Below are 131,888 nucleotides of genomic sequence, written 5' to 3'. Positions count from 1 at the left end.
AATGTCTCCAGAGGCACCAGAAGTAAGACGCGCAGACCAGCAGCAGCCAGTTCCCAGGAACAGGTCGCTACCTCAGTTTCCTCAAAAAGCTCGGCATGACGGTGTCCTCCCACTCCTGGGAGACCCCAGGGTGGGAGCTCAGCTAAAGTGCTTCAGCCACGCTTGGAAAAGCTCCTGCCAGGATGCCTGGGTTATAAACGTCATCACCTAGGGATACAAGATAGAGTTTGACTCTTCTCCACCTCACAGATTCTTCAAATCAGGCTTACCAGCTTCCGAAGAAACCCGGTTACCTCTGCAGGAGGTGATTCAGAAACTGGTACAGACTCAGGTTATTGTCCCGGTTCCCTCTCCTCAGAGAAACGGATATTATTTAAACCTGTTTGTGGTGCAGAAGCTGGATGGTTCGGTCAGACCAATTCTGAACCTCAAATCATTGAACTTACATCTGAGGGTTTTCAAATTCAAGATGGAGTCTCTGAAAGTAGTAAGTTCAGGACTGGAAGAGAGGGAATTCATGGTGTCGCTGGATATAAAGGATGCTTACCTCTATATCCCGATATGGCCACCCCATCAGGCTTACCTCTGGTTTGCACTAATGGACGACCATTACCAATTCCAGGCACTACCCTTCGGCCTATCTACAGCTCCCAGGGTGTTCATGAAGGTTATGGCAGAGATGATGTTACAACTCCGGTTACAGGTAGTGAACATTATTCCATTACTGGACGATCTGCTGATAAAAGCAGCATCAAGAGAACAGCTGATGGACAGCATCAGACTGATAACTCATTACAGAACATGGATGGATTCTCAACCTACAGAAATCACACCTAAAGCCGACACAGAGGCCTCAGTATCTGGGTATGATCCTGGATATGGTAGCTCAAAGGGTGTTCCTACCGTTGGACAAAGCAAAGACTCTCCAGGAAGTGGTTCGTAACCTTCTCAAAAAGAAGTTTGTCTTGGTCCACATAAGATGGTGGCCTCATATGAGGCAATCCAGTACGGCAGATTCCATGCAAGGATTTTTCAACTGGATCTTGTGAGCAAATGGTCAGGTTCTCACATTTACATCTGCACCAGATCATACGGCTCTCACCGCAAGCTAGGATGTCTCTCTTGTAGTGGCTGCAGACCTCCCATCTGATGGAAGGTCGTCAATTTGGAATCCAGGACTGGATTCTTTGACAACGGATGCGAGACTCCGAGGTTGGGGAGCTGTGACCCAAGGGTTTCAGTTTCAAGGCAGGTGGTCACACATAGAAACCTGTCTTCCAATATATATACTGGAACTCAGGGCAATATGCATATACAAGCCTCCCATTTCCTGCGGGATCAGGCCATTCAGGTCCAGTCGTACAATGCCACGGCGGTGGCACATAAACCGACAAGGAGGAGCAAAAAGCAGAGCTTGCATGAGATAAGTCTCCAAGATCCTTCTCTGGACAGAAGAGAATGCAAGGGCAATTTCAGCTATATTCATTCCAGGAGTAGATAACTGGGAAGCGGACTTCCTCAGCAGAAACTACCTACACCCAGGAGAGTGGGGTCTACATCCTGTGGGGCTGTCCGAAGAAAGACCTGATGGCATTTTGTCTCAACACGAAGCTGCTTCTGTATTGCTCCCGAATGCGGGACCCTCAGGCAGTGGCAGTGGACGCACTAACAACACCTTGGACGTACAGATCGGTGTATCTGTTCCCTCCAATTCCGTTGCTTCCAAGAATTCTAAAAAGGATAAAGAAGGAAAAGGTTTAGACAATTCTGATTGCCCCAAACTGACTGAGAAGGGTTTGGTATGCAGACCTTTTGCCCTACCAGTGGAAGATCTGTGGCCTCTGCCACTAAGGGAGGATCTTCTGCAGCAAGGTTCGTTCATTTACCCGGGCTTACAACGGCTTCGTTGATGGCATGGCGGTTGAGAGGGAAATTCTAGTCAAGAAGGGAATTTCCCATAAGGCAATTTCAACCATGATCCAAGCCAGAAAAGGGGTAACATTACCACCGAATTTGGAAAAAGTACGTCACCTGGTGTGAAGGGAGACAGTACCCTGTGGTGGATTTCGATCTGGGCCGATTCCTACACGCCGGAGTGGATATGGGACTATGTTTAGGCTCCATCAGAGTTCAGATCTCGGCCTTGTCTATTTTTTTCCAAAGACAATTGGCTACTCTTCCAGAAGTTCAGATGTGCCTGCAAGGTGTTCTTCATATACAACCTCCTTTTGTACCGCCTACGGCACCTTGGGATTTTACGTTTGTTATGGATTTCTTGCAATCCTCTTGGTTTGAACCATTGGATTCTGTGGAGGATAAGTACCTTACTTGGAAGACGGTAATGTTACTGGCCTTAGACTCGGCTAGGCGAGTTTCGGAATTAGGTGCTTTATCATGCAAAAGACCCTACCTGGTGTTTCACGAGGACAGAGATGAACTCAGAACTCGTCAACAGTTTTTACCAAAGGTGGTTTCGGCTTTCCACATCAATCGGCTGATAGTGGTTCCGATTAGTCCTGACACTTCCTCTCATCCGAAGTCACTGGATGTCATGAGAACCTTGAAGATTTAAGTCAAACGTACTGCTCGGGTCAGGAAATCAGATTCTCTTTTGGTGCTTTATGATGCTCAAAATAAAGGTTGACCTGCTTCAAAGCAGTCTATTGCGCGCTGGATTAGGCAGATTATCCAGCAGCCTTACACTTCAACAGCCTTACCGGTTCCAAGATCCATACAAGCCCATTCTACAAGGTCGGTGGGCTCTTCTTGGGCGGCTGCCCGCGGAGTCTCGGCTCTACACCCGAGACTCCGTTTGTCAAATTCTACAAGTTTGATACCCTGGCTGCAGAGGACTCTAAATTTGGGCAAGTAGTCTTGCAGGCGTCTCAGCACTCTCCCACCCGTTTTGGGAGCTTTGGGACGTCTCCATCGTACTAAGCATCCCCAGTATCCCTTATGGACGTTAGAGAAAATAGGATTTTAATATACCTACCGGTAAATCCTTTTCTCGTAGTCCAGAAGGGATACTGGGCACCCACCTCTGTGCTTTGTGCAATTTCCTGCAAGTTTAGTTCCTGTGTGAAAGTTGGATTAAGACGTTGCTATCCTTATGTGTTTAGCCGTTGCTAAACCTGTTTGTTTTGGTGTGCTGGTTTGTTAACTCGCCACTTTTCTATTGTCATGTTTCCTGCTGTCATGTATGTCCGTCTCCTTCGGGCACAGTTTTCCTAGACTGAGCTGGGGGAGGGCATAGAGGGAGGAGCAGCACACCCTGTTTGAAGTTTTTATAGTGCCATGGTTCCTTTGGACTCCATCTATACCCCATCGTACTTAGCATCCCCAGTATCCCTTCTGGACTACGAGAAAAGGATTTACTGATAGGTATATTAAAATCCTACTATTTTTGAAGGGGGGAGTAATTAGATTCCAGCTTCCATAACATGTGCAAAGAGGTGTCAACTTTGCAAAATTTTGTTACATTATACTATTAATAGTACTAAATTTAAAATCCAACAGAATTACTTCCCAAATCCATTTAATAACTAAAAGGTTAACAAGATTGCCTCGTTAGATGTGAAATTGCCTGCATAGCAATGAAAAAGAAAGAATAAAAGGCAAAATAATTTATTACATACCAGATTGTTTCATTAGCTTTCTATTTAAACCTTCCAGTCCATATACCCCATGTGAATTGTGGCGAGATCATATTAAAAATTCCAGGAATAAGTTTATGGCACATCCTAAATAAGACTTATGTGTGTTTTGATAATTTAATAAGAATATACTTACAGATATTTTAATTAATTAGCAGTCTTGTTTTTTGTAAAACATTAATGTCCTATGTATAGTTTAGTCTTTGTTATTTTAAAGAGGCAAAACTGTTGTCCTTTTAGTATGAGTTATAATAATGAAAGGCATTTGGTGGCCCTCACAGTGATCACATGCACCCCTCCAGTGTAACAAACTCTTCTAAGCTTCTGCAATGTGATCCTCATGTCACAGAGATAACTGTATTCCGTACCTGCCTACCCTCCCGGAATGGCCGGGAGTCTTCCAAAAATCGGGTGGCCCTCTCGGGCCCCCTGGAAAGGTGGGCAAGTCTCCCGCTTTCCCTGCCAGCCCCCCTACCTTCCCTCAGCTGCCCACGACAGAGAAAAAGTGGGCAATCCAAGGTGATCTGATGACTCGATTCGCGCTGAATCGCATCCTACAGGGCCTGTGTTTTTGGCACTGTAGAGCGGGAGAGCGGAGCCACAATGATGCAAATTGTGATGCCACGCCCCTGGACAGTAAAGTAGACAAACATGCTGTATTCTATGTCCTCAGTCCTTGAGTAAATGGTGAAGTCTTCTCACCACTAATAACCAGCTATAGGTGACCTTTACCCTTTGGCTTAATTCTGGAGTCCCAATCTTATAATATGATGTGATGATTCTCTGCAATGTTTTTCTGTGGTCCTCAAGAGCAAGGGCCACTAAATGTAAATCACAACATGATTGATGGATCGTCCTGTTCATGAGAACCTTAAATCCGTTGAAGGGTACTGTGCTAAACATTGCCTAAATCTGATAACAAGGGACGGGTGTAGTATGGTATGCCGGCGGCCGGGCTCCCGGCGACCAGCATACCGGCGCCGGGAGCCCGACTGCCGGCATACCGACAGCGTGGCGAGCGCAAATGAGCCCCTTGCGGGCACGGTGGCGCGCTACATGCTATTTATTCTCCCTCCAGGGGGGTCATGGACCCCCACGAGGGAGAATATGTGTTGGGATTCCGGCGCCGGTATACTGTGCGCCGGGATCCCGACATTCGGCAACCAGAAGACCACCCCAAGGGACAGTAGTTTCATTGAGCTACATAGCACCTTTTATATGCAGCAAAATATATTTTAAGTCTGTGAATATTCAGTATTCTTTCTTACAGTGGCGGATTTATAAGGGTGCCCCTAGGCACAACAATAATGCTGGGTACACACTGGTCAATATATCACTGGTCTGTCGGCCAGTGTGTACCAACGATACTTCTGTGAGCGCTGTTGTTCACAGAGATATCGCGACGGCCCTGCAGCACACACGATGACCTATATATCTACATATATATTGGCACATCGTTTTGTTGGTACGGGCAGGCAAATGTAAATGCCCGCCCAGTTTGTGACATCCGTCACGACAGATCGGGCAGTGTGTGTGCACAACACGCTGCCCAATCCGGCTATAGATATATCTGCAGATCCATTGATCAGCAGCTATAAATGATCTGCAGCTTTATCTACCAGTGTGTACCCAGCTTAACAGCCGCCACCTTCTGCCCAATTTTATTCATTGTTTCTCTTATGTCCTAGAGGATGCTGGGGTCCACATTAGTACCATGGGGTATAGACGGGTCCACCAGGAGCCATTAAGAGTTTGAGAGTGTGGGCTGGCTCATCCCTCTATATCCCTCCTACCAGACTCTGTTTAGAAAATGTGCCCAGAGGAGCCGGTCACAGCTAGGGGAGCTCTCCTGAGTTTTCCTGGAATTTTTTGTTTAGAGTTTATTATTTTACAGGGAGGCTGCTGGCAACAGCCTCCCTTCAGCGAGGGACTAAGGGGGGGAGCAGTGTCCGCCCTGTGGGGTCTGAGCCACTGTCTCCGCTGACTAGACACTGAGCTCCAGAGGGGTCTGATCGTTCTCCGCCACAGGGGACCGCTCGCCCCAGCAGCATGCCGCCACCCCCTTGCAGAGCTGAAGAATCGGTGGCGAGTGAGACACCGACCCCCCTAGCAAACGGGGGGTCGGTGTGAAGATGGCGGCATCAGGGTAGGAGCGCAGTATTAACTGCGCTCCGGGGATGGCTCAGAGGTACATGGTCTGGCGCTATGAGGGGCGCCCTGAGCCAGCGCGACACCCTACACTGGTCCAGAAGCCTGTTGGGGTCCCCGGATCTCAGCCAGCACTAAATCCTCAGGCCAGTATAATCTAATGAAGAGCGGGAAGACCGCGCCATTAAGGGGGCGGAGCTTCTCAGAGCGGACCCAGCAGTGTTCAGCGCCATTTTCCTGCCTGCACAGTGCTGACAAGGAGAATCAGGTCCCTCCACAGCAACTCTGGCTATCTACAAACGGTACCAGGGGGTTGTAGAAGGGGGGAGGAGGCTGCAATACGACTATTCTATTAAGGTACACAGTCAGTGCTGAAAAGGTCTCCCTTTGGTATAAAAGCGCTGTGTGTGGATTGGCTCCAATCTCTGTTTCTCTCTTGCCATTCTTGGGGGGGGAAACTCTGTCTGCCATCCCCTGTGTGTGTGGAGTGTTTGGTGGTCTCCTTTAGCTATGTCCAGGGACACTGTGTCATATGCTGCAGAGGATTTGTCCTCCCAGGATGATCCCATTCCATGTAATCAGGATAGCACTGGCTTAGCACAGATATCAGCAAAGGAGCCTGAGTGGTTTTCCTATATCAAATCTTGGATTTCTCAGATTTCTGACAGGGTTGCAAGTAATGAATCTGCTACCCAGGTATTACAGAACTCTATGGCAGTTTCTGGTACCTCGGTACGCTCCGCTATATACCCCCACAAACGTGCGCTTGTGCATGTCACGCAGGGTGACACGGATACTGATTCTGACACACAGACGGTGATGGGGATGTGTTGCGGGGGTCTGCATCTCTTGCAAAGGGGGTGCAATTGATGATAGAGGCTATCAGGGATGTGTTACATATTAATGATACCACACCTGAGCAGGTTGAGGAGGCTTTTTTCACTGAAAATAAAAAAGCCTCGCTAACCTTCCCTGCATCAAAGGAATTGAATGCTATATTTGAGAAAGCATGGGAAAACCCTGAGAAAAAATTCCAGATCCCTAAACGGGTACAGGTGGCGTTTCCTTTCCCTGAGGAGGATAGAAAAAAATGGGAAAACCTGCCGATTGTTGACGCATCTGTGTCCAGACTCTCAAAGAAGGTGGTTTTACCTGTTCCAGGATCTACCGCCTTCAAGGAGCCGGCTGATCGTAAAATTGATAACACACTTAAATCAATGAACACTGCTTCAGGGGCCATATTACGTCCCACTATTGCTAGTGCATGGATTGCAAAGGCTATAGTAAAGTGGTCGGCTACCTTACTAGAGGATTTTAATACGATGGATAAGGGTGATGTTTAATTATATTTACGCAACATTCATGATTCAGCAGTTTTTATGATAGAATCCATGAAAGACCTGGATTGCATGGCTGCGTGAATCTCTTCCATGTCTGTTTCGCATTACTGGACTGTCATTTCCAGTTCCAGGCCCTGCCATTCGGCCTCTCCACAGCACCGAGTGTGTTTACCAAGGTGATGGCAGAGATGATGGTTCTCCTCCGCAAACAAGGGGTGAACATCATTCCATATCTGGACGATCTGCTGATAAAGGCATCGTCCAAGGAGAAGCTGCTGCAGTCCATTGTTCTCACAACCCGCCTCTTCAAGATCCACGGTTGGATTCTGAACCTTCCAAAGTCACATTTGGAACTAACCCAGAGGTTGTCCTTTCTGGGAATGATCCTAGACACAGAAGTGCAGAGGGTGTTTCTTCCACAGGAGAAGGCGTTGGTGATACAAACAATGGTCCCGGATGTCCTGAAGCCAGCCCGGGTGTCGGTTCGTCAATGCATTCGCCTATTGGGAAAGATGGTGGCTTCTTATGAGGCTCTCCAGTACGGGAGGTTCCACGCTCGGGCCTTCCAAATGGATCAAGCAGTGGCAGTGGATGCCCTTGTGTCTCCGTGGGTGTTCCAGTCGGTATATGTGTTTCCACCACTTCCACTCATTCCAAGAGTTCTAAAGCTTGTAAGGAGAACAAGAGTTCAAGCGATCCTCATTGCTCCAGACTGGCCAAGGTGGGCTTGGTACGTGGACCTTCTGAATCTCTTGCAGGAAGAGCCGAGGCCTCTTTCCTCTTCGGGAAGACCTGCTGCAGCAGGGGCCGTTCGCCTATCAAGACTTACCGCAGCTACATTTGACGGCATGGAAGTTGAGCACCTGATACTTGCTCGGAAGGGCATTCCTAAGGTCATTCCTACCCTGATACAAGCTAGGAAAGGGGTAACGTCTAAACATTACCATCGTATTTGGAAGAAATATGTCTCTTGGTGTGAATCCAAGAAGTTTCCTACGGTGGCGTTTCAACCCGGACGCTTTCTCCCCTTCCTGCAAGCAGGTGTGGATATGGGCCTGAGGTTGGGATCTGTGAAGGTCCAGATTTAGGTCTTATCCATTTTCTTCCAGAAACAATTGGCTGCCCTCCCTGAGGTTCAGACTTTTTTGAAGGGAGTTCTGCACATCCAACCTCCCTTTGTACCACCTACGGCGCCTTGGGACCTTAACGTGGTGTTGCAGTTCCTCCAGTCGGATTGGTTTGAGCCTCTACAGGAGGTTGAGGTCAAATTTATTACATGGAAGGCTGTCACGTTGTTGGCCTTAGCTTCGGCTAGGCGTGTGTCCGAATTGGGGGCTTTATCCTGTAAAAGCTCTTACTTGATCTTCCACGAAGATAGAGCTGAGCTCCGGACACGTCAGCAATTTCTGCCGAAGGTTGTGTCGGCATTTCATATCAACCAACCTATTGTGGTGCCAGTGGCTACTGACTCCTCAATTACATCAAAGTACTTGGATGTTGTGAGGGCTCTGAAGATATATGTGAAGAGAACTTCTCGTCACAGAAAGTCGGACTCTCTGTTTGTCCTATATGATCCCAAGAAAATTGGGTGTCCTGCTTCTAAGCAGACGATCTCTCGCTGGATTAGGTTCACTATCCAGCACGCTTATCTACGGCAGGATTGCCGTGTCCAAAATCTGTTAAGGCCCACTCTACTCGGAAGGTGGGATCTTCCTGGGCAGCTGCCCGGGGTGTCTCGGCATTGCAACTTTGCCGAGCTGCAATCTGGTCTGGGTCTGGGTCTGGGTCGAATACGTTTGCAAAGTTTTACAAGTTCGATACTTTGACTGAACCTCAGATCATCAGAGGACAATCAGTTCTGCAGGAGCCTCCGCGCTCTCCCTCTCATTCTGGGAGCTTTGGTACATCCCCATGGTACTAATGTGGACCCCAGCATCCTCTAGGACGTAAGAGAAAATAGGATTTTAGTTACCTACCGGTAAATCCTTTGCTCATAGTCCGTAGAGGATGCTGGGCGCTCGCCCAGCGCTTCGTTTTCCTGCAGTCGTTATCTGGTTCAGTATATTTTTGTTTAGTTATGTACTGCATTGTTACTTGGTAAGTAATGTTTCGGCAGTTGCTGAGAGTTTCAAGCAAGTTAGCTTGATGTGCCTTGTATGTGTGAGCTGGTATGAATCTCGCCACTATCTGTGTTAAATCCTTCTCTCAAAGATGTCCGTCTCCTTGGGCACAGTTTCTAGACTGAGTCTGGTAGGAGGGGCATAGAGGGAGGAGCCAGCCCACCCTCTCAAACTCTTAAAGTGTCAATAGCTCCTGGTGGACCCGTCTATACACCATGGTACTAATGTGGACCCCAGCATCCTCTACGGACTACGAGAAAAGGATTTACCGGTAGGTAACCAAAATCTTATTTTTGTTATAACTCCTCATTATGTATTATAATAAAAAAAAACTATCAACTAAAAGGTTTCATTTTGTTTTAATTATGCATACATATTTACTAAGTAGAGCAGCTTACGGAGACAGTCTGCATGTCCTACCAATTTACACTCCTCTCAAGGTGGTGTATGGTACAGTAGATGGAAATAATTTATTTATACATTTTGGACCGACAATACTGAAACATGCAGCCAGGTGCTGCCCCCTAACAAGTGTCACCCCTATGTGCCTCACGTGCCTGAGTAATTCACCACTGCTTTCTTATGTATTTTAGGTAGAGGTGGACGCCGAATCATATTTGCCGATTTTGGTTCTAATTCATCTTCTGGTTTTGGTTTTGTATTTCGGCCGTGACTGGTTTTGGTTTCAGTTTTGTAATAAAAAAAAATCACAAAAATGTAGAAAAAAAACCTAAAATCACATAATTTGGGCCTTTTTTTTGTTCCTGTGGCAGAGGTTCTCAAACGCTGTCCTCAAGGCACCCCAACGTTCCAGGTTTTAAGTTTATCTATGCTTGGTCACAGGTGACTTAATTAGCACCTCAGTCAGTTTGATTTAACCAACTGTGCTGAGGGGTGTAGTATGGTATGCCGGCGGCGGGGCTCCCGGAGACCAGCATACCGGCGCCGGGAACCCGACCGCCGGCATACTGACAGCGTGGCGAGCGCAAATGAGCCTCTTGGGGGCTCGCTGCGCTTGCCACGCTGTGGGCACGGTGGCGCACTATGCGTGCCACGCTATTTTATTCTCCCTCCAGGGGGGTCGTGGACCCCCACGAGGGAGAAAAAGTGTCGGTATGCCGGCTGTAGGGATTCCGGCACCGGTATACTGTGCGCCGGGATACCGACAGTCGGCATACTGAAGACCGCCCATGCTGAGCCATGGATATACCTAAGACCTGGACCGTTGGGGTACCTTGAGGACCGCGTTTGAGAACCTCTGTCCTAGGGTATTATTAACCTCAATAACATTCATTTCCACTAATTTCCAGTCAATTTTGACTACCTCACAGTTCACAATATTGATTTAATCTAAGAAACATTGCCGCAGTGTCTGAAATGAAAAGTGGTGCGCGACTAGTGCCAGCAACTGCAGCGCTAGTATTTGGATGCTTTTCTCTAAACTGATTGTTATCCATTTTTCAATTTGCAGATCACTGCATGGAATCACAGGGCCTATAGATGTACATGAACAATGCGCACTAGGATAAAGCACACCAAACAGTGCAAAAAAAAAAAAAAAAAAAATATATATATATATATATATATATATATATATAGTCATAGAATCACTCAGCACTCCACTCAGCATATACGTACATCAGGCCTGGTGCCCTCCTTCCGTGTAGTTTACAAATTCATGTAATGGGCGGCACTCTCGGACTTGTTTCAAATAAAGGACCCGGACACGCCTGGGTACAACAACGTTTCGGTTTTATAAACCTTCGTCAGGTATGAAAATACAAGAAATGAGCTTACCTTTATACATAGTCTAAAACACCAGGTGAAAAACGTGCACAACTACTCCCTCCGCTTCCGCTGACGTCATCACATGCAGGCGGCGCCAGAACGGCAGCAGGGACAAAACTACTGTGAATCCGTCACCATGGTAACACCTGCAGGAATATAAACAACAATCACATGATTTATACAGAAGTAATCATATGGTATAGCAGAATCCTAAAACCATGGCACTTAGAGGAAACAATTAAATGAAATCATCTCATTTAATCCTTGAGGGGAGACAGTATTCTGTAAATGTATCCACTTAATCTTCAGTTGTAAAAGGGTTCTCCCTCTATCACCCCCTCTAATATCTTCCTTTACATGATCCAACATCATATAGCGTAAAGATGAGAGGCTATGATTACAAGCTTTAAAATGCTTGGCAACGGGCTGATCAATACTCTTTCCCTCCAATGCCTGCTTTATAGCGCTCCGATGTTGCGCCATCTGTTCTTGAACTGGCAGACCGTCTTGCCAATATAATATAAACTGCAAGGGCATCATATGCAGTAGACCACATACTTGCTGGTACATGTAAATACGTGTCTTAATTTAATCTGTTTACCACTGTGGGGATGTCTAATATAATCACCAGTATCCAAGTAGAAAGCCGGGCAATTATAGGTGCCTTGGTTGTACCACCTGCATGTACTTGGATACAGTTCACAAGGTATGCTGGGACTTATAGTCTCAACACAGCTGGAGAGGCAGTCACTGGTCTAGATACCTCTCCATACAGAGATCTTTGTAAGCTGTGATCCAGATTGCCAGGATAGACCATGCAGTGCAGCATGGTACCGCAGAAAATCTACAGGTATGCTTGTGCTGCACTGCTGACTGGTGCTGATTGTAGGGGCTGGTGTTCGGTGACAGACCGCGTGGGACCAATGAGAAGGGGAGCAGATTAGGAAGAGGAGGTGCCTCGCCCCTCCCCATACCTGGAAGTGCCCCGCTCCTGGCTATATTCACCATCATTGTGACTGTAGTCACAGAGAGTGTCAGAGTGCAATACGCTTCTGAGAGTCCGGCAGTGGATGACCACTGCTAAGGGATGTACTCAATGAGAACTACTATGTCATTCTACACACTGGCGTGGGAGGCACTGTCGGCCGGTGTCCCTCCCCCCTTGTCCGGCGCCCCTGGCGAGTGCCATCCTGGCCAATAGGAAGATACACCCCTGGCCGGGAGGATGACATTTTGTCTCAAAGTAGAATCCGAGTCTGATGCGAAACCCCAAGCCACAGCTGGGGAAGACACAGATCCCGGAAGTACAGAGCGACTCGGATTGCAAGGAAACTAAACCGCTCATCTCTAATTTTAGATTTTCATCATTTTAGTTGATTGACTTTTCCATAGGCCAATTTGCACAATTTTGCACAATATCCCCTTTGCCTTTAGCTCTATGTTCCCTTGTTGAGTTACTGCAGATTCATTTATATCCCCTCTTCTTGTTCTGTCACTATGTTCTCTTCCTATTACTTGTTCCTCTTTTTCCCTATCAGAAGCGGAACTCTGGGAGACAGGGCAGTCGGCTGCCACCGGGCTCTTTCTGTGAAGGGGGCATTTTTTATCAGATTCGGACTGGGTTGAGAGGCAGCAGAAATTATGACCCCTGACTGGACTACTATCCGATGATTGGTCCATGCATCTGGCCGGCCACTTAGATGTCTCCTCAGTGCGAGCCAACTGTAGAACTGAAAGAGGATTCGGATTTCCTATATTGCAGTGTGCTGCCTTGCTCCTCCGTTGTGACTCCTGCTGTCTGTTTGGAGACCCAGCCAATCAGAGACAGACTTCATGAACAGAGTACTGCATGGGCCAGTGAGAGAGTATTGGTAGGTGGGGGGCGGTGCTAGTGTACTTACTGTCTGCCGCATGCACCTAGCAGTGTGTGTGTGGTGCTTATTTAGTGTGTGCTGTGAGTATTTGCCGGCTTACAGAAGGCAGCACAGCCGCAGCTTGCAGATGATTGTGTCTCCCTCCCCAGCTCTCCTTCCTCTCTTTCTCCCCTGGGACTGGCTTCCTCTCCATTGATGGGGCACGTATCTGTGTACCTCCCAGTAAGGGATGCGGTCAAGATGCCGCCGGCCGGAATCCCGGCGGTCGAAATACCGACGCCGGAATCCCGACCACCACAATCCCGACATATTCTCCCTCCATGGGTGTCCACGACACCCATAGAGGGAGACTATAATAGTGTGCCGAGCGTAGCGAGGCACCGTGCCCGCAGCATGGCGAGCGAAGCGAGCCCGCAAGGGGCTGCGTTCCGCTCGCCACCCCTGTCGGGATTGTGTGGTCGGGATTCCGGCGTCGGTATTTTGACCGCCGGGATTCCGGCCGGCGGCATTTAGTACTGATCCCCCCAGTAATGGCAAACACTAACAATGTGAGTACCTGCAAGTTGCTTTGCACACATACTAAGGCGGAGAAACTGAATATATTGACATCTGTCCCAGTTGGAATATACATCATTTTGGGAATGTTTCTACTGTATTATGCTGCAACATCTTAATCTTTTAGTTAACATGGCTGGTTCAGGTTACTAGAAGCTTAAGAATATGTATATGTGGCTGATCCTGGGTCATAGGCAAAGTGGCTGTACTTGTGAGCAGCCACAGAATACTGTTACTACTTTATACTAATGGCAGATTCCATTCCAGCAATGTGGGGGTTCATGCATGTGCAAGTGGAAACCTGTGCCAGCCATTGATTTTACAGAGACCGCCACAACCGCCATCATTAGTATGGGCACCTTCACCAGCCCCAAGCTAGATGCAGGAGATCCGTCAGATACAGTCTTCCCTTCACCGTACACACATCTCACAGTCACATGGAGCTTTAGATACATGCCAACGGCACTCCCAGACTTAGGCATTACAACAGTGTTGGGATACTTCTGTCAGCATTCTGGTGTTTACAGTATATAGTCACTAGAGGGGGGCACCAACATTTCTCTTGCCTCTGGGCGACTGGGACGAACTTACGCCAATGTTCCCAATCGACTCCTTCTCCTGGCATTTGCTTTCCGCCTTTGCTCCTATAGCCTTCCTCTCTCTGACTGTCTTCTTGCTATCTTGGTGCTGTGACTTGGGCTGGTTGGAGGCAGGAGTTTCCAAAGTTCTGTTGACTCAAGAAGGTAACTGCACAAGACAGTAATTTAAAATGACAGAGAGATTACAGTATTCTCTCTATAAACATAAACAACTCATAATGCTTAACATTATTACACTTTAATTTATACATGTTTACTATAGTTATTATAAACAACACTTTCCATACGCTCTGCCTGTTTGGTATGCTGTCTCTAAAGGTGCATACACAGGTGCGACGTTGTCTAGTATTTCCCTTCCCGGGCCAGGGGGTCGGCGTCCAGCCGTACACACTGAGCTCATATCGGCTCAGTGACCCAAGGTGTTGTGCATTGGCCGTCTTCGCCGGCATACACACTTGCCGAGAAAGTTAACAACGTCACTCAGGAAGTGAGAAAATGAGCGGCAAGTGTGTATACACCTTAACAGGTCACTGCAATTGTATGTTACAATTTCTTACAGTAGCTTTCTGTCATTACAGTTTAATAGGGAAAATATAAACATGCAAAACAAATATTCAAGTACTGTAGTTATTTATAGTCATGGTTTTGAAATAATCTATGTAAATGTTTTATATAAAGAAGCCAGTATTGTTTAATCTGTGTGTACTAATCAACAGCCTTTAATTCTGTTAAATCAAACACGTAGTGTGATCAGAAACAGACACATGTATAATAGTAACCACTGTCTTGGCAGTGAAGTAGCAGTTTAAGCAGAATCGTTCTCCAACATTTATGTGGAAGACGTGAGAATGCTGGAGATAATATGTATCTGATACAGATATCCCTAACAGAGTTGGGTTATACTGTTTCCACCTCCCTATCAGAGATCTAATTTTACAATCTCTTCAGTGCTGTTGCCTGGCAACCTCCACATAGACTCTCATCTGATCTGATCATGTTACAATGTTTCCATAGGACCATAGAATGAGTCCCATCAGGGTTCTCATAACCATGCATGAGCATACCAGCAATATGAAAATCCCATTATAATTCAATGTACTAAAATTACTATTGGCATACCACCTGGCATCTCAGAGTCTCCTATATGCATCCCGTTCCTTATATAATTCCCTGATTAATATCACATCCCTTCCCCTGTTTTTCTTTCCATTTTTACTTTAAAATCAGAAGTGACCCATTTTTCTTATTTATTCAGCAAACCTTCATTTAATATATTGATGTCAGCAGAACTACTGAAAATAAGCATTGCATTAAAATAAATATAATGTATGTTTAATATATTTATGGTATATATGAATCTTAATGACATATGGTTTTATGCCACAAGTATTAAAGCTTAAAAGTGCGCAGACAAATCGGGTTACTATTAATCCAGTTTTTTATTTCTTTTTTAAAAGTTTATTAGGAAAAACAGCAACAAAACCATAACCATACAGCATGAGAAAGGGAATATAGGAATTAAAACCAAAGAGTCATATGCAGGACAACATGGGTGATGAGATATAGAAATAATAATATTTCAATGTACAGTATACAGTATATGATGAACATAGGACATTGGCCCCCATTCAGGTTGCATTGCAGTCGCAATGAGATTACATTATGCTGGTTTTCTATCCATTGTGCATACGCAGGGCCCGATCTGTGTGTGCGCAGGCTGGCCTATGCAATCGCATTGCATTGATGCAAATGCCTCTGCCTGATTGACAGGCAGAGGCGTTCGCGGGGGGCGACATGATGCTGCGGAGGTGAAAAGGCTAGAACGGGTTGGTCAGTGCCATTTTCGGGGCGGCTGCATGCAGTCACAAGCACTTGCTTCAATAAAAAAAATGCATTTGGTGCACTTGCCTTCGCAGCTAGGCTGGGCGCCCTGCTGAGATCTTTTTCCGTTGCAGTTTCTGCTAAGATTGCACAAACTGCTATATAGGGTCCATTGTCTGAAACGTCATTATTATATCTGTATGGTCAACCCACAAATTCTACATTTACAAAATACATTTAGGGAAATATATGTTATGGAGTTGTCTCTACTAGACAAAATGGGATCCGTCTGAAGATCGACAGTGTCTAGGTTGACAATGTTTAGGTCGACAGTCACTAGGTTGACAGGGTCAGAAGGTCGACATGTTCATGACCCTGTCGACATTTTGACCCTGTCGACCTAGTGACTGTCGACCTATAGTGGTCGACCTAAACATTGTCGACCTAGACACTGTCGATCTAATGATCCACACCCAGACAAAATGCAATTTCACTTGTCATTATTCTGTAATAGGTGTCTCAAATGACAAGAGGCATTGGATGTTAATTCATGTTTTCTGCAAACCACTGGGTTCCTTAACTCCATTTGTTTCTTCTTGGGTATAGAGTAGACATTTCAGATAAATAGAACTTACAACTATTAAAATATGTCAGCATCTTTCATACTGTACATAAAGTGTGTTAGTGTGCCAATGTTGATCTAACATTACTACAAGTAAAGTTTAGGAATATAAGAGTTACTAAACTATATGAAGCTATTTGTAATTGATAGAGGCACAACATACTTTTGTAAAAAAAATATTCAGCATTGCAGTTAATCATAGGGGATTGGATGTGTGGCTTAAGGGGGGTACTCACGGAGCGATAATCCAAGCAATCTGACTAGATTGCTTAGATTTTAAGCATGATCGCTCCGTGTGTACCCCGCACAGCGATATCGATGCGCAGCCCCACCCCCCCGCGTGCACGCATCGCGCTGTGCTGAGCGGAGGGAGAGATGTGTGCTGAGCGGTTCGCTCAGCACACATCTCTCCCACATCTGCCCGTGAATACGGGCCTTTACAAAGATTTGCCTAGTTTGAATGGTTTTTATCTGACAATTACAAGTAGCTACATATAGAGTAGTTAGCGTTTGCAATCCTACTTTGCAGGAGCAAAAAGCTCCATGTGTAAGGTGTCTGACTGTAATTTGAGAGGTGATGGGTTTAGCTCCAGGTATCGCAGGGTTTTAAAATGTATGTGTTAAATAAAAGAGTTTGTATGTGAAGGTGCACATATTCTCCTGTATCCACAGGAGTCTTCCTGAGGCCTACTGCATGTTAATGTGAGAGGTGCAAGGTGTTCAAGTTCTGACTGCTTAGAAATGTGTAAATAAAAATCAAGGATCATGTAACTGAGTGACAAGTAGAGATGTGCGCTGACCCCCCGTGTTTTGGTTTTGTATTAAATTTGTATTTTAGTTCTAATTTTGCAATACAGTACCACCTTCACGTGTTTTGGTTTTAGATCTGTATTTTATTATTTTTTTTAATGCTAAAAACTGCTAAAATCATGTAGAGTGCACAAGTTTTTGTCCCTACGGTATTATTAACAATAACATTAATTTTCAGTCATTTCCAGTCAATTTTTACCACCTCACAGCTCACAATATTCTTCACCAATATTGTCCAAAGGCTTGCTGACAAAACTGAGGAGAAGGGTTAGGGTTCGGCTGCGACAGGGAGGGTTAGGGTTAGGGAGTAGGGAAGGGAGGTTAGGATACTTACCTCACTCATGTGAGGATTGCCGCAATCGGGATGCCAGCATCGGGATACTGACCGCCGGCATTCCATACTGAATCCTGTATTAGAGATACAGTATAAGAACCAATAAAAATGTCTATAAAAAAAGACCATCCCCAATACCCCCCAAAAATACAGCCCATTATAAAAAAGTGGTGGAAAATGGGATTGTCCTTGGGCCCTCCCACCCAACCTTATCTTGGATATTAATAAGGACATAAAAAGTTTAACAGACCAAGCATTCAGCAACAAAGGCTACCACTTTTTGTGGCTGAAGTGCTTGGTTTGTTTGGGCCCCCACAAGTCAGTTTTCTAGAAGAACTACCTCCGATCACTAATGAGGAGATTGATGATGAGTGTGTTAAATACAAATTATTATAATTTAGTTAAATAAATTTAATGAACTTACTGCAAATGACATAACATGGAGGAGGTGCCTAGATGGTTAATGTCTCAACCTCTACAAACATAAAGTAGAGCAGATGCCTTCACAAACCTTGTCAGGATTTTAGTAAAAATAATCCCATACCCAAGAGGTGTTTTCGTTGGTTTTATGCCCAGGCTTTCTTTTTATCACCAGCAAGAATTGCTGCCACCGGTGGCATTACTGTTGTCGTTACATTTGCTTCTCTATGAGTAGAGTGTGAGAAATGTCAGACTCACACATAGCGAACGTGGGCACCCCTAGAATCTCCTTAGAGATTTGTGAATACACAGTTTGTTCTTCAGTCTTAGAGTTCTTTTTTGGGGAACTGGCGATTTTTTATTTTTTTAAGGTGACACTTCAACCTCTTTTTTCAGATTTCAGGTGCCCTTTCCTAAATTTTCTGCCCCATGGATAACCTTTAGTTGATGTTGTTGAACTATCATGATTGTCAGCAGCCACAGCACTAATACTTGCTTATTACTCCTGCTCTTTTATTGACTGATCATGATCCATATCAACTCACAGCGCTTATATTTTTAATGCAGTGGGTGACACGGCACCTACTGGGCATTATTATAACACATTGCCACTGCCACACTCTGAAGACACACGTAAAAAATAAAAAAAACTTTTAACAAATGACACCGTCACACTGCCACTATATTATTAACGTGGTGTCACAGCATCTACAGAGTGTTATTGTAACACAGTGCCACTGCACGGCTTTGAACACACACAAGTTTTACAAAAAAAAACTTTTTCTGTTGTTATAACATATGACAACTTCACACTGCAACTTACACAGCTATTATATTATTAACGCGGTGGCAAGGCTCCTACTGACCATTATTGTAGCAAGTGCCATGCCTGGCCCTGAACACAAACACTTTTTTTCCACACTGCTGTAATCACTGCACTTATATTATAGTAATTATAATATTATATTAATATACTGTTGTATCATATTATATTATAGAAATGGTGGCATATACCTAAAACTTTTTGCAGCCACCAATAGAGGGTTAATGATGCCTTGTATTAGGAGCTCGGGCTGCACTGCTGGCAGTGACAAAAAAAAAACACAACACCAGTTTGCTCTAAGGGTTAATGCTGCAGTTAAGTTATAGCACCAGTGTGACTATGCAGTGCACCAATAAACCTTCTTCACCTCACTCACCTCCTCCCCCTTACTCACCTCAGACTGAGACATAATTGAGACAAACAACACTGAAAAATAAAGACACACAAAACACACTCCTCCACTACCTCTACACAGCACAAAACAAACACAGACACACAAAAAAACACTGAGAAGAGACTTAAATTAAAAAAAAACAAGGATCAAAACTCATGACAAAACCACAAGAATGACAAGACTACTTTCAAACACAATACAGCACTCAAAACTCACAATACAACAGAAAACCAAACATCTACTCACCAACTCCACAGACCACAACCCCTCACCTCTCCACGAACTAAACCCCTGAGGCTCGGACGGTTTGGGGCATATTTAAATGGTTGCGCAAAGACACTCCTACATATGAAACTCGACCAATCATGAACGAATGACAAAAACGAAAGTACAAGTTGGAACGCGGCTGCGATAAAAAAAAAACATTGCCACGTTAGTAAAAATACGAATCCTAAGGAACAACCATCCATGTTCGACCAAACAACACTAACCTGGCCGTAAAATACATATGAAAATACAAATAACATCGACATAGGAAAACGCAAAAATACAAAACACGGGAGCTTAGTAAATTACCGATTATGGACACAAAAAGTTGCAGAAAAAGACAAATATTATATATACAGTGTGTGTGTATGTATGTATGTATATATATATATATATATATATATATATATAGAGAGAGAGAGAGAGATGTACAGTATATGTATATATATATATATATATATATATATATATATATACAATGCAGTTTGTCTGGCACTCCAATTAGATTAATACTTGACCCGTTGCCCTCGCAAAAAAAAAAAAGTGTATACCTACAAAGACAAGCGTGTCACTCAAGGCTCCATGAGAAAGCAAAATTCAAACGACCACCATAGTCAACAATGTTTCAATCTATTGTAAGATTTTCATCAGGTTACAAACCTCACGGATTTGAAGTTAAAATATATTGTGAACAAAGTCACAAACTTTTGTTACTTTGTTTAAAATATACTTTTTCACTTTTAACGTCCTTGAGAGTTGTCCCTATTCTCTATATATGTATAATGATGCAATTCACCCCAGTCGACATAGTGGCAACATGCATCTTCCCGCCAAGAAGTGGTGGTAGTGGGGTTTGCAGGTTAGGGTGCGCTAGACTAAAGCTTTGCCTATGGTGCAGAGAGACCTTGTACCCGGCCCTGCTAGTATTAGAGCCAGGTTTACACACTCATACTGCATATGAACCCAAGGGTTCATGTGGTTATTATACAAAGGTGCAGCAGTTTTGATTAATGATATGCGGACATGGTAAGAAGGTGAAGCAGTGCCTTACCTGATGTACTCCAGTCAGGGGCATCCATTTTCCAAGTAATTTTCGCCCGCACTGCAGAGCCGCTGCGGAGGGGTAAGTATACTCTATGGGTTTACCACGCACACTGCACTCATTATATAAATACCTATGACTCCAGTATACTCCAGAGTTTTGACTATAAAAAGATTAGAATAATACAAAGAAGATATTTATATCAATGTATTATTCTGAACATTTTTATAGTCAAAACTGGAGTATGACAGGAAAAGGCACAGCCTCACCTGTCTCCCCTGAGTACACATACCTGATGGGAGCCATTAACCAGTCAGCTGTGAGCCTATTTCTAGTAAAATGGTGCCAAATAAATAAATAAAAAGATAGATGAAACAGGTAACTGCACTTGTATTTAAAATAAATACTTTTGAGTCTTGAGTTTTAGTTTGGCTGCAGCAACATACCTACTGTAATGTGCTACAGTTATTAATGTAAATCAGTTTATGTTACTTCGCTTAAACAGCCATAGGTCATGACTTCACAAAGTCTGATTATCAAATTACCAGATTCCTCTTGTAGAGACTGTGCACTGCCTATTCATGAGCAGAGAATTAATAAAATGCAAAACAAAACTGAAGCAAAACATGTAGTTAATCTCCACATAATTCAAGTGAGTGTGTGACTCAGATGGTGGGAAACACATTATTGGAAACATTTGGTGTGCCTGTTATAACAAAGTATATTTGTGCACTTCCTGTAAAACAAAAAATAAATAAATAAAAAAAATTGTGAAGAAGCTTTGCACTATAACACGAGTCTCTCCTCTGCTCTAATAAAGGGGGGAATTTAGAGTTGATCACAGCAGCAAATTTGTTAGCAGTTGGGCAAAACCATGGGGGTCATTCCGAGTTGTTCGCTCACTAGTAGATTTTAGCAGCATTGCTTCTAGTCCGCCGCCCTCTGGGAGTGTATCTTAGCTTAGCAGAATTGTGAACGAAAGATTAGCAGAATTGCGAATAGAAAATTCTTAGCAGTTTCTGAGTAGCTCGAGACTTACTCCTACACTGCGATCAGCTCAGCCCGTTTCGTTCCTGGTTTGACGTCACAAACACGCCCTGCGTTCGGCCAGCCACTCCCCCGTTTCTCCAGACACTCCCGCGTTTTATTCTGGCACGCCTGCGTTTTTCCGCACACTCCCAGAAAACAATCACACTCTGATTACTTCAACGATGAAAATTCTTCGTTCGGAGGTGAGTAAATCTACTAAGTTTTGTGCTAAAATACTTAGCGCATGCGCGCTGCGTACCATGCGCATGCGCATTTTCGCCTTAATCGCTCCGTTGCGAAAATCAGCAACGAGCGAACAACTCTGAATGACCACCCATGTGCACTGCAGGTGTGTCAGATATAACATTTGCAGAGAGAGTTAAGGCCCATACACACTTGACGATGCACACGTCGTTAACGACTTCCCTTGAACTTCCCTTGAACAGCTGAGCAAACGACATGAGCATACACACTACCAAAGACCAAAGACCATTCATCGTTGAAGCATCCAAGCTGAACAGTTTATTAAAATAATGAGCTGAGAACAGGGCTGGTGAACAGTGGCTTGGTCGTTGGTCGTTCACACCATACACATTCAACGACGTCTCTGGTTGGTAACGACCATAGTGGAAATTGAGCATACATGCTCCACAGATAAGCGAGGGTCGTTAACGTCCCGCGGGGCCGCGCATCGGTGGTTGTCAGATGCATACACACTTGACGATATAATGAGCGACGTAGTTGATGAGGGCTGAAATGAACGACGTCGCTCATTTTATCGTCAAGTGTGTATGGGCCTTTAGATTTGGGTGTTTTATTTTGTTTCTGTGCAGGGTAAATACTGGCTGATTTATTTTTACACTGCAATTTAGATTTCAGTTTGAACACACCCCACCCAAATCTAACTCTCTCTGCACATGTGATATCTGCCCCCCCCTGCAGTGCACATGGGTGGTCATTCCGAGTTGTTTGCTCGCTAGCAGTTTTTAGCAGCCGTGCAAACCAGGGACGTGCAGTCAGGGGAGGCAGTGCCTCCCCTGCCATTAATGATTAAAATAATACAAAAAAGAAACTTATGACACAGATTTTGTGTCATAAGTATATTTTTATTATTTTAATCATTTTTAGCTTTGCAAAAATCCATGTTAAGTGTTTCGGAGGCACCGCTCTCGGTGCCTCCCTCTGACAATGTAAAAGGGCCGGAAGCGGGGGGCGGGGCCAAGCAGCGGGGAGTAAAATCCCATTAACAAAAAGCCCTGAAAGCGGCACTAGTATAAGCCTCTTTGACAGGGGCGTGCTTTCAGCCAATATGAAAGCACGCCCCTGTCACTGTGGAGGAGGTGATTGGGCAGTGGTGGATTCGGGGCGGTGTTTTTTGTTTAATATGTTAACATTAATGACAGTATATGTGGCTGTGACCGTCCCCACTCCCCAGTACCTGCCGTTCCTTCGCTCCTGTTCACTTCTGAGGGCAGACTGAACAGCCACTGTCTCGCACCGGGAACCCCCTGCATGATGATCGCGCTGATGGATCCCGGGCAGCAGGGGCACCAACAGGAGACGCGTGAAGAGCCCCTGAGCCGGTGGGACCACTCAAGTCTACCTGGACGGCACCTGGCAGCAGAGGAATGCATTGCCGCGATTCGCGGGTGGGAAGGGGGTGGAGCCTAATGCCTTGAAGTGCCCGCCCCCAATGAGAGACCTGAGCTGAAGCCTAGCAAGCCTGGGACAGGTAGTGTGTCTCTCCCCATCCCTCATCCCTCTCTATCTCTCTCTCTCCATCTCTCCTATCTCTCCACATTCGTCCTCCCTCTCTATCTGTCTCCCTCTCTCTCGCCCCCATCTATCTCTATCTCTCCCCCCTCTATCTCTCCAAATCCCTCCTCCCTCTCTATCTCTCCCCCTCTCTCTCCATCTCTCTCTTCATCTCTCCCCTATTCCTCCTCCCTCTCTATCTCTCCCCTTGCTCTCCCCTCTCTCTCTCGCTCCCCTCTATTTCACCCCTCTCTCTCTCTTCCTCTATCTCTCCCCATCAGGGGTGGAACTCCCGGAGGCAACGGAATCTGTTGCCGCCGGGCTCCAGCCCTGAAGGGGGCACCTGGCTCCTCCACAGTCTCCCATCCCTGCCCTTCTTGCTTCAATAGAAGATCCACGAGCAGAGGCGGAGCGCCGATCAGCATCAATGGGGCGCTCCCCCTCTGTGACCTAGAGACTCAATAGGGAAAAGGGGTCACTAAAAGACCCCCTCTCGAGCAGGGACACATAAAAGGACTCACTCTCACTGCCATTCAGGGGCTGCCTGAGAGCGGAGAGTACTGCGGAATACGCTGGGAACAATAGCGGAAGGAGCAGAGCGGAGACCGGGGACACAGGGAGGAGCCGCCCCCATAACCAGCCGCCCTGACAGAGAGGGGTACAGCAAGGCCAGAAGAAGTGCCGCACCGCATCTCCCAGCAAGCACCACGGGCAAGGAGGGTAAGTGTGGAGAAAGTTTGCGGCTATTGTGCAGGGGGCACCGGGAGTCTCCTCTCTGCCGGGAAACTCTAGGAGTGAGACCACAGCAGCCCAGCCACACAAGGAGGAGCGCCAGTGCCATCTTCATCACCCAGCGTCCCAGAGCAGCAAAAGTTTCAGTGTACGTCACCCTGTGCTGTTTCCTCTTTCTCTTTCTCCATGTCTCTCTCTCCCCCTCACCCTGTGTTTCTGTCTCCCTCTCTCTGCGTCTCTCTCACTCTCCATGTGTCCCTCTCCCTGTCTCTCTCTCATGTCTCCCTCACTTCTCTCTCCCCATCTGTTCTCCCTGTTTCTTTCCAATGTCTCTCTCTCCGTCTCTCTCCCTCTCTCCCTCTATCTCACTCTGTCTCTCTCTGCCTGTCTCTCTCTCCGTGTCCCTGTCTCCCTCTCCCTGCGTCTCTCTCACACTCCCTGTCTCTCTCCCATAGCTCCCTCACTTGTCTCTCTCTCCATCTGTCTCTCCCTGTTTCTCTCCCTGTGTCCCTGTCTCCCTCTCTCTGCATCTCTTTCATTCTCCCTGTCTCCTTCTCCCTGTCTCTCTCCCGTATCTCCCTCACTTCTCTCCTCATTTGTGTCTCTCTCTCCCTGTCTCTCTCCCACATCTCTCTCTCCGTCTCTGTCTCTCTGTTTCTTTCTCTCTGTCTCTCCCGCTCTCTTTCTCTCCCTTTCCCTGTCTGTGTCCCTGTCTCTCTCTCTGTCTCCCTGTCTCTCTCCCCCTCTCTCTCTCTCCCTCCCTTTCCCTGTCTGTGTCCCTGTCTCTCTCCCTCTCCTTCGCTTCTCTCTCCGTCTGTCTGTCTCTGTCTGTCTCTCTCTCGCTCTCCCTGTTTCTCTCCATGTCTCTCTCTTTCCCTTGTCTCTCTCTGTCTCCCTGTCTCTCCCTTTCCCTGTTTGTGTCCCTGTCTCTCTCGCTCTCCCTGTCTCTGCATCTCTCTCCGTCTCTCTGCCTCCGCCTGTCTCTCACTTGTCTCTCTCTCTTCCACATCTCTCTGCATATCCGTGTCTCCCTCTTCCTCGCTTCTCTCTCCCTGTCTGTCTGTCTCTCTCTCTCTTCGTCTGTCACTCCCTGTCTTCCTCTCCCTCGTCTCTCTCTCTCTCTCTCCTTCTCCCTTGTCTCTGTCTCTCTCCGCCTCTCTCCTTCTGTCTCCCTCGTCTATCTCCTTTGTCTCTCTCTCTCATCTATTTCTCTCTCTCTCTCTCTCTCTCTCTCCCTCGTCTCTCTTCCCCTCTCCGTCTCTATCTCCCTTTACCTGTCTCTCTCCCTGTCTCTACGTCTCTCTCCCTCTTCCTTCTCTCCCCTCTCTCTCTTTCACTCTCCATCCCTCCCCTCTCTCTCTACCTCCCTGACACCCTCTTTCACTATCTCACTCTTCTCTCTTTCTCCCTGATACAGTCTGTCTCTCTCACTCATTCTCCCCCTCTCTCTCTCCCCTTCTCCCCCCTCTTTCTCTCTCTCCCTGGAACCCTCTTTGTCTCTCTCTCTCTCACTCCGTAACTCTCTCTCCTGCTTCCCCTGATGCCGTATATCCAACCCTCACACACTGTGACTCATGACTCACCCATCTCCCCTTTCCCGAGTGGGAAGAGGGTATTGTGACGGGGGGGGGGGGAAGGCGAAGTAGGCAGAAGTTTTGCCTAGGATGTTGAGAAACTTTGCACCGGACCTGCCTGGCACAGTGTGCAAAAAAAATAAATTACCAAGGTAATTTGTCCGGCGCTGTTAAGAGGGTATGCTTATCCTTTACAGCTGCTGTTTTAAAGGGATAGTTGGTCCCTGAATGAGTAATAAAAAGTAAGGTATATACAGCGCTAACAGAAAACTGGATATGGGAAAATAATCACAATTTATTAAAAGACATTGTTGCAACAAATAAATTCATATATAAAAGAAGGACATTATTTTGTCATTAAAAAATAAATAAATAAAGAAATATATATAGGGCAGGCACAGCAATTTTTGTTTGATAAATTACCACACGAGGAGACCGAATAGATGTACTGGTATAAGTCCTTGGAATGGTAGCCACAGTCCTAGGGAGCAGTTTGCAGTGCTAGCAGGTGAGGTCCAAATATAAGAGGCAAATCTTTCAGATGTTTGATCCGGACTGAGGTGCGTCCTGTTGGATTGGTGGATCTTTCTGTGCCTCGTGGACATCCGCTATTTTTCCCAATTAGCTGGTGGATTTCTAGGCTGGTTTCCAAGTTCCAAGAATGGTTCCAGTAATATACGGCTCCTCAGAACCAACGCGTTTCGCTGTATTCACAGCTTTTTCAAGGTGTATGTGCCCTCTGTGTGGATGCCCTTTTTAAAGGCTGTGCTGATTGCCCATTGAAAACAGCTGAGATCGATTTTAAATATCTCAATAAGTCAAAAAACAAAACCATATCCAGTTCAGATTATTTGTAATTGGTGGAGACAAATGTATATTCATAAACCCAACAAAATTGATTAGTATAAAAGAAGATATATAATAAGAATACAGGGACACTTCCTGTTTATTTGTGGGCAGGTCACATGACCGCATGTGTGTGTAGCCATGCATTGGTTTAATCATACCATATGACCTAATCACGTGACCCGGTCACATGACTCGCTCCGGTCACGTGACTTGCTCCGGTCACGTGATTTGTTCCGGTCACGTGACCGGCACCATGTCCGGACATACGGCAACTCGTGTCACTTCCTGTCTTGTATTCATTAGACATCAGGTCACATGTTGGAAGCATACATGTGACCGGCATCATGGGCCGGAAATGCATCATTCCCTTACTTTGAAGCCTCTAAAGGGTCACGTGACCGGGTGCAGAGATAGCTATATTGCCCTTAGTAAACGTTTTACCTTCATTCCACAATACAAATCCGTTATCATACTTATGAAACTTCACTATAGGCAGTATAAATTCTTTGGATAGATAGTTGTGGGTATATGAGGAAGGAATAAAGATCCCATAACAGCGATAATTATCAGCAGTTCCAATAAATAATTCGATGCAGTATTAATAAACATAAATAAACACATAAAGTATAAACTTCTTTCGATTTGTTTTGATCATAGACTACGATCAGATATAAATATTATTCCAAGTATATATACAGAAGGTTATCAAATTGTTTATTTAAAGAAAATAAACATATACTTGGAAGGAGCCTTTTCCTCCTCCTCTCTTTGCTGACATCTTGTGGTGGGTTTCCATAGTGGCATTTCCTAAGGAGATGTCTAGTGATTTTCACAACCACCATCAAAGATGTAATCTTGGAGGTTGATTTCTTCCAAGTATATGGAGAATGTATAAACATATTGTATACATAAATCTTTTATGTTATGTGTATATTTTTCTTTTTTTCATATTATTTTAAGTATTTTAATATATTTCGCCAACACAACAATATGTATACCCATATATCTATATACCTATGTCAAATTATCTATTGTAAAGATCGAAATAGATATATGCGTATGGAGAGACTTTTCTTCTTTCCTTAGTTAATAGTATCTTATTTTGAGATTTCATGTTGATCTTTGAACAGAACCACCTAGTCAGCTCCATATTAATTGTTGAAGATATGAGTGGGTTGATCATTTAAACCATATGTGAGGGGATCAATTCATTTTCCTAAAATTATAATACTGCATTTAGTTCCAACCCTTCATTGAGACCACTGGGGTGTAATGTATTAAGCTGAAAGGTCCAAAAAATCTCTTGACGGCATAGTTTAGTGAATCTGTCTCCCCCCCGGGTTGTTTGCGGAATGTGTTCTAATCCGATTAGCCGCAGGGAGCTAGGGTCTTTGTTGTGGTGGTGAAAGAAGTGCCTTGATACACTATGTTTTGTGAAACCGATGGTAATGTTTCTACGGTGTTCCATAAATCTAGATTTTAAGGCTCTGGTTGTTCTGCCAACATATTTGAGACTACACCCACACTCCAACAAATAAACGACCCAAGTTGTGTTACAATTAATGAAACTAGAAATATTTATAAATTTCTCCTCTGATATTAGGTTTATGATTTTAGTTTTATTCCGTACATATGAACAGGTAGTACATCTGTTGGCCCCACATTTGTAGAAACCTTTTGGTTTCGTGGTTAGCCATGATGTTTCACCCTTTTTATATATTTCCTTTTCTTGAGTTCTTATTTGGCTGGGAGCCAATATTGTTTTTAATGATTTATTTTTCTTAAAAATAAATTCTGGCTTTCTAGGGAGTATGTTACTTAAAATAGGGTCACTCTGTAACATATGATAATTTTGTTTCACTATATTCCTAATTTGATTAGATTTGCTGTTAAATTTAGATATAAAAGCCAATTCTTTTTTCTCAGAGGGGGTTTTTTGTTTAGGATGGAGGAGTGTGTATCTATCAATTTTTTCTACTTCTGCACTTGTTCTATCTAGTAGATGTTGAGGGTAGTCTCTATCTGAAAAGGATTCTAACAAACCTTTGGCTTGCGTCTTAAATGATTGGGTGGAGGAGCAGTTTCTTTTTATGCGTAAAAGTTGACCCTTTGGAATATTGTTCTTCCATGATTGATGGTGTGCACTTCTGTAATTTAGATATGAGTTATGACCCACTTCTTTTATATAATTGGAAGTGTGAATACAATTATCAATTATTTCCAGTGTGATATCCAAAAAATTGATTTTAGAGGAACTGTAATGGGAAGTGAATTTTAAATTATAAGTGTTGTTATTGAGGGACGTGACTAGTTCCGAAAAAGTGTCTAAATCCCCATCCCAAATGAAAAATAGATCATCAATGTATCTTCCGTATAGGACGAGACGTGCGCCGAGCCCGCCCCCCCAGATGAGGTTGTCCTCCAACTCCCCCATATATAGGTTGGCGTAACTCGGCGCAAATCTCGTCCCCATAGCGGTTCCCATTGTCTGGCGATAAAACGTGTCCATGAAAAGAAAATAATTGTGAGATAGTATGAAATTGATAGAGTCGACAATAAACCCCCGGTGTCTCTCGGAAAGGTCTGCATCTTCTGCTAAGGTTCGATCTATCACCTGTACACCTTGTTCATGAGGAATATTTGTGTACAAGCTGGATACATCCAGAGTAGCAAATGCATAAGATGATTTCCAAGTGATGTTTTGAATCAATTCTAAGAAGTGCATGGTATCTTTTATGTGTGACCTTAACCGAGAGACACGCGATTGGAGGTGACTGTCGACATAAGCTGAGAGGGAAGATGTGAGGGAATTAACTCCTGAAATAATAGGTCGGCCAGGGGGTGATGTGATGGATTTGTGAATTTTTGGCAAGTGATAATAAATGGGGATAGTGGGATGAGGGGGAAACAAAAATCTAAGTTCGTCTTTGGATATCACACTGTCGGAAAATGCAGCTGACAGAAGTGCATATAGATCTTTATGGTACCGGTGGGTGGGATCGTTAGCCAGAACTTCATAGAAGTTCACATCCTCTAATTGTCGAAGCGCTTCTGTGACGTAATCTTCTCTGTTCTGTATGACGATCCCACCCCCCTTGTCTGCTTCCTTAATCACAAGAGTGGTGTCTTTGATTAGATTTCTTATGGCTCGTTTTTCCCATTTATTTAGATTACTTTTAGATTTTGTTTCTGACGAGCATATGTTTTGGAAATCTTCTAAGGTGGCCCTATAAAAAGTCTCCACTTGACTACTTTTAAAACTGATTGGGAAGAAATCTGACTTGGATTTGCATATCTTTCTGTCGGTGTCATATATCTTTTTAATCTTAATAGGGGACTGAGAATCATCCTGAAGTTCTTCTAGTATTTTAAGAGTGGGATCATCTGTAGAGTCCAAAATAATGGGTATGGCATTAGGCTCAATGTTTATATTCGCCTTTTTTGCGAAAAATCTTTTCCTGCAGAGGGTCCTAATAAACCTATTCAGCTCTACATAGAGGTCGAACATATTGGGGGGTTCTGTGGGGGAGAATTTTAGCCCTTTGCATAAGAGTGATACCTCACTGTTTGTTAGAGGTTTGGAGGATAAATTATAGATGCTCCTACTGTTATTTGCTAGTTTTCTAGTTTTTAATCTCTTATATTTCTCTTTTTTGCCTCCCCGTCGTCCTCTATACTTTGATCTCTGCCTCTTTTTGGGGTATATGTTTGTTGTTTTCTCCCCCTTATTTGATCCCTGTATTGGTATTCTCGCTGATCTAAAAAAGAGGAAGAAGAGGAGGGGTCTCGTGCAGGGTATTTTTCTTTTTGTTGAGCCTGTTTTGGTCGGGCCCCTCTCTGTATGTATCCTTTGTTTTGAAGATGAGTAGGTATATTCTTACTCGGGGACTCTTCCTGATCCTGGCTGGTTGAATTTCTGTTCATTTGGTTCCCCTTACTATATTCTATATTCCTTTTTTCTTTATGTTTGAAACCTGAATTAGAATTTCTAAATTTGTCTCTATATGTTCTAGTTTCACCATTTTTTAAATCATCTATATCACGCTTAAATTTTTTGCATTTCATCTCAGTGATAGACATTTCAAATTTGATCACCCTCTCAGAGACTACACGGTCTCTTTCCAAGTATTCTGCGGAGGTTTTATGATTGTCAAGTTTTTTCTTTAAAATGTCTATCTCTGATACCAAGGATTCCACTTTCTTATTTCTAAACCGAATGACTAACTGAGCATTTGTCTAAAATGCTTTCCCATTCATTTTGAAACTCAGGGATCTCTCCAAAGATTGAGGGCTTGAATAAGCGTAAACCCCTTGGAATTAGTTTTTGATCAATATATTTTTGCAGGTTTATGCTGTCAAGCCAATGTTTGGTCTCAGCCTTTAGTAGATCCTCAAGTTTCAAAAAATCATTTTTCAACAGATCTTCTTTATCCACATTTGCTATACTTTTATCATGGTCCCATTTTGACATATACATTTGTCTCCGATTGTATCTATCATTAAAAGAGGAGAAGCAACTCATCTTAGCAGCCAGACGATAACTATGTGAGTGTGCAAAAAAAATAAATTACCAAGGTAATTTGTCCGGCGCTGTTAAGAGGGTATGCTTATCCTTTACAGCTGCTGTTTTAAAGGGATAGTTGGTCCCTGAATGAGTAATAAAAAGTAAGGTATATACAGCGCTAACAGAAAACTGGATATGGGAAAATAATCACAATTTATTAAAAGACATTGTTGCAACAAATAAATTCATATATAAAAGAAGGACATTATTTTGTCATTAAAAAATAAATAAATAAAGAAATATATATAGGGCAGGCACAGCAATTTTTGTTTGATAAATTACCACACGAGGAGACCGAATAGATGTACTGGTATAAGTCCTTGGAATGGTAGCCACAGTCCTAGGGAGCAGTTTGCAGTGCTAGCAGGTGAGGTCCAAATATAAGAGGCAAATCTTTCAGATGTTTGATCCGGACTGAGGTGCGTCCTGTTGGATTGGTGGATCTTTCTGTGCCTCGTGGACATCCGCTATTTTTCCCAATTAGCTGGTGGACTTCTAGGCTGGTTTCCAAGTTCCAAGAATGGTTCCAGTAATATACGGCTCCTCAGAACCAACGCGTTTCGCTGTATTCACAGCTTTTTCAAGGTGTATGTGCCCTCTGTGTGGATGCCCTTTTTAAAGGCTGTGCTGATTGCCCATTGAAAACAGCTGAGATCGATTTTAAATATCTCAATAAGTCAAAAAACAAAACCATATCCAGTTCAGATTATTTGTAATTGGTGGAGACAAATGTATATTCATAAACCCAACAAAATTGATTAGTATAAAAGAAGATATATAATAAGAATACAGGGACACTTCCTGTTTATTTGTGGGCAGGTCACATGACCGCATGTGTGTGTAGCCATGCATTGGTTTAATCATACCATATGACCTAATCACGTGACCCGGTCACATGACTCGCTCCGGTCACGTGACTTGCTCCGGTCACGTGATTTGTTCCGGTCACGTGACCGGCACCATGTCCGGACATACGGCAACTCGTGTCACTTCCTGTCTTGTATTCATTAGACATCAGGTCACATGTTGGAAGCATACATGTGACCGGCATCATGGGCCGGAAATGCATCATTCCCTTACTTTGAAGCCTCTAAAGGGTCACGTGACCGGGTGCAGAGATAGCTATATTGCCCTTAGTAAACGTTTTACCTTCATTCCACAATACAAATCCGTTATCATACTTATGAAACTTCACTATAGGCAGTATAAATTCTTTGGATAGATAGTTGTGGGTATATGAGGAAGGAATAAAGATCCCATAACAGCGATAATTATCAGCAGTTCCAATAAATAATTCGATGCAGTATTAATAAACATAAATAAACACATAAAGTATAAACTTCTTTCGATTTGTTTTGATCATAGACTACGATCAGATATAAATATTATTCCAAGTATATATACAGAAGGTTATCAAATTGTTTATTTAAAGAAAATAAACATATACTTGGAAGGAGCCTTTTCCTCCTCCTCTCTTTGCTGACATCTTGTGGTGGGTTTCCATAGTGGCATTTCCTAAGGAGATGTCTAGTGATTTTCACAACCACCATCAAAGATGTAATCTTGGAGGTTGATTTCTTCCAAGTATATGGAGAATGTATAAACATATTGTATACATAAATCTTTTATGTTATGTGTATATTTTTCTTTTTTTCATATTATTTTAAGTATTTTAATATATTTCGCCAACACAACAATATGTATACCCATATATCTATATACCTATGTCAAATTATCTATTGTAAAGATCGAAATAGATATATGCGTATGGAGAGACTTTTCTTCTTTCCTTAGTTAATAGTATCTTATTTTGAGATTTCATGTTGATCTTTGAACAGAACCACCTAGTCAGCTCCATATTAATTGTTGAAGATATGAGTGGGTTGATCATTTAAACCATATGTGAGGGGATCAATTCATTTTCCTAAAATTATAATACTGCATTTAGTTCCAACCCTTCATTGAGACCACTGGGGTGTAATGTATTAAGCTGAAAGGTCCAAAAAATCTCTTGACGGCATAGTTTAGTGAATCTGTCTCCCCCCCGGGTTGTTTGCGGAATGTGTTCTAATCCGATTAGCCGCAGGGAGCTAGGGTCTTTGTTGTGGTGGTGAAAGAAGTGCCTTGATACACTATGTTTTGTGAAACCGATGGTAATGTTTCTACGGTGTTCCATAAATCTAGATTTTAAGGCTCTGGTTGTTCTGCCAACATATTTGAGACTACACCCACACTCCAACAAATAAACGACCCAAGTTGTGTTACAATTAATGAAACTAGAAATATTTATAAATTTCTCCTCTGATATTAGGTTTATGATTTTAGTTTTATTCCGTACATATGAACAGGTAGTACATCTGTTGGCCCCACATTTGTAGAAACCTTTTGGTTTCGTGGTTAGCCATGATGTTTCACCCTTTTTATATATTTCCTTTTCTTGAGTTCTTATTTGGCTGGGAGCCAATATTGTTTTTAATGATTTATTTTTCTTAAAAATAAATTCTGGCTTTCTAGGGAGTATGTTACTTAAAATAGGGTCACTCTGTAACATATGATAATTTTGTTTCACTATATTCCTAATTTGATTAGATTTGCTGTTAAATTTAGATATAAAAGCCAATTCTTTTTTCTCAGAGGGGGTTTTTTGTTTAGGATGGAGGAGTGTGTATCTATCAATTTTTTCTACTTCTGCACTTGTTCTATCTAGTAGATGTTGAGGGTAGTCTCTATCTGAAAAGGATTCTAACAAACCTTTGGCTTGCGTCTTAAATGATTGGGTGGAGGAGCAGTTTCTTTTTATGCGTAAAAGTTGACCCTTTGGAATATTGTTCTTCCATGATTGATGGTGTGCACTTCTGTAATTTAGATATGAGTTATGACCCACTTCTTTTATATAATTGGAAGTGTGAATACAATTATCAATTATTTCCAGTGTGATATCCAAAAAATTGATTTTAGAGGAACTGTAATGGGAAGTGAATTTTAAATTATAAGTGTTGTTATTGAGGGACGTGACTAGTTCCGAAAAAGTGTCTAAATCCCCATCCCAAATGAAAAATAGATCATCAATGTATCTTCCGTATAGGACGAGACGTGCGCCGAGCCCGCCCCCCCAGATGAGGTTGTCCTCCAACTCCCCCATATATAGGTTGGCGTAACTCGGCGCAAATCTCGTCCCCATAGCGGTTCCCATTGTCTGGCGATAAAACGTGTCCATGAAAAGAAAATAATTGTGAGATAGTATGAAATTGATAGAGTCGACAATAAACCCCCGGTGTCTCTCGGAAAGGTCTGCATCTTCTGCTAAGGTTCGATCTATCACCTGTACACCTTGTTCATGAGGAATATTTGTGTACAAGCTGGATACATCCAGAGTAGCAAATGCATAAGATGATTTCCAAGTGATGTTTTGAATCAATTCTAAGAAGTGCATGGTATCTTTTATGTGTGACCTTAACCGAGAGACACGCGATTGGAGGTGACTGTCGACATAAGCTGAGAGGGAAGATGTGAGGGAATTAACTCCTGAAATAATAGGTCGGCCAGGGGGTGATGTGATGGATTTGTGAATTTTTGGCAAGTGATAATAAATGGGGATAGTGGGATGAGGGGGAAACAAAAATCTAAGTTCGTCTTTGGATATCACACTGTCGGAAAATGCAGCTGACAGAAGTGCATATAGATCTTTATGGTACCGGTGGGTGGGATCGTTAGCCAGAACTTCATAGAAGTTCACATCCTCTAATTGTCGAAGCGCTTCTGTGACGTAATCTTCTCTGTTCTGTATGACGATCCCACCCCCCTTGTCTGCTTCCTTAATCACAAGAGTGGTGTCTTTGATTAGATTTCTTATGGCTCGTTTTTCCCATTTATTTAGATTACTTTTAGATTTTGTTTCTGACGAGCATATGTTTTGGAAATCTTCTAAGGTGGCCCTATAAAAAGTCTCCACTTGACTACTTTTAAAACTGATTGGGAAGAAATCTGACTTGGATTTGCATATCTTTCTGTCGGTGTCATATATCTTTTTAATCTTAATAGGGGACTGAGAATCATCCTGAAGTTCTTCTAGTATTTTAAGAGTGGGATCATCTGTAGAGTCCAAAATAATGGGTATGGCATTAGGCTCAATGTTTATATTCGCCTTTTTTGCGAAAAATCTTTTCCTGCAGAGGGTCCTAATAAACCTATTCAGCTCTACATAGAGGTCGAACATATTGGGGGGTTCTGTGGGGGAGAATTTTAGCCCTTTGCATTTTGACTTATTGAGATATTTAAAATCGATCTCAGCTGTTTTCAATGGGCAATCAGCACAGCCTTTAAAAAGGGCATCCACACAGAGGGCACATACACCTTGAAAAAGCTGTGAATACAGCGAAACGCGTTGGTTCTGAGGAGCCGTATATTACTGGAACCATTCTTGGAACTTGGAAACCAGCCTAGAAGTCCACCAGCTAATTGGGAAAAATAGCGGATGTCCACGAGGCACAGAAAGATCCACCAATCCAACAGGACGCACCTCAGTCCGGATCAAACATCTGAAAGATTTGCCTCTTATATTTGGACCTCACCTGCTAGCACTGCAAACTGCTCCCTAGGACTGTGGCTACCATTCCAAGGACTTATACCAGTACATCTATTCGGTCTCCTCGTGTGGTAATTTATCAAACAAAAATTGCTGTGCCTGCCCTATATATATTTCTTTATTTATTTATTTTTTAATGACAAAATAATGTCCTTCTTTTATATATGAATTTATTTGTTGCAACAATGTCTTTTAATAAATTGTGATTATTTTCCCATATCCAGTTTTCTGTTAGCGCTGTATATACCTTACTTTTTATTACTGCCTGGCACAGTGGCAGGTAGAAGGGAGCAGCGCCGGACAGGGAAATGTATACAAAGTTCCCTGCGCGCGGTGCAGCCAGAGAGCCCCCAGTCCCGTTCCTTGCACCCACCAGTCTCGCGCAACTAGTAACTACAATCCCTAGCTGCTGCTGTGACTGAGTGCACTCTGGGCAGAGGGGCGGGGTGGGGGAGAGAGGGACCACGATCACCCGCTCGTCCACTCTTCTCTCACTCTTTCTCCGTTGACGGATTCCTTTTCAAGCTGCTCGTCACTGGAGATCTCCGGAGTTAACACCAAAGGAGGAGCCAGGCTGCAGTTCTAGGCCCAGGTCCATGTAAGTAAATAGCAATATAATTGTCATTCACTGACTGTTCCCATCACCCTTCCCTTCTCTCTTTTACACGCTCACCCACTGCTACTGTTGTTAACCTTTCCCTCGAATCACCCTCTCCCTGTCACCCACTAATGTTGCCAGCTCCTTAGCATCACCCTCTCCCTGTCACCCTTTCCCTGGCATCACCCACTGCTGTCACCCTCTCCCTGGCGTCACACTCTTCCTGTCATGCTCTTCCTGCCACCCTCTCCCTGATGTCATGCTCTTCCTGTCACCCTCTCTCTGGCACCCTCTCCCTGGCGTCACTCCCTGTCACCCACTGCTGCCACCCTCTCCATGGTGTCACCCTCCCCATCACCCTCTCCCTCCCCGGCATCATCCACTGCTGTCACACTCTCTCTGGCATCACGCTCTTCCTGTCACCCTCTCCTTGGCATCATGCTCTTCCTGTCATACTCTCCCTGTCACCCACAGCTGTCAACCTCTCTCTGGCGTCACCCTCTTCCTGTCACCCACTGCTGGCTATTTTGTTGTCCAGAACTTCCATTAACTTAATGGCGCCACACCCACAGTGCTATTAAGTTAATGGAAGCCCTAGACAACAAAATTGCATTCATGTCCTCCTTCCACTCCCTTCCCAGTACCAAACACTATTTTTTTTTTCTATAAAAATTTACAATATATTAGCCGCCTGCTCGTCACAAGGTTGATGAGCAGGCAGGCTGCGGAAACTGGCGGTGGAGGCGACATCAGACTGAGATGCGAATTAGTGGTGGAGGGCCGGGGCAGTTGATGGTGGGCGAGTTTGTAAGCCATTGGCGTAGGCGGGGGTAGCTGGCATTGGCTCAGGGGCAGTAGCGGGCATTGTCTCAGTGGCGGTAGGGGTCATCGCCGGGATTCTGTGGATATTATCGCTGCAATGCCTCACCAGCCACTGACCTCACCGCACGCTACTGGTGCAAACACATTGTCGCCGCCCACTGGGGAGTGTATTTTCGCTTTGCAGAAACATTCTGGGCAAAACAAGACCAGCCCTGAACTTACTCTTCATGTGCGATGATTCTAACATTGGAGGGTTGGCTTTTGACGTCATACACCCGCCCAGCGTTCGCCCAGACACGCCTGCTTTTTCCCTGGCACGCCTGCATTTTTCTAAGCACTCCCTGAAAACGGTCAGTTGACACCCAGAAATGCTCCCTTCCTGTCAATCTTCTTGCGGCCGCCAGTGCGAATGAAATCGTCGCTAGAACCTGTGCAAAACCACAAAGGACTTTGTACCTGTACGTCGCGCGTGCGCATTGTGGTGCATACGCATGCGCATAAATGTAGATTTGTAACCTGATCGCTGCGCTGCGAACAACGGCAGCTAGCGATCAACTCGGAATGACCCCCATGGTTTTGCCCAACTGCTAACAAATTTGCTGCTGCGATCAACTCTGGATTAGGCCCCAAGGGCAGTAGCCAAGGAAATTATTGTTTAGATGTGTTTGTGAAAAATCAGTTTTGGGTCCCAGCTGAGATTTGTTAATAAACTCAATAAATGCAAATGTAAAATAGCCCACAGTGTTAGTATAGCTTTGAGAAAGAACGTATTTTTTTGTATTTGTATTCTATGTAATTGTTTATATACCATTGATTTCCACAGAGACATTGATGAATCCAAAAGTATTCAGTTGGCAATTTATAACATTTATATTTATCACAAACATGAGAACGTCAATAAAACAAACTATTAACACTCTAGTTTAGATGTAAAAAACTCAATAAAGATTTATTGTGCTGTATTGACTTAATGACTTTACGTCTTTTGTGAGTTTATTGGAAAATGTAATTAGGAGCATCACCTAACTGGCAAAATTTCAAAGTGCAATAAAACATTTTTCAGCAGTGCTTTGTCATACAGAATATAGCATTGTTACAGCTTATTAGTCAATAGGAAAGCAATATAAGGGTATGTTTTCCTGCACAATGGACTATAATATAATAAGGCCCATTTATTTTCTGTAAGGTATTCAAAAGAAACCCCTACAGTACATGGAATTAGTACTACAGTACACAGGACTAGATTTATACCCCTCAACATTTTAGAAGAATCTATCAAAAGCACCAATCTATTTGCAGAATGCTATGGAATGTGCTGCCAATATTTAACTACATGTTATTATAAGTAAATAAGTAAACAGATAAATAATATTTTAGAATTTGATGAATTTTCAGTGATCAGTTTAACCAGTGTTAACTTGTTCCCAATATAAGCAAATATTTAACCACTTAACTGACTTTTTTTTTTTTTCTGAAAAAACGCTCAGAAATTATTGGGTGAAGAAACTCGTCCAAAATGATTTTAATTAAAAAAAACTTTTTCTTTTTTATAAAAAAAAAAGTTTTATTCACCAAACATTGGAACATCAGATCATCACCATTGGAACATCGGTAACATCGTGACCATAAGGTCCCTCTGTCCAACTGTCCATACTGTGTATCTCATACCCCTTTTCCAATAAAGCACGGGTCGCAGCCCCCTTTTGAACAGCGCTCACCAACCCGGCATATTGCCGGGTTGGTGACGCTGCTACTGACGCGGCAGGGGCGACGCTGGGAGATCACATGATTTCCCAGCGCCGCCCTCCCTATACACTGTGAATGGGAGCCGTGTCGCTTCGACGCGGCTCCCGTTCACACTAGACAGCTAGCCGGGTTGAACACGTGTTCAACCCGGCTAGCTACCCGGGTAGGATTCCCGGATCACTTGATCCTGGAATTTGCCGGGGGACCCTTTTCCACTAGGGAAAAACACGGGTAAATGCGTGCCCCTGCACATTTACCCGTGTTTCTAAGAGCTAGTGGAAAAGGGGTATCATTGGCTGCATCATTTGCGAGCAGATCACTGCCTGGTGTGGTCACAAACAATGCAACCATGCTAGGCAAGTGGTTAACGAGTTATCCGATAGAGGTCACATTGCTTTAAGCTTTAACTATAAATGCACCAAAAATTAAAACAGGTACTTATTGGCTGATGTAGAATCATTGTTTTTGCTCTATATAATAAACAATACCTTGCATTTAAAATTTATTAACGTAGCTTTACAAACATAAAGCTAATAGCTAGATCTTAAGCCTCGTACACAGTGAGCAACATTCCCCTAATGAGCGACTAGCGATATATTGCTGAAGGCTATATCGTTCAGCGGTATATCGCATACACACTGAACGATATCGTTCAGTGACGTCACCCCCCACATTCCCCAAACATGCAGATGAACGATGTAGTCAAAGTTGAGCTGCATGTTCGATAGACCAAAGATGAACGTGAAAGACCTACGGGTGTGCGCATCGATTATCAGTCATGCATACACACTAGACGATATGAACAATAGATCTTTATAAAAAGATTGTTATCGTTCATATCGTCCAGTGTTATTGCCCAGTGTTTACGGGGCTTTACGTTGAAACTCTCCTGTGAGTTAGATCATTCTAAGACTGATTCAGAGTATGTGATGGTTTGTGTACTTCTCCGATTACCGTTCTCTCATTTCTTACTCTCCTATAAAGGAACCAAGACTACTACACACAGAAACAGTGTCAGACTGGGATATGTAGGGCCCACCGGGGGAATGCAGTGGTAGGAACCCATGTTTAGGGGTGTGGCCAGTCTGCAGAGGGGGTGTGGCCTACCACCTCATTGGTTTGACTAACCATAAGAGAGTGCAACGTCTGGGCCCCTTCATAAACATATACAGTAAATTCACCAGCTACATGCATGATAATGTACCAGATTAATAACAGATTAATAACAGCAATGCACTGTCAAAAATAGACCATAGTCCAGTACAAGATAACATATGTATAATATATATGCACTGTCTGGAACCTGATCCTTAGAGTTTGAGGTGAGCCCCCAGGCAGTGGGTCCACCGGTGGTTTCCCCTGTACCCCTGCGGGCCAGTCCAAGCCTGCACAGAAACATATGGTAACATATACCAGACACATTTTTTTACTTTATGAAAACTGATGCAATGGAGCTGAGAATGTCGATTTGATTACCTTATTAAACACTCTAAGAGGTTAAGAGACAAAGTACGCAATTGGCGTATGAGGTACCGTAAGGGTACGCTCTTAGCGTAGCGGACGCTGTATCGGGAGCGAGCCGCTCGAGCAACACAAACGCTCGCGAGAATACGCTGTTGGTATCGGGCACACTATAGGTGAGCGACTACCGTAATGCTACGCTATCAGCGTAGCGGACGCTCGAGACCACGAGGAGATCACGAGCGGCGCAGACGCTCACAAGATAACAATCATTAGACCTTGAATGTAACACACAGAAAGGATATTCTTATACTGTAGACCTTGTACTGAAACACTGTAGCGATATAACGCTGCTTAACCTTGTTTACACTAAAGCTGTTTGAGCGATAGAGACGCTCCTATTACCCTCTGCAATATAATGAATACACAATACCGTGCTAAGGATCCAACACCTTTTACTAACAAGCTTTAAGTTATATCGAAAAGGGGAAAAACAGTTTACAAGTCATACACTACATTATAACATATAAATCTAACAGAATATCTAGACAGAAATATACAATAACGTTACAATCTTAAACTAAACAGAAAGAGAGAGAAAATGTGGCCAATACAAACAAAGAGCAAGATGATTACAGAGAATTACTTACACACACACACTGGGAACGATCGCAGCGCAGCCTGGTACCAGACCCCAAGTTTGTCAATATGATAACCCTTTGTGGAGAGAGTGGGGGAGCTGTTCAGGCTGGCTGACCTTATATACACTACACACAATACAGTACAATGGTCCCTACATTCTTATTGTTCATTGGACACAGGAATTCGTCTTTGCATTATAACAAAAGGTCATAGGTTGATTCATACAGGTGGGCTGTGACTATTTCCAACTGCTCAGGTGGGTGGGAAACTAGGTTTCCCGCCGCATGGATAAGTAAGTGCAAATAATAGTAAAAGTCCATAAACTTCTTATGTCCATAACTATTCGCACAAGCGATTAATCCGCTTCAAACCAACACCGGAATATTGCTAATTAAATACTCTTCCGATGGATACTAAACACCACTGTATAACCTCTGTCTGACCCTTCGTATCAAACAAAGAGGGATCTCTTTGTCTATGAACATGCTACATTAACTAAACTTTCAGATTCTATCAAAGGGACCATAATCTACAAAATACATGTTAGGGTCTCCTGCCCTGTGCTGCCACGTCGTCATGGCAACCGGGAGACAAGTGCTAGCGGAGTGACCTGAGCGCAGCTGATACTCCGGTTCGGGTCTTTTGCTGTGCAGTGGTTATAGGCTCTGTGCATGGCAGGGGATCCGGTGCTGGTTTTTGTGCTCACAGTCTGTGAGGTCTGAGTGGGGCGTGGACAGCACCTGCTTTATAAGTCCTCTTCTCAGGGTAAGCAGATGCTGCTGAATCTTTGTTGGTTAGTCAGTTTCTGAAAGTTAGCCAGTACTGTGTAGCTTTGTATTTGTTTGTTGCTTACTGCAAATAGGCCTGGGGATTTGGTATTACACTCTGCCAATCCAGACCTAGCAGTAAGACTGGAGTCAGTCGTTTAGCTTGCTGGGGTTCTGTTACTACTCTGTGAACTTAGCAAGTTTGCGGCTGTATTCTAAGACTTGCCTGTCTAATCCTGTCTCACTTTGCTAGGTGTCAGGGGTCAGTTTAGTGGCAGTAAGCTGAACCTGTGCACTGCAAGTGAGAATTAGGATTGTGGAGACTCTCCTTGTGTCTATCATTCCATCTCTGACCAAGGAGTTTACTGCCACACCCGTTGGTAACCCTTTAGGGTTTTGCTGTTGCCCTTAGCAACAGCATTTCGGGTTCTCTACGTATTAAAACACAACATCTTGCTTTTCCCATCTGAGCAGTTCTAATACAAGGGAGATACCCAGTTCCTTAGCCTCTGGGCTTCTCTGTTCACTTTGTGTGTATTTTGTTACCCTATCACCTTCTGTGTACGTTATGTCATATTCCCCAGTCTGTCTGTAAGTCCATTTGTTTTGCATAACAGTTCAAACACCAGTACTTTCCTGCAGGCACTGGTGTGCATAACATATTCAGCAGCCTAATACTCCTGTTGAAATTTTGTGGGAATATGGAGCATACCCCTCAAAATACGTTGCAACAGGTGGTCGATCAGGTGCAGGTCCTGACTCGACAATTTAATGATTTGTCCATTAAAATGCACACCTCCCAGGCTGCTGGCGGAGCTCCCGCAGCAGCAGCACCTGCAGGGGTTAAGGAGCCGAAAGTAAATCTCCCGGATCGTTTTTCTGGAGATCGCTCGCAGTTCTTTTGTTTCAAGGAGAGCTGCAAGCTATACTTCCGGCTTAGGCCTCAGTCTTCTGGGTCGGAGATTCAGCGGGTGGGCATAGTGATTTCCTTGCTACAAGGAGACCCACAGGTCTGGGCATATGGGTTGCAGCCTGACTGTCCGTCGCTTAAAAGTGTTGATGCTTTTTTTACGGCACTGGGCATGTTGTATGATGACCCTGACAAGACGGCCTCAGCCGAGGCTCAGATTTCGATCCTTAAGCAAGGGCGAAGGCCAGTTGAGGTTTACTGTACGGAGTTTCGGAGGTTGGCCCATGATACCCAGTGGAATGACCCAGCCCTGAGACACCAGTACCGAAGAGGTCTTTCTAACCAGATAAAGGACCAACTGGTACAATATCCCTTGCCTGATAGCTTGGATCAGCTCATGCAGTTATCCATCCGGGTGGATAGACGGCTGAGAGAGCGTAGGCTTGAAAGGGAGACTGAGATTTCCTTCCTTCCCAAGGGATCCTCAGACTCTGAGGAATTTTCCGAGGAGCCTATGCAGATTGGGGCTACCCGCCTCTCCTCGCGTGAGAAGACGCGGAGGAGACAGCAGGGGTTGTGTTTGTACTGTGGGAATAAAGGTCATGTGGTAGTATCATGCCCAGAAAAGCCGGAAAACTTCAGGGCCTGAGGGTGATGGGAAATATCCTGTCAGGCCAGAAGTCAGAATTTCCCAAGAAGACTTTTATCATTCCGGTGACCTTGAAGATCCTCGGTCAAACTGTCAAGACTGAGGCCTTTGTGGACAGTGGGGCTGACGGGGTTTTTATGGACCGCCAATTCGCCCTGAAACACTCTGTTCCCTTAGTACCCTTGGCATCGGAAATTGAGATTTGTGGGTTAAACGGGGAACCATTATCCCAAGGTAAAATTACCTCTTGCACTAGCCAGATTTCTTTGTTTATTGGAGCCACACACTCTGAAAAATTGTCCTTTTATGTGACTGTCTGTACTTTTGCCCCATTGGTGTTGGGGTTACCCTGGTTAAGGGCCCACAATCCTCAATTTGACTGGGTCTCTGGGGAGATTCTTAGTTGGGGTACTGATTGTTTCAGGAGTTGCTTGAGCCTTCCAGTCAGGCTCTCGCAGCTAAGTTTGCCAGGATTGCCAGGGTGTTATGCAGATTTTGCGGACGTGTTCTCCAAAAAAGTTGCAGAGGTACTACCTCCCCATCGCCCCTATGACTGTGCCATTGATTTGTTGCCAAATGCTAAGCTTCCCAAGAGCAGGTTGTACTCCCTGTCACGTCCTGAGACTCAGGCTATGGCAGAGTACATTCAGGAGAACTTGGCTAAGGGATTTATCAGACCTTCACAGTCTCCAGTTGGGTCGGGGTTCTTCTTCGTGGGTAAAAAGGACGGTTCGTTGCGACCCTGCATCGACTTCAGGGAATTGAACCGTATCACGATTAAAAACTCATACCCACTGCCTCTCATTTCGGTCTTGTTTGACCAGCTTCGTACTGCCACCATTTTTTCTAAGATTGACCTACGCGGTGCGTACAATCTAATCCGAATAAGAGAGGGGGATGAATGGAAGACTGCCTTTAATACCCACTCAGGGCATTATGAATATTTGGTGATGCCTTTTGGGCTCTGTAATGCCCCGGCAGTCTTCCAGGATTTCATGAATGATGTGCTCAGGGAATATTTGGATAGATTCTTAGTTGTATACTTAGATGACATCCTAATCTTCTCCCATTCCCTGGAGGAACATCGGAAGCATGTACGCTTAGTCCTCCAGAAACTCAGAGACCACCGGCTTGGGGCGAAGCTGGAGAAGTGCGAATTTGAAGTTCAGCAAATCGCATTTCTAGGATATATTATCTCCCCAGAAGGTTTCCAAATGGAGGGTTCCAAGGTACAGGCAGTCCTGGATTGGGTGCAGCCCACTAGTTTGAAGGCGCTTCAGCGTTTCCTGGGCTTTGCGAATTTTTATAGACGATTTATCGCTGGATTTTCGTCTATAGTGGCGCCCTTGGTGGCACTCACTAAGAAAGGGGCGGATGTTGCTCACTGGTCTTGTGAGGCTAAAGCGGCTTTTGCCCGTCTCAAAAGGGCATTTGTTTCGGCCAAGGTGCTGCGACACCCAGATCCAGAGCGTCCTTTTGTGGTGGAGGTGGATGCCTCTGAGATGGGTATTGGGGCAGTGCTTTCTCAGATGGGAGTGTCTGATAATCGCCTTCATCCCTGTGCTTACTTTTCCCGTAAATTTTCGCCTGCCGAGATGAATTATGACGTGGGTAACCGGGAATTGTTGGCTATTAAGGATGCACTCGAGGAGTGGAGACACTGGCTTGAGGGGGCTAAGTTTGTGGTCTCAATTCTCACTGACCATAAGAATCTGGCATATTTAGAGTCAGCGAAGCGTCTCAATGCCAGGCAGGCACGATGGGCTTTGTTTTTTGCTCGCTTTAATTTTTTGATAACATATCGCCCTGGGTCAAAAAACATCAAGGCTGATGCGCTCTCGCAGAGTTTTGCTCCAATCCAGGAGACCACCGAGGAGCCGTTGCCCATTGTTTCCCCATCATGTATTAAAGTGGGCATTACCCAGGACCTCTTATCATTAGTCCTTAGAGCACAGGAGCAGGCTCCTCCAGACCTTCCGGTAGGTCTTTTGTTTGTGCCTCCTAGGTTAAGACAGCGAGTGTTCCTGGAATTCCATGCCAAGAAGTCTGCAGGTCACCCGGGTATTGCCAGAACTCGGGAGTTGCTATCTAGGGCGGTGTGGTGGCCCTCGGTGGCTAAGGATGTGGATCAGTGGGTTCGGGCATGTGACATCTGTGCCCGAAATAAGACTCCTAGAGGGGTTCCTGTTGGCCCGTTACATCCACTCTCTATCCCATCTAAGCCATGGACCCACATTTCAATGGATTTTGTGGTGGACGTGCCCAAATCCTCGGGGATGACAGCCATCTGGGTTGTCGTTGACAGTTTTTCGAAGATGGCGCACTTCGTTCCACTGGTTGGGCTGCCATCGGCCAGACGCCTGTCTGAATTATTTATGCTGCATGTTGTGCGTCTCCACGGGTTGCCACTTGATGTGGTCTCTGACCGCGGATCCCAGTTTGTGGCCAAATTCTGGAGGGCATTTTGTTCCGATCTCCAGATTTCTGTCAGCTTGTCGTCGGGCTACCATCCGCAGTCTAATGGGCAGACTGAAAGGGTGAACCAGTCCTTGGAGCAGTTCCTCAGGTGTTATGTCTCCAAGTGTCAGACTGACTGGGTTGCTCATCTGTCCATGGCGGAGTTTGCCTATAACAACGCGGCTCACTCTGCTACAGGGATCTCTCCCTTCCTTTGTGTGTATGGGCATCATCCTAAGGCCAATTCTTTTGACCCCCTGGACTCCACGCCTGGTGGTTCCTCTGTGGTTTCGGTCCTTAGAGGTATTTGGCGGAAAGTGAAGAAAGCCCTTGTGTCTGTGTCATTAGTGACCAAAAGGGTTTTTGATAAGCGGAAATGACCCTGCAGCTTCAAATTAGGAGACTTCGTCTGGTTGTCTACCAAGAATTTGAAGTTGAGACAGCCATCTCATAAGTTAGGCCCCCGGTTCATCGGCCCTTATAAGATCACCAGGGTTATCAATCCGGTGGCATTTCAGTTAGATCTGCCCCGTTCTTTGGGTATCAATAAAACATTTCATTGTTCCCTTTTAAAACGGGCGATTAGTAATCCTTCTTCCAGTGGAAGACCTTCCCCTCTTCTGATACGTGGCCAGAGGGAGTTTGTTGTTGAAAGGATTCTTGACTCCAAGGTGGTTCGGGGTCGGCTGTCATTTTTGGTGCACTGGAAGGGGTATGGCCCGGAGGAGCGGTCGTGGGTGCGCAGTTGTGATCTTCATGCCCCCAGACTGATACGCTCTTTCTTCTCGCAGTTCCCCGATAAACCCGGTGGTAGGGGTTCTTTGACCCCTCGTCAGAGGGGGGGTACTGTTAGGGTCTCCTGCCCTGTGCTGCCACGTCGTCATGGCAACCGGGAGACAAGTGCTAGCGGAGTGACCTGAGCGCAGCTGATACTCCGGTTCGGGTCTTTTGCTGTGCAGTGGTTATAGGCTCTGTGCATGGCAGGGGATCCGGTGCTGGTTTTTGTGCTCACAGTCTGTGAGGTCTGAGTGGGGCGTGGACAGCACCTGCTTTATAAGGCCTCTTCTCAGGGTAAGCAGATGCTGCTGAATCTTTGTTGGTTAGTCAGTTTCTGAAAGTTAGCCAGTACTGTGTAGCTTTGTATTTGTTTGTTGCTTACTGCAAATAGGCCTGGGGATTTGGTATTACACTCTGCCAATCCAGACCTAGCAGTAAGACTGGAGTCAGTCGTTTAGCTTGCTGGGGTTCTGTTACTACTCTGTGAACTTAGCAAGTTTGCGGCTGTATTCTAAGACTTGCCTGTCTAATCCTGTCTCACTTTGCTAGGTGTCAGGGGTCAGTTTAGTGGCAGTAAGCTGAACCTGTGCACTGCAAGTGAGAATTAGGATTGTGGAGACTCTCCTTGTGTCTATCATTCCATCTCTGACCAAGGAGTTTACTGCCACACCCGTTGGTAACCCTTTAGGGTTTTGCTGTTGCCCTTAGCAACAGCATTTCGGGTTCTCTACGTATTAAAACACAACATCTTGCTTTTCCCATCTGAGCAGTTCTAATACAAGGGAGATACCCAGTTCCTTAGCCTCTGGGCTTCTCTGTTCACTTTGTGTGTATTTTGTTACCCTATCACCTTCTGTGTACGTTATGTCATATTCCCCAGTCTGTCTGTAAGTCCATTTGTTTTGCATAACAGTTCAAACACCAGTACTTTCCTGCAGGCACTGGTGTGCATAACAATACATTACATGGTCAAAATATGTAACGATCGAGTCGCCCGCTAGACGCACACAAACTCTACCGTAAATGCGCATACCGTGCGCCTGCGGGTGCACGCACCAGCGGGTATGCGTACGCACGGGAGAGCGTGGGCACGCGCAGCGGGGACACGCATGAGGTGCAAATATGGTAGTGTGCATCATGATATTTTTCTGACTTTGACAGTCCACCCTTTGGCAGTCACCAATAACTGCCACTTCCTAAAACATTTCAAAAAGAGAAAAAAATATATGTCATGTGTAAATATTTCTATGGTTGGGTAGGGGAGGAGAGGAGATGGTGAGAAAAGGGTATGACCTAGTGAGATAGCAGAAGCATGTGTGTATGAATTCATGTTTGGGGGGTCATGTATCATCGTGCCGTACGTGTCTTAAATCAAGCTTCGAGGTATTGCGAAGTATACATTTGAATTCCTTCTTATCCCGTGGTACGGGTCTGTGGATGGGCTGTCAAACTTTACCGAGCTCTTTTCGGCTTTTGGTTGCAACAAAAATGGGGGAGCACATTTTAGTTGATGATACATGAAGGGGGGGTATGTGATTGCTGATATCTGTGCCTGTATTCCCTATCGACTATGTGTGTGCTTTACCTGAAGGTTGTAGAGATGAAGATAAGAAACAATTATGGTAAATGCAGTGATATTCTATGTCAGGTTAATGAACATTTGTCGGTTGAAGTCTTGTCTGGTGTCTGTTGAATGCAGTCTTCTTTGGGCTTTTGCCAAAAAGTGCGAGCAAAAAGCTTTGTCAATGTCCATAGACTTACAAAAGTGTTGGGCTAGCGTAAATTTAAAATTTCTAGGGAAACTGGGGGTCTATGGCATAGTTCATCAATTATCTGTGTACAAGGTTGTCAAAACTTCTTCTTTAATCCATCTGTTGTCTGTATACAGGATCGTCAAATTCCTCGTCCAAGTGGGTCTTTTTACCTTGGAGAAAACGGAGAAACAGGTGATAGAAACGGACCGTATAATCGCATTTTCATCACATCATTGTCTCTACCGTTGGGTCATAAATCAAATCCATTGGAATTACAATTTCCTCACTCCTTAGACTCATTACCCTGGTACTCCGTTTGCACTTCGTTAAAGCCTGACCGCATCTAAATATCAAGCCAATCGATATGACAACACCTAAGATACATAGAAGAAACTTCCCTACATCCATTATGACTCCTTGAGCCCATTCTCCTAAACCAGAGAACCAATTTCGCGGGTTCAACCATGACACCCAACCAGTCAGCTCATTACCCACAGCAGCAAGGGTGAGATTGTGTCTCCTGCGAAATTCCCACTTTAATTGGAGAATATCGTCCATCTTTTGGTCTATGACCTCGACCGGATCCTTGGTACTATTCGTAATATAAGTGCAGCATTTCCCGCCGTACTGCGTTGCCAGTGTGACACAATATCCACCTGTCACTGCTGTGAGATAATTAAGAACCATTCTATGCTGAACCAGTTCTGTTTTATAAGCTTGAAGCTCCCTTCCAGTATACCTAAAAGTGTCGTCATACATTTCAGTGATATTGTCTAATAAGTTTGCAAGCGCAGATATGTATCTATAGTTCAGCACTCCTCTGGCGGTGCGAGTGATATCTAACGCGATTAGGAATTGAATCCCGGTGGATTCGTGGATCAGATCAGAGGCCGGATGCTCTGTCCTTTCTGTCAGTTGCCTTTTAACTACGTGCTCGTAATGAGTGTGAGTATAAGGAGCTTGGGCACCACGGTGTATATCTTTCATTTTGGCATGTGATACAGTCATTACCTCAGGCAGTACTTTTCCAATATAACACAATCCTTCAGAGTTTGGGGCAAGCCACTTATACGCCTTCCTCCCGCATATGAAATATGCATCATCGGGGAGAACATATGGGACGGAGTAGGACATAACCATATTACACATCTTCCATGTGAAATCTCCTAACCCTAATTCTCCCATCTGTCTAGTACACGTATCTGTTTGTATGATATGTGCACAGTATCCTGGTGATACCTCTCCAACTCTCATGATCCTATTTCCTAGGGTATACCTATATCGGAAAGATTTTTCTCTACTGGCTATGTGGCGTATAAGTTCTGTATCTGTAGGCATTCTATCTGCTCTATATGAAAAGGTCATGGTTTGGTTACTCCATGACACTTCCCAATTTCCCGGCTTTCGGGGATTGGAAATGTTAAAACATATTAGGGACCTATCCACATGGTATTGGTGGAGCTTCAAACTAGGAGGGCTGGAGATATTAAACCTCCTGTCCACCGGTCTCCCACCCTTTAGCTCAAGTACCTCCCCTACCATTAAAGGAAATGGTACTCGCCCTGATTTGCTGTGACCTTGAGGTACTTGAGAGTATACCCAACAATCTGTCTGATTTAACACATTACCCACTAAGGAGTGATAGTCACTCAATGGATGTCGGTCCATGTGGATATTAAAACTGGACTGACATTTCTTGATGCACCCATCCTCAACTACATTGTCACAGAGTCTACAGATACAGTTTTCTTCAGCTAACAATCCTTCACAATGTTTACAAATAACATGGCTGCTAGATCGTTTCCGGTACTCGCCTTTGCTTGGTGATTGTGTTGCTATTGGAAATTTACACCTCCGTCTCAGTCATCGGAACCTTTCTGGATCCTTTCTCGACCTCCATGGTACTCTCGCCGGAACAGACTGCTCTGGTCAACATCATGGTCAACAGGAAAATCCATATCACAGTCTCTTGGGGCAGGTCCATCTTACAGGAGGAGAAAAGGAGAAATTTGTAATGGGGGTACAGGAAAACAGTTTGAGGGGGAGAGAAACTTGTTACGATAATTAGTTCTCTAGTCTTGTTGTTCTTCTTGTTCTGCTGTCATCTCAAAGGTGCTGTCTCTCAGTCTTTCAAACGATCACTCCGGTGATGCAATATTCCTTCCAAATCAGCGATCTTTCTGTAAGGAGCAAAAATCTTGCATTACCTATTTGTCTAACTGATGTGTGACATACCATCTTTAAAACATGAAAACATGAGTGAGAAGAGAGAAAACAAAAAAAACAAAAGAGAGAGAACAATTCATATATATATATATTACATAAACCAACAATAAACAACAACAGGAAAAAAACATTTTTCAAACATTTTTAAAATATTGTCAGATCATCAGGCTGTCATATCTACATGTCCAATGGTTTCCTTGCGCAGTCCCTCCCACCAGCACCTCCATACTCCACCCTCTGTATCTGGCCAGGATACATTGATGCGGATAGGTCATGCTGGGGTTTGGTAGACTTCTGCAAAGACCACGTAGATATGCAATGTTTGAGTCCTACCAATAATCGTCAGAGATGGGGAGAGAAAAAGAAACATTTCACAGATACATTTACAACGTTTCACCCGGTCATTCCTGTGTCTTCAGGGAATGACCTCCCAATTTATTAACTGTTACCTCAGGCTTACCATCAGTCCTAATGATCAATTTTTCTAATCATAAATTATATGTGTGGACCAAAATTTGACATGCGTGATACCTGGTTATACTTCCAAGTGTCGTAACTCTGCTCATGTTCTTGTCTAGGGGGTCTGACTTTATGTGGGCTGTTACAGTTACTGGCATAATGCTCTTCTCTTTTACAAAGATAACAAGCCCTGGGCTTCCTCCAAGTGCCAGTGACCTGAGGTCTTGGTTGATTTGATGCCTCCTCAAACGCTTGGATGCTCATCACCATCAACCGCTTTCCCTGTACTTCCCTGACTCCTTGGATACCATGGTTATGTTGTTGTCTAGGGGGTTTATATACCTTCTGTAAATTTCTTGATCTACAATCTCTTGCATAATGGCCTTCCTTCTGGCAATTATAACACCTTATCCCCTTGGACTTACCCACAGAGATCTGAGGCTCCTTACGTCTCTGTGTTTCCCTGTGCTTGCTGATGTTTTGCTCATGCCCAACAGCGGACTTTCTAAGTGCAGCCACCAAGATATTTCTCCAGTTTGGGTTGGTGTTCTGTACCCTTGTTCTCAACACCTCCTTTAAACCATTCATTAATACTTTAACCGCTACTTCTCTATGCTTCACATTTGTTTTAATGTTTGCTATACCGTTATACCTAGTCATGTCCTGCAATGCCCGATGGAAATAATTAGAAGTACTTTCCCCTTCGTTTTGTCTTATGGAGAAAATCTCATTCCACTTGACAACGGCAGGGAAATATACTCCTAACTGTCGGTTGATCTGCTTAATACATTCCTGATTGTGTTCCTCCGTACGAGGTACCTCTGTGTCTACTTTACAATCAGCAATAAATTTTGCAGGGTCAACGCTGGAGGGCAAACATGCCCTCAGCACTGTCCGCCAATCTTTGTTGGTGGGTTCTGTTGAGTTTCCTAGTTCTTCAATAAATCTCTGACATGCATCTAGATCTTTCCTAGGATCAGGGAATTCCGACATGATTGACCCTAATTCTGTCCGGGACCAGGGACGGCGCATTGCACTGTCCTTGACGGGAATGATTCCCTGATCGTCAGTCTTCCCATTGGGGACTGTGATCACCCTGACAGGACTAAACTCAATTACATCACCTTGTTTTGGTTCTACAATATGAGGTACATTTGTTTGTGCATGATATATAACACCGTACGTACCTGTGGACACGACCTCACCTGACCCTCCGTTAGGGGGTTTGATTACTGTCTTTACCGATTTGGTCGCGTCCACCTGGATGTCTTGTAGGATGGCTTCTGGAAGAGGTGCCGACGTCGTTCTGGGCTCACTTTCTTGCTGGTAATCCTGAGGGAAGTTTAACATGGGGTGCGACTTGCACAGGTTAACATTTGTAATTTTTACACTTTCATTATTATAAACATTATTACATTTGTTACTTTCATTCTTTATAACAGTTACTAAGTGCATTTTTATCATTCACCAGTGTGTCATTCTCTGTAACCACCCTCTCTTTCATTGCCACATTTCTCTCACCAAGGTGAGAGTCAGATATGTCAGTTAACTCTCTTTGCATTTCACTTTCCCGTTGCCATAACTGTAAACAATCATTTTGTCTAATCCTCTGCTTGGCAGATTTTATTAGACCTATCCTTTTTCGTGGGTTCTGCAATACCTCAGGGTTCAGACTGCCTACCCGGGGAGACTGTTCCCCATCATCCTCTGTCATAAGTTCCCATTCGTTGCATAATACCTGATACCTTGCGGACCCTTTGGGCCAGCAACTACCAACGTGAACCCTTGTTGGACGTCCCTTCTTTGAGCAACTGGCCCCCATCGTTTGTAGATATTGCTGTCTTAGCTAATTCTGACAAACAGACCAAATTGCCCGCGGTAAGGCGACGGTGAAAGTTTAACTAGTGCCTTCACTCACTCTGCGCCCCAATTGGCCTATCCAATCCGTGGGATCTTTTGTAACCTCTATTTACTGGGGCGCGTGGGAGTATGCGATCCCTCCCCAGTAAGTATTGGTTGTTGGAGATTTGCTTAGTGAACAGCGAAACTCCCTTAAAATAACAAAAACCTGCACAAATCACGTTAGAATGTACAAATAGCGTTTATGATCCCACAATAAATTGTTGATGGGTACCAAGGTAACAAACTAATGCACACAATTACGTGCGGTCCAGTCGCACAGCGCATAAATAACTAAATATTTATACGCTTTACGACCAATGGAATCGGTTGTTTAGGCTGCGAAACCTTCAGCCGGAGCTTTACCTTGACTATATGGGTGCTACGCAAACCCCCCCCCCCGGGGCTGCGCTTAAATACCTCGCAGTTCTTTTGTCTGCGGAAACTACTTGCTCCTTTACCTTATACAATGTTAACGTGGGCAAGCCAGTCCACGCCACCAAGTGTCCACTCACCTGATGTGGTCTCCGACGGGATCCCGATTTGTGGGTTCACAAAAATAATACCTTAAGTTCCACACTCACTCCTATTCAATCATATACACTTTTAATCTTTCTGTACAGAAATTCCTTTCATACAGGTAGGGGTCCAATCCCTGGGTTTGCAGTAGAAAAAGGTTTTCTTTTAGCTAATACTTTTTGAAAAAAAAACTGAACTGAACAACCGTGTGCTATTTATCAGGTGGCTATACTATACCGCCCACCCTAAACAAGGTTATTGTGTGATTTGAGTCTCAATGGGCGTATGCGTACGTTCCGTTGCGTAAAACACACCACGTGTGTATGTCTTTGCGTCACGTACGTGCTTTCGCACGTTGTCCGAGACCCTTATGCACAAAGTGCAGATACGCCCACAGCGACACAATCAACACGTTTCTATCAATGTAAACAATATTCAACAGAAATCGCTTACCGTACACCACACAGTATTTGCTATGCTGTGTGTGTGTCCTTTACACTTATACCCTTAACAATTTTCCTTTGTAATTTTAACTAAATAGCACTAAATTCTTCAGCACGTATCTAATAATCAATTTCTAATGGCAACAAGAAAGTGAGCTGCAACAATGTAGATGCGTGCGTGCATGCGTGTGTGCGTATGCAAAAGCAGAAATAAACAGTTTTAAAAGATACTAGCGTATTGTTCTTACCTCCGGTTCCGGATTCCACCCCAGCACTCCTACAGCGTAGCGAAACAGACGCTTATCTAGCCAGCACTACTGTATCCCTCACCACCAATACGGATACGAAAGGATACTGCGTTCCCGCCCTTTGCTGACAGATAAAGTCTGTTTTAGCTAGTGCGGATGGATGTGTGGAGGACGGATGAGCCCTCAATTGAGAATGTCGATTTGATTACCTTATTAAACACTCTAAGAGGTTAAGAGACACAGTACGCAATTGGCGTACGAGGTACCGTAAGGGTACGCTCTTAGCGTAGCGGACGCTGTATCGGGAGCGAGCCGCTCGAGCGACACAAACGCTCGCGAGAATACGCTGTTGGTATCGCTCGCGAGAATACGCTGTTGGTATCGGGCACACTATAGGTGAGCGACTACCGTAATGCTACGCTATCAGCGTAGCGGACGCTCGAGCCCACGAGGAGATCACGAGCGGCGCAGACGCTCACAAGATAACAATCATTAGACCTTGAATGTAACACACAGAAAGGATATTCTTATACTGTAGACCTTGTACTGAAACACTGTAGCGATATAACGCTGCTTAACCTTGTTTACACTAAAGCTGTTTGAGCGATAGAGACGCTCCTATTACCCTCTGCAATATAATGAATACACAATACCGTGCTAAGGATCCAACACCTTTTACTAACAAGCTTTAAGTTATATCGAAAAGGGGAAAAACAGTTTACAAGTCATACACTACATACTAACATATAAATCTAACAGAATATCTAGACAGAAATATACAATAACGTTACAATCTTAAACTAAACAGAAAGAGAGAGAAAATGTGGCCAATACAAACAAAGAGCAAGATGATTACAGATAATTACTTACACACACACACACACACACTGGGAACGATCGCAGCACAGCCTGGTACCAGACCCCAAGTTTGTCAATATGATAACCCTTTGTGGAGAGAGTGGGGGAGCTGTTCAGGCTGGCTGACCTTATATACACTACACACAATACAGTACAATGGTCCCTACATTCTTATTGTTCATTGGACACAGGAATTCGTCTTTGCATTATAACAAAAGGTCATAGGTTGATTCATACAGGTGGGCTGTGACTATTTCCAACTGCTCAGGTGGGTGGGAAACTAGGTTTCCCGCCGCATGGATAAGTAAGTGCAAATAATAGTAAAAGTCCATAAACTTCTTATGTCCATAACTATTCGCACGAGCGATTAATCCGCTTCAAACCAACACCGGAATATTGCTAATTAAATACTCTTCCGATGGATACGAAACACCACTGTATAACCTCTGTCTGACCCTTCGTATCAAACAAAGAGGGATCTCTTTGTCTATGAACATGCTACATTAACTAAACTTTCAGATTCTATCAAAGGGACCATAATCTACAAAATACATTACATGGTCAAAATATGTAACGATCGAGTCGCCCGCTAGACGCACACAAACTCTACCGTAAATGCGCATACCGTGCGCCTGCGGGTGCATGCACCAGCGGGTATGCGTACGCACGGGAGAGCGTGGGCACGCGCAGCGGGGACACGCATGAGGTGCAAATATGGTAGTGTGCATCATGATATTTTTCTGACTTTGACAGAGCGTTGGGGATTCTATTGAAAGTCTTTTTGGAACATAACATATAGTGATAATTTGATTAGGTACAAGTTTGCAAAACAAACACACATCATAAAACTTACATACATTGTGACAATGTGCGCTCCCATGAAGTACGAGATTCAAATAGAAATGCAAATTAATGGAACTCGCGTCAAGGGTGCACTTTTCTGCCATATGTGTCCTTGCAGAAGTGCATAAAAAAAGTACATTAAAAAAACCATCCTACACTGATACAATATACTGTATTTGTATTTATGTATGCAGTTCTACAATAAAATATTCTTAAAAAAAAAAAAACATCCTGCGCCCCAAAAAGTGACAACTAAGATAGCCAGACCATATAGAAGCTGTTATTGACATTGAGGAAGTACGGGAGGTTTTTAAACTGTGTGAAATGGCTTTGAAAAACTCCACAGCGCTGCCCTTAGTCAGCTTTATACCATGTAAATCTGAAAATCTGATCCTCTCGCACTTTTATATACAAGTACCTGTAACTTCTATCACCATTCCAATTCTGTTACTCACATCCATAAGAGTCACATATGCAGTCCAGCCATGGATAAAAACAAACAACAATGTATTTATTAAAAATCTTTAAAACATTGCACTACTCCTTGTTATATTCAGTACAGAGTTCAGTGGTTAGACAGTTCGGCGCTTTAGATGTTAAAAAAAACATGGAATTATCTCACCGGACCTCCTGGATGCCAAATATGGACACAATGTTGCCTTACCACCGAGAATCCTGTTACCCGGGGCCGTCCTCAGGTCCTCTGTCCCGAGCACAACTCCTATGCTGCTGATCCTCCCGCTGTTTGCTCCGTCTCATACAAACGGCTCCCGACTCTGTCCTTATTCGAAAGTGACCAAATCCACCTACTGCTCCCAATGCGTTTCTACCCAATCTGGGTCTTTGTCCAATGCCTTGGAATGGTGATAGAAGTTACAGATACTTGTATATAAAAGTGCAAGAGGATCAGATTTACATGGTATAAGCTGACTAAGGACAGCGCTGTGGAGTTTTTCAAGGTTTTTTGTTTTTCTATATGGTATGGTGCTGATTGGCAGATCAGCGTTCCTTGGAAGAGCACAGCTGCAGTTCATCTTTAAGCACTTGTAAAAAAGATTCCATTCTGTGTTTTTTCTTCTGTCAAATGACTGTTTTTTCCACTTTTTATTAATTGTATCAAAATGATAGCCAACAGGTGTTTTCCATCAAATTAGTTTTTACAGCTTTTTGGGGTACAGAAAAATGTCTGTATAGTAATTTCAGTGTTTTATACAAATGTGTAAAATGTTGCAATAAACACTTTTAACTCTTATCTGCAATTTCAAAAAGCCCTCTCCCATCAATACATCACTTCCCTCGTCTCTCTTATTGCGCTTTTTTTTTGTACAATTAATGCTATGTAAATCCCTCCCAATGCAGTATTATTCATTATGAGGGATGTACCAGAGATTCTACACTGTGTCTTGGTATTTTGACATTAAAATAAAGATTTTCTACCTTTCACATGCTGAGGGGGTGTGGCCAAAAAAATTTGAATTTCATCTGAAAAAGCATTGTGAATTTGTAATTGAATTACAAATGAAACTCACGTGCGAGTTTGCTGTGAGACCGGCTTCTCTTCATGATGGAATCTTATTCCCAATGTTTTGAGGTAAAGAAGATTAATGGACATTTTTATAGATCATAAACTGTGAAGTGCTGATTACTGTATTTTATTGTCCTTGTATTATTTGGAGCCAGGTGACTGTCTGTAGACAGAAATACTTCACATTGGGGAACAAGATTTGGGGTTTGTTTTAGATGAAAGACAATGATCCCAGATGTTTCAATCTATACATAGAATGTCAAAGTCTGTATCGCATAGAGAGAAATACATGAGTATGTTTTACCGAACATACTGTATATGCATAGGATATGGCCGGATCAAGTAGTTATCTGTTGAAGATGTATAGAGGAAACAGGAGATATAATCAGGGGTGTATCTAGAGGTCTGAGCGCCCCTGTCAAAATAAGGAACTGGTGCCCCCCACCTCCCCCACCCAGGGACACAGAAGGTGGAGTTACAGAGGGGCTGAGGTCAGGGACACTGAGGAAGAATTACAGGGAAGGTGAGGGTAGGGACAATGAGGTGGAGGGCTTACAGGGAGGCTGAGGTCAGGGACACTGAGGGGCAATTACAGGGAGGGTGTGGTCAGGGACACTGAGGGGCAATTACAAGAGTATGCAGGAATGGACACTGGGAGAATTACGGGGAGGGTACAGGCAGGGACACTGAGGTGGAATTACAGGAGGGTGTGGGCAGGGACACTGAGCGGGGAGTCACAGGAAGACGGAGGTCAGGGACACTAAGGGGGAATTACAGGGAGGGTTTGGGTAGGGAAAATGAGAGGGAGGGGCTACAGGGAGGCTGAGGTCAGGGACACAGGGGCAATTACAGGGAGGGTGCGGGAAGGGACACTGAAAGGGAATTACAGGAGTGTGGGGGCTGGGACACTGAGGGGGAGTCACAGGGAAGCTGAGGTCAGGAACACTGAGGGAGAATTACAGGGAGGGTGCAGGCAGGGAAACTCAGGAGGAATTACGAGGAGGGTGTAGGCAGGGACACTGAGATGGAATTACGGGGAGGTGCAGGCAGGGAAACTGAGGAGCAGTGCCATAACTAGACATGTTAGCGCTGTGTGCAAGAAACAGCCTCAGCGCCCCCCCCCCCACACACACACACCATATTTAAAATAGTGCCAGTGCGCGCTGTAGGTGCGTGCCAAAACTATAGGGGTGTGGCTTTATGTAGAAGGGGCGTGGCAACAAAATAATACCAATTCATATTACGCTGAATAGTGGTCTCCATTAATCAAATGACGCCACTTACACACATTACGCCAGGCAGAGCCCCATTTTACACATTACTCCATGCCCCTATTACACATTACGGCAGGCGGAGCTCCCTTTTACATGTTACGGCAGGCAGAGCTCCCTTTTACATGTTACGGCAGGCAGAGCTCCCTTTTACGCGTTACGGCAGGCAGAGCTCCCTTTTACACATTACGGCAGGCAGAGCTCCCTTTTACACATTACGTGCTGGTTCTCTGTCCTCAGTGCCTATGTACTGTTGGCCAAGAACACTCTGCACACACCTAGCTATGGTCCTGTACAAAAATCATAAGAACTCGGAGGTAGGCAATGTCTGCTCTCCAGCTATGGTGGAACCACAAGTCCAAGCATGCTCTATCCTGTAATGTCTGTCAGGGCATGATGGTACTTGTGGTTCCACAGCATCAGGACCCAGGCACTTCTCTCTTCTCTCTCTTTGTGTATGTTATATATCTGTGTGTTGAAAGCTGTAAAAATGAAATAAAAATCTAAAACTAAAAAAATAATCAGCGAATCCACATATTTTTTCACCTGCGCCGGGGAAAACACGGGCCATTTTTGACAATTTTGAGGCATTTTTCACCAATGCCTTTTCACACACAAAAAAGGTGAAAAGGCATTGGTGAAAATGCCTTAAAAATGGGCGAAAACGGCCCGCAATTGAATAGGCAGGGGGCAAATTCAACAGTTCCGAGATTACACTGATGGGAGCTAGAGGAAAGGTGAGGGCAGTGGCGCTGACAGGGAGTTACAGGGAGGGTGCATGCATGAACGCTCATAGGGTGTTAGAGGGAAAGTGAGGGCATGGGCGCAGACGGGTTGTTAAAAGAAGGGTGAAGGCAGGGGCACTGAGGGGGGAGTTAAAGGAAGAGTGAGGGCACCCTGAGGGGGGAGCTACAGGGAGGGTGAGGGTAGGGGCACTGAGGGGGGAGTTACAGGGACGGTGAGGGTAGAGACGCTGAGAGGGGGGGAGTTACAGGGAGGGTGAGGGCACCCAGAGGGGGGAGTTACAGGGCTATCTATTTGATTGAAAGCAGCCCACTGGGGAGGCGGAGGTCGGGAGAGGAGCTGCGGCACATGTTAATTACATGTCTGCGCTGCGGACACAGCTCTTCATGCTGCTTGCGCTGCCTGTGGTACATGTGACAGGCTCTGGCAGCAGCGGCAGCCAGCAGCAAATGGGATTACAGTGTGGCACCATTTGTAAAGAAGCGGGGAAGGGGGAGCCGCTCTTCATGCTGCCACCACCGTGGCTGCCTATCAGAGTGAAAGGCGCTGGCAGCCAGCAAGAACAGCACACATTATTAAGCGCTCCGACTCGGCGCCTCCCTGCTTTGCAGACCATGCTTAGCGGGTAGCGCCGGCCTGCCCCACACAGTGAAGCCATAGATATGCCAAGCTGCCCAGCCTGTGAAGAACAAAAGCCGCTCAGTGCTGATGCATCAAACAAGCCAAGTGAAGGAAAACAGCGGCACTGTTGCTCCCAGCAAGGGACGCCACGGGAAAGTGCATCCAGGCTCCTCTCTTTGCGCCTGCCACAGCCGCCAGAGAAGGAAGCATGATGTGACATCATGACGTCAACGTTGCACTCCCAGTAACCCTGACAAAGTGGGTGGCTCTATCATGCTGCCAAGCACCACGGTCTTGTTGCTTGGTGGCACATTATAATTTGGGTAATGGCGGTCATGGGTGCAAAGTGTGTGGTGGGTGGAACTGCGTAATCACTGCCAATTCTTAAGGGTACGCCGTATCCGAGTGTACCTACATACTTGTACCATTGGCCATACTGTAAATACATTAGAACTAAAAATACAATTGTAATACTTATATGATGTGTGTATTCAAAAGTATACATAGAATTAATTAATAGCAGCAGCTAGTTTAAAGGTAATTAGTGAAAAACCCTAATAAACAGAATGAACACAAACTGTGTGTGAAACTGTGCTATTCAAAACCAAATACCCGTATTAATAATATTTAATACCAGTATAGCAAAATAAGTGAAGTTCAAGACGCACCAATAAAAAGTAAAATATAGATTTACTACAAGATACAAATGTACAATATTTTATAGAGTTGAGTATATAAAATCATTAAATTGCACATGATAGTAAATAATCCAGTTCATACATATGAGCTACAAATGATAGTTTATGCTGGTAGAAAATAATATAATATGATTGTATAGTTAGTCCCAATGATTTCAATGCATATATTGGAAATAGAAAGAGCCTCCTATGGCTAGAAGTGTGTTTTGTGAAACTACAAGTCCCAAAAGTATATCAACAGTCAAGGACCCGGTGAAGATGATGGTATTACCAAATTATCCGGCTATAGTAATGCCCTCCCAGGTCCAACATGCAGTGGTTTAGGTTTCAGCTCACTGCCGCAGCACTTCTAGCCCGGATGGACGAGTGGTGCAGTCAGTGCCGCTGAACACTGAGCTCATGCGCACACCGGGAAAAGTCTTTCCGAATGAAACAAGCGGCTCAGGTATGCAATAATAGTATGGGGTAGGTCCCCTGACTAGTTTCACCACTAAGTAGAGGCTTTTTTTGTTTTTCTGTGGATGCCTGGAGCTGGAGCTCCATCCGCCCCATTGTTAATCTTGCCCTGTTGGTGTTCTTTGGATTGATGTTGCTATTTGCTGGCACAGAAAAACAAATTTTAAGTTAAATGCATTTCATTTTCTTTAAAAAAAAAAAAAAAGTTCGGCCAGACACACAAATAGATTATGATTGGTGTTTACTATTGTAGGTTATGCACCAATTACATCATAACTATTGTTTCTGTGTTGGGTCCATTGTTGCAAAACTTACACAAACACAATGGTTTATTTGTAGCAACTTGTGCAGTCTGCACAGTTAGCCATTGTGCAAAGGAGGTAAGCATTGTTAGTGATAAGTATCATAATCCTTGGGCGCAGTACATCTTCTACTTCAGTCACATGTAAGGAATAATGGCCCTCATTCCGAGTTGATCGCTCGCAAGGCGATTTTAGCAGAGTTACACACGCTAAGCCGCCGCCTACTGGGAGTGAATCTTAGCTTCTTAAAATTGCGACCGATGTATTCGCAATATTGCGATTACAAACTACTTAGCAGTTTCAGAGTAGCTTCAGACTTACTCGGCATCTGCGATCAGTTCAGTGCTTGTCGTTCCTGGTTTGACGTCACAAACACACCCAGCGTTCGCTCAGACACTCCCCCGTTTCTCCGGCCACTCCTGCGTTTTTTCCGGAAACGGTAGCGTTTTTATCCACACGCCCATAAAACGCCGTGTTTCCGCCTAGTAACACCCATTTCCTGTCAATCACACTACGATCGCCGGAGCGAAGAAAAAGCCGTGAGTAAAAATACTATCTTCATTGTTAAATTACTTGGCGCAGTCGCAGTGCGAATATTGCGCATGCGTACTAAGCGGAATTTCACTGCGATGCGATGAAAATTACCGAGCGAACGACTCGGAATGAGGGCCAATGTTTGTTGAAAAGAGAAGTGTTATACCAGTGTTATACCAGTAATACCAGTGTAAAACAACGTAACTGTAACAAAGAAAAACACAAAGGACAGATCTGAATCATCTTGGTCACACATCTTTGATGAGACATATATTTGAGCATGTTGTTGATGTATGTGCATTTTTCATTATGTTGTAAAAACTATAGAAGCCATCTGGTGTCAGTATCCTAATGTGTGTTGTGGTATTGTGGCTATTTAAAATGGAAACAGAATAATTAAAGGGCGGAATCAAAGTTTAAAACTAAGGAGAAATAAATACTAATTAAAGACAGAAATAATCTGTAATTATTTTCAGAGCTTGAGGCATCTTTTTAGTCAGAATGAATTGTGCTCATTGCTTAGGTAATATAGTTTTCATTGAGAACATGTTCAGATGTTTTGTACAGTATACATGTCCAATAGAATACTGTATCTCTGTTATTTATACTGTCATTGCCTGCTGATCATTGTCCTTGTATACACAGCTATGACTGATTAGTTGTCAACTCTACACCAGCCAAAGGAAGAAATTAAGGGATCAAAGCAATTAGGGACAATGTCCATGATTTCATGTGCTCCTGTGCTGTACACAAGGCAGCCCCTAAATTGCATGTTCTACTATGCACCCCTTTGTGGCTAGAACTAAAAAGGGGAGAAATTGGGGTGTTTTATATACCCGCCCGCAGGGGGGGTTTCCGAGTACCTGGAAACCCCCTTGCCCGCCGATCCATCGGCGCAGCTAACCAATGTGTCTTTTTGTTTTAAGAAGCTCCTCAGGCTATCTATAATGCTGCAGCAGCCTCCATCCTTTTATTTAAACTAAGAGGCTGGCTGAATGTACAGTAGGGGGAGCTTGAGAGCGCAGCTCCTCTCAGGCAGTCTCCATGTGGCTTTGTGACCGAGAGCTGGCTGGGTGAGACAGTGACTGTCTCTCCACTGACTGCAACAACTAGCAGGTGTGTGTCTCACATGTGGGTGGGTTTGTGGAGCGGGGAATCCTATTGGACCCCCTACCAATATCTCTATCACTGTTGACAACACCACCATCTCCCCCATTCCCCAACCCCGCTGCTTGGGCGTCACTCTTGACTCCTCCCCCTCCTTTGCACCCCACATCCAAGCTCTGGCACAATCCTGTCGGTTCCAGCTACGCAACATTGCTCGCATCAGGCCAATTCTCTCCCAGAGTGCAACTAAACTTATCATCCACTCAATGGTCATCTCACGACTCGATTACTGCAATGTTCTCCTCACAGGCCACGCTTGCTCCCATCTTGCTCCGCTCCAATCTGTCATGAACTCTGCAGCTAGGCTTATCTTCCTCTCCCGCCGCTCCACATCTGCCACTCCCCTTCGACAAAATCTACACTGGCTCCCATTCCCCTACAGAATCCTCTTCAAACTCCTTACCCTCACATACAAGGCCATCTCTAATTCCACTGCTCCCTACATCTCCAACCTCCTCTCCCTTCATGCTCCCTCCCGCCCCCTACGGTTGAGCAATGACCGTCACCTCTCCACCGCCCTGGTCACTGCTTCCCATGCTCGAGTTCAAGACTATGCCCGTGCTGCACCCCTTCAGTGGAACGCACTTCCCCGCTCCATTAGACTCTCCCCGACCTTGCAAAGCTTCAAACTGGCACTAAAAACCCACCTATTCATCAAAGCATACCCTCCCGACACATAACCTAGTCCTGAGGCTGCTCCTCCATCCCCCTGCCTCATGCCTTGAACATCTCAGCTTTGCTTAAATACTGCCATCAGGCTACCTCTCCCTTGCTTGCACCTCATGTCATCTGTCTGTCGACCCTTCCCATTAGATTGTTAGCTCTTCAGAGCAGGGCCCTCTTTTCTCTTGTTATCTAAGCCCTCTTCTCAACACATTTCACTCGCAGCTCTCCCCCACTCAGCGACCATCTTTACCCGCTTTTTCTCCTGCTGGTAAAGGCTCATCTCCATCTATGGCCACCTGCCCCTAGTAGTACAATGATCAGTCCCTCTCTACTTACATCTTAGCTGTATTATGGGCCTAATTCTGAGTTGATCGCAGCAGCAAGTTTGTTAGCAGTTGGGCAAAACCATGTGCACTGCAGGGGGGGCAGATATAACATTTGCAGAGAGAGTTAGATTTGGGTGGGTTATTTTGTATCTATACAGGGTAAATACTGGCTGCTTTATTTTTACACTGCAATTTAGATGTCAGTTTGAATACACCCCACCCAAATCTAACTCTCTCTGCACATGTTATATCTGTCCCCCCTGCAGTGCACATGGTTTTGCCCAATTGCTAACAAAATTGCTGCTGCGATCAACTCAGAATTAGGCCCTATGTCTTGAGAATTGTGGTGCTCTTTGTTACCAGTACTCTATTTCTATTATTTATTTACTGTAATGCTAAGTTTTGTCTCCCTGTACTGTCCTTTGTATGGCACTGCAAAACACTATCTGTGTGCGTTTGTGGCATACATGTGTGCTATAGAGGTGTGTGTGTGTGTGTGTGTGCGTGTGCGTGCGTGCGTGCAGCTATGAGTGTGTGTTTGTGACATACATGTGTGCTATAGATATAGCTCTGTGTGTGTTTGTGATAGGCATGTGTGCTATACAGTATAATATATATAGAACATGCAAGCATCCGCACTGTACTGAATCTCCAGGGGACAACACGGTGGTGCTCAACTCCAAGGAATTTTTTGGGTTCCTGATAATAGTCTTTTGAAAAAGAGGGCACTCACCAATTATTTCTTAAAAAGGTCAAAAGGTCATTTATTGGTACATTCTCTGGTCGACGTTTCGATCACATCCCAGTGATCTTTGTCAGGACAGCAAAGCGGTGTTGTGTGGTGACAGAGCACCAGAAGCAGAGTGCCAGACATGTTCAACATCTACAAGTATTTATACCATCATCAATTTGAGTATCACGCCCCTCCTACATATGTCACTTCCTGTTCTATACTAGACTGTCAATTAGGAGCTAAAACCTGATTTGTATACAATGCAACTACTATGGGGGAAGGGTGTATAGCACCTTCGTGTTAACCCCCATGGAATATGTTTTTTATTGTAAACGGTGCTGGTTATCAAAAACCGCACCACATACAAGATTCAAAGAAACCAGGAAGTGGTCCATGCGTTCCAGCAGTTGCTGGAACGCACGCGCTAACCGGAAGTGACTTCCGTAAACCGGAAGTGGGGTAATAAGAGCCAAAAATAGGAAGTGGAGAGTCAAAATGCGTTCCAGCGGTACCTGGAACGCACAACTATATAAAGGAGATGACATACATGTCAATAAAGATGACAACAAGTCCAAAAAAAACGGAGAATAATACAAATATAGTAACATGTAAAAGGGTGACAAGCGCAGATGTTACAAAGTAGGTCGGCCGGGGATCTCAAATAGATGGTGGTGTACAATTTCTCCCACATATTAGAAAATTAAAAATTTATAATAAAACGTAACTTTTAATACATCATTAAAGGAAAAATGAATGAAAAAATATTTTAAACAATAAAAATATATATATTATGCAGGCCACGGGGTATATAGGGCTTTAATGAGGCCGCCATATTACTGGCTGGTATCAAAAGAGCCACAACATAAACCCGGGTCACAGAACTATATATACAAATATGCCTGAAACAAAGTAGATAAAATGTAAATGTAAATACACCATGACTGCAAATTATCCTAGGAAGATACCATATGGATTTGTCTCATTGAGACCTAATGGGATAAGTGTCTCTAATTCAAAAATCCACCGTGATTCACGTCGTTTCAATTTCAATTCTCTATCACCACCTCGGATCGTTGATGGAATATGGTCAATTAACATGCATTTTAGACTTGAGACTGAATGTTTTTGTTGTAGCCAGTGTTTAGCTACTGGTTTATCCGTCTTATTGGTCTCTAATGCTTGTCTGATGGAGTAACGGTGGTTCGCCATGCGTTCACGGAAACACCGTGTAGTGAGTCCCACATAGTATAGCCCACAAGGGCAGATGATAATGTATATCACAAAGTCAGACGTGCACGACAACTTGTGTTTAATTGGAATTCGTTTTCCACTTTGTGGGTGAACAAAGGAAGATCCACTCATCATAGATCTACATGTTGTACAGTCCGGACATCGGAAACAGCCCAATTTTCTCCTCGCAAGCCATGTTTGGTTTGTGGTGCATGGTTGTAGGGTCGGACGCATCAACAATTGTCGCAAATTATATACTGTGTGTGTGTGTATATATATATATATATATATATATATATATAGTGTTCGTGACATACAGTACAACTGTATATATATATATATATATTTATTTGCAATGTCCGTTACTCCCAATCTCAACAACAACATCCACGGTGCTCAGCTCAAGGGGTAGATATATAATAGCAAACAGTGGCACTCCAGTGGATTTGTGTGTAAAAGAATACTATAAACAGTATATATATATATAAAACAGATTTCTCAAGGGGTGCATAGTCTTAGTGGTTTGAATCTTTTTAGGGGTATTTAGACTTTTTGAAGTGGTACAAGAGATAGCAGTTCTGTACTTTAAATCTTATAGGCCCTACACATTCGGCGACCTGCCTTCGAGCTACCCGAATGCCGATACGGCAGATGGGCGACCCAACGGCAGTGGGGAGTGAAGTTTCTTCACTCCCCCCGTCACCCGGCTCCATAGCAGTGCATGCTAATATGAATGAGATTGTCCATATTGGCCTGCATGCATAAGCGACCCGACACCAACGATGAACGAGCGCGGGGCCGCGCATCGTTCATCGTTGGTGCCTACACACTGAATGACATGAATGAGTTCTCGTTCATTAATGAACGAGAACGTTCATATCGTTCAGTTACATCGCCTACTGTGTAGGGCCCATTAGTCATTGAGTACAATCCAGTGGAAACATTTCATAAAAACATATACAGTAACAATTTACAAGCCTGATTGAGGGAGGAAAATCTCTACCCCAACTGTATTGTTCTATTGCTACTAATGTTTGAAAACTTTTTAATAAATTGTTATATGTTATTATGAAATGTTTCTATTGGATTGTACTCAATGACTAAGATTTAAAGTACAGAAGTACAGAACTGCTATCTGTTGTACCACTACAAAAAGTCTAAATATCCCTAAAAAGGTTCAAACTACTAAGTATAGGCACCCCTTTAGAAATCTGCTCTTTATCTATCTACTACAGGTGCTCCCTGGCAGAGGACCATTTTCTGGGTCTTGCTGCCAAAATATTCTCTAAAAGGTTCCAATAAAAGTGAACCTTAGAGTTTTCACATCTAAAGACTCCCAAGAGAGAATAAACATTTAGTGCAGTACTGGTAATCGACTATCTTCTAATATATATATATATATATATATATAAAAATATATATATATATATAGGGAAACAATATATCCCGGCACTCCTTTATAGTGCATCATGCTCCGGTGCCTTCCTTAGGTAGCAAACCCATGTGTAGTCGGTAGTGGATAGGCGGCACTCAGGAGACGAACATCAAGTCGTAGAAATTGTTCTTTTATTCGACATATGTTTCGGGCAACTGCCCGTCGTCAGGAATAAACGTACAATAACAAATGTGCAGATTAAATACCCTCACCACCCTATTGGCTTAGTGCACTTACCCGCGCCGTACTGGCCGAGTGTTACCGCCATGCGTTTCACGGAGATCCCTCCCACGCAGGCTGATGACATCATTAAACCGACTCTCTGCAGGTGCGTGCACCGGCGCCATCACCATGGTAGCCTATAACAAATATGTATAAAGACTAATCACCAACATACAAGAAACATTAAAAACATTATATGACGAATGGCTTAAAAACAGAATAATCACGGCGTATGTACAGCTTAAAGCGCATCTATTAGAAATACTCTACTATGTATAATTACAGGGCAAAGATACTTGAAAGCTACACCATCTATATGTTTGGCCAATTATATAAATGCATTTAATCCGGTGTGTTCGTTTAGCCCTCTAGGGGCTAATGTATTCAATAGATGCATCCATTTACTTTCTAACAGTAGTAACTTCTGACCCCTATTAGCGGGTGTAGTACGGCTGACCGGCGGTCTCCTGACCGCCGGTCAGCTTACCGACGCCGGGATCCCGGCAGCATACCGACGCCGGGATCCCGGCGTGGAGGGGCGAGTGCAGCAAGCCCCTTGCGGGCTCGCTGCGCTAGCCACGCTGCGGGCTCGGTGGCAACCTGCGGTCGCCACGGGTTCTATTCCCACTCTATGGGTGTCGTGGACACCCACGAGTGGAAATAGTCCCTGTTGGTTTGCATGCCGACCATTGGGACAGTGACCCGTCGGGCTGGCGGAGGAGGTCATGTGACTGTCGGTCAGCTGACCGGCGGTCACATGAATACCACCCCTATTGGCTATGATGTGGAGGAACATGGTCAATGATTTTAGCGCAAATGCTGGCCACACTATGCCCAACCTGTTGGCAATGTCTTGCCAAGGGTTAGTCACTGGTCCCTGTGTCCAAAGAGGACCTGATGGCCAGCCTGTGGTTCGCCATTCTTTCCTTAAACTGCCATTCTGTCTTGCCCACATAGTGTAGACCACATGGGCAAGACAGGACGTATATAATAAATCGTGAAGTGCAGGTAAGTGGATACATAATAAAGATTTTTTTACCAGTATATGGATGAAGTACAAAGTTAGCGGTTAACATGGATCTACAGGTGATACACCAAATACAACGATAGCAGCCCGCTTTCTTCATTAAAAAATGTGGCACTTCTGCTGGTTTATTAAGGTCTGTAATGTCTAATTTGACCAACTGGTCACCCAGATTCCTACTTCTCGTATAAGCTGGCATAATACGGGTTCCTAATAAACTGGACAGTTCAGCATCTGTATTGACAATAGGCCATAATTGGCGCATTTTTCATTTAGTAACCACACTTTGTTCAGTATAACGCGTGACCCAAGGGATCCTTTTCACTGTCACATCGGTTTTACCACTTGGTGACAGGTGTTGGTCACAAGGAGTACACAACACTTTCTGCTTATTTTTAATTAGATTGTGTAGTGGATATCCTCGCTGTACGACTTAGAAACTAAATGGTCTAATACTGATTCTATTTGATCAGGGTCACTGGTAATGCACCTGGCGCGTAACATTTACGAATAAGGCAAACCTTCACAAAGGGCTAATGGGTGGAAGCTGTCATGTTTTAATAATGTGTTACGGTCCGTATCTTTTGTAGTGATGTTGCTATGTGATTGTCCCGAATCTTTATAGAAACATCCAGAAAATGTATCTCAGTTAAGCTGAGACTGTCAATTTAACAACATTGATGCATTATGTGCATCCAAGGCAGTTGTTAAGTCATCCACTGAACCTGTATAGAATAACAATAAACAGTCGATATAGCGTAAATACAATTTAGTGTTGGGACCTATATGACTATCTTAACTTTGCTTCTGTTCAACCTGGCACATAAAGGAGTTGGTGTACGATGGGGCCACATTGGACCCCATCCCACACCCAAGCCGTTGGTGGTAAAAAAAAAAACGTTAAAAAATGAAGAAATTTCTCGTATCAAGGTTAATAACTGAACAAAAAATTCAACAGGTGGACCATCGTACCAAGGATTATTAGTAATGATGTTTCTAACTGCATGTATAATGCGGGATACAGGTATATAGTGACGCAACATTGGCACTACACATATATGTGTGTTCAGGTAGAATATTAAGATCCCTCAATATTACCAATAATTGCGTTGTATCCTTAAGGTATGATGGTGTATGCTGTATGCAGGGATTCAACAATGCATCCAAAAATATGTAAATAGGCTGGTAAAGCGACTCTTGTGGGTGACCCCAATTAACTTTGCAGTTAACCGCATACCGCAAAGTTCCCATCATAGGCCAGAATGGAGGAGCGCGATTCCCCATTCTAGCCAGTGTGCTACTCCTGATTGACAGGCTAGTAGCGCACAGCCAATCAGGAGAGCGCCATGACGTGGCGCTCCCTGATTGGCTGTTGGGATCTCCAGTGAAAGGAGTCAGAGGGGGTTCCCGGCATTCGGGGAAAGGGGTTCCATGTGTAAACATGGAACTACTTTAGTGGCGTGGATCGGGCTTTCGGTTTGTTTTTTTTACAAGGCCGTGGATTACTTCTGGATCGAAGAGGAACCGATCATCTCTGGATAATAGGTGAGTATATTGGAATTTTGGATTTACAGGTAAACGTTTGGATTCTACATGGAGAAGGGGACGTGATTGGTCGGCGTGGGATGTAGGTAAGTATGTATGAGTGTGTAAGTGTATTTTAATAAATTTGTACTATCATGGGGTGTGTGTGTCTTGTATTTATTTGGGTATTTCTTTTGTTGTAGAACTACAGGTACCAGTGGGCCCGTTATTTCCCCACATGCTGGTACTTGTAGTTCTCCAAGTACCAGCAAGCGGGGGAGGCTTGCTGGGACTTGTAGTTCTACAACAAAAGACAATATTCTTTTTTTACACCCAAGAAGGCTATCAGCCCCCCATCCATTGCTCAGAGATGGGGGGGGACAGCCTCGGGCTTCACCCCTGGCCCTTGGGTGCCTGGATGGGAGGACCCCTTGATTTAAGGGGCTCCCACTCCTCCAGTGTACCCTGGCCAGGTGTGAATAGTTGGGGGGGTAATGCCACCTCCGCAGGGACCAGTATAAAAGTGTCTCCCGGCTGTGGCATTATCTCTCTGGCTAGTGGAGCCCGGTATTGGTTTTAAAAATATGGGGGACCCTACGTCTTTTGTCCCCCCATATTTTTGGAACCAGGTCCGGTCCAAGAGCCTGGTGCTGGTTGTCTAAATACAGGGGGACCCCAGGGAATTTCCCCCCGGTATTTAAACAACCAGGGCCGGCTCAAAGAGCCCGAGGCTGGTTATGCTTAGGAGGGGGGACCCCACGCATTTTTTTTACACTTTTAACTGTTTTAACTCTTTTCATACTGTACACAATGAAGCCCTGCATGGATCTCACTGATCCGGCCGAGCTTCATTGTGTTATGTCCGGCAGTGTTTTACGAATCACTCCCGTAAAACACTGCCCGACAATACGAATAACATCGACATCGGAATATATATGAAAAAGAAAACTCGGCAGCTTAGTAAATTGGCGAAAATTATTTAAAAAAGTTGCAGAAAAATACGTCCGATAAAATTTGAGTTTAAACTCCCACCAATTTGGCAGAAACACGAATCTTAGTAAATATACCCCCAGGTCCAGTTGCTATCAGCGCTGTCTGCATCCACTGCACAGTGTGGCAGACCTGCATCCATTCCTGAGGTCACCCGGTGCCGCTGTCCCAGTGGCTATACAGCATCATCAGCTTTTGTGTCTGACTCACAGTCTCAGCTACCCAAGGCTTATTGTATCTTGTGAAACACAGCAATGGTGAATGGGAGGAGAATTTAAATTTGGGATTACCCCTGAAATCAACAGTGGTGCACAAAGGGGGGGTTCCTGACTATATGGAATACCGCTTGATGAGCCAACATGAGAGCTGATGAGCTATGTAGCTCTCTGCATGGAGAATGTCCCAGGGGAGCTGCTGCTGCATATGCTCAGCCATAGCACCTCCCTCCATCCACACAGTGCCGCCCGTCTGCTACCGCCTCCCAGCCCCTGATGGGACAGTACTGTATATGCAATATGTACTGTATACAGTATGTGAACTTTGTGCATGTCTGTATGTATGCAGGGGCAAATGAAGGATCTAGTCAGCGGGGTTTCCGTGTGTATGTGTGTACATGTGTGTCACGCCTGAGGTCTGACTCTGACCAGTGAATATTCTGTGTCTGACTGTGGCTATATCTGCATACGAAATGCAACATAACAGTGATTTCCAGGAACACACTGTAACGTAGCATTTTGTATGCAGATATGACCACAGTCACACATAGACGCTCAGGCACTACCGAGTCACGCCACGATATGGCGTAACTAGAAGGGCTGTTTAACGTGACTGCAATAAGGATGTAGGAGGACACATTTGTATAACAGGAGTTTATGTTTTGAGGGGCAATCCTAGATACCAGAATTGTTTGGGTTATTTCAGGTTATAAGGCAAAAAGCTCCATCATAATTGCTAGGGTCAATGGGGAAAGTGAAAACCCTTATATTGTACTGTTTTGTATTTCAAAGGCAGATGATGCACACCCATTTTAAAAAGCCATAGGATTATGTTACAGTGCTCTTGTACCCCAGAGGAAGTGGCCACAAAGCCATATCAAATGCCTATACTTCATCTAGACTAGAGTCATAACTAGGGCATGTACGGTAGATGGATACCTAAATCAAAGTTATCTCCTGATTTTATTAACCGGGGTGAAATCAACTTAATCCAGGTGGACCAATGAAATTATGACTCCTCTCAGTCTGTTAGCCAGAAATCTGGTGCCAAGTTGGTGATCAATGTTCACTAATGAAATCAAGTAGCAGTTTCATCAGTACTGTAGTTGGCATCCCTTCCAGGTTTCTGAATCACGTGAACCTTCACTCTTGTGGTGTAGCTGTCAAAATGGCGTGATCTGTCTGAAATCTTGTGTAATAAATCTCTGGGAATTAATTAGGAACAGGGCATATGAGCTTTTGACAGTTTTTATAGTTTGGCTGACCTGCTCAGTGGAGATAACTTTTTTTTTTTAATTTGAAAAATATTTTTTTTAAGACTGCATGAGTCATGATACTGCTCTATCTTAGCATCTATTTTAAGACTGATTTTGAAATCAAGAGTTATGTAGATCTGCATAACTCCTGGAAATATTTAGCAAATGTGTTAGTATAGTTTATGAATTGGCCTTAGGTTCCTTGATTGAAAACAATCTGCTAACGATGCGGCAATGTGTTTATGGGAAAAAAAAATCATAGCCACATGACAAATTAAAACTATAATGAGATGTTTAAACAGAGGGGTACAAATTCAGGGATGTAGGGTGCCTTCTTCTTGGGGAGATGCAGCTGAAGGCTAGCTGTCAAGGCAGAAGGTAATGAGAGAGTTGTGAGGACATAGTGTTGTGTGTGGAGCTTGAAAAGGAGGGCAACAGCTTTGTGTCAGTAATCAAGTGATGATTAGCCTGCATTTGTTAAGGATGTCATTTCAAGGATGCAGTTAGAACTGGAGTTTGAACTGGATTTGGACTTTGGACTACTCTAGAATTTCAAATGAAAGAAGGTTCACAAACACTGCAGCTCTCCTCACCTGTGCCATGAGAACACCAGGACCAGGCTTCTCCTCACCTCTGCCATGTGGCCTCTCCTCACCTCTGCCATGTGACCTCTCCTCACCTCTGCCATGAGAACACCAGGACCAAGCCTACTACCCCTCTGGCTGAGAACAGCAGGACTGCACCCAGACCTACCCATGAAGGTGAGCAGGGAGCTACTGGGGGAGAGCAACAGGGCCAGGCTCAAAGGGCCATTTCCATCGGACATTAGTGTGCTCCCCACATTTTCACACCCACCCATACTGCTCCCATGAGACCAGTACATTTATAATTTTATCAAAATAATATGTTATCCCAATTTTCCTCCTTCTGTTGGTTACCCGCAAATGTGTTCTCACCATTTGCATTTTTTTCCTTACAGTGTACTTCTGCCCCATCATGTGCTATTCTTGTACCTCCACTGATTGCAGCAACTTACGCAGTGCACCCCAGATGGTTGCCTCAGATGATTCCTCCGTGGACAAGATGTACTTCACATGGATCTTTCTGTATAGGAAAGTATCAGTTTTCCCATATATGCATTGGGCCCTTGTGTCACTCACCTCCCACTTCATAGTGTGTCCAACTTGGCTGCCTCATCTGGTATGCTTGTGTATGGGATGAAAAATACATGGACCTTATGGTTTTGTTGGGACCCTACCCTAAGCATTAGAACGCTGCAGTCACCCCATTTTGTGTCATCTCTTCTAAGCGTAGACTAATACACTCAGGGTAATCCTATACAGTGCACCCAAGATGCTTGCCTCACGTGGTACCTGTGAGGGTGGAATACAACCTGTGGAAGCTATTACCCAAAATGCCTACACCAATCCTGCATTATGATTATCTGCGCTCAAGGTTTTAATTTTTATGTCTGTGTCTTGTCTATTGTTGTATTACTTAAATCTTATGTGCTGTGGTGAGAGGGGTTGTCTCTCGCCTGAAGTACCCACATTCCTTTACTTTAGCCTCCCTCACAAATAGAGCAGATTGCCTTCATATGTGTTGTCAGGATTTGGGTAAAAATAATCTTCCCAAGAGGTGTCTTTTTTGGTCTTATGCCCAGGCATCACAATTGCTTTATTTTTTATGGGTTTTTTTTGTACCCCTACAAACCAGTTTTTTGGAAGGACTACCACCAATCACTGATGAGGAGATTGATGATGAGGGTGTTAATTACATAAAAAAATTTGTAAAATAAATTTCATGAACTCGCCAAAAATGATGTAACATGGATGAGGTGACTAGATGGTTAACGTCCTTGCTACTACTAACTTTGGCCTCACAAATAGAGCAGATTGCCTTCATATATGTTGGTAGGATTTGGGTAAAAATAATCTCTCCAAGAGGTGGCTTTTTTGGTCTTATGCCCAGGCATCATAATTGCTTTTTTTATTTTATCCCGGTCAAGAACTGCTGCCACTGGTGGTTGATTAACACAAACAACATCATCATCCTCATTAGTGTCATGTAGTAGTATACAGATATCCCCCTCATCCTGTTCCTCTGCCACACTAGCATCCTTGATTTCTATTATGTCATCATCACCATCTTTACTTGTACACAGTGGGTTACAGCACCAACAGCACACAATAGTTGTACAAAAAAAACAACTATTGTTTTAACAAATGACAGCTTGCACTGTGTAGTCACAGTCCTTATATTTATGTGAATGCAGTGTGGTATGGCACCTACAGCACACACAAGTTGTATAAAAAAAACTATTTATTTATTTTTTTACTAAAGACAACTCATACTGCAGAGTCACAGTGCTTATATATATGTGAGCACAGTGGGGTACAGCACCTACAGCATGCACAAGTTGTATTAAAAAATATATATATTTTTTTACATTTCACAAATATATATATATATATATATTGTCAAAGTCAGAAAAATATCTCTATGCACACTACCATATTTGCACCTCACACAGGTCCGTGCTGCGCATGCGTACGCTCTCCCGTACGTGCGCATACTCACAGTCGCGGGCACCCGCAGGCGCATGGTATGCGTATTTACGAGTTTATGCGATCGTAGCGTGCGACTCAATCATTACATATTTTCACTAATAATGTATTCTGTAGATCATGGTCCCTTTGATAGATTCTGAAAGTTTGGTTAATATAGAATGTTTATGAACAGAGGAATCCCTCTTTGTTTGATACGAAGGGTCAGACAGGAGTAATACAGTGGTGTTTAGTATCCATCGGAAGAATATTTAATTAGAAATATTCCGGTGTTGGTTTGAAACAGATCAACCGCTCGTGCGAATAGTTATGGACATAAGAAGTTTATGAACATTTACTTTATTTGCACTTTATTACCCATGCGGCGGGAAACCCAGTTTCCCTCCCACCTGAGCAGTTGGAAATAGTCACAGCCCACCTGTATGAATCAACCTGTGACCTTTTGTTATAATGCGAAGCCGAATTCCTGTGTCCAATGAACAATGAGATTGTAGGGACCATTGAATTGTATTGTGTGTGGGGCATAAATAGGCAGGCCGACCGTATCCAGTTCTCTCTCTTCAACGGTTCTCATTGCTGATAATCGGGAGCTGGATATCGAGGCGCATGCGATCGTTCCCCTTGTGCGTAAGTTTTCTCCGTAATCATATTGTCTTACTGTGAGCCATCTCTCTCTCTCTCTGTCTCTCTCTCTCTCTCTCTCTATCTCTCTCGTATTTTTCTTTAATTGTATTGTATTGTATTTCCTGTGTAGTTTATCTGGTTAGTTGGTTTATATTATATTGTAGTGTATCATTTGTACTGTGATTCTTTTGCAAGTATAATAGTCATAATACATATAATAGGTTTTGGACCCTAAGCCCAGGTATCTGTGTATTCTTTATAAGGGTTAAGTATTCTCTGAGCGTCGGTGACGCTCAAGCAGCTTTGTAGTTGATCAGGTTACACCAGGTTGCACTTACACTCTGTCTCCACACTAAGGTATACTGTGTATCTCATCGTTAAAGGTATAGATATAAAGGTTTAATGTTGTAAGCGTCTGCACCGCTGGTGATCTCCTCGTGGTCCCGAGCGTACGCTACGCTATAGCGAATCATTACGTTAGTCGGCAGCCAATAACGTGCCTGCCTGTGATCACTGGGCCGTAAGCGAACGTGACGCTTGAGCGTCTCGACTACGGTTGAGCGATCGCTACACAATTTGCGTACCCTTACGGTACTTCTTACGTAGATAGCGTACAGTGTTCTTAGACCTCTTAAGGTGTTTTATATACGATAAATACTCAGCTTTATCAATTGGCGGCTCGCCCGTCCTTCACATATCTGCACTAGGTAGATCAGCAGACATTATCCCTCAGCAAAGGGCGGGAGGTTGTATCCCTCGTAGTGCTGACAGGATAAGCGTCTGCTTCACTTAGGTAAAGAGTGCTGAAGGAATCCGGGAACCAGAGGTAAGAACAAAACGCTAGTGTCTTTTAAAACTGTTTATTTTTCTGTCTTGCGTACACACGCACACATATATATCTGCATTTCCTTTTCTTTTTCATTTTCGTATATCACTCTCCTGTCTGCCAGTTTTATAGTTGATAGAAGTGCTAAAAAAAGATTTGCCGTTATTTCATAGTTTAAGAGTAAAGGTAATATAGTTAAAAGATAGACAAAACACACAGTTTTGCCTGGGAGATAAGGCGAAGTCAGTGTGTTGTGTGGTAGATGATCAAGGATCATCTACATTGATAAAAGTATAAATTGTGTTACGGTGGATCTTTGCTTTGCGTATACGTGTCTCTAACAAAGACTTGCGTACGCAATCCAAAGGCCGACGCACGCAGCGTACGTTACGCAACGGAGCGTCCGGTTACGCCCACGTAGCTCAAGTCACGATAAGTTGATTTTTAACGCAAAGCGATAAATAACGCGAGGCGAGAAATAACGCAAGTCTATTTTTGGGTGTCCGAAATTTAATTAACAGATCCTGCTCCTAATTGGTAACACACCTGATCTGAAGAAAAATTTCTGCGCAGAAATAGAAATAGAAACAAAAGTGTACATGTGATGAGTGAGTGTTTTTACAATTTTTAAAGGTTGAACCACAAGAAAAGTCGAGTACTCGTGAGGTACATGCGTGTAAGTGACGTGCACGGTGGCTAGGGAGGCATCTCTGGTTAAATATACAATTTTGAGCATTAGAGTATAGCAGACCAGGAGGTCATACTGTAACAAGACCAGGAGGTCATACTGTAACAAGACCAGGAGGTCATAACAAGACCAGGAGGTCCAGGTACAGCCGACAAGGAAGTCTGCTATACAGTTCACAGGCACAACACCGAAAAGGGTTGGTGCAACACCCATATAGGCCATATAAGCTCTGGCTGAAGGAAGTCGCAGTCGTAAGTTTCGATTCCATTGGTCTTTCCGTACATAAGCTTAGTTGTTTGTGTACTGAACGACTGGACCGCACGTAAGTGTGTGCAGTAGTTAGTAATCTGACCTAATACCATTAGAGTAAAGGGGTCACAAACGCTATCTGTACACTCTAACGTGATTTGTGTAATTTTTTTTATTTTAAGGGAAGTTCGCTGCTCACTCAGGAACTATCCAGCAACCAATAGTTACTGGAAAGAGTAAGTGTTCTTCGGATAACCCTCGCAGGTTCCAGTAAATAGAGGTTCAGGTCGCAGGGGCCCTAGGTCGAGTACGCCAGCACCATATCGGTGTGATCAGGTCGTATTGGTCGGCGTGGGCGAGTGAGTGGGGTACTCGGTAAACCGCCACCGTCAGCCTATTGTTGACATTTGGTTTTGCGTAAAGGGTTGGCTGAATAAAGCAACACTTTCGAACTATGGGGGCCACTTGTTCAGGTAGGGGGCGATCAACCTCGGTTCGGGTTGATTCAGTGGTCCGACCAATTGGGTCGGCCAGGTATATAATGTGTGAGAAATATGGAAGTCACACAGAAACTTTATGTGATGAATGGGAGAGAATGACTGTACATGACGGGGAGAAATTCCCAAGAATAGGGAGCTTCAGCTCAGAAGTGTTACAAAATTTAAGGAGGAGGATATGTCTCATAAAATCAACAAAGAGACGAATCCAGCATTATGATTATTTACAGTTGTGGCAACAGGAAGGTGAGATACAGAGAGGTTTGGCTCAGGCGGCGGGATCTGGCTCTAACAGAAAACTGATTGCCACGGCCCCACCGCCACCATATATATCAGGAGAGAAGTTGATTGCGGAGAAAGACGCACTAAGGTGTAACACAAAATCACTTAGTAACTGTGTAAATGTTAATGATAATGTTAACCCATTAACCCATGCAAGTATTAACCCGTGCAAGTTGTACCCTGTTTTGAACTTTCCTCAGGAGTGTGATCAAGAGGACGAATCGGCAACGATTTCAGCGCTCTCTCTAGCAGCCACCATAGCAGAGACCACAGTAGGCACAGCTCCACCCACGAGATTAGTAAAGGCCCCTAGCGGAGGGATAGGTGAGGTCGTATCAACTGGTAAGTACGGCACCATGCATTATGCTGAAACTATTTCACCACAGCCTGTAGAATCTACACAGAATGAGGTTGTTAGAATTACACCTGTTAGAGTAATAGCAGTGCCAAATGGGAAAACAGACGCATCAGGAGCCACTCCCATTAGGAACATTGCCATGTACACTCCATTTTCCCGAATGGAATTAAGGACCATAGTGTCTGAATTTCCTGACCCTAGAAAAGACTTAGTTGCCAGTCAAAAATACATCAGAGACTTAGGTAACACTGCAGAGCCCAACAATAAAGACTGGCAGATATTGCTGAGAGCATGTTTACCCTCAAATGTTGACGCAACTCAATTTTTAGCTGATTGCGGACTAGATCATGATGTACCTCTTACAGATGTGTACAACCAAGATAATGTGAAAAGAATAAACTTGCAGTTAAAAGAGTATTTCCCAGCAGTAGCTAAATGGAATAAGATATTCTCCATTAAACAGAAGGAGTCAGAGACAGCTGCAGAGTATTTTCACAGAGCATTATTAGAAATGGCAAAATACACAGGCATAGAGGACATTAAAACAGACACAAACCATCGGGAAGTAGCAGTATCGGTACTGATGGATGGTTTAAAAGAGTCATTGAAGACTAGGGTACAGACCACACAACCATGTTGGCGAGGTCTGTCTGTGGCTACTTTGAGAGAGGCTGCTATTGATCACGATAGAAACATCACCAGACACAGGGAACAACAAGGTGATAAATTAATGTCAGTAAGTATACAGGCCCTGACCACAAGGCAGCCTTTGTTTGTATCACCAAATCCTGTGGGTAAGTCAAGTATGGTTACTTGTTATTCTTGTCACAAACAGGGACACATGGCACGAGATTGTAGAGTAAAGAATCCACGAAACTCATACCAAACCCCTAGACAACGACACGACACACGACATTGGGAGCAAGGTCCGCAGAAACGGAGTTATGAGCCACATACAGGGGAAACAAAAAGATATCCCCCAAACAGAGACTGGCATGCCTCTGGTAGTTCCCAACTATCTCCCTCACAAGTAGTTGCTGCCAGCGGGATTCAGGGAGGTCACCATACCCAATAGGGGTGTGGCCATACCTGTAATCTGCAGCCAGTAAAATTAATTGCCAACATTGGAAGTGAACCCGAGATCGCAATTAATGTAGCTGGTAAAACTTTAAACTTTCTTGTAGACACAGGGGCGGCCAAGTCAGTGATAAATTCGACAGTGGGCATGAGAACCACTGGTAGGACAATTCCAGCCATGGGAGTAACAGGAGTAGTCCAGCACTACCCTGTTAGCAAACCAGCCGAGATTACAATAGGGCCTTTGCATACCAAGCATTCCTTTTTGCTGGCTGCATCGGCACCAACCAATCTCCTGGGAAGAGACTTACTGTGTAAAATGGGGTGCGTCATTTATTGTACTCCTGAAGGTGTATTCTTGGACATACCTGAGAAACACGCTCAGGAAGTGCGAGACATGTTAGACTCCCCATCAAAATTAATGTCACATACCATTATGACAAATAGGAATCCATCCCAAATAGAAGAGATGACATCTCAGATACCAGAGTCACTTTGGACAAAAGACGGACAAGACACTGGATTAATGGCAAACGTAGCTCCAGTAGTTGTACAAGTAAAAGATGGTAGGATAGCTCCAAAAATCCCACAGTACCCTCTGAAGCCAGAGGTGGAGTTAGGAGTTTACCCAGTAATAGAGCGCTTGCTACAACAGGGCATTCTGGTAAGAACGTCCAGCACTGCTAATAGTCCCATCTTCCCTGTGAAAAAGAGTGGGGGGAGGGGTTACAGACTAGTGCAGGATCTAAGGGGGATTAACAAAATAGTTGAGAGTCAGTTCCCCGTAGTGCCAAATCCAGCTGTCATCCTAATGCAAATCCCTCCCACTGCCAAATTTTTCACTGTTATTGACCTCTGCTCCGCTTTCTTTTCAGTACCTCTGCACCCTGACAGCCAATATTTGTTTGCATTCACATACAGAGGAGTCCAATACACGTGGACTCGATTACACCAAGGTTTCATAGATAGTCCAAGTATATTTTCTCAGGCTTTGCATGATTGTTTACAGTCTTTCCAACCAGACAGTGGATCAGTATTGATACAGTATGTGGACGATTTATTACTGTGTTCAGATTCACTGGAAGCATCTCTGAAGGATACGAAACAGCTCCTGTTTCATCTTTCAGACACCGGACACAAGGTGTCCAAAGACAAGTTACAATTATGCCAAACTAAGGTAAAATATTTGGGACACTGTCTAACACAAGGACTGAGACACCTGACCGCTGATAGAATCCAAGCAATTAGAGACATGACTCTGCCACAAACCCAGCAACAGATCAGAACGTTTTTAGGAATGTGTGGGTATTGCCGTAATTGGATCCCAGGGTTTTCCATTTTGGCGTTACCTTTGCAGGAAATGGTCTCCTCAAACAAACCTGATAGGATTTCGCATACAGACGAGTCCGAAACAGCATTTGAGAGACTCAAACAGTGCCTAACGCAGGCACCAGCACTAAGTATGCCAGACTATGGGAAACCCTTTGAACTATACGGAACAGAAAGTGCTGGTTGCGCGGCAGGTGTACTAACCCAAAAACACGGTGATGCCAGCAGGCCAGTTGCATACTACAGCGCTCAGCTAGACACGGTAGCGCGATCCCTCCCCACATGCTTGCGAAGCGTTGCTGCGATAGCATTGCTAGTGACAAAAAGCGAAGATGTCGTGCTAGGCCACAACCTCACAATCCATACGCCACATGCAGTATCAGCCTTATTGAATTCTGCCCAAACCAGACACGTCTCATCAGCGAGGTTTACAAGATGGGAATTGGCACTAATGGCCCCCGTAAACATCACCATAAGGAGATGCAGTGCATTAAATCCTGCAACGTATCTCCCAGGTGTGCCTGGTCAGGCACAAAGGGTGGAAGGTGAGAGTGATGGGGAAGGAGGATTTAACACAAAGGAAGATACACATGATTGTATGGAATATTTGACCCAAAATTTTACCGCAAGGCCTGACATCAGTGACAACCCACTGGAAGATGCAGAACTCACGTTCTACACGGACGGTAGTTGCCATAAACAGTCAGATTCGGGAGACTTGTGTACTGGATACGCAGTCGTAGATGACCAAGACACCATAGAAGCGGAACCGCTAGGCCCACCTCACTCAGCCCAGGTTGCTGAACTGGTCGCCCTAACCAGAGCATGTGAATTGGCTAAGGGTAAGTCAGCCAATATCTACACCGATTCTAGATACGCATTCGGGGTAGTCCATGATTTCGGAGCCCTATGGCGCCTCAGAAATTTCATGACGGCAGCTGGTACACCGGTAGCGCATGCAGCTCACATAAAAAGGCTTCTAACAGCGATACAGGAACCCGACAGAGTGGCTGTTATCAAATGTAAAGCACACACATATAGCCAAGACCCGGTATCACTTGGTAACAGCCGAGCAGACGAAGCTGCTAAGTTAGCAGCTGCTACCCCCATACAGACAGACACCACACAATTGATGGTATTTAATACCATTAATACACAGAAGTTGTGTGAAATGCAAAATTTGTGTTCCACACAGGAAAGGGCAGTCTGGAAGGCAAAGGGATGTGGCCAGGAGTCCTCAGGACTCTGGACGGATGGACATGGTAAACCAGTGGCCCCCAGAGCATATCTTCCATGTCTGGCTGAAGCAGCTCACGGGCTGACTCATCTAGGCAAGGAAGGGATGTGCAAATTGGTAAGAGCCTATTGGTGCGCCCCAGGATTCTCCTCTCATGCGAGTAAAAGAGCAATGTCATGCCTTACCTGTTTGAGAAAGAATATTGGAAAGGCAATACCTACAGAACCATCCCATATCCCACCTGCCGGCGGCCCTTTCCAGGTAATACAAATTGACTTTATACAATTACCCCCTTGTCGGAATTTGAAATATGTACTTGTTTGTATAGATGTTTTCTCAAATTGGGTCGAAGCATTTCCTGCGGCTACAAATACCGCTATGTTTACTGCTAAGAAAATTGTGCAGGAATTTGTATGTAGATATGGTATCCCTAGAATAATCGAAAGTGATAGGGGTACCCATTTTACAGGTGATGTCTTTCAAGGAATGTGTAAGTTGATGGGAATTGATAGCAAGCTGCACACTCCGTACCGTCCACAGGCGAGTGCGAAGGTCGAAAGAGTGAACAGCACTATTAAAAATAAATTGAGTAAAGTGATGGCAGAGACAGGATTGACATGGCCAGAAGCTTTACCCATTGTATTGTACAGTATCAGAACCACTCCCAGGTCCCCTCTTAATCTGTCTCCCTTTGAAATCTTGTTTGGTCGACAACCGCATGTTATGATTAACCCTCAGGATGATTTGAAATGTAACAATGAAGTAACTGTAAAGTACTTGATTAACATGAGTAAACAGTTAAGGAATCAAAATGATAATCTGAAGTTGGTGATTCCTGATCTACCTGATAGTAATTGTCATGATATTGAACCTGGGGATTATGTAATGATACGGAATTTTCTACGCTCAGGTTGCCTTATTGACAGATGGGAAGGACCATACCAGGTCTTATTGACTAGCACTACAGCACTGAAGGTTGCTGAGAGAGAGACTTGGGTCCATTCGTCCCACTGCAAGAAGGTTGCTGATCCAGAGAAGTCCCGTGATAAGGAACAGACGGTAGAGGTTGTATCACTGGAGTGTCTGTTCCAGGAGGACTGAGGCGGCACCTGAGCCTTGAAGACCGAGAGCTGTTGTCGACTCCCCACTCCCTTTTATTTTTTTCCTCCACTTCCCATCCCCTCTCCCTCAAATTTCTTTTTCCTCCTTCTCATTTTTCTCCGTTTCCTTCTATAAGATGGACTTGCCCCAAGAGACTGTGATCCGGATTTTCCTGTTGACCATGATGTTGACCAGAACAGTCTGTTCCGGCGAGAGTACCATGGAGGTCGATAGAGGTTCTGGAATGGGTTCTGATGATAAAGATGGAGGCGTAGTTTTCCAAGATCAACCTAACCAACAAGCAAAGGCGAGTATCAGAAAACGATCCGATAGCATTGACCATAGAAGAAATTGTGACGGATTGTTAGCTGAGGAAAACTGTATCTGTAGGCTCTGTAACAATGTCATTGAAGATGGGTGCATTAAGAAATGCCAATCCAGTTTTAATATCCATATGGACCGGCATCCATTGAGTGACTATCACTCCTTAGTGGGTAATGTGTTAAACAAAACAGATTGTTGGGTATGCTCTCAAGTACCTCAAGGTCATAGCAAATCAGGGCTAGTACCATTTCCTTTAACGATAGGGGAGGTACTTGAGTTAAATGGTGGGAGACCGGTGGACAGGAGGTTTAATATCTCCAGCCCTCCTAGTTTGAAGCTCCACCAATACCATGTGGATAGGTCCCTATTATGTTTCAACATCTCCAATCCCAGAAAGCCGGGAAATTGGGAAGTGTCATGGAGTAACCACACCATGACCTTTTCGCATAGAGCAGATAGAATGCCTACAGATACAGAGCTTGTACGCCACATAGCCAGTAGAGGAAAATCTTTCCGGTATAGGTACACCTTAGGAAATAGGATTACGAGAGTTGGAGAAGTATCACCAGGATACTGTGCACATATCGTACAACCTGATACGTGTATTAAGCAGATGGAAGAATTAGGGTTAGGAGATTTCACCTGGAAGGTGTGTAATATGGTTATGTCCTTCTCCGTCCCATATGTTCTCCCCGATGATGCATATTTCATATGCGGGAGAAAGGCGTACAAGTGGCTTGCCCCAAACTCTGAAGGATTGTGTTATATTGGAAAAGTATTGCCTGAAGTAATGACTGTAACACATGATAAAATGAAAGACATACATCGTGGTGCCCAAGCTCCTTATACTCACACCCATTACGAGCACGTTGTTAAAAGGCACCTGATAGAGAAGACAGAGCATCCGGCCTCTGATCTGATAAGTGAATCCACCGGGATTCAATTCTTAATCGCGTTAGATTTCACCCGCACCGCTAGAGGAGTGCTAAATTATAAATACATATCAGCGCTCGCAAATTTGTTAGATAATATCACTGAAATGTATGATGACACGTTTAGATATACTGGAAGGGAACTTCAAGCTTATAAAACTGAACTGGTGCAGCATAGAATGGTTCTTAATTACCTCACAGCAGTGACAGGCGGATATTGTGTTACATTGGCAACACAGTACGGCGTGAAGTGTTGCACGTATATCACGAATAGCACCGAGGATCCGGTCGAAGTCATAGACCAAAAGATGGACGACATTCTCCAATTGAAGTGGGAATTTCGCCGAAAACACAATCTCACTCTTGCTGCTGTAGGTAATGAGCTGACTGGTTGGGTGTCATGGTTGAACCCGCGAAATTGGTTCTCCGGTTTGGGAGACTGGGCTCAAGGAGTCATAATGGATGTTGGGAAGTTTCTCCTATGTATCTTAGGTGTTGTCATATCAATTGGCTTGATATTTAGATGCGGTCAGGCTTTAATGAAGTGCAAACATCGTACCAGGGTAATGAGTTTGAGGAGTGAGGAAACTGTAATTAACCTGGATTTGATTTATGACCCAATGATAGAAATAATGATGTAATGAAAATGCGATTATACGGTCCGTTTCTTTCACCTGTTTTTCTGTTTTTTCTCCAAGATAAAAAGACCCACTTGGACGAGGAAGTTGACGAGACGCTATACAGACAACGGATAGACCAAAGAAGAAGTTTTGACCACTTGAGATATGGACATTTGATGAACTTTGCCATGGATCCCCAGTTTCCCTAGAATTCTTAAACTTACGCTAGCCCAACATTTTTTGTAAATCTAATGGCACTGACAAAGCTTTTTGCTCACACCTAATGGGCAACACAGCGCAAAGAAGACGACTTTCAACTGATACCGAACAAAACTTCAACCGACAAATGTACATTAACCTGACATAGAATACCACCGCATTTACCGTAATTATGTCTTTTCTTCATTTCTACAACCCTCAAGTAATGACACACATAGTATAGGGAATACAGGCACAGATATCAGCAATCACATATTCCCCCATTCATGTATCATCAACTAAAATGTGCTCCCCATTTTGTTCAAAATCCGAAAAGAGCTCGGTAAAGTTTGACAGCCCATCCACAGACCCGTACCACGGGATAAGAAGGAATTCAAATGTATACTTCGCAATACCTCGAAGCTTGATTTACAACACGTACGGCACGATGATACATGACCCCCCAAACATGGACTCATACACGCATGCTTCTGCTATCTCACTAGGTCATACCCTCTTCCCACCTACTCCTCTCTCCTCCCTTACCCAACCATGGAAATGAATTAACCCCTGACATATATTTTTCTCCTTTTGAAATGTTTTAGAAGGTGGCAGTTATTATTGACTGCCAAAGGGTGGACTGTCAAAGTCAGAAAAATATCTCTATGCACACTACCATATTTGCACCTCACACAGGTCCGTGCTGCGCATGCGTACGCTCTCCCGTACGTGCGCATACTCACAGTCGCGGGCACCCGCAGGCGCATGGTATGCGTATTTACGGTAGAGTTTATGCGATCGTAGCGTGCGACTCAATCATTACATATTTTCACTAATAATGTATTCTGTAGATCATGGTCCCTTTGATAGATTCTGAAAGTTTGGTTAATATAGAATGTTTATGAACAGAGGAATCCCTCTTTGTTTGATACGAAGGGTCAGACAGGAGTAATACAGTGGTGTTTAGTATCCATCGGAAGAATATTTAATTAGAAATATTCCGGTGTTGGTTTGAAACAGATCAACCGCTCGTGCGAATAGTTATGGACATAAGAAGTTTATGAACATTTACTTTATTTGCACTTTATTACCCATGCGGCGGGAAACCCAGTTTCCCTCCCACCTGAGCAGTTGGAAATAGTCACAGCCCACCTGTATGAATCAACCTGTGACCTTTTGTTATAATGCGAAGCCGAATTCCTGTGTCCAATGAACAATGAGATTGTAGGGACCATTGAATTGTATTGTGTGTGGGGCATAAATAGGCAGGCCGACCGTATCCAGTTCTCTCTCTTCAACGGTTCTCATTGCTGATAATCGGGAGCTGGATATCGAGGCGCATGCGATCGTTCCCCTTGTGCGTAAGTTTTCTCCGTAATCATATTGTCTTACTGTGAGCCATCTCTCTCTCTCTCTCTGTCTCTCTCTCTCTCTCTATCTCTCTCGTATTTTTCTTTAATTGTATTGTATTTCCTGTGTAGTTTATCTGGTTAGTTGGTTTATGTTATATTGTAGTGTATCATTTGTACTGTGATTCTTTTGCAAGTATAATAGTCATAATACATATAATAGGTTTTGGACCCTAAGCCCAGGTATCTGTGTATTCTTTATAAGGGTTAAGTATTCTCTGAGCGTCGGTGACGCTCAAGCAGCTTTGTAGTTGATCAGGTTACACCAGGTTGCACTTACACTCTGTCTCCACACTAAGGTATACTGTGTATCTCATCGTTAAAGGTATAGATATAAAGGTTTAACGTTGTAAGCGTCTGCACCGCTGGTGATCTCCTCGTGGTCCCGAGCGTACGCTACGCTATAGCGAATCATTACGTTAGTCGGCAGCCAATAACGTGCCTGCCTGTGATCACTGGGCCGTAAGCGAACGTGACGCTTGAGCGTCTCGACTACGGTTGAGCGATCGCTACACAATTTGCATACCCTTACGGTACTTCTTACGTAGATAGCGTACAGTGTTCTTAGACCTCTTAAGGTGTTTTATATACGATAAATACTCAGCTTTATCAATATATATACTGTGTGTGTATATATATATATATATATATATATCTCCACATACATATACATATATACATATATATGAAACAAGTAGGTCCAGCACTCTTTTCAACTAGTGCAGTTCCCGGTGTGCCTTTAACAATGATGGATATGTATAAGGTGCATACTGTGATTACAGAAAGAAGGCACGGCACTCCCGGATTAATATGTAGACAAAGTTTTACTTAAATTTTTCGGGGACAACATGCCCAGTCTTCAGGAAGAACGTGTGTGTGTGTGTGTGTGTGTGTGTGTGTGTGTGTGAATGAAAAGATGCACAGACACAGACTGCACACACAAACACTGCACCCACAAACATACATAACACAACACACACATACTGGAAATTTAAACAAACAAATATACTGCACTGCACACATACCCGGGGCTGCAGAGGAGACACACTGCCAGTGCAGTGTGAGAGACGCACATGGCACCATGAGGACATATGGAGTTGCAGCAGCTCCCACTCACCGACAGACACTGTAGGCAGATTTTTATGTTTATTTTTTTTTATGGATATTAACATCAATAGTTTTTATTGAAATTTTATACAGATATAGGGGGGGTACAGAAAGAAGAGTAGGGAATAAGGAGGGGGGGAACAGGAGACAAGGGGAGGGGGGAATGTACACACCAATAACATCAAACATATATTCAAAAAAGAGAAAAAGAGGAACACATTAGTGAACCAAATAGTGTGGATCAATAAATGAACAAGAGAAAACCACATAGCAAAAATATGTAGAGGAGAACAACCTCAAAATCAGAAACAATTTAACAAATTAGGTAATAGTAATACAGTTATCATGACCAAGGAAGCATTAAGAGGTAGGATTCACAGTTAGACTAAACTGTAAAGGAGATGCCTTAGAAGGGTGTGATATTAGGGCAGCACCGTCTCCCGCTGTAACATGGTCATGCCAGGGTAGCCATCTCACAATGGGTGAGGAAGCAGAAGGGGAATAAGGAATGTACAGTACTGTATGCAGTCTCCATGGTATAATGAAAGTGAATATTGTGAAAAACCTTTATAACAGAGGGTGCTACCGACTGCTTCCAAGCTTGAGCAATAGTGGCTCTTGCAGCTATACACGTGCCCCAGTAAATATCTTTGATGAGCTGGAACTTCCGTAGGGTAAATATGAAGCAACGCTAAAGTGGGGGATGGGTTTAGGGATATTTGTAAAACTTTATCAGTGCAAAAACATCTGACCAGAAAATTCGGAGTGAGGGACATGACCAAAAAACATTAAACAAGTGGCCTATTTCTCTGCAATTCCTCCAGCAATATTGAGAGCATGAAGGCCATAAGGTGTGCAACCTATCTGGGGTTTGATAATCTGTTCAATAATTTGACATGCATTTCTGAATGATTTAAACATCTAGACCATAGGTTCTCAAACTCGGTCCTCGGGACCCTACACAGTGCATGTTTTGCAGGTCTCACAGAATCACAAGTGAAATAATTAGCTCTACCTGTGGACCTTTTAAAATGTGTCAATATACCTGTGCACCTGCTGGGTTACCTGCAAAACATGCACTGTGTGGGGTCCTGAGGACCGAGTTTGAGAACCTGTGATCTAGACATACTGAATGTTAAACAATATAATTTTTCCCATTGCATATCAGTTATGGCGACATTTAAATCCGTCTCCCAGCGTTTCTGGGCATTAGACTTTTGGGATGGAGCTAATGCTATAAGTGTATTATACCAAAAAGTTATATCTTTAGAGGAAGCAGTCAGAGAGACACGGGATAGAACAGATTGAGTTATAGAGCTGGGAGGGGTTTGTGAATGGGGCAAGCTCTTAAACCAATGTCTAATTTGAAAGTAGTGAAATAGTTTGTTATGAGGGAGAGAGATTCGGTCATGTAGTTGGGAAAACGTGAGGAGAGTGTGTCCATCCAGCAAATCTTCTCTAGTAGAAACAATGGTTATAATGCGGATGCGGGCCGCGCACCAAGGTCTAATTGTAGCAGGGTGTGTTGCTAAGATTACAAGGTAGTCCCCATTGTGGAATTCAAATATGCAAACACGTACCTGGCGCTCAACCCTTGTGTCAGCTGTTTAATGTGGGTGGGGTGTGGATATCTTTGTTTTATCCTCATCAATGTTGTACTCTTGCTGTATAGATGTGAACTGACTGGACCGAACACAGTGTAAATGATATAGTGAACTTTCCAGGTCCTCTTAAATAAATGACAGTGTTGAAATATGTGAAATCAAAGCTTCTTTTATTCTATATCTGTGGCAATGATCTGAACACCATGCAGCAATGGTATGCAGGGATGGGTTAATTTTCAGCCACTCTTCGTAATATAATTGCTGAGGGGGGAGGGGATCCAAAAGTCAATGCTGGAATGCAAAAGTTGTAAAGTTTTAGACCAGCTGATGTGTGCTGTAATTGTCCATGCACTGATGAAGACTGTTAGATGGATAAATAAAAGTCTATTGTGGACTGTCTATTGTAGAAAAGTCTATTTTAGACTGCCTCTTAATGACTGCGGCGTCCTGCATGTCTAATTAATATGGTCCTGTGCATATACAGCATTCCGGTCTGGAGATCCTGTTCCCACTCATCCAGCCAAGCGCATCTAAATCGCACATCCCCGGCGATACACCGTGAAGCAGTAAGATCACAGCTACAACGTAGTGCACAGGACCATATCAATTAGACATGCGGGACGCCGCAGTCATTAAGAGACAGTCTAAAATAGACTTTTTGACAGGAAGCCATTACTGAACACCCTTGCCATCGGTGAACTGTATAATGCTAAGATTGATGACAAAATCTGATCAGAAAAACCATATTTAGTTAGGACAGTGCGCATGTAAGTCCAGTTCAACCTGTCAAATGCTTGGGTGTCATCAGAGGCCTGCCTGCCAGGCACAAACCCAACCTGATCCGAGTGTATCAATAAGGGTAAATAAGCGTTAAGACGGGAAGCTATTATCTTAGTATATAGTTTTACATTACTATTAAGCAGTGCAATTGGATTTTGGCAATAGGCTGGGTCCTTCCCTGGTTTGGGAATTGCTACTACTTGGGCCTCTAACATTTCTCCAGGGAAGGAGCCAACATGGGTAACTTTGTTAAATAAAGAAGCCAACGTATTAGAGAAACGGTCAGCAAAGGTAATATAGAAATCATTGATAAATCCATCAGGGCCAGTGGCCTTGTTTTTGGGGAGTGATTTAATTGCTGTCTCAACTTCGAGTGTGGTCCAAGGGGCATTGAAGGAATCTAGTTGGTCGGGATTCAGGGAGGGTAAATTAACAGAGGATAAAAAAGAATTGTATAGATTCAGCAGAAGGTTGGTGTGTAAGGGGGTCAGATTTTAAGTTAAGTTATAATCAGCAAATTGATTAGCAATATCTAAAGGATTTGCTAATTTAGAACTAGTAGAGGAAATAACATATTTAATCCTATTACGAGCTTGTTGAACCCGTAGCCTACGGGCAAGCATTTTTCCAGGCCTATTGCCAACTAAATAGAACTTTTATCGCAGTCTGTTGAGAGCTGCCTGAGCTTTAACAACTAAGAGTTTTTGTATTTGGCTACAAATATCAGATAATTCCTTGCGTAAAGCACGAGTAGGATGTCATTTGTTTTTATCTTCAGCTATTTTAAGTTTATCTTCTAAATCCGTTTGAAGTTGTTTTGCTTGTCGTTTAAGGGTAGCTCCAGCTTTTATAGCTGAACCACGGACCACTGCTTTAAATGTGCACCAGTAATTTTGAATAGAAATATCAGAGGAGGAGTTTGTATCCATGTATAGAGAAATACAGTCAGAAATAATCTTTTTCGCTATCGGGTTTGATAAGAGGTGGGGAGATAACCGCCATGGTCTAGGAGGCATGAATGTGTTATTAATATCCCATTTCCAATAAAGTGGTGTGTGATCGGACCAAGTGATGGGCAAAATATCTACCGAACCAGAGTTTTGTAAAGTCCTTTTATCACACAGTATAAGGTCAATACGTGAATAGGAATTGTGAACTAGTGGAAAAAACGTATAGTCTCTATCAGAGGGATAGTGATGGCGCCAGATGTCGTATAGATCAAACTCGGCTAAAACATTACATAAAGCCAATGATGGGCCTAGCCTATTTCTGGCTGTTGCAGGAGAAGGCTGAGTCGATTTATCCAGTTTCGGGTCGATTACTAAATTAAAATCACCCAATAGAATTAAGGAACCAACACTTATCTTTTGAATAAATAAGCAAAGTTTTCTAATAAAGGCTACTTGATTTGAATTGGGGGCGTATAAAGACACAATGGTAACAAGCTTATTTTTTAAAGCAACTGTGAGAATCAGCTAACGACCCGATTTATCAGCATGTTGAGAATATAGGGTAAAAGAAATAGTATTTCAAAATAAAAAAGGCACTCCATTCCTCTTAAAGGGACCGTTAGCAAAATAACCTATGAGGTATCTCTGATCTTTTAATATAGATGGGTTATGAGAGGAGACGTGGGTTTCTTGTAAGGCGACTATTAGAGATGAGCGGGTTCGGTTTCTCTGAATCCGAACCCGCCCGAACTTCATGGTTTTTTTCACGGGTCCGAGCAGACTCGGATCCTCCCGCCTTGCTCGGTTAACCCGAGCGCGCCCGAACGTCATCATGACGCTGTCGGATTCTCGCGAGACTCGGATTCTATATAAGGAGCCGCGCGTCGCCGCCATTTTCACACGTGCATTGAGATTGATAGTGAGAGGACGTGGCTGGCGTCCTCTCCATTTAGATTATAAGAGAGAGAGATTTACTGGAGCTTAGGACTAGGAGGAGTACTGTAGAAGTGTAGAGAGTGCAGAGAGTTTACTAGTGAGTGACCACCAGACAGTGCAGTTTATTTAATATATCCGTTCTCTGCCTGAAAAAAGCGATACACACAGTGACTCAGTCACATACCATATCTGTGTGCACTGCTCAGGCTCAGCCCAGTGTGCTGCATCATCTATATATATTATATATCTGTCTGACTGCTCAGCTCACACAGCTTATAATTGTGGGGGAGACTGGGGAGCACTGCAGTGCCAGTTATAGGTTATAGCAGGAGCCAGGAGTACATAATATTATATAGTGAGTGACCACCAGACAGTGCAGTTTATTTAATATATCCGTTCTCTGCCTGAAAAAAGCGATACACACAGTGACTCAGTCACATACCATATCTGTGTGCACTGCTCAGGCTCAGCCCAGTGTGCTGCATCATCTATATATATTATATATCTGTCTGACTGCTCAGCTCACACAGCTTATAATTGTGGGGGAGACTGGGGAGCACTGCAGTGCCAGTTATAGGTTATAGCAGGAGCCAGGAGTACATAATATTATATTAAAATTAAACAGTGCACACTTTTGCTGCAGGAGTGCCACTGCCAGTGTGACTGACCAGTGACCTGACCACACTGACCACCAGTATAGTTAGTAGTATACTTATATTGTGATTGCCTGAAAAAGTTAAACACTCGTCGTGTGACTTCACTTGTGTGTTGTTGTTTTTTTTATTCTATAAAAATAAAACTCATTCTGCTGACAGACACTGTCCAGCAGGTCCGTCATTATATAATATATAATATATACCTGTCCGGCTGCAGTAGTGATATATATATATTTTTTATATCATTTATCATCCAGTCGCAGCAGACACAGTACGGTAGTTCACGGCTGTGGCTACCTCTGTGTCTGCACTCGGCAGGCAGTCCGTCCATAATTGTATACCACCTAACCGTGGTTTTTTTTTCTTCTTTATACATACATACTACTACGACATCTCTTTATCAACCAGTCTATATTAGCAGCAGACACAGTACAGTACGGTAGTTCACGGCTGTGGCTACCTCTGTGTCTGCACTCGGCAGGCAGTCCGTCCATAATTGTATACCACCTAACCTTTTTCTTTGCATCATGTGCTGATTGGGGAGGGTTTTTTGGAAGGGACATCCTGCGTGACACTGCAGTGCCACTCCTAGATGGGCCCGGTGTTTGTGTCGGCCACTAGGGTCGCTAATCTTACTCACACAGCTACCTCATTGCGCCTCTTTTTTTCTTTGCGTCATGTGCTGTTTGGGGAGGGTTTTTTGGAAGGGCCATCCTGCGTGACACTGCAGTGCCACTCCTAGATGGGCCCGGTGTTTGTGTCGGCCACTAGGGTCGCTAATCTTACTCACACAGCTACCTCATTGCGCCTCTTTTTTTCTTTGCGTCATGTGCTGTTTGGGGAGGGTTTTTTGGAAGGGACATCCTGCGTGACACTGCAGTGCCACTCCTAGATGGGCCCGGTGTTTGTGTCGGCCACTAGGGTCGCTAATCTTACTCACACAGCTACCTCATTGCGCCTCTTTTTTTCTTTGCGTCATGTGCTGTTTGGGGAGGGTTTTTTGGAAGGGACATCCTGCGTGACACTGCAGTGCCACTCCTAGATGGGCCCGGTGTTTGTGTCGGCCACTAGGGTCGCTAATCTTACTCACACAGCTACCTCATTGCGCCTCTTTTTTTCTTTGCGTCATGTGCTGTTTGGGGAGGGTTTTTTGGAAGGGCCATCCTGCGTGACACTGCAGTGCCACTCCTAGATGGGCCCGGTGTTTGTGTCGGCCACTAGGGTCGCTAATCTTACTCACACAGCTACCTCATTGCGCCTCTTTTTTTCTTTGCGTCATGTGCTGTTTGGGGAGGGTTTTTTGGAAGGGACATCCTGCGTGACACTGCAGTGCCACTCCTAGATGGGCCCGGTGTTTGTGTCGGCCACTAGGGTCGCTTATCTTACTCACACAGCGACCTCGGTGCAAATTTTAGGACTAAAAATAATATTGTGAGGTGTGAGGTATTCAGAATAGACTGAAAATGAGTGTAAATTATGGTTTTTGAGGTTAATAATACTTTGGGATCAAAATGACCCCCAAATTCTATGATTTAAGCTGTTTTTTAGTGTTTTTTGAAAAAAACACCCGAATCCAAAACACACCCGAATCCGACAAAAAAAATTCGGTGAGGTTTTGCCAAAACGCGTTCGAACCCAAAACACGGCCGCGGAACCGAACCCAAAACCAAAACACAAAACCCGAAAAATTTCAGGCGCTCATCTCTAGCGACTATATCAACTTTATATTTGTAAAAGGAGGACAAAGCTAATGTACATTTGTTAGGGGAATTTAAACCTTTAACATTTAAAGAGAAAATACCTACCATAACGGTTTAATCAAAATACAGTAGAACTGGTGACATCCCATAGAGGAGGGGGAGGGGAGGGGAAGGAAGGAAGATAGAACAAATAAGGGAAATATAAAAAGAAGAAAAACAAAACTACCCAGTATATTGGGTCTGCATTGCTACTGTAGGAGATAAAGAATACAGTAAATAAATGGAGGGGAAAGTGGCCTCGGCACGCCACCCAGGGTCAAACAGGGATATCGGAGAACATGTACAAATAAGGATATGAAAGGCACATCACTAACCACACAAATGTGGTATATGAAAAGAAAACCTATACATTCAGAAAAGATGTAGCCTTCGGTTGCAATCCCATGTAAGATAACAATATGTCTAAATAAAAACACAATCTAGACATATATGAAAGACATAAACATTTAGAACCAACACAAAGAATTTTAAACTTTCTTAATGAACAATAAGTCGAACCTGCATGAAACAGTATACGTCTAAGAGGGTATAGTAAAACAAGTAATAGTAATAGTTATGGAGCTTATTCAGGTAGTAGACCATTCCGATTGAGGCGGGGGACATCTTTCTGGAGCCGTCGTCAATTTTACAGAGATGTCCCAGTCCGCAAGCAATTTTACTCCGGCCTCCAAATCAGATATAATAAACGAGGAACTGTCATAGGTAAGGATCAATTTCACTGGAAATCCCCATCTGTAGCAGATCTCTTGTGCTCGGTGGGCAGATGTAATAGGGGCCAGTTGGCGTCTTTTAGAGATGGTAAACGCGGATAAATCCGGGAAGAGTTGTAATCCCCCTACGACATCAGAGTCCTCCGCATCCCGAGCTGCATGAAGTATACATTCCTTGATAGTAAAGAAATGTACTCGTAGTAACATGTCTCTAGGTGAAGTAGGTAGAGAGCGATGCTTAGGCTGGCGGTGTATCCGATCAATAAGCAGTTCTGAGTCTTCTGTGTCAGGTAGGAGTTTACGGAACAGTGACATAGCAAAGTCCAACAGTTCCGAGTTAGCTATGGAATCAGGTATTCCACAAATTTTTATATTATTCCATCTGGAACGGTCCTCCACATCCGCCATTTTGTTTTTGAACGCTTCCAATTCACTTTGTTGGTGATCATGAGCTGTAATGAGGTCATTGTGTGATGCCACTAGCTCCTCCATTTTATGTTCAAGGTTTTCCGTCCTATCAACAATAGCTGAGAGTTCGACCTTGACTTCACATATCACAGCCTTCAGATCTTGAGAAAGATCCGATTTAAATGCCGCCAAGACCTGGCAGAGGGTTTTTACCTTGAGGGGGTCCTCAGAATTGGAATCCACACCTGGTACTGTGAAGGAACTGGTCAGGTCATTCTGATTAGGACGTTTGGTAGAAGGAACAGAATTTCCTTGTCCTGAGGGCGATGCACTCGATTGCTTCTGAATCGGAAAAGATATTGGAGGGGGAAGCATTCCCTTAGTTTTCTTGGGTAGCATAATGAAAGAGACAAAAAGGAAGCCGACGGATAAGTAAGAAGAAGGAAGCCTTGGAGGGCAGTATGTTATGAAGTTAAGGGGATGTCGGTTCTAAGATGAAGCCATCTATTTAGCGAGGAGACCCTGGGTGGGAAGGCACAAACAGGAGATCACATCTATCACTCACTGTGAGACTGCATTGCCGTGTTGGAGCTCAATTGCAAACAGAAGTAGACTGTAAAAGCACCAGGGAGAACAATGGCCCTAATTCCGAGTTGATCGCTAGCTGCTTTCGTTCGCAGCGCGGCGATTAGTTGAAAAAGCGGCACTTCTGCGCATGCGTATGGTGCGCACTGCGCACGCATGTCGTACTTTCACACAAAACTATGCAGTTTCACACTAGGTCTAGTGACGCTTTTCAATCGCACTGCGAAGTGGGTGTTTCTGGGCGGAAACTGAGCGTTTTCGGGGGAGTGTGTGTAAAAACGCAGCCGTACCCGATAAAAACGCAGGAGTGGCTGAGGAAACAGGGGAGTGTCTGGCCGAACGCAGGGCGTGTTTGTGACGTCAAAACAGGAACTGAACAGTCTGAAGTCATCGCTAGCTAGGAGTAAGTTTCGAGCTGCTCAGAAACTGCACAATCTTTTTTTGTAGCAGCGCTGCGATTCTTTTGTTCGCACTTCTGCTAAGCTAAGATTCACTCCCAGAGGGCGGCGGCCTAGCATTTGCACTGCTGCTACAAACAGCTAGCGAGCGATCAACTCGGAATGAGGGCCAATATATCAAGCCAGATTTGTGTATTCACAGTGCTGTCCGGTGAAAGGGCAGTATGTAACTAGAAAAATGTCCGAATGTGGTATTTGTGCATCCGGAGATTATATATTGAGTAAAAGAAGAGAGTAGCGGAGAGAGTTTGCAAGAGCTATGTATAGGATGAAGTCACAGGCAGCACTAGTAAACCAATGGGGGCTAGCAGATTATGGCACCAATTAACAGAAATTGAGGTCGGATGAGGTGAAAATGCAGGTGCAGCGCTTTATGGAAAATAAAAGCCTGCTGGAAGATCCGTCCTTCACATTATGAGATATAGGAACTGTGCTTTGGAGTATTAAGATGGCCGCTGCCAGTGCTACAGCTAGGAGATTCCACACTGTCAGCCTCTGCCTCCAGATTGTTGCTGGGGATCTGTAGTGAGGAGTTGCAGCTATATAAGGGGAGACTTGAAGTGATAGGCTGCCTCAAATTCTCGCTGCGGCCGCAATCCGGTCCTGGAACTCACGTCTGGGTCGTCTCCAAAGTCAAGGTCCCGGCCGCATCCCACAGAGTCTCGGTACTCCCAGCGGTCCGCAGTTGCACTGGGTCTTCAGGCGCCGCTCCCGCATTCACGGAGCTCAGCGGCAGGAGGAACGAACTCGCCTGTTGGAGAGTCACCACTGGTCTGCCAGCAACAACCGTGCAGGAGATCGGTTCAGTGGTGGGAGGAGGGAGGGACCAATGGCGTGAGGCGGACCAAATTATTATCCACTTTAGTGGATAATAATTCCCTGCAGTGGTAGCTATGAGCGTGATTGCGATAGCGATCGCGGCTTTCCTTGAGACGGAGACACTGCTGTCTCCGTCTCTAAAAAAGGAATTCAGTCCATCAATAGGCCAGCAAACATATATACAAGCTTACACCACATAGGAAATATGATGGACAACTTAGTAAATGCCATATTATTTTAATCAGTTGCATAATCAGATGCATCTCACAAAAATGAAAGCAGCACAAGTGTAGAATTTATTTTGGAATGGCCATATTTAGCAGTTCACTACAAGCAAATACAAGATCATACAAATTAAACAAATAAAGTGAATTGTATTTTCTTGGTCCTCGTCCTTCACTGTTAAATCGTCCCTATTTTCACATTTTTTTATGGTCACATCTGAGGAAAGGACCAGTGTGTTCTCAAAAGCTCATATACAATAACATCTTTATAGGGTATTTTATAGTCCACCTATAAAAAGTGTAACAATGTGAAAATCCAGTTTTCTTGAGCATAAAAATGCTATATTAGTACTTTGAGCAGTTACCTTTAATTCTTCCCTATCTACCAATGAATCTGTCAGTAGAGCAGTCAAACATTCTTGCCACCTTCCCACCTGATCTTGTCATTTTACGAATGAACCGTGTTTTGTGTCCGAAATGTATTTCCCAAGTACAAGGCTCATATCATTGCATGATGGTCATTTCTCCTGGTTTGCACATTCCCTTTGATGGCTGCCACACATTATTCTGTCAATCATTTACTTAAAAGCAGATTCCTCTTTTAAAAAGTCACAAGCTGTGAAACAGGTAAGCGAAAGAAACTGTTAGACATTCTATCTACCAAACCTTTATCCAAAGGATTATGATACATTTTCAATATTAGACCTTTTTAGGGGAATTTACCAAGTGGATATTTAACAAAATCATCAACTTTTGAATTGATTTAGGACAATTTTATGTTTGCTGGATATATCAAAGCAAAATTTTTTGCATAAAAAAATCCAAATACAGAAGCTGCAGGAAAATCACCAGGAAAAAAAATGCAAGAAACATTAGAGCTGTGCGCCAACCCTGGTGTTTCAGTTCTGGTGCTAATTCGTCATCAGGTTTTTGTTTTGGATCTGCATTTTTTTTTTAAATATATAAAAACAGCTAAATTTATGTAATTTGGGCCTTTTTTTTGTTCCTACAGCATTATTAACCTCAATAACATTAATTTCCAGTCATTTCCACTCAATTTTGAGCACCTCACAGCTTACAATATTTTTCACCAATATTGTCCAAAGGCTGATTGGCTAAACTAAGCAACAAAACAGCAGCACAAACACATGGCAAGTATATCTGTTTAAAATGTGTTGCAAATAAGTAAGACCATCACCAATGCCCCCCCAAAACAGATGATTATAAAAAAAAGTAGTGCAAGATGGAATTGTCCTTGGGCTCTCCCATCCACTTTTATATTGGATATTAAAAAGGACATGAACAAACCAAGCACTTCAGAGACAGGTACTGCCACTTTTGTGGCTGTAGTGCTTGTTTCTTTCTGTACCCTGGAAGGACTACCACCAATCACTAATAAGGAGGTTGACGATGAGGGTGTTAACATGGATGAGGTGACTAGATGGTTAATGTCCCTGCTTCTACTAACTTTGGCCTCACAAATGGAGCAGATTGCCTTCATAAATGTTGTCAGAAGTTGGGTAAAAAAATTCCCTATTCTACTAGCTTTGGCCTCACAAATGGAGCAGATTGCATTCAGAAATGTTTTCAGGATTTTGGTAAAAAAATCCCACACCAAAGAGGTGGCTTTTTGCTCTTATGCCCAGGCATCACAATTGCTTTTTTTAATCACGGGCAAGAACTGCTGCCACTGGTGGCTGATTTACACAACATCATCAAAATCCTCATTAGTGTCAGATAGTATACAAATATCCTCCTCATCCTGTTCCACTTCCACACTAGCATCCTCAATTTCTATTATGTCATCATCACCATCTTTACTTGTACTGCTCGCTCACACATGTGCAGATGGTGTAGAATTTTTTGAAGGAGGTGAAAGAGGCTTCACTACAAGGACCATGTGAGAAATGTCAGACTCACACATAGCTAACGTGGGCACACCTAGGGTTTCCTCAGAGATTTGTGAACACACAGTTTGTTCTTTTATTTGGGGCACTGATTTGTCAATTTAAGGTGACACCTCTACCTCTTTTTTAACATTGTGAAAGATTTAAATTTCAGGTAAGCTTTCATAAACTTTACGACCCCTGGACCGCCTTTCGTAGATGTTGTAGTACTATCCTTACTGGCAGTAGCCACAGCACTAGTACTTGGTTGCTGCTCCTGCTTTTCCATCAACTGAGTGTGATCCAAATTGGCTCAGTGCTTATATTTATGTGAATGCAGTGGGGTACGAAACCTACAGCACACAACAGTTATAAAAACACTATTTTTAAAAGTTTTTTTCACAAATGACAGCTTGCACTGCCGAGTCACAGTGCTTATATTTATGTGAATGCAGTGGGGTATGGCACCTACAGCACACACGAGTTGTACAAAAAAACTTTTTTCACTAATGATAACTCGCATTTTGAATCACAGTGCTTATATTTACGTGAACACAGTGGGCACGGCACTAGTACTTGGTTGCTGCTTCTGCTCTATCATCGACTGATCGTGATTTATATTGGCTCAGTGCTTATAATTATGGGAACGCAGTGGGGTATGGCACCAACAGCACACAATACTTGTACCAAAAAAACAACAACTATTGTTTTAACAAATCACAGCTTGTACTGTGTAGTCACAGTGCTTATATTTATGTGAACGCAGTGTGGTATGGCACCTACAGCATGCACAAGTTATATTAAAAAACTATGTATTTCTGCTGCGGGGTACACTGGGCTCCACAAGGATTGGACAATGGGGGTGTAGAGTAAGATCTTGATCCGAGGCACCAACAGGCTCAAAGCTTTGACTGTTCCCAGAATGCACAGCGCCGCCTCCTATATCACCCCGCCTCCCAGCACAGGAGCTCAGTTTTGTAAGTTGGTGCTGCAGTAAGCAGGCACTGAACAGAGGGGCTGCTTCAAGCAGCCCTAAGAAAAGCTTTATATGAGGTAAAAAGTGAAGACTTCAAGGGCAGCAGCGGTGGTAAATGTCTTGTGACATTCACTGCTGCAGCTCCAGCTCTCCCCAGTGGCGCTGTACACTCCCGAGCCCTGGTTGCCGGGTACTTACAGCGGGGGCTCCGGTTTTCTTCACGTTAGACACACACAGCTGGGGCTCTCCAGGATCACGTGGCCGCGCTTCGGGAGATGGTAAGTGGGACCCGGTCTTTATCGCGATCCGGCGCGGTCAGTGGTAGGCGGGCCGCGCACGCTGGCGGTGGACATTGTGGCAGTACAGGCAATCCCACTAGATCACCAGGGCATGGGCGCAGGTCAGGTTTTCTCTCTAAATCAATTCTTATATCGCCCACAGTACCCGGTGGTTTTGCCAGCAGAGGGGATAAGGCTTAGACCTGAAGCCCCTCCCCCAGCCCCAGGGCACCATTTCTAGCAAGTGTTCCCGCCCTGGAGCTGCATATCTGTCTTTTTCTCACTCTGTCAGTGTCTGCGGCGCCATTATCCCTCAGCTCACTGTTCCTGGGACTGCTTGGGCAAATCCTCCTATGTAAAGCCGCCTGGTTGTCAGCGCTGTGCCTTTACATGACACTTAAGTATTCTACCTGCCTTTTTAGACAGTGATAGTTAAGAAAGAGTGCACTTAGTCAGGGTTTTATAGTACAATTACCCTGTGATATACATCCAGTTCTTACTGTGTACTGTTATATCTATTGTTATATAGCTGTGTAAGCTAGTCCAGTGCAGTATTATTGTCAGTAATAACATCTGCATTGTACAAACTGTGACTTTCTGTGTGTGCATTTGATAGCTGAGTGGTGTCCATTACGTGTCTTTCACTCAACCTGCTATCCCTGTATTCTATAACCTGAGAGGGCTTGGTGCGTCAGGTGTTACCTAATATAGGATTTTCACAAAGATATACTGTATTACGTATTTTTCTCTGTGATTTAGTCACCATATCTCTCCTTTATCTATGCTAGTGCTAACTACACTGTGCAGGGGTTTGGGTTTAGAGGTATAGTGCTGCTGATAATTGTACTGTGTTAACCTCATACTGCAAGTTATATCATGTCTGCTTCTGAGGGTAACGGTTCTGGGGCTGAACACACTGCCGGTGTTGCTGACGCCACGGAGACATATGAGGAGAATATAGCAGCTGTGGGCTCTGGTTCTGGGGGCTCCTTTCCCCCCAGTGGGACTGTGGCAACGGAGGCACATACTGACCCTCCGTGGGCCACTTTTTCCACGCTTCTGCATACGCTAGTTCATAAACTAACTCCCCCTATGGGACCCCCAATGCGGGTACAACCGTATGTGGTCCCTGCAGCTAACCCGCCATGGGCGGACGATTTATCTGCTCAATTAAAGAAGTTGAACCAGTCCTTGACTACTAAAAAGTCTGACCAACACTCGCCTAAGTACAAGAGGTCCTCTAAGCGAGCGCTTATCTCCTCACAATCCACTGCTGTCACTGACACCTCGTCTGATGAAGACGGCACATATACTGACCCCTCGGGTTCTGACTCAGATACGGCTGATGGGGAGGGTAGTTCACATGTGGATGTTACTGATCTTGTGGAGGCTATTAAGTTAATTCTGCAGATTACGGATGATCCCGAGCCATCCGTCCCTCCTAAGAAACCAGATAGGTTCAAGCGTCAGAAGGTGGTTAAGCAAGTTTTACCTCACTCTGACCACCTAGTGGATATACGTCAGGAACCCTGGGAAAACCCGGGTACGAAGTTTGTGCCTCAAAAGAAGATGCTGGCTCGCTATCCCCTCGCGCCAGAGCTGTCTAAAAATTGGGAAACGCCTCCTCCAGTGGACTCACATGTGGCTAGGATGGTGGTTTCCTCAGCTCTACCTGTCACTACCGTCACGTCTCTAAAAGAGCCTACGGATAAACGTGTGGAGGGTTGTCTGAAAGCGATTTACACCCTCACGGGTGCTGCACAAAGGCCCACTATTGCAGCCACATGAGCTGCAGAGGCTATTGAAACATGGGCCTTGGAGTTAGAAGCTGAAATCTCTTCTGACCATGCTAGACAATGCTTGTCATATATTGTCACAGCTTCTCGATATATTAAAGAGGCAGCTTTTGATGCTGGTATCCTAGCAGCTAAGGCCTCTACTACGTCAGTCCAGGCTCGTCGGATATTGTGGCTGAGATCCTGGTCTGTGGATCTGGACTCTAGAAAAACCCTGGAGGTAATCCCTTTCAAGGGAGATATTCTGTTTGGGGAGGACTTAAATAAGATTGTGGCTGTCTTGGCTACTGCCAAAACTGCCTGTCTGCATAATACCGCTCCTTCTGTGTCGAAGGCTAAAGGTACGTCCTTTTGCCTCTTTCGTCCTTCAGGTAAAGCAAAAGGTCAGGCGTACCATAAGCAGGCCCGCACTTCCAAGCCTGGTAAGCCCAAAAGAGCCTGGGCTGCCCGTCAGCCAGCTTCCAAGACCGATAAGCCTGCCGCATGACGGGGCGGGCCTCCCCCTGGGGGATCCCAGGGTGGGGGGCCGGCTTCTAGGGTATACCCAGGAATGGTTGAAGACCACTTCAGATGCCTGGGTACGGGAAGTCGTCACTCGAGGTTACGCCATAGCCTTCAAAAACCGACCCCCTCATCGATTTTGCCAGACAGACGTCCCTTTGGACCAGAGAAAGGCAAAAACTCTACACTCGGTGGTACAGACCTTCCTGGATACAGGAGTCGTCGTACAGGTGCCTCTTGCTCAGAGGGGCCGGGGGTACTATTATCCGCTGTTTCTAGTCCCGAAACCGAATGGGTCCTCCCGGGCCCACTCTCAACCTCAAGGCATTGAACAGGTTTGTGAAGGTTTCCTAGTTACATATGGAAACCCTTCGCTCTATAGTTCTGGCCTTGGAACCTGGGGACTAAATGGTCTCCCTGGACATACAGGATGCTTACCTGCATATTCCTATAGCAGTGTCACATCAACAATACCTAAGGTTCGCTATTAGCAACCTACATTACCAGTTTCGGGCGTTACCTTTCGGTTTAACAACGGCTCTGTGAGTCTTCACCAAAGTTATGGCGGTGATGACGGTGGTACTCCGCCGTCAAGGGGTCAGGATACTGCCGTATCTGGACGAATTGTTAATCCTGGCAAATTCCCCAGATCTTCTACTGCGTCATCTGGATATGATGGTCCAGTTTCTACAAGCCCACGGGTGGCTCATCAACTGGAAGAAATCCTCCCTTGTCCCTGCTCAGAGCATGGTGCACCTGGGAGCGTTGTTGGACACTCACAACCAGAGGTTGTTCTTGTCTCAGGAGAAAGTCCTGAAGATTCAGGACAGGATTCGTTGCTTCCTTTCTCATCCGCAAGTGTCGATACATTCGGCAATGCAGGTGCTGGGCCTAATGGTATCAGCATTCGACATGGTGGAGTATGTTCAATTCCATTCTCGCCCCCTCCAGAGGCTGATTCTTGCCAAGTGGGACAGCCTACCTCACCAGATCAGATCTCAAATGATCTTCTTGACTCCGGAGGTCCGTCTGTTGCTACACTGGTGGCTCCTGGACCAACAATTGTGCAGGGGTCGTCCCTTCTGGATATCCAACTGGGTCCTGTTGACGACAGATGCCAGTCTAAGAGGTTGGGGTGCGGTGCTGGAGCAACACTCCCTTCAAGGTCGGTGGACCTAGGAGGAATCTCTCCTCTCTATCAACATTCTGGAATTGCGGGCGGTCTTCAATACGTTGAACCTGGTCCAGCATTTAATTCAGAACCGTCCTGTTCAAGTACAGTCGGACAACGCCACCACAGTGGCTTACATAAATCATCAAGGCGGCACTCGAAGCCGTTTGGCAATGAAGGAAGTCTCACGGATTCTACGTTGGGCGGAACGCCATCTACCGGCTATATCGGCAATATTCATTCCGGGAGTCCTGATTTGGGAAGCGGACTTTCTCAGTCGTCAGGACGTGCATGCCGGCGAGTGGGGCCTCCATCCAGAAGCGTTTCAACTCCTAGTGGAAAAGTGGGGTCTTCCAGACGTGGATCTGATGGCGTCTCGACACAATCACATCCGGTCTTCGGAGCAAGGACAATGGATCCTCAAGCAGCATTCGTGGATGCGCTGGCAGTACCGTGGAGGTTTCGGCTGCCGTATGTGTTCCCTCCGGTGTCACTTCTGGCCAGGGTAATTCGGAAGTTCAAGCAAGAAAAAGGAAATCTGCTTCTCATAGCTCCAGCGTGGCCCAGATGGCACTTGTTCTCAGACCAGCAAGGCCTATCATCAGAGCGTCCAATTCTACTTCCACAATGCCCAGACCTCCTAGTTCAGGGCCCCTGTGTCTACCAGGACCTAGCCCGGCTGTCTTTGACGGCGTGGCTCTTGAAGCTTCCGTCTTAAGGGCTAAGGGTTTTTCTGAAGAGGTCATTAAAACTATGTTGCGGGCCCGGAAACCGGCTTCTGCTCGGATTTACCATAGGGTCTGGCATTCCTACTTTGTTTGGTGCGCATCTAACAATCATGACGCTTCCAAGTTTAGTACAGCCAAGCTTTTGGCTTTTCTGCAGCAAGGCCTAGAGTTGGGCCTGCGTCTGGCCTCCCTAAAGGTTCATATTTCTGCCTTGTCGGTGTGGTTTCAGAGAAAAATTGCGACTTTGCCTGATGTTCATACTTTCACTCAGGGTGTGTTTCGTATCCAACCTCCCTATGTCCCGCCTGTGGCTCCTTGGGACTTGTCGGTGGTTTTGGAGGCATTGCAGGAGCCTCCGTTTGAACCCCTTGGTTCAGCTGACCTTAAGTGGCTTTCCCTTAAGGTGGTGTTCTTGCTGGCTATTGCCTCTGCTAGAAGAGTGTCGGATCTGGGTGCCTTGTCTTGTAGTTCCCCATATCTGATTTTTCACCGTGATTGGGCGGTTCTTAGGACTCGTCCCGGATATTTACCTAAGGTGGTTTCTTCGTTTCACCTTAATCAGGAGATTGTGGTTCCGGCCTTTGTCTCTCCTGATTTGTCTCCCAAAGAGCGGTCTTTGGATGTGGTACGGGCTCTCCGTATCTATGTGAAGAGAACTGCTTCTATCTTGTTTGGATTTCACAAACGTGGCTGGCCTGCTCACAAGCAGACCCTGACCAGATGGATTAGAATGGTGATTGCACATGCATATGTGAAGGCTGGTCTCTCTGCTCCTGTTCACATTAAGGCCCATTCTACTCGGTCTGTTGGACCTTCTTGGGCGGCCCAACGTGCTGCGACCCTTGAACAATTGTGCAAGGCGGCTACGTGGTCTTCCGGGAACACGTTCATAAGGTTCTATGCCTTCGATACTGCCGCTTCCCAGGATGCTTCCTTTGGACGCCGGGTTCTTGTGCCCGCTACAGTGCATCCCCTCCCATAAGGAACTGCTTTAGGACATCCCCATTGCCCAATCCTTGTGTTGCCCAGTGTACCCCGCAGCAGAAAACGAGTTTTATGGTAAGAACTTACCTTTGTTAAAACTCTTTCTGCGAGGTACACTGGGCTCCACAAGGCGCCCACCCTGACGCACTTAGCTGCTTTGGGTTGGTATGGCATTAGCCGCTGACACTTCTCTTGTCGTGAGAGTGTGGTGTATGTGGCTACTAACTGTTGTCGTCTCTTTTCCTGCTACTGCATGGGCTGGTTAACTAAAAACTGAGCTCCTGTGCAGGGAGGTGGGGTTATAGAGGAGGCGGCGCTATGCATTCTGGGAACAGTCAAAGCTTTTGAGCCTGTTGGTGCCTCGGATCAAGATCCTACTCTACACCCCCATTGTCCAGACTTGTGGAGCCCAGTGTACCTCGCAGAAAGAGTTTTAACAAAGGTAAGTTCTTACCATAAAACTCGTTATTTTTTACATTTCACAAATGACAACTCGCACTGCAGAGTCACAGTGCTTTTATTTATGTGAACGCATGGGGTATGGCACCTTCAGCACACACAAGTTGAAAAAAAATAAAAATGTAAACTTTGTTTACAAATGACAATGCACACTGTGGAGTCACAGTGCTGATATTGATGTGAATGCAGCGGGGTAAAGCAAACATAATTTGTACAATTTTTCTAACTTTTATTTTACTTTTCACCAAAACCATTTGCAAGCACCAGCGTGAACTGTGCACCAAAGAAGGGTTACTGATGCTGCCCTGTATTAGAAGCTCTGGGCTCCAATGTATACTAGGCAGTGTGCACAAAAACACCAGTGTGCATCAAGGGTTAATGCTGCCCTATATTGAGCTCTGGAATGCAATGACAAAAAAACACCATGTACACTGTGCACTAAGGGTAAATACTGCCTCAGTATTAGGATTGAGGACCTGCCAGTGACAAAAAAAACAAAACACCAACAGTATGCTGTGCACCAAAGTTAAGTGACATCACCAGTGTGACAAATATGCAAATAATATTATAGATATTCCGAACCTGCACTATAAAAATAAAAAATGATGTTTTGTTAACTGCCTATATCCATCTAGCTTGGCCAGTAGTTAGAGCCGGATTAAGGGGGGGCCTGGGGGGTACGTACCCCGGGGCCCCCTTTCCAAAAGGGCCCCCTGCCACACCACAGATCGAATCTCTCTTCCGATCCGATCTGCGGTGCTGTGCTCCCCAGCTTGAGCTGTGTGGGGACAGAGGTGTCTGGAACGGACCCATAGGAGGAATCACGAGGTGCTGGGGACGCCTGGTCTTATTTTCATTCTGCCTTGTTTTTTCTCCTTTATGGTGTGAAAGTCCAGTCATGTACTCTGGTTTTTATTATTCTTATTAAAAAAGCAGTATTGCACCATATTTGTCTATATCCCTTTTATGATATCTAACAACGGGGAGGTGTATGGATGAAGAGGTGGAACTTCATTAAGGATCAAATCATCTCCTATTTATGCGGAAATTGTCTACTAGACAATATCTTATGGTACGGACTCTACCTACATTACATATAGGAATTGGTTGAATGTAAAAATAAGAATTTACTCACCGGTAATTCTGTTTCTCGTAGTCCGTAGTGGATGCTGGGAACTCCGTAAGGACCATGGGGAATAGCGGGCTCCGAAGGAGGCTGGGCACTCTAGAAAGATCTTAGACTACCTGGTGTGCACTGGCTCCTCCCACTATGACCCTCCTCCAAGCCTCAGTTAGGTACTGTGCCCGGACGAGCGTACACAATAAGGAAGGATTTTGAATCCCGGGTAAGACTCATACCAGCCACACCAATCACACCGAACAACTCGTGATATGAAACCCAGTTAACAGTATGAAACGATAGAGCCTCTCAACAGACGGCTCAACAATAACCCGATTTAGTTAACAATAACTATGTACAAGTATTGCAGATAGACCGCACTTGGGATGGGCGCCCAGCATCCACTACGGACTACGAGAAACAGAATTACCGGTGAGTAAATTCTTATTTTCTCTAACGTCCTAGTGGATGCTGGGAACTCCGTAAGGACCATGGGGATTATACCAAAGCTCCCAAACGGGCGGGAGAGTGCGGATGACTCTGCAGCACCGAATGAGAGAACTCCAGGTCCTCCTCAGCCAGGGTATCAAATTTATAGAATTTTGCAAACGTGTTTGCCCCTGACCAAGTAGCTGCTCGGCAAAGTTGTAAAGCCGAGACCCCTCGGGCAGCCGCCCAAGATGAGCCCACCTTCCTTGTGGAATGGGCATTGACAGATTTAGGCTGTGGCAGGCCTGCCACAGTATGTGCAAGCTGAATTGTACTACAAATCCAACGAGCAATAGTCTGCTTAGAAGCAGGAGCACCCAGCTTGTTGGGTGCATATAGGATAAACAGCGAGTCAGATTTTCTGACTCCAGCCGTCCTGGAAACATATATTTGCAGGGCCCTGACAACGTCTAGCAACTTGGAGTCCTCCAAATCCTTAGTAGCCGCAGGCACCACAATAGGCTGGTTCAGGTGAAACGCTGACACCACCTTAGGGAGAAACTGGGGACGAGTCCTCAATTCTGCCCTATCCATATGAAAAATCAGATAAGGGCTTTTACATGATAAAGCCGCCAATTCTGACACTCGCCTGGCTGATGCCAAGGCCAATAACATGACCACTTTCCACGTGAGATATTTCAGATCCACGGTTTTTAGTGGCTCAAACCAATGTGATTTCAAGAAATTCAACATCACGTTGAGATCCCACGGTGCCACAGGAGGCACAAATGGGGGCTGAATATGCAGCACTCCTTTCACAAATGTCTGAACTTCAGGTACTGAAGCTAGTTCCTTTTGAAAGAAAATCGACAGAGCCGAGATCTGTACTTTAATGGAGCCTAGTTTTAGGCCCATATTCACTCCTGCTTGCAGGAAATGTAGAAATCGACCCAGTTGAAATTCCTCTGTTGGGGCCTTTTTGGCCTCGCACCATGCAACATATTTCCGCCATATGCGGTGATAATGTTTTGCCGTAACATCTTTCCTGGCTTTAATAAGCGTAGGAATGACTTCCTCCGGAATGCCCTTTTCCTTCAGGATCCGGCGTTCAACCGCCATGCCGTCAAACGCAGCCGCGGTAAGTCTTGGAACAGGCAGGGGCCCTGCTGTAGCAGGTCCTGTCTGAGCGGCAGGGACCAAGGGTCCTCTGAGATCATCTCTTGAAGTTCCGGGTACCACGCTCTTCTTGGCCAATCCGGAACCACGAGAATTGTGTTTACTCCTCGCTTTCTTATTATTCTCAGTACCTTTGGTATGAGAGGTAGAGGAGGGAACACATATACTGACCGGTACACCCACGGTGTCACTAGGGCGTCCACCGCTATCGCCTGAGGGTCTCTTGACCTGGCGCAATACTTCTCTAGTTTTTTGTTTATGCGGGACGCCATCATGTCCACCTGTGGACGACCCCATTGATTTACAATCATTTTGAAGACTTCTGGATGAAGTCCCCACTCTCCCGGGTGGAGGTCGTGCCTGCTGAGAAAGTCTGCTTCCCAGTTGTCCACTCCCGGGATGAACACTGCTGACAGTGCTAGTACATGATTCTCCGCCCATCGGAGAATTTTTGTGGCTTCTGCCATCGCTGTCCTGCTTCTTGTGCCGCCTTGTCGATTCACATGGGCGACTGCCGTGATGTTGTCTGACTGGATCAGCACCGGCTGGTGTAGAAGCAGGGATTTTGCTTGACTTAGGGCATTGTAAATGGCCCTTAGTTCCAGAATATTCATGTGAAGGGCAGTCTCCTGACTTGACCATAGTCCCTGGAAATTTCTTCCCTTTGTGACTGCCCCCCAGCCCCGTAGGCTGGCATCCGTGGTCACCAGGACCCAGTCCTGTATGCCGAATCTGCGGCCCTCCAGAAGATGAGCACTGTTCAGCCACCACAGAAGAGACACCCTGGTTCGTGGAGACAGGGTTATTAAACGATGCATCTGAAGATGCGATCCGGACCACTTGTCCAACAGGTTCCACTGAAAGATTCTGGCATGGAACCTGCCGAATGGAATTGCTTCGTAAGAAGCTACCATCTTTCCCAGGACCCGCGTGCAGTGATGCACCGATACCTGTTTTGGTTTTAGGAGGTCTCTGACTAGAGAAGACAACTCCCTGGCTTTCTCCTCCGGGAGAAACACTTTTTTCTGGGCCGTGTCCAGAATCATTCCCAGGAACATTAGACGTGTCGTGGGGACCAGCTGTGACTTTGGGATATTCAGAATCCAACCGTGCTGGCTCAGCACTTCCTGAGATAGTGCTACTCCCACTAACAACTGTTCCTTGGATCGTGCCTTTATTAGGAGATCGTCCAAGTATGGGATAATTAAAACTCCCTTTTTTCGAAGGAGTATCATCATTTCCGCCATAACCTTGGTAAATACCCTCGGTGCCGTGGAGAGTCCAAACGGCAGCGTCTGGAATTGGTAATGGCAATCCTGTACCACAAATCTGAGGTACTCCTGGTGAGAATTGTAAATGGGGACATGCAGGTAAGCATCCTTGATGTCCAGGGATACCATGTAATCCCCCTCGTCCAGGCTTGCAATAACCGCCCTGAGCGATTCCATCTTGAACTTGAATTTTTTTATGTATGTGTTCAAGGACTTCAAATTTAGAATGGGTCTCACCGAACCGTCCGGTTTCGGTACCACAAATAGTGTGGAATAGTAACCCCGGCCTTGTTGAAGTAGGGGTACCTTGATTATCACCTGCTGGGAATACAGCTTGTGAATTGCCGCTAGCACTGCCTCCCTGTCTGAGGGAGCAATCGGCAAGGCGGATTTTAGGAAACGGCGGGGTGGAATCGCCTCGAATTCCAGCCTGTATCCCTGAGATACTATTTGAAGGATCCAGGGATCTACCTGTGAGCGAACCCACTGATCGCTGAAATTCCTGAGGCGGGCCCCCACCGTACCTGGCTCCGCATGTGAAGCCCCACCGTCATGCGGCGGACTTGGAAGAGGAAGCGGGGGAGGACTTTTGTTCCTGGGAACCTGCTGTTTGCTGCAGCCTTTTTCCCCTGCCTCTGCCTCTAGACAGAAAAGACCCTCCTTTTCCCCGCTTATTTTTCTGGGATCGAAAGGACTGAACCTGATAAAATGGCGCCTTCTTAGGCTGTGAGGGGACATGGGGTAAAAATGCTGACTTCCCAGACGTTGCTGTGGAAACTAGGTCGGAGAGACCATCCCCAAATAATTCCTCCCCTTTATAAGGCAAAACTTCCATGTGCCTTTTGGAATCTGCATCTCCAGTCCACTGGCGAGTCCATAAGCATCTCCTAGCAGAGATAGATAGTGCACTTACTTTAGATGCCAGCCGGCAGATTTCCCTCTGTGCATCTCTCATGTATAAGACTGAGTCTTTGATATGGTCAATTGTTAACAGGATCGTGTCTCTGTCTAGTGTGTCAATATTTTCTGACAGGTTATCTGACCATGCAGCGGCAGCACTGCACATCCAAGCTGACGCAATTGCTGGTCTGAGTATAATGCCTGAGTGTGTATATACAGACTTCAGGATCGCCTCCTGCCTTCTATCAGCAGGTTCCTTAAGGGCGGCCGTATCCTGGGACGGTAGTGCCACCTTTTTTGACAAACGTGTGAGCGCTTTATCCACCCTCGGGGGTGTTTCCCAACGTAACCTATCCTCTGGCGGGAAAGGGAACGCCATTAGTAATTTCTTAGGAATCACCAATTTCTTATCAGGGGAAGCCCACGCTTCTTCACACACTTCATTTAATTCATCTGACGGGGGAAAAACTACAGGTAGTTTTTTCTCCCCAAACATAATACCCTTTTTTGTGGTACCTGGATGTAAATCAGAAATATTTAACACCTCTTTCATTGCCTCAATCATGCAGCGAATGGCCTTAACGGGCATTAAATTTGACTCATCGTCGTCGACACTGGCGTCAGTATCCGTGTCGACATCTACTTGTGCCACCTGAGATAACGGGCGTTTTAGAGCCCCTGATGACTTTTGAGACCCTTGGACCGGCACGAGCTGAAGATTCGGCTGTCCCACAGTCGGCATGTCGTCAAATTTTTTATGTAAGGAGTCTATACGTGCACTCATTTCTTGCCATAATACCATCCACTCCGGTGTCTGCCCCGCAGGGGGTGACATCTCTGCTAAAGGCATCTGCTCCCCCTCCACATCATTATCCTCCTCAAACATGTCGACACAGCCGTACCGACACACTCCACACACACAGGGAATGCTCAAATAGAGGACAGGACCCACAAAAGCCCTTTGGGGGGACAGAGTAAGAGTATGCCAGCACACACCAGAGCGCTATATATATACAGGGACTAACTGAGTTATGTCCCTAATAGCTGCTTATACTGTATACAGTGCCAATTTAGTGCCCCCCCTCTCTTTTTCCCTCTTACTGTATTGTAGAAATGCAGGGAAGAGCCAGGGAGCTTCCTTCCAGCCGAGCTGTGAGGGAAAAATGGCGCCAGTGTGCTGAGGAGATAGGCTCCGCCCCTTTTTCGCGGCCTATTCTCCCGCTTATTTTGGGATTCTGGCAGGGGTATTTACCTCATATATAGCCCCAGGGGCTATATATTGAGGTATTTTAGCCAGCCAAGGTGTTTTTATTGCTGCCTCAGAGCGCCCCCCCCCAGCGCTCTGCACCCTCAGTGACCGGAGTGTGTATGAGGAGCAATGGCGCACAGCTGCAGTGCTGTGCGCTACCTTGGTGAAGACAGGATGTCTTCATGCCGCCGATTTTCCGGACCATCTTCCTGCTTCTGGCTCTGTAAGGGGGACGGCGGCGCGGCTCCGGGACCGAACATCAAGGCTGGGCCTGCGGTCGATCCCTCTGGAGCTAATGGTGTCCAGTAGCCTAAGAAGCCCAATCCGGCTGCAAGCAGGCGAGTTCGCTTCTTCTCCCCTTAGTCCCTCGCTGCAGTGAGCCTGTTGCCAGCAGGTCTCACTGAAAAAAAAAAAATTCTAAGACTATAACTTTCTAAGAGCTCAGGAGAGCCCCTAGTGTGCATCCAACCTCGGCCGGGCACGAAATCTAACTGAGGCTTGGAGGAGGGTCATAGTGGGAGGAGCCAGTGCACACCAGGTAGTCTAAGATCTTTCTAGAGTGCCCAGCCTCCTTCGGAGCCCGCTATTCCCCATGGTCCTTACGGAGTTCCCAGCATCCACTAGGACGTTAGAGAAAAATATCACACTATTGTGTTTTTTTATGTTTCATGTTTGAGGGTTAAAAAGTTGATGATAAACTTGTCCTCCAGATGCAATTTCACGTGAAATTTGTCAGCGCCTGAAGACAGCTTGGTGATATTTTTTCTTTGCTATATAGCACAGCCGATGTTATCATTATCATCATGCATGTTTATATCAGCCCTGCAATACCTGCAAAAGATATACCATTACCTCCATATCTGGGAATGTGCCCAGGGCTCATTAGGTAGCCCAGCTGTGTTTCTAGAGACGAGGGGACCCTTGTACAGACTCCGTGTGTGAGCCCCCTCCTCTCCTGTAGCCATCACTGCCACTGCTAGCGCTCGCCATAGTCTACAGCGCACACGCAAGACTATGGAAAATAGCTGCCACACCATTTTTCCGGAGACCTACGCATGCGCTGTAGACTCTGGCACTGTGCCAGAGTCTCTAGCGCTCTGTGCGCTAGCAGCGGCGGTGATGGTTACGGGAGAGGAGGGGGGCCACACACAGTCACCGATGGACGCCGGAAAGGTAAGTATAGAAGAAATGGGTGCAGTGTATGCAGTGCGGGCCCCCTCTGGACCCAGGGGCCCGTGTGCACCGCACCCACTGCACCCATTATAGAAACACCAGTGAAGTAGCCTCTCTGGGACTGTTACACTTACACAATATGTACACACAGTTACTGCGCTCAGCTTACACTTTCCCATGCCCGGTAGGTGTAGGGGATTAGAAGGTTAACATATTGAGCATGGTTGCTGCGCTGTCCCTACTAAACTGTGTGTTTATGATATGAGCAGTAAGACTCCCCACTCCCCCACTGCCATTTATGATGAAGAATATGCAATATTGCTCATACAAGCAATCAGTGCTATAACCAGTGATCGCACTGAGCCAAAAAAAAAGTGGGTCCCAGGGACCCCTCACTTTTAAAAATTGGGGTCCTACCTGTTCTTTTCTGGGTCCCATCGGAATGAAGGTTCTTATTAATCTTATTAATGATTCAAATATGAAAACACACAACTTGATTTGGACACTACAAAAGTGTTGCAAGGGGGAGGAGGGGGTAACAATGCTGCTGGGCTGTGTAGCATACAAGACACTGCACCAGAGCTGTAACTAGACATTTTGGTGCCCTTTGGCAGAAAGTGAATTGGTGCTCCCCCTCCCATATTGCAAATTATGGACAGTGCGCGTCGAAGGCGCGCATAAAAAACTTAGGGGTCTGGCTTTGTTGGGAAGGGGCTTGGCCACATAATAGTACCAATTCACATTACACCACAGAGTAACGCCACTTATACACATTGCACCAGGTAGAACCACCTATACACACTGCTCCAGGTAGAGCACGTTATACACATTGCACCAGGTAGAGCACATATATACACATTGCACCAGGTAGAGCACGTTATACACTTTGCGCCAGGCAGAGCACATTTATACACATTGCACCAGGTAGAGCACGTTATACACATTGTGACAGTTAGAGCACATTATACACTTTGCGCCAGGCAGAGCACATTATACACATTGCCCCAGGTAGAGCACGTTAAACACATTCCGCCAGGTAGAGCACATTATGCACATTGCGCAAGGCAGAGCACATTATACACATTGCACCAGGTAGAACCACCTTTACACACTGAGCTAGGCAGAGCACGTTATACACATTGCACCAGGTAGAGCACGTTATACACATTGCACCAGGTACAGCATATCTATACACATTGCACCAGGTAGAGCACGTTATACACTTTGCGCCAGGCAAAGCACATTATACACATTGCACCAGGTAGAGCACGTTATACACTTTGCACCAGGTAAAGCACGTTATACACTTTGCGCCAGGTAGAGCACATTATATTCATTGCATCAGGTAGAACCACCTATATACACTGAGCCAGGCAGAGCACGTTATACACATTGCACCAGGTAGAGCATGTTACATAGTAACATAGTAACATAGTATTTGAGGTTGAAAAGAGGCAAAATGCCCATCGCGTTCAAAATGTTATTGTATTAAGTTGAGTTGATTTTATTGTATCTGCAGAAGATGTTTTATGACTAGTTAACAACTACAAATCACGTTACACCCAGATTAACAACTTCAATATTTTATTGTAGCCTTGCATATCCTTTTCAATCAGAAATTCATCTAATTTCCTTTTAAACGCATTTACAGTGTCCACCATAACCACCTTCCCTGGCAAGGAATTCCAAATCCTTATTGCCCTAACAGTGAAGAACCCTTTCCTCCATTGCATGCAGAATTTTCTCTCCTCTAGCCTCAGCGAGTGCCCGCGTGTCCTAAACAGAGTTCTTTTAATAAATAATTCCTCTGATAACTCTTTGTAGTGCCCCTTTACATATTTGAAGACATTAATAATGTCTCCTCTTAGATGCCTCTTTTCCAGTGTATACATGTTCAACCTAGTAAGCCTATCCTCGTAATCCAGTCCCTCAAGCCCTTTAATTAATTTAGTAGCTCGCCTTTGAACCCTCTCTAGTTCACCGATATCTTTTTTATACAGTGGTGCCCAAAACTGAACACAATATTCCAGGTGCGGACGTACCAATGATTTGTACAGCGGCAGGACTACATCCTTGTCCCTTGTCTCAATTCCCCGTTTTATGCACGCTAACACCTTACTTGCCTTCTTTACTGCGCTTTGACATTGTATACGGTTATTAAGTTTATTATCAATGAGTACCCCCAAATCCTTTTCCAAAACTGTTACCCCTAGACTTTCCCCGTTTAATATGTAGGATGCAAGTTTGTTTTTAGTCCCAAAATGCATAACCTTGCATTTTTCTATATTGAACCTCATTCTCCATTTAGACGCCCAGATTTCAAGTTTACAGTATATAAGTCATTCTGCAGAGACTCCACATCTTTTTCTGATTTAATTACCCTACACAGTTTAGTATCATCTGCAAAGATTGACACTGTGCTTTCCAGGCCTATTTCTAGGTCATTGATAAATATGTTGAACAGTAGTGGCCCGAGTACTGACCCCTGTGGTATTCCGCTGAACACCGGTGTCCAGCTTGAGGACTTCCCAATGACCACTACTCGCTGTTCCCTGTTTTCCGGCCAGTTGCTTATCCATGTACGAACAATTTTTCCTAGGCCAAGCTCTTTTAATTTGATGATTAATCTCCTGTGAGGCACTGTATCGAAGGCTTTTGCAAAATCTAAGTAGACCACATCCACTGCTTTTCCTTGGTCAAGATTGTTGCTTACTTCCTCGTAGAAGTTAACTAAGTTAGTTTTACATGATCTGTCCCTCACAAACCCATGCTGGTTATTGCTAATAATCTCAGTGGTCTGCAGATACTCCTGTATGCTATCCCTTAGAATTCCTTCATATATTGTCCCCACTATAGATGTCAAACTAATCGGCCTGTAGTTACCCGGATGATTTTGGGATCCCTTTTTAAATAATGGCACTACTTCCGCTATACGACAATCCTTCGGTACCATGCCATATCTAATTGAACTATTGAAAATCAAGTATAGGGGTCTTGCTAATTGTGACCTAAGCTCTATAAGAACCCTCAGTTGAAGTGCGTCCGGCCCAGGTGATTTATTAATTTTTATTTTACGTAATCTCTCCCTGACTACTTCTTCACTTAATCAAGTATCTAACCACGAAACATTACTGTCACTATCGCTATGTACTACTCCCAACGTCAGTTCTTCTGTGGTGAACACTGATGAAAAAAATTTGTTCAGTATTTCTGCTTTTGATTCGTCATCATTTAACAATACACCAAATTCATCGTTTAATGGACCTATGTTCTCCTTTTTTAACCTTTTGCTGTTTATGTATTTAAAAAAAATTTAGGATTGGTTTTACTCTCTATAGCAGGGCTGGCCAAACCGGTCCTTGAGATCTACCAACAGTACATGTTTTCCAGGCCTCCAGGAGATCTGTAGAATTGTCAGTTAGGAATGAATGCAGCACATCTTAATTAGTAATGACTACACCTGTGCACCAGCTAGGTGGTCTGGAAAATGTGAACTGTTGGTAGATCTCGAGGACTGGTTTGGCCAGCCCTGCTCTATAGCAATTAGCTTTTCATTATCAATTTTAGCTGCTTTTATTGCATTTTTGAATCTTTTATTGCATTCCTTGTAGTACTGGAATTAATCCTTCTTTCCATTAGATTTAAATGCCTTGAAAGCACGTCTCTTTTTATCGATTTCGGCCTTGACCTTCTTGTTATGCCACATCGGTTTGAGTTTGGTACTCCTGCGCTTACTGCCCATGGGGATAAATTTGTGAATATTGCTATCCAGCAACCCTTTTAAAGCATCCCACATTTCCGAAGTGTTCTTACCATGAAACAAAACTTCCCACTCAATGTCGTTAAATGCACATCTCAGCATACTGAAGTTAGCCTTCCTAAAGTTAAATGTTTTTGTTGAACCCTTATAGCAATTAAGATACAGTGAGGATAGATCAAAGGCACTACTATCAGCTGGAGAAAATTAGTGAACTAATCAAAAATTAGAAATTAAAATAAACGTGAATATACATCAGATATGTTCTTTGGAGTCCCGTATCAATCGGTATTTTTATTAGGCTGTACCGTAGACTTCCAAATTTTGCAGATGAAAAGGAAACAGAAATACAACAAAATTAGTGGTATTGTTTTTATACTAGAAGGTAAAATGTCCCGTGGTTGCTCAAGAAAAGGAACTCGTGTAGACAATTCTTGATAGGAGATAAGGATAGTTCCTCGCCACCACTTCACAATGCAGAGAGACGTACCGAAACTCACTTAAATAAAAGTATAACCATGTGTGTAAAGGTATCTTATAGCTATGTTTCCTGAAACTGATATCGAAAGTGATCATATAGTGATCACTGTTACCCAAGGTCTCCCCAACTTTAGTATCCGATATGATTTCCGCATTATTATTAATTACTAGATCTAGAATAGTTGTAACCCTAGTTGGGTCCTCGACTAATTGAGACAAGTAGTGATCGTTTAATAAATTGAAGAACCTGTTACCCCTAGCTTTAACACATGAATTGTTACTCCAATTAATATCAGGATAGTTAAAATCCCCAATCACTAGGATGTCCCCCAATCCTGCAGCCCTTTCGATTTGCTGCAGTTGTTCTTCCTCATGTATGCTAATATCTGGCTGTTTGTAGCATGTGCCTATAACTAATTTTTTTGCATCTATACCCTCACTTAAGATTTCAACCCATAATGACTCCACGTTATCACCTGTCTCCTCATAAATAACCTCCTTTAAGTACGGTTTAACAGACGGTTTAACATAAAGACATACACCTCCTCCTCTTTTGTTTACCCTGTCCCTCCTGAAAAGAGAATACCCCTCCAAGTTTGCAAACCAATGTTATACACATTGCGCCAGTTAGAGCATGTTATACACATTGTGCCAGGTAGAGCACATTATACACATTGCGCCAGGTAGAGCAGTATATAATGGGCACTGTGGATATGTGGGTGTGCATGTGATGTTCACTGTGTGGGTATGTGTAGGGGGTGTATGTTGCCCACTGTGGGAATATTTGGTGTGTGTATAATGGACACTGAGGAGGTATGGGCAGAGTGTATGATGGGTACTGCCCCATCCCCCATATTTGATTCATTAGCTGCCAACACTCTCCTCCCTCCCACACACATACGCTCCCTCTGTTAGTTGACTATTAGTATAACTTACTTAATCCCGCAGGGAGTGCAGCCGTATGCAGCCAGAGAGACACAGTCTTCTCCAATGATCACGCTGCGCTGGTTAGTGTGCAGCCACTGTCACAACACAGCCAGCCCCGGCGCCTGCTGGCAGCTGCTTCATATTGTAGTTTGGAGCAGCACGGTGAGCACACTGGTGGGCAGGGACGTTTCAGCCACACTTGAATGGGGAGACATTGCCAGCAGCATGATTGGATGGGGAGAAGTTGCAGACAGCGCGATTCGACAGCTAGAAGCTATGGGCAGCGAGATTGGACAGGGAGAAGCTTCCAGCGGTGATTTGATGGCGAGAGAGGCGCTCAAGAATGGTATTGGCAGAGCATATTTAAAATAGTGCATAAAAAATATAGGGGCATGGCTTCATGGGGAAGGGTATGGTCACAAAATAATACAAATTCATATTACGCTGTACAGTAGTCTCCAGTTTTCAAATTACACCAGGAAGAGCCCCTTTTACACATTACGCCAGGTAGGGCCACTGTTACACATCACACCAGGTAGGACCTCTGTCAGACATTAAGCCAGGTTAAGTCCCCTTTTACACATTACGGCAGGTAGAGCCCCCTTTTACACATGACGGCAGGCAGAGTCCTCTTTTACACAATACAGCAGGTAGAGTCACCTTTTACACACTATGGCGGGTAGAGTCCCCTTTTACACATTACGGCAGGTAGAGCCCCTTTTACAAATTATGGTAGGCAGAACCCCCTTTTACACTTTACAGCAGGTAGAGCCCCTTTTACACATTACAGCAGTAAGAGTCCCCTTTTACACATTACACCAGGTAGAGCTCCCTCTTACACATTGCGCCAGGTAGAGCCCTTATACATGTTTCGGCAGGTAAAACCATTAAAAAAAGACAGATTCAGATGAAGGAAAAAAAAACAACATTTCAAAAGCTTGGACGATTGCAAGGAATGCCACCAATGCAGCATGAATTGACAGCTGCTGCATATTGAATTTAGCACTAGCCACAAGCAGGTGAGAGGGGCAGATACAGAGGTCAGAATGGTAACCCTGGCAGGTGGGTAGAGTAGAAAGAGAGCAGGCAGGTACACCTGGAAAGTTTTCAGGGGTGAGACTGGAAAGTTAACAGACTGGGCGACCGGCAGTAACTGCAGCCCAGCCTACCCTCCTGAATGACAGCTCTGCCGGCCAATTGCCACACCTCTCACCATTTCTGCCAACCAGATCGCCTGACTGACAGCAACAGCAGCCAATCAGCCACCACCAAATCCATTCCCCCTTACTTTATTGGGACAGACAGTGACATATTGAATTTGGTGCTCCAAATTTGTTGACATAACACCAAAGCATGAATGTCTGGCTGATTTTACTGTAAACTGCTGCCACAGCCGGGGACAGAAGTGCCGAAAGCAGCAGGAGGTGGGTGGCGGTGATAGAGTGAGCGACTGTGCGGTTGGTGCTGCCAGATGGTGCACCTACAGGGCATATGCCCTGTGCGCAAGGCACCAATGGCTCACCCCCAGTTACAGTCTTGCAAGCAATGTTGTTCTCTTCTGGCGGTCACCTTTCTGAGACCAATGATCACCAAACTGTTGTTTATTGTTACAGATTGCTCAGAGAAAACCCGCTTGTGTACCAAACACTACCCTTCATAACAGTTTATCACTCACGTGTCCTGTAGGACAGGTTTTTCATTAACACTTTGCATGAAGCGAAGGCTGCCGCCACCAAGACATGAGTGCCACCATCTTATCCTGGGTCAGCTGGCCGTGATTCCTTCAATTCAGGACCAGCTTTGCTGCACATGACCTCTGCTGCCAATCAGCAGCCAGGGTGGCCTATTTAAATCCTCCCAGGTGCATAATCCATTGCCAGTACAACTTCTGTGATCCTGTATGTCCTCTCTGACTGCTGTCCTCAGAGTTTGACTCCACAGTACCACTCCCAATACTACTGTGTAACATTCTACTCTGCACATCTTGCTGTTCATGTCTCCAGTGCATATCAAAGTGTCAGCACTAGTTACAGCCTGTTCCTGTTTGGAGCACTACTAGTCTGTTTCTGCTCCTGTATATTTTGTATCAAGTATCAGCACAAGTCTGAGCATGTTCTGCTATTCCTGTATATTGAGTATCAAGTATCCACACCAGTTTCAGCATATCCTGCTGTTCCTGTCTAGTGTGCTACAAGTATCTAAGCAAGTTCCAGAATGTTCTGCTATTCCTGTTTCTACTGTTCTACAAGTCCATCTGATTACGTTATATTGTGCACTATAAGTTCCAACCTGTTCGTGTATATTGTGTGCTGCAAGTCTCGGTCTGTTCAGTAATACTGCATTGCAAGTTGTCAGAGACCTCATTTTATTCCTGACCTGTTCGAATGACCCTACACTCTGGTCAGAGCGCAGTAATTCAATACAATTCACTGCTACCACCCATGAAAACATTAAAAAAGGGTCATACTGTAGGTCCCCGAACACCTTTACAAACAATTGCGCATAGGCTATGTGATACTATACATCCATGCAGTTTGTGATATCACCCACTACTTTAGCAATTAATACCAGTGTATTATTAATATCCCCAACTGCAGAGGAATGACAATCCAAATGTTCATGCAGTACGCAGTTTGCCACCTGCTTCCACAATTAATAACAGTTTGTAGCATATTCTAGTGGCTAAAATCTCGTCAAAGGATTGGGTTCAGGGAGTATATATGAATTAACTAACAAAGAAAAACTTTATTTACAAAAAGGTATAATGCTTAATTAGAAAAGAATGAGAACCACAAGAAATGGTTACAAAGTACATAAATCCCAGCCAATTTTAAATAAAATAGGATAAAAACGTACAGATTAACACGCAATGTGTCGGCGAAAACGGAAGAAATGCAGGTTTAAACTTCAAGGTGTCATTATCTCCCGGTCTGAACCCAGAACAACAGGTGCTCATGTATTTATCAGCAGAATATCACACCTTGGATGATGTCACATAAGTCCCAGTTGATTGGCTGATTAGATCATTAAGGCTGGGTTCATCCCTGAATTGCTCAACTCACTTTTAACTTAAATCCCCATAATTGTGTATAACTTCCCCTGCGATATGATGATCTAGAATACGGGGTGTCCATATTACTCTCTACTATTTATGCTACCATATGAGTATAAATGTCCTGCGTTTGTGATGTGGGTTTATTGAGATGTTTCATATCTTGAAAACCGTACTTCCGAGGGATATTTATCCCTCACTGGGGCTGCACTATATCCCGCCCTACATGTCAAATGCTCATCCTGCTCACAGGATACACAGCTATATATTCTAATGACCACACAGGCTCACCTCAGCACTTCCTAAGTGAATGAACATGCTAATGACAACCGTCTATGGCTAACAAAGGTTTCCTGTATCTGTCTCCTGTTAATGGTCTATTGGCAAGTGTGGGGAAGATTCTGTTTCAGAAAGAAACAACTTATGATATTGGAATATTGATATTCCCTACTTAACTACTTAAGTATTGATAGTTTTCACAAAAGTATTTATCTATCCCTGTTGTAGCAGATAGCTAATTCCAATTTGCTCCTGTTTGGTGCACTAGAGGTTCCAGTAAACTTCCTCTTGCTGACTTCTGCCAAAGACGTCTACATATATATGCTGCATTCCAGTGGCAAGTTCTACCATCCATCTAAGCCTACATACTGTTTCCAATTTCTCCCATAAGTGTGGGGTAATCATCTCCTGATCAGGTATCATCTCCTGCTCTGCTATCACCTCCTTTGCCATCAGCCTTCATGACATCTTCCAGAACTTCCTCTGCCTGAGCTGCTACTACTACTCCTGGTTCTTTCAATACACCATTTGTTCTGTGGTACATCCATTATGTACAGGATTTCACATGTTATACTTCTGGACACTCTGACACCTCTACTTGATGATATTTGCCATCCCTGCTGGTAAAGATAGACTGTTGCTTTGTCTATTTGTCATATAGTGTATTCAATAAAGATTATTTCTATGAAGAGAAACTTGCTCAGACCTCCTAGTTTTCCCCATACACCTTCCAGCTATACTAACACCTTAGACACTTTCACAAATCCAAAACAATCTCAGATTCCAACATGTATGCCCCTTGAGCAAAGACAAAGGTGCCGTAGCAAGATGAGCAGGGGACTCCATGGCCTATAGGGTAACTAAGGGGGGTGGTTCCGGGGATCTCTATTGCCTAAGTGTATTAAGATTTCTCCAATAAACCTGTAAATACAAATATATCAACTCACCTGTGATTGGTGGTAAACAGGCTTTGGAAAAGTCCCCATTGTGCTATGATGGTTGCTGGGAAACGTTATTCTCTCTGTTGTTCTACAGTCTACTGATTTCATAACTATATTACAGGAAGACTACATGAAGTGAGTTTTGTTCAAGTGAGAGTGCCAAAAGATCCACCCAATTACCCTCTTGACTATATAAACTATAGTTTGTATGAACTTTAAGGCTACTTCATGTGATTTACAATACTAAACTGTTCTTTTTTTGCTTTTTATGAAGACTCACATTGAATAATTAAAATCTGTGTAACCTATTTAAAGTGACAGGTAGAATTCTTCACATACTGGACTGGGTGTTATGACGCAAAACAAGGCAAACCCATGCCTTGTAAGTGATTGCCCCTTAAAAAATGTAGTGACATCCTGCACGCCCGACGACCTCGGGTGTCATTACATCCGGCCCCCTGGGTTAAATAGTGATTACTTGCATGTGAATCAATCTGTGCATACAAGCTACTGTACTTCTGTTTTCATGTAAATAAAATACTGCACTTATTGCTACTCAATGATACTCGTTCTGATATTGGCCCTCATCCCGAGTTGTTCGCTCGCTGCCGTTTTTAGCAGCATAGCGATCAGGCTAAAAACCGTCTGTTAGCGATCAGGCTAAAAACCGTCTGATCTGCGCATGCGTATGGGCCGCAGGGCGCTCGCGCCAAGTACTTTCACACAAAACTAAGCAATTTTACACAGGGGCGAGTGACGCTTTTCAGTCGCTCTGCTGATCGGTGTGTGATTGACAGGAAGTGGGTGTTTCTGGGCGGAAACAGACCGTTTTCCGGGAGTGTGCTAAAAAACGCAGGCGTGTCAGGCTAAAACGCAGGAGTGGCTGGGGAAACGGGGGAGTGGCTGGCCAAACGCAGGGCGTGTTTGTGACATCAAATCAGGAACCAAACAGTCTGCAGTGATCGCAATCTAGGAGTAGGTCTGGAGCTACTCAGAAACTGCTGGAAAAGATTTTCGAGCAATTCTGCTAATCTTTCGATCGCAATTCTGCTAAGCTAAGATACACTCCCAGAGGGTGGCGGCCTAGCGTTTGCACTGCTGCCAAAAGCAGCTAGCGCGCGATCAACTCGGAATGAGGGCCTTTGTGAAAATAAAGTATCTGTATATGAAAGACATTGCTGGAGATAAGAATGTACATATATGTTTAACGCGTCCCAAAGAACAGGCTCAATATGTAACTTTGAGTTCTAATAGAGTAGAAAGTATTATCTTATCCTACCATGTGTGATTGAAACTGTGATACCTATCCTATTACCTGGGTTTCTCCTTTTTGTGACAAATAATTTATACTGCTTTAAGTTTATGTCAAAATAATATGGGGGATTTTTCTGTCCTTTCATGTGATAGAGACACTTTAGTTGGTCTGTGTAAGCTACATATCAGGATCTGGTCAAATGATTAAATTGCCTGATCAAGTATGCTGTTTTGTGACTAGTGAGATGGCAACTTGCAGCGTCTTTCGGCAGTGCAAATTCATCTCGGTACAGCTTTAGACGCAACATTGCACACATATCGAAACGTGCAGTAACTGCTGTCAGCGACATGTGTGTGTTTGCCTAGTCACCTACCCCCATTAGCTATCAGGAAGAACCACTAAAATCTACAAGCCCTGCGGCCAATTTTATTTTTTGTCTCTGTGTAGTAACAACTGGGACAATGTGAACATCCGCATTTTGAACCTTATTCAGTAAGGATTTGCAATTTCTGCTAAAAAAAACAGTTGCTGCAATCAAATAGTTGCCACCCAGAAATAGAGAAAAAACACCCATTGCAGAAATTGCGAATGCATCGCAATATACGTGCTGATTGCAAAACCATACGCAATTCCTGGAACATTGAAGATTTTTCCTAACTGAGCAAGGCAAGGTCGTCCACAATTCATGAGACACAAGGGACTGGAAGTGGTCATCGCTGACATCAGAAGCCCTCCTTAAAAATGCCCGGGCACGCCTGCGTTTTTTCAGACACACCCAGAAAATGGCAGGTTTCCACCCAGAAACACCTGCTTCCAGTCAGTCACACAGCGGCTGCATTGCGATCGCCATCTGGACACAATTTGTCACTATTTTTGCCCACACATGCGCAACGCGAACACTGCGCATGCACAGCCATTCAATAATCAGCTGGATTGTGAAACGAAAATTTTACAATCCTTACTGAATATGTGCGGATAGCTTTAAGTATGATTGTTGCAGTATAAGATAAAGCAGTGTTACTGTATGTACCACTCATAGTTTATTTTTTCTGTGCATTAAATATGTTCCTCGCTTATGCCTCAGTCCACAGATTCACAGTAAAGCAGCTTTGATTAAGTTGTAAATTGGTTTAATGACTCAAATCTTGAGTCACTCATGAATGAACTAATGGCATACGCTGCTGAAAGTAGATTAAGCTCCATCCTCTTTTGCTCGTTTGACTTTTGTGCTCTAAAAACACATCCAGGCTGCATTCCTTTCATATGTTATCTTCCTTTCTCCTCACATATCTGTCCATTTCAGGGTGCAGCTACAGTATATATTTTATTATGATCTCTTTTCTGCAGTAATGAGATTATGAATCATTCCCTTACATATAGGGCATCATTTACTACATGAGCCATTGCACAGCAAGAATCATGGGGGCTAATTCAGGTCTGATCGCTGCTGTGCGTTTTTCGCACAGCAGCGATCAGGCCTGAACTGCGCATGCGCTGGAGTGCACCGGCGTATGGCAGAAAGCCGTCAGCTGTTTTAGCCCTGCGATCGCCTCTGCCTGATTGACAGGCAGAGGCGGTCGCTGAGTGGGCCGGCGGCATTTTGCCGCTGTTTAGGGTGCATGTTCTGCGCAACACTGGCGTGCCCGGACCATTGGAGGGGCAGGCCACGGCAGCTACATGACATCACACGCAGCTGCTGCGACCCGGGCTGCCACGTGTAGCTCCCTGCCAGCGCACAGGAGCTGCACTGGCTGGGAGCTACTCCTGAAGTACAATGTTGCCATATAAAGATTCAGATAAATAATCTACTGGTTAAGTGACTTTATGCGCATATATATATATATATATATATATATATATATATAAAATGAATCGTAACTCTCTCCAAATGTTACTTATTGCCCTGGTGCCATCCGGATTTTTTTTTTACATGTATAGTAAGCCCAGCAGCAGCTGCACTTACGGGTCTGGTCTCAGCAAGTAAGGTGCATAAAGTGCATTTATTCAATCACTCAGTATCCAACGTTTCGGGGCCACAACGCCCCTTCTTCAAGGTGATACAAACTTAAAGTGAACACAACATACCTTTTATAAAGAGGAAGACCCGCACACATGGCCGGATTAACAATGGGGCGGATGGAGCTGCAGCTCCAAGCCCCCCATTGAAAATAGGCCCACAGACCTCCCTGCAGTGCAGGCAGTAGCCAGTGCTGCCAGGCAAAAAAAACATTTCCTGTCAGCACATACATCAGCTCACTCACCTCGGGCTGCCCATTCACCCCCATCCCAGACTGGTCAGCCTGTGTCCTGACCGCTTTGTATTGCAAGGGGCGGGGCTTCGGACGGGCAAGGGGGCGGGACTTCGGACTGGCAAGGGGGTGGAGCCACGTAAATAGTTACGAGACAGCGGCCTCCTGTCAAGACCCTGCCCCTCTTTCATGAGACATGTTATTGTTGGAAAGCTGCAGCAGGAAAGGTATGCTGCAGCAAAAGCAATTATGTTTTGATTGGCGAGGGGGCGGGGCTTCGGACGGGCAAGGGGGCGGGATTTCGGACGGGCAAGGGGGCGGAGCCACGTAAATAGTTACGAGACAGCAGCCTCCTGTCAAGACCCTGCCCCTCTTTCATGAGGCATGTTATTGTTGGAAAGCTGCAGCAGGAAAGGTATGCTGCAGCAAAAGCAATTATGTTTTGATGGGCGAGAGGGCGGGGCTTCGGATGGGCATGGGGGCGGAGCCTCGGAGATATCTTGACAGGAGGGTCTTGACAGGAGGCTGCTGTCTTTTAGGAGAACTGGGTCCCTGGATGTCAGAGCTGAGGGGGCATGCAAACCATGTGAGTAGCAGCCCACACCAGGCCCCGAGGTCTACTATGTAAGTGGTGTCTATGTCAGTAAGTTTTGAAGGGGAAGGGGGGGGGGGGGGGGGGGATGTGTGTGTGTCGCTAAGTAAGTAGTGTCAGTGTCAGTAGGTTTTGAGTGTGTGTGTGTGTGTCAGTAAGTAGTGTCAGTAAGTTTTGCATTGTGTCTGTGTCAGTAAATTTAGCATTTTGTGTGTGTCTGTGTAAGTTTGTGTTGTGTCGTGTGTGTCAATATGTTTTGCGTTGTGTGTGTGTGTGTTAGTCAGTCCTGCAAGTATGGCAGTATGCTCCGGTATGGCGTACCATTAAGAATGTGTCCGCCAGTACGCCATACCCCCGCCACACTGTAAAACACCACCACCAAGCTCCTAGATCTTGCTCGGAGGCGCCGCCAGCACCTTCTTCCTTTACCAGGAAAAGGACTGCTGGGAGCATGAAGGTGATGTCATCACCATCCCGCACCTGGCAGACTGGCAGAGAAAAAGTGACGATGGGGTGCTGGGCCACCGGTGTGTGGGTGGTATTCAGTATACCAGTTGTTGAGATCCCAGTGCACAGTATACCGGCGCCGGAATCCCGACAACCGGCATACCGACACCTTTTCTCCCTTTTGGGGGTCCACGAACCCCCTGGAGGGAGGATAGCGTGGCGCTTAGGCGCGCCACTGAGCCCGCAAGGGGCTCATTTGCGCTCACTTTGCTGTCGGGAAGCCGGCAGTCTGGATCCCGGCGCCGGTATGCTGGCCGCCGGGGACCCGGCCGCCGGCAACTCATACTACACCCCGGTGAGTAACTCTAATGGTCGGGACCCCTCCCCAGAAGTACAATGAGGCGGCACTACCAAGTTTTGCTGGTGCAGTAAGATTTATTGATCCAGAATCTTACTAAATAAATCTTACTGCACCAGCAAGACTCGGGAGTGCTGCCTCATTGTACTCTGTCCACAGCTTGAAAAACCGCAGGAGGGCACTGGAGCAAATATTCACATCATAACAGGATGAGTGCTGGGTACACAGCTTATGTATCATATTTTTTATTCTATAACAAGTGTCACATCCTGCTGTCCTTGTCTCTGTAGTCCGCAGGGACAGGGGGTGTCTGTGCCATGGATTCACATAATATATAACCACTTCACCTAGTGTCACATGGTAACATCCCTTAATGACATGTGACCACGCCCACGGCACGCAGGCACATTACCACTGAGAAAAAAATGCTGTGTGCACCACAGGTGTCAGTAAGAAGTGTCTGTCAGTAAGTAGTGTTTGTGTCAGTACATTTTGCATGGTGTCTGTGTCAGTAAGTTTTGTGTGTGTCAGTAAGTAGCGTTTGTCAGTAGGTTTTGTACTGTGTGTGTGTGTGTCAGTAAGTAGTTTCTGTCAGTAAGTGGTGGGTGTCTGTGTCAGTAATACCCCTTTCACACCGCAAAAATAACCTGGTATAGACTGGGTATATTGCTGGGTCGACACGTCCCGATGTGTGTTGTGAAAGGGGTCATGGGCGAATTCTGGGTTGCCTGACCCAGTAATTCAACCCGGGAATAAAGAAGGGTTATTCTCGGGTTAAATACCAGGTCCGGTGCAGTGTGAACGGGTCACCCAGGTCGATGCAACCCGGGACCCGTTCACTGCATAGGGATGATCTCATCTCCCAGCACCGCCTCTGCACCTGATGCCGACTCCATCTCCGCCCACAGATGGCAACCCGAACCGGCAAATTGCCGGGTCGGGTTGGCGGTGTGTAGGGTCAAATGCCAGGTCCCATCCAGGAATGGACCCATTTCCAATTCCCAGGTGGGACCTGGCATTGTGATGGGAGAGCGGTATAAGTATTGTGTTGTGTGTGTGTCAGTAAGTAATGTCTGTGTCAGTAAGTTTATCTGTGTTGTGCGTGTGTGTCAGTCAGTAAGTGTCTGTGTCGGTAAGTTTTGTGTTGTGAGTGTGTGTGTGTTAGTAAATAGTGTCTGTCAGTAAGTGGTGACTGTGTCACTCACATGGCATAGGCCACACCCCCTATTTAGACCACACCCACACCACACTGATCACACACCCACATCACTAGTCACACCACCGCAGCGCTTGTCACACCTCCTGCCGAGGCACACAATAGGCCCTTCCTAAATTTCAGCTCCAGGCCCATATGGACCTTAATCTGGCACTGCCCGCACACGGGACGAGCTCTCGGCCCCGAGTGTGACACACACCTCTGGCCTGGCTCTGCAGTGCTGTGCGATGACGTACTTCCGCCCTAAGGTCGTGGAGACGTCGGCTTCCTGGAAACCAGGGTTGGTAGCGTCGCCGTGGCGACCAGCGCATCCTGGCAACTGGGTGCATGACGGAACCCTCGCCCGGGGCTAGAATAATACGAAATAGACAATTGTGAAGTAAACATAATAATGTGAACAATTAAAACAATTAAAAGTGCTGTGCATAATAGATTGCTTATTTAAGGCTATGTCTGTCATACATATACACTGGTTTGAATATCGGCAGCGTTAGGATTATACCATAATTGGAGGACAATTGAAAACCTGTACTGGATCAAACTTCTGCATGAATGGCATATCTGAATAATTACTGAATGTTAGTTAAAAGTATATGCACACTGTTAGTAATTCTAGAACCACCTCCCTCCTTATACTGTATCTCGTGGTCTCAGGGTAAGGCAAAAATCTACTGGAACGTATTCCATAGAATTTTGTCATTTAACCCTGCCGGTTTGATGGTATCAAGGATGAAGATCCACCTGTCCTCCTTTCTTAAAAGTAGGCCTCCTCGATCACCCCCTCTTAAAGTCTTGGGAACGGCGACGCTACCAACCCTGGTTTCCAGGAAGCCGACGTCTCCACGACCTTAGGGCGGAAGTACGTCATCGCACAGCACTGCAGAGCCAGGCCGGAGGTGTGTCTCACACTCGGGGCCGGGAGCTCGTCCCGTTTGCGGGTCTTCCTCTTTTTAAAAGGTATGTTGTGTTCACTTGTAAGTTTGTATCACCTTGAAGAAGGGGCGTTGTGGCCCCGAAACGTTGGACACTGAGTGATTGAATAAATGCACTTTATGCACCTTACTTGCTGAGACCAGACCCGTGAGTGCCGCCGCTGCTGGGCTTACTATACATATATATATATATATATATATATATATATAAAACAAATACACAGAGTTCTTACTGCCCTAATAGGACACAGCAGTGCGGTTACTCTTTCCTTTATAAGTAGTGTGAATTTGGCACGCTCACAAATGAGCTCCTAAGAGATAGAACTGTCTGCGGCATCTATAACGTTTTAAAATGCACTTGCATATTTTAAGGGGTTAACAGAGACTGCCATAAACTCATGAATTTTGCACGAACAGCCCAACAAAAGTGCCCAGAATTTAAATTAGAAGCAAATGTATGTAAACTCCAGCATCAAACTCAGCATTCGCACGTGTGTGAATTACTGTATGATCTGTATCAGCTGATGTTGGAGCTTGCTGTGTAAAGCACACAGCCTGAAACGGTAGCCTAGTCAACAGAAGATAACACACAACCAGGAACTAAGACTTGAAAAGAAGCACAAGTACACTGCCAGGAGCCAGGAAGCAGGTCTCTGGAGAGAATTTGTTCTGGCAATGAGTTCACTACCACAGCTGGTTTAAATAGTGCACCCTTGCCCCAGATAGGATGAGTGGATAAGATGTGCAGGCAGTAAACCCTAATTTAAACCCTAATTTGTAGTTTGTCAATCAGATGATATTGGCCAAAATGGTGCTGCCCCTGCTCCACCAGGTGGCAGATGGCTCCAGGATGGATGCCAACCATCCAGCTGTTTGGCAAGCATGAAGCTCAGGAATATCTCTGGTGGCCAGAAGGAGCACCAATGGCTGTTTGATGGCACCTCCCCATGAAGTCCTGAGGCCTGGAACCCTGATGTGTGACAGCACTCCACCTCCCCCTTTTATGAGTGCAAATTGGCCACTTATGGGGTTTTGAAGGAAATTCCATGTGAATTTTTATGGTATTGGGATGATAGGTCGACAGTTAAAAGGTCGACAAGCAATAGGTCACCAACAAATAATCGACATGAATATGGTCAATATGGTCAAAAGGTTGATGCCGGACGCAATGTGCACTGGGGGCCGCCGGGTACCTAGCAACGGGGACGCCTGAGGCAGACCGCGTTCCCCGTTGCTTAGAAATTAGTGTTACGTGCAGCAGGGCAGCTGCATTGAG

The 131,888-nt window shown here is 44.6% G+C and overlaps 1 long non-coding RNA gene across 1 annotated transcript; it reads right to left on the bottom strand.

The window, feature by feature from the left end:
• Positions 1 to 11,064: 11,064 nt before the first annotated feature.
• LOC135050727 (uncharacterized) lies at positions 11,065 to 67,837 on the bottom strand. Its single transcript, XR_010241771.1, has 3 exons — positions 67,722 to 67,837; positions 14,070 to 14,225; positions 11,065 to 11,195 (listed from the first exon to the last, which is right to left on the bottom strand). It is a non-coding gene; the product is annotated as an uncharacterized LOC135050727 (long non-coding RNA).
• Positions 67,838 to 131,888: the final 64,051 nt, after the last annotated feature.

Source organism: Pseudophryne corroboree, chromosome 2 (assembly GCF_028390025.1).
Source record: "Pseudophryne corroboree isolate aPseCor3 chromosome 2, aPseCor3.hap2, whole genome shotgun sequence".
Classification (NCBI taxonomy): Eukaryota; Metazoa; Chordata; class Amphibia; order Anura; family Myobatrachidae; genus Pseudophryne; species Pseudophryne corroboree.
The sequence above is the reverse complement of the archived record's forward strand: the minus strand, read 5'-3'. Positions and strand labels throughout refer to the sequence as shown.